Genomic DNA, 126,389 nt, shown 5'->3' on the forward strand with positions numbered 1-126,389 from the left:
CGGGTCCATGTCCTCTACCCCTACCCCTCAGCATGGTGGATCAAGAATCGAGCAGACACTGAGCGGTGTAAAAAGTTTTGTGAATTATTGCCGCGCAGTTGGTTGCTGCCAGCGGTTATACAACGCAAAATAAAGCCAGAGATGAATTATGAGGAAGGATGCAAGCAGGACTAGCTGTGCAATATGCAATTGTGATGCACCTGAAGTCCCACAGGCCACGCAGTAATATGCACTAGGTTACAGGCAGCCGTAAAAAGGATTTCTTTTTTAAAATTTTTTTTTTTTCAATGCAATGCAGGCTATGGAGCCTGTATTGGACTTTCCCTCTATGGGTGTCTGCCACCATACACTGTGCCAGCAGCTGACTGGTAACACAGAGCTGTGAAAAAAATTAGTGCTTTCTTGGCGTGCACTTGGAGGCAGACAGCGCTTACGTTACACTAACTGCACCCAGCAAAAAATGTAACTGAAGGCTGGACGCAGGCCTTGCTGTGCAATGCTGAGGTACTACAACTCCAGCAACCACAGAGTTAAATGCACAGGTAGCCCTAAGAAGGACCGTTGGGATTGTTGTAGACAGGATTCCACACTACCACTGTCCCTGCCTCACCAATACTTCCCCTATACTATGTAGTACAGACTGCAGCCTGAGAACGCTATAGCTGTAATGGGGCTGCACGCCCGATAAACAAACAAAGAAAAAAAGTGCAAAACGGCTCCCAGCAGCCACAACAGTAGTGCACTAGGTGAGCTGTGGCCCTAAGAAGGACCGTTGGGGTTCTTGTAGACGCTAACGCTCTCCCTAAACCAGCAACAGCAGCAGCAGTCTCCCTAATTTCTGCCAGCATGTGTCTGAGGCGAGCCGCGGGTGGGACTGATTTAAATACTCGGGGGTCACTTGATTTCTCCAGCCACTCACTGCTGGGGGGTCGGATAGGGCTGGAATGTCATAAGAGGAAGTTGTAATGCCTTCCCTGCATTTCTATTGACCAGAAAATGGCGCAAATCTTTCAGGGAAGCAAATGGAATTTACTCGAACACCGCGTGGTGCTTGCCTCGAGTAAGGAGCATCTCAAACACCCTAATTCTCGAACGAGCATCAAGCTCGGACGAGTATGCTCGCTCATCTCTAGTTAAAATCCGATTTCTTATTTATTTTGCACCTTTACAGCAATATCAGCTTGCTTCAGCACAGCTTTTAGCAATTAATTCAAATCTCCATTTACTTCAAATTTAAACAATAACAGTCCAACTGTGGTTCTCACCAACTTTCTAGGGCAACTTTACACAGGTTTCCTTAGGAACACTTCGCCCAACTTTCCTGAGGTACATGATAAGTCTTTCAATGTCTTGGTCTCTCCCTGGACTTCTCTATCTGGCTCCCAGCCCAGGTCCCTCTCTCTTGACCACTCTCTCTGGCTCTCAGCCCACTTCTCCTCTAAATGTAGCAGGAATCAACACCTTTATCCTACTTCCTGCCACACCTATGGGTGCTTTGCCCTTTTCAGGCACCAGAATGCTTGTCCACTTTCTAGGGCAGCTTTACACAGCTTTCCTTAGGAACACTTCACCCAACTTTCCTGAGGTACATGATAAGTCTTTCAATGTCTTGGTCTCTCCCTGGACTTCTCTATCTGGCTCCCAGCCCAGGTCCCTCTCTCTTGACCGCTCTCTTTGGTTCTCAGCCCACTTCTCCTCTGAATGTAACAGGAATCGACACCTTTATCCTACTTCCTGCCCCACCTATGGATGCTTTCCCCTTCTCAGGCACCAGAATGCTTGTCTATAGGGGCTATAGGGAGCCTACAGGCCATTCCGTCTATTACATCTCTACAGTACATCTATACATCTATACAGCACAAAGTATTAATAAGTTAAGCCTGCATAAAGGATGTCAATTTCATATGTGTATGAAGTACTTGCATTTTAAGGATTTACATGGTTAAATTCATATATGTATAAAGTATGTGGACCAGTAAAAGCTGGAGTCAGACAGGACGACAACCCTTGACTCAAGGGTTGTCTTGATGATATGCTGTGTTGCATGCTGTGCACACTCGTTTGCTGTGGTCTGGAATAAAACTGGCAGGTGCCAGACTTAAAGGAATACAAGTTTCTGGATTTCTGGAGTGTGTATCTACATGAGGTAGCTGTTCGGGTCTCAGAGGTGGGCGATCCGCAAGCAAGTGAACCCCGCTTGCTATCTATCTATACAGACACATATACATACACAAAGAGTTTTACATACTACATTGAAAAAATATGTATCTGTTTTGCTGTAAAAGCCAATTATGCAAAAATATTATTTTGCCCAAAACATAATCCAACTCCTAATTATTTGTTTTATTCCTTCCAGTTCCCTCTTCTGCATACACTTTCAATTTAGACCCAAGCTAATTGGGTTTTTCATGCAAAATTACCTTGAATTTCTCATTAGTGCTCTATGCCACAGCCAAACCACCTGCATGTACATTTTAACAGAGGGAGTAAAGTAAACAATAATATGTTGGATAGAGAGATGCAAGATGGTGTATGAGTGAGCATTGTGGCTTCTCTCACGGGGGGGGGGGGGGAGTTGAGGAGAAGGAAAACTTTCTCTCCTTTTGTCTGATTTATAAACGGCTATAATGAAACAATACAAGACAACAGTATGTTTAATATTTTATTATTTCATAGTGACAATGCATGACACACCTGAAAATGAAAAGTTTATGGGAATCCTCATTGTGTTATTTTCATTTTATACTGGATTTTCTCTTTTGCATTGTAATCAAAATTTTTCAAAAGTTTGAAATAAAAAGATGTTTGAAAAAAAAACATGTCAGAGCCTACCCGACACCCTCATATCATGAGCATCTATAGGAGCTCTAATTGTATTAAATACCAAGGACCAAAAATCTATTTGTGTTACTGATTAAGGGCTCCCACCCACTGGCAATATTTTCTCCACTGTGATGCGATTCTAAAGTTAAAGTCTTGCATCGCAGTGCGAGAAACAAAATCGGCATCACGCCGACATATCGCCAATCTTTTCAATGGGACCAGCGGCAGCAGCGCTAGCCCCATTGAAAAGAGATGGAGAATGCCGGGGACTTCTGCCACAGCTGTGGTAGAAGTCCTCGGCATTCTATTCTATTGCTTTCAATGGGATTGGCACTGCTGCCGATCCCATTGAAAGCACTGCTTTCTGCCAAGCCCCGCGGAATGATTATTGGGGAAGGGCTTGAAATATAAGCCCTTCCCCAATAATCATCAATAAGTGGTGAAAAAATAAAAAAAAATATTACTCACCTCTCCTGCGCTCAGCCGCGTCCTCCTGCTGGCTCTCCGGCACTGCTATGTAGCTCTTTCAGCAGTCGGGGATTTAAAAATCCCCGCATCCTGAAAGGGCTGTGCAGATTGGCTGAGGGCTCAGCCAATAGCAGCTACTGCTTAGCTATTGGCTGAGCGCTCAGCCAATCACACATAGCCCTTAGCTATTCATTCACGAATAGCTATATCTTAGCTATTGTTCTAGCAACCTTTTTGGTCAATCTGCCTGCTGCAAGAGCCACAGTTCAAGGTAGACTAGCCACCACCATGACACAAGCTGGAGTTCCCACTCGGGCAGCCCCTGCCGACTCCAGGCCTCCACACTGGTACATGGTCCCCATTGGTCTTTTGGGTGCAGGAAGCCAACGATGATGTCACTAACAAAAGGGCGATGTGACTGCAGCAGCTCACTTCAGTCAGTGATTAGCAACAGTGGTCATATGACCTGGTGTTGGGGGGTCATCAGTTTACATCCAGAAGTAAAGACAAATAAGGAGTGGGCACGAGAGTGATGGGGGATTGGACAAGATGAGTTTAGTTTCTTTTAAATTTGTTCTGCATTCTGAGCATGTAATGAAAAATATGAAATTCATGCTGGATTTGCTGGGAATCCACCACAGATGTCTCCAGAAAGTTTTTTTTTCTGTTGCAAGTTAGGTCCTGTGCAAATACCAATGTAAAATTGTAGCAGAAATCTGTGCAATTAAAGGGAACATGTCATGACCTGAGAACCCCATACACTAAGTAATGGGGCTCAAGTCAAGTAGCAAAGAGTCCAGGAAGAGCTGTTTCATACTCACCATGTTTCCAGTTGTAGCACTTGGTGCCCATGATGTAACTCTTTCTGCACGCACATTTGTCATTCATCTCTATGGTTATCTTTGCACCTTTTATAGGCCAGAATTATGGTGGACTACCATTCTAAATTAATCTTCGATGTCTTATAGTAATTAATCAGTTTTCTCCTCAGTTGGGAATGGACTAGAGTTTGGACACAAGGATGTGGCTTAAGACTTCTGGTCTGAAGCAAATGTTTGATGATGACCAAATGTGTTTACCACCCAGTATCTGTTATCTTTCTAGTAGACCAGCATCTCTCATTTAATAATTCAGCATAAAAAATAAATTAGGGACTTGTGAGCTCTTCTAGTTGGCTTGGAGGAAAAAGTGGAGACCTCCTGGATCCTAGAAGGGTTGTGAAATGTCCCAAGCAAAATGTCCTGACAAAAGATGTCCCACAAAACTGTATACAGTTTGCCGGCCTTTACATTGGGTCCCGTTGACAGTGGGATTCATGATCTATATTTGCCTTTTGCTATGTTTTTAGAGTGTGGGAGAAAGCTGGATTACCACTATGTTAGGCATGCGGAGAAGGGGAGTATGTCTTATTTTATGCTATTTCTGCATCCTGAGGATCCAGGGAAAACAGTATATAATGCATGCCGATTTAGCTGAGAATCCACCATAAATTTCATTTTGTTTTCCGCTGCAAGTTATGTCCTGAGCAGATACTAGTGTTAGATTGTAGCAGAAATCTTTGTAATTAAGGTCTCTGGAGAACTAGTTTTGCTTTTTTTTATCTGTGTGTAGTCCACTAAAAACTGTGGACAGCATATTGACCCATGTTATTCTATGGTGTAACACAACAACGTTTTTTCACGCAGACATGGACTGTACAAAAAACTAATTGCATGTACTATTCTGAGACGGTTTACAGAATTCACCTTTTAGATCATTGAGGAGAGTAAAAAATGGAAAGCATGCGGACGCCATCTGTGTTTTCTTTTTTAAAGATATAGGGGGGGGGGGGGGGGAATGAATAGTGCCTGTGTTTTGTTCTTTGTTTTCAGACGTGAAAAACCTGTCAGTTAAACACATCAGGAGCAGAGCTATTATTTCTCATTCACAGGGGCATATGTGTATTTTGGTTTGTGGATGCACAAAATGTCAGTGACTGAAAATCACATGTGTGTATTTTGGTTGCTCTGGTGTTTTTTCCCCCCATCGTAATCATTATCACACTGCTACCGACCACTTGTCTGTTAGTATGTATGTATGTGTGTGCTTCTCATGCTCCGCCCCTGATGACATCATTGCCCCGCCTTCTGGTGATGTCTTTGCAGATCCTACAATGTGTATAAAACACAGAGCCTCAACAACAGAACAACAAAGTTAGAGCTCTTGGAAGGGGAGTACAAAAATAGCACAATGAGAATACAACTAAGCCTTTAACCCCTTAATGACATGGCCTATTTTGGCATTGAGGGCCAAGCGATTTTTGGTATTTTTCCATCTCCATTTTTCAAAAGCCATAACTTTTTTATTTTTCCATCGACGCGGCCGTATAAGGGCTTGTTTTTTGCATGACGAGCTGTAGTTTTTAATCGGTGCCACGTTTGGGTACATAGGCTATATCGTAAAAGTTTTATTATTATTTTTATAATAACAGGGAGAGAAAACACATCAATTCTGCCATAGATTTTTTTTTTACAGCATTAATCATGCAGCATAAATGACACACTAAATTTTTTCTGCGGGTCAGTACGGTTACAACGATACCAAAATTCTTATTTTTTTTAGGTTTTCACACTTTTTTGCAATAAAAACAGTTTATTTTGGAATTTTTTTTTTCTCTATAGCTTCATTCAAAGTCCTGTAACTTTTTTATTTTTTATCTATGGAGCTCTATAAGGGCTTATTTTCTGCGAGACGAGCTGTAGTTTTTGTTGATTTCATTTTGGGGAATGCACGGCTTTTTTGATCACTTTTATTGCATTTTTTGGGAGGCAAAATGCTAAAAATTAGCATTTTGCCTCTGTTTTTTAGCGTTTTTTGTTACGCTTTTTGCCGTACAAAATAAAAAGTGTGTTCAACTTTTTGGACACGTCGTTACGAACGCGTTAATACCTAATATGTGGGGTTTTAATTTTTTTTACCTTTTTTATGCTAATATTAGAAAAAGCATAAAAAAAGGGGTTTTTTTACATTTTTTTAGATTTTTATTTTTTTACATTTTTCTTTTCTTTTTTCTTTTTTTACACTATTTGAGTCCCTCTGAGGGACTTGCAGCACTATGCCTATGATCGCTGTCATAAGGCATGGCAGAGCTACTGCTCTGCCATGCCTTATCGCTTATACAGCGATCATAGGCTTTGGCAATACAGGACGCCAATGACATCACGAGAGCCGGCCGGAGACACAGAGGGAGCGCGCTCTCTCTGTGAACTCTTTCCCTGCCGCGATCTACTTAGATCGCGGCAGGGAAGGGGTTAACAGCGGGGGGCGCATCTCCGATGTCCCCCCCGCTGTTGCAGTGGGGCGCCGGCTGTGACTGACAGCCGGCTCCCGCTGTGGGATAGCGCGGGATCATATGTGATCTCGCGCTATCCCCAGGACGTACCGGTACGTCCTGTTGCGGTAAGTACCAGGCTCCCAGGACGTACCGGTACGTCCTGGGGTGGGAAGGGGTTAATATCTCAGACACAACTCAACGGTCCTGACAGAAGATACTGACCTACCGCCACCACAGAGACTTGGTGGGCTGAATGACCTGTGGTGACATCACTGCTGTGGGAGGAGCCATTCTGCAGTTTTGCAGAAAGTACTGTATACTGGATAAGCCAACAGCAGCCACCAGAAGCTGAGATGACGCCACCATCATGTGATCACGTGTGTGGGTGGAGTCAGGGATCACATGACCAGGGGCTGATTACTGTATTCAGGAGTCTGCTGAGCTGGTGCTATCTGGAAATCAGCATGAATGCACCACAGCTGTGTGTATGATGTCAGTGAACCAGGATGCATGTAGTAGGACTGTGTGTGTATTGTGCTGTGTGTAATGTGCAGGATCAGGATGGATGCAGTAGAGCTGTGTGTGTCATGTGAGGAAATCAGGATGGATGTAGTAAAGCTGTGTGTGTAATGTGTGGGGTCAGGATGGATGTATTAGAGCTGTGCGTGTTATGTGCTGTGTGTAATGTGTGGGGTCAGGATGGATGTAGTAAAGCTGTATGTGTAATGTGCTGTGTGTTTAATGTGTGGGAATCAGGATGGATGTATCAGAGCTGTGTGTGTAATGTGTGGGGATCATAACTGATGTATCATGTAGCACAACTGTGTGGCATATTGCACCACCAGAAACACATGTACTATAATTTCCTAATAATTACCAGTGTATTTCGGGGAGCAAAAGAAACACAGGCCAGGCCTATTGTTTTGATGTGCAAATATGCATAAATACTCACTGCATATGGGTGTAGTCACATTCATTTTTAGGGCCTACTTCTCTGTGTAATATCAAAACAGGACACGCTGCATTTTTTTTAACAGACCCTAAATCATGTGAAACATACTCGGATGTGAAAGAACACAATGAAATCTACATACTCCATAGTATGCAGATAACATAGAGTGTATTTATGCTTGTGTGAATGAACCTTTAGGGCTCATGTCCATGCATGCACGCACCCATGATAAACAGTGAGTGGAGCCAATGAAAGTCAATGGACTTTCATTGTTCCATGCACACTTGTGGGTGGACACTGTGTATTATTATACAAAAGAAATAACTTGCAGCCTGCTCCATTTCTCTGCGTATCATACCCAATACATTGGATATGGACAGTGTTTGTTCTGTTCAGAGTAGGGAATTTAAAAGAAAAAAAAGAAAACTCACACTGCGCAGTCCGTAACATGTACTTCTCCGCTAGGAAAGAAGCATATGTTCTGCAATGTGTAAAACGGTGTGGAAGTCCCGCAGCACTTTACGTGTACAGCCGTGGGCATGAGCCTTACTGCAGTTCTAGACTCCTGGCTGATACATTATGACAAACTGCTGCTGTGTGAGCCAGTCAAGGAGACGATTTCTCAGCCTCTTTCACACTAACGTGTGTGTCTTCATGTTGGCCACACGCAGGTGAAAATCTAATCCCAAAATGAATTTGCTTTTTCTCATCCATCCACACGGGGGTATTGCGTGAAGAATACGCTGCCGTGTGGAGTTCCATCTATCGGCAAAATGGCTTCAACTAGCTGAAATAGCTTAAATAGAGCCAGCTGTCTTCGTTTCCAAGCGGCAGATGCAGGTAAACTCCCTCCCCTCCCTTTTTTTCAGCTCCTATGGAAATATATGGGAGCCTGCAGCGTTTTTTTGTCAAGACCTATCTTTTGATGCTGCAGGAAAAATTGGCGAGTGAAAATGGACGTCGATTTTATTGTGCGATTTTTTTTTAATTTATTTATTTTTTTTTCACGCGCCTGAAAATCACCCATGTGAATGAACGCATTGGAATCCAATGCCTCACACAGTAGCGATTTTCGGCTGACGTTTTATTATGGCTAAATAGTTGCAATAAAATGCTGAATGTGAATTTGAAAGAAGCCTCTGAATGTCAATGTTTTCATTCACTCACAACAAGCAGAGCTCTTAAAAACAGCGAGGAAAGACAAAACATATTAGGAAGTTGTAGAAGCTTTATTTCCATAAGGGTGCATTCAGACGACCATGTATCTGCTGGGTTTTCACTCCGGCCGATATACGGCGTCTCTCTCTGCAGGGGAGGAGGCTGGAAGAGTCGGGAGCAGTGCTCTGAGCTCCCGCCCCCTCTCAACTATTTGCAATGATAGGTGGCAGAATGGGGCGGGGCTAAATTCTGGGAATTAGCTCTGCCCCCGTCCCGCCTCTCCTCATTGAAAATAGTGCAGAGGGGCGGAGAGGGGGCTGGAGCTCAGAGCACTGCTCCCGACTCTTCCAGCCTCCTCCCCCTGCAGAAAGAGACGCTGTATATCGGCCGGGCGTGAATACCTGGCTGATATACGGTTGTCTGAATCCACCCTAAGACTGACAACCTCTTGTAGATCCGTGTAGATACCGCCGGATACTTTCTCATCTTAGATTCAGTTATTTACTGATTGGCTTCCTGCAGATTCTTCTGTTTGGATCATTTATGATTTGGTTGGTCATGTTTCTAGATGTATCCTTTTCACATACAAGTCCACTCTCACACGGGCAGGATTCAGAGAGCCCACTAACAGGCTGAAGAGAGAGAGATGATAGGGTTAATGAAGACACTCATGACTCCTAACCACATGTAAAACCAGCGGTGGGAGATGCAGCACAAGGCTGCGGGGTCTAGTAACCGAGAACGTCATGTATGATGCTACACCCCCCAGCGCTTTACATTAAATTACGGCCCCCTTTCACATGGGCAACAAAGTGGCGCAATTTTCTCGTGCTGCGACAATGCAACAAGTTGTTTATAAGCACCACTGGTCTGGGAATAAATTGCACATGTAAATGAACACATTGGCTGTGAGGGCTCATTCACAAGGTTTTGGTAATGTACTATTATCACTGTGTGTTTGCGCGGGTTCCATACGTTTTTGATGTATGTGCATATTTTTGGCTTCCATACTTACTGCGTTTTTCACGCATGAAAAAATCAAGGAGCAATTGTTTTCCCTTTTTTTTCTCCCACTGTCTCCCATGTGAATATACGTTCCCATTGACTAGAATTGATGATTTTTGTCCATAAATACAACAAAAATAGGACATGCTGCAGAGTTTTTCAAGTGCATGTCTGAATCCACCAATGCAAATCAATGGGATTGTTAGCTGTCCATTGAAAATACACCATAGCCGGCCGCTCACCATCAGAGCCGCAGGCGCCACTTCTCTCACTCTGTCCCTGCTTTGCACCCCGGTCTAATCCAGCTTGGACTGACACCTAAGGCGTTCTGTCTTCCTCTGCTTCTCTGGACGAATCACAAACGGGGCATCCTTCCCCGAAGATAGCTAGGATAATCTTTTCTCCTTTCTGAGCTATCTTGTCCTTTTTTCTGGGACATATACTACTTTTTTCCTTAGCCATCCGTCTCTAAGGGCATTCTCCCTGATACACACAGATTGGACACATACCAACTGTGTTAGAGTGGATGTGCAGGAACTATAGGGGAGTGTTCTGATATAACAAATTTTGACAGATTGTGCTGAACAAACGGGCACTAATCTGTACGGGTCTGAAAAAACTGGAAGACCAAGGTCTCAATACTGACAGACCTAGCAGGGACAACTCAGGGGGTCATTATCTGGCAACACTCTAGTAGCGGGCGACTAAGCCAGATCTGAGGCTGTCATCCGCTGCCTTGAGGTGCCACTTGACACACCTGAAGAGATACTGGTATATATCACTGTATATGCCAGATCTAATTAAAAAGACCATTTAAAACTAAATCCGGCAGCGGCACTAATTTAAGATACCGCGTCGGAATTGGCAAGCAAGAAGTGGTGACCGTAATCTTACGGGAAATATTGAATAAGTGGCACCATCTAAATAGGACCAAACCATCATTAACATCCTGATTTAGAAACAATGTTGCTGCTCTATTGCTCTATGATGACTATTCAGACACATGAATTAATGGGTGATAATCACCCGTGCTCCTGAGGAACTGCCCTTTACCAGGACAGGGAAACGCGTTGAGCCTTCTGAGCCTCTTTTGTTCAGCATCATTGACGTGTAATGAACCCATGTTCCTAGCCATCTTTGTATGTGTTAACAAAGATGTGCTGGAACCGAGTACTCATTGAAAACTACTTTAAGCATTATCAATATGCAAAACAATATCGTGTCCTAAGTGAGCTTTCTGAGCCTCTCTTGTTCAGCATTTCTGACGTACAATGAGCCCATGCCTCTAGCACCTGTATATGTGTCAACAAAAGTGTGCTGGAACCGAGTACTCATTGAAAATTGTTTTAAGCATCATTAATATGCAAAACAATATCGTGTTCTAAGTGGGTATGAATTCGTGTACCGCACTAGTCCTCAAACACCTATCCTCTAGTCTTGGACACAAAAAGGGGGGGGGGGAATCTTTTCCTTTTGTCAACTATTGGACCTTTACCCTGTTGTCATATTCATGAGCGGTACTTACTCCCCCTAGTCTACCTGGGAGACACACTACCCCACACGATCCCTAACTAGGGTTGATCTCTTTCATATGTGTGTTACTTGTTCTCCTGTGTATCGTCTGTAAGTGTTATATGTGAGTGCATGTTTTTAGAATTTATTAATAAAAGTCATTAAATTTTAAATATCTATATCTGTGTAGGGTCTCTGAAAAATTTATATAGATTTCTATACCACTGTGATTCCATTGAAAATACAGCTGCAATACAGATAGAAAACACGCCCGTTTGAATTGTCCTAATAGGTCCAAGTCTTGCCCAAATTCTGTCAGTTTCAGGCCTCTTACACAGGTGTTGATATTTTGAATGGGAGAAAGCCGTGACTAAGTCGTGGCTAAATCTCCCGATTTCTTGCCCATTCATGTTGCTGAGCTGTGGCGTATATTCACCGCATCCTGAAATTCCGTGGGCCGGCGGGTAGGACCTTAGCCCTGCAAAGGTCTCTCCCTCTCCCCTTGCCAGCTGATAGTGACAATAGAAGCTCCCATAGAAGCCTATGGCAGCTGCCTGCAAGGGGAGGAGGAGGACTTTAGCAATGCGAGCCACTGTTAAACACCCTCCTCCATCCCTTTTCTGACGGCTTTCATAGACTTCTATAAGAGTCTATGGGAACAGCCGGTGTTTTTCCACAAAAGGTAAGACAAGGCCTATCTTTTGCGACCATGTGTAAAAGCGGCCGGCCAGAATGCGCACCGTATGCAATATCTTTTCTGGCTGGCTGATTTTACGCACCAGAAAAATCGCCCATCTGAACAAATGCATTGGAATCCAAAGCTTCAGATGGGCGCGATTTCCGGATGGCGTTTTATCGCAGCAAAATAGTCATGATAAAACGCTCGTGTGAATAAAGCCTCAAACTCAGATAGAACTTGAATGCTAAAATTATCCAATCATCCATGTTAATAAGCCCTTATAGCAGTTTTTCAATTCAGTTTTTGGCCATCCAGCTTGTAGAGAGGGAACAGGAGATTTTAGGGTGTATCAAAAAATGTGGTAATTTGCAGTAGAAGCTTCTGTCACCTCACTGCTGCCGGTACAAGTACCTGAGTGTGAAGGTATTCATACACTTCCAGGAGGAATAAAGGAGGAACCGCTGCATGTAGAGTTTAGAGATGAGCGAGCACCAAAATGCTCGGGTGCTCGTTGCTCGAGTCGAACTTTCCGCGATGCTCAAGGGTTCGTTTCAAGTAACGAACCCCATCGAAGTCAATGGGCGACGAGAGCATTTTTGTGACCCATGCTCTGCTAAGGTTTTCATTTGTGAAAATCTGGAAAACCCAAGAAAGTGATGGAAACGACACAGAAACGGATAGGGCAGGCGAGGGGCAACATGCTGGGCTGCATTTCAAGTTCCCAGATCCCAATATTAAGCCACAATAGCGGCAAGAGTGCCCCCCTAACAATTTTTACTTCGGACAAACCCTCATTAGCAAGGCACACCTTAGCTAAGCACCACACTACCTCCAACTAAGCACAAGCACTGCCTGCGGGACACACCGCTGCCTCTTCTCCTGGGTTACATGCTGCCCAACCCCCCCCCCCCCCCGTACGACCCAGTGTCCACAGCGCACACAAAAGTGTCCCTGCGCAGCCTTCAGCTGCCCTCATGCCACACGCTGGCCTCATAGCCACACCACCCTCATGTCTATTTATAAGTGCGTCTGCCATGAGGAGGAACCGCAGGCACACACTGCAGAGGGTTGGCAGGGCCAGGCAGCGATCCTCTTTAAAAGGGGCGGGACGATAGCCCACAATGCTGTACAGAAACAATGAGAGATCCAATCCTGTGCCAACTCCGTCAGGAGCTGCAAATGTGGGCATAGCAATGGGGAATCCATGTGCCACACAGTATTCATTCTGTCAAGGTGTTGCATAGCTCAATCGACACTGCAAGGGGAAAGCCATCTGCGCTCTGCCCACATACACAAGTCAGTCAGTGTCTTTGTGCCAGACAGGTGAAACACCGCGATGGGAACTAAGTTTGCACCAACAGCATAGGTGGGTCCTAGGCAACCCAAGACATGAACAAAAAATTGATCTGAGCGGCCAAACATGGCAGACTTGCACCGCACCCACGACATAGGCCTCGGCCTACAGCTTCAGCAATCGTAGGCAGGAAGCGGACTTTCACTGCACCCAGGACATAGGTCTCTGCACAAACCCTCAGCAATCGTGGGCCTACAGCGGACTCCAATGCTAGCAAAGCTGTGCACGTCTCATTAGCGCTGTATTGCTCCTGTAGTTTGTCCCAATGCAGTGCCCCGGAGAGTAGAGCTAACGTCAGATTAAATACAGGTTGGCTTCGAACCACACTGCATGCCCCAGTCAGACCGAGGTTTTTTGTAAATAGTCACAGGCAGGTACAACTCCGCAATGGGAATTCTGTATGCACCCACAGCATGGGTGGCTCCCTGGAACCCACCAGCGGTACATAAACAAATCCCATTGCAGTGCACAGCACAGCTGAGATAACGTCAGATTAAATGCAGGTGGGCTTCAGCCCACACTGCATACCCCAGTCAGACTGGGGTTCTTTATAAGTAGACACATGCAGTTACAACTCCGTGTGGACCGACAGCATAGGTGGGTCCCAGGAAGCCACCAGCGGTACATAAATAAATCCCATTGCATTGCCAAGCACAGCTGAGGTAACGTCCGATTAAATGCAGGTGGGCTTTGGCCCACACTGCATACCCCAGTCTGACGAAGGTTTTTAATACATACACACTGGCAGGTACAAACCCCTAATGTGAAGTCCCTGTGGACCCACAGCATGGGTGGCTCCCTGAAACCCACCGGCGGTACATAAATGTATCCCATTGCAGTGCCCTGCACAGCAGAGCTAGCAACAGCTACAATACAGGTGGGCTTCGGCCCACACTGCATACCCCAGTCAGACTGGTAATATGTACCTTTACAGTAACCACGTTGGTGGGAAAGTGTTCGCGACTGCGGACCTAGTAGTGCGGTTTTATTTTGTTGGTTTTCGGAATGTGGCCAGGATTAAGTGGGCCGTGGCGGGGGGATGGGGGGGGCTCTCTTATTGTGTCGTTTAAGTGAAATTCTTGGACTACCACCACACCTACCAAAACAAAAGCATTTGCCAAGAATGTTTTCATTGTTGGAGGAGGAGGGGGATGTTTTTGAGGCACTACGTGTCCTCTCCACGTGTCCGTGGTTATATGCACCTTAACAGTAACCGTGTTGGTGGGAAATGGCCTCGCCGCCATCATGTTTTTGGGAAGCCTCCGTTTCCACACCCCTGTAACATAGCATTAGCAGCGGTATAGGCAGAGCCCAGAATTAGTAACATTTCAGCGGTAGCATTAGTACAAGCCCCAGTAACATTTCAGTAGCAACAATATGGTCAGACCCCAGTAACATTTTAGTTCCAGAAGTGCAGACAGACCCCAGTAACATTTCATTGGCAGCAGTGCAGACAGACCCCAGTAACATTTCATTGGCAGCATTGCAGACAGACCCCAGTAACATTTCATTGGCAGCATTGCAGACAGACCCCAGTAACATTTCATTGGCAGCATTGCAGACAGACCCCAGTAACATTTCATTGGCAGCATTGCAGACAGACCCCAGTAACATTTCATTGGCAGCATTGCAGACAGACCCCAGTAACATTTCATTGGCAGCATTGCAGACAGACCCCAGTAACATTTCATTGGCAGCATTAGGACAGACCCCAGTAACATTTCATTGGCAGCATTAGGACAGACCCCAGTAACATTTCATTGGCAGCATTAGGACAGGTCCCAGAAACATTTCAGTAGCAACAGTATAGACAGACCCCTGTAACATTTCAGTTCCAGCAGTGCAGACAGACCCCAGTAACATTTCATTGACAGCAGTGTAGACAGACCCCAGTAACATTTCAGTAGCAACAGTATAGACAGACCAAAGTAAAATTTCATTTCCAGAAGTGCAGACAGACCCCAGTAACATTTCATTGGCAGCAATAGGGACAGGCCCAATTACATTTCATTGGCAGCAGTAGGAACAGGCCCCAGTAACATTATATTGGCAGTAGTAGGGACAGGCCTCAGTAACATTTCAGTAGCAACAGTATAGTCAGACCCCAGTAACATTTGAGTTCCAGAAGTGGACAGACAGACCCCAGTCACATTTCATTGGCAGCATTAGGAACAGGCCCCAGTAAAATTTCAGTAGCAACAGTATAGACAGACCTCTGTAACATTTCAGTTCCAGCAGTGCAGACAGACCCCAGTAACATTTCAGTTCCATCAGTGCAGACAGACCCCAGTAACATTTCAGTTCCATCAGTGCAGACAGACCCCAGTAACATTTCATTGGCAGCAGTGAAGACAGACCCCAGTAACATTTCAGTAGCAACAGTATAGACAGACCCCAGTAAAATTTAAGTTCCAGAAGTGCAGACAGACCCCAGTAACATTTCATTGGCAGCAGTAGGGACAGGCCCCAGTAACATTTCATTGGCAGCAGTAGGGACAGGCCCCAGTAACATTTCATTGACAGCAGTAGGGACAGGCCCCAGTAACATTTCCGTAGCAGCAGTAGGTACAGGCCCCAGTAACATTTCAGTAGCAACAGTATAGTCAGATCCCAGTAACATTTCAGTTCCAGCAGTGCAGACACACCCCAGTAGCATTTCATTGGCAGCAGTAGGGACAGGCCCCAGTAACATTTCCGTAGCAGCAGTATAGGCAGAGGCCAGCATTGGTAACATTACAGTAGTAACAGTATACACAAACCAAGGTAACATTTCAGGAGCAGAAGTATCGGCAGACCGATGTTACATTTCTGTGAAAGAAGTATAGGCAGACCCCTGTAGCATTACTGTGGCAGAAGTATAGGTAGGCAGAACAGAGTTACATTTCTGTAGCAAAAGTGTAGGCCAACCCCAGACACATTGGTGTACCATAAGTGCAGGCGAAACCCATAAAAATTACTTGGATTACATTGTAGGCGAGGGCCCAAAAAACTTGGTGCACCGACAGTACAAAAGTACCCCAGAAAAATTGCCCATGTCCAAACCAGAGGGCAGGTCAAACCCACTAACCGCTTAGCTTACTGTGGCTTAATTTGTAACTAGGCCTGGAGGCAGCACAGCTTAAATAAAAATTGGTTCAGGTCACGTGGAAGTTTCTATGCTTTAATGAGAATTAAAAAGCTAAAATATTGTTTTAAAAAATTATATGAGCCTTTTGGGCCACAGAAAAATTTCCCGTTCGGGGTGATTACGTTAGGTTTCAGGAGGAGGAGCAGGAGGAGGAGGACGAATATCATACACAGATTGACAAAGGTAAAGGTCCCCATTTTTTTAAGGTGATCGAGAACAATGCTTGCATCCGCGGTTGCAGCGAAAATAATCTTTAGGTACTGCTGAGAAGTCTGTGGAAATCCAGGCTTTGTTCATCTTTATGAACGCTTATCCATGATGATTCCCCCAGCCGCACTAAACACCCTCTCTGACAAGACGCTACCCGCAGGACAAGCAAGCACCTCCAGGGCATACAGCGCGAGTTCGTGCCACGTGTCCAGCTTTGGCATCCAGTAGTTGTACGGAGCAGAGGCGTAATGGAGGACAGTGGTCCGATCGGCTACGTACTCCCTCACAATCCTTTTACAGTGCTCCCTTCGACTCAGCCTTGACTGGGGGGTGGTGACATAGTCTTGCTGGGGAGCCATAAAGCTGGCAAAGGCCTTGGAGAGTGTTCCTCTACCTGCGCTGAACATGCTGCCTGATCTTCGCGCGTCTCCTGCTACTTGGCCCTCGGTACTGCGCCTTCTGCCACTAGCGTTGTCGGATGGGAAGTTTAGCATCAGTTTGTCCACCAGGGCCCTGTGGTATTGCATCACTCTTGAACCCCTTTCCTCTTCAGGAATGAGAGTGGAAAGGTTCTCCTTATACCGTGGATCGAGCAGTGTATACAACCAGTAATCCGTAGTGGCCAGAATGCGTCTAACGCGAGGGTCACGAGACAGGCATCCTAACATGAAGTCAGCCATGTGTGCCAAGGTACCTGAACGCAACACATGGCTGTCCTCACTAGGAAGATCACTTTCAGGATCCTCCTCCTCCACAGGCCATATACGCTGAATGGATGAGAGGCAAGCAGCATGGGTACCCTCTGCAGTGGGCCCAGCTGTCTCTTCCCCCTCCTCCTCAGGCTTCCCCCCTCAGCCTCCTCCTCAATGCGCTGAGATATAGACATGAGGGTGCTCTGACTATCCAGCGACATACTGTCTTCCCCCGCCTTCGTTTCCGACCGCAAAGCGTCAGCCTTTATGCTTTGCAGGGAACTTCTCAACAGGCATAGCAGGGGAATGGTGACGCTAATGATTGCAGCATCGCCGCTCACCATCTGGGTAGACTCCTCAAAGTTTCCAAGGACCTGGCAGATATCTGCCATCCAGGCCCACTCCTCAGTAAAGAATTAGGGAGACTGACTCCCACAACGCCGCCCATGCTGCAGTTGGTATTCCACTATTGCTCTACGCTGCTCATACAGACTGGCCAACATGTTCAGCGTAGAGTTCCACCGTTTGGGCACGTCGCACAGCAGTCGGTGCACTGGCAGATTAAACCGATGTTGCAGGGTCCGCAGGGTGGCAGCGTCCGTGTTGGACTTGCAGAAATGTGCGCTGACCAGGCGCACGTTGCCGAGGAGGTTTGACAAGTGTGGGTAGCCTTTCAGAAACCACTGAAGCACCAAATTAAAGACGTGGGCAAGGCATGGCACGTGTGTGAGGCTTCCGAGCTGCAGAGCCGCCACCAGGTTACAGCCGTTGTCACACACGACCATGCCCGGTTGGAGGCTCAGTGGTGAGAGCCAGAGGTCGGTCTGCTCTGTCAGACCATGCAACAGTTCGTGGGCCGTGTGCCTCTTCTCTCCTAAACTGAGTAGTTTCAGCACGGCCTGCTGACGCTTGCCCACCGCTGTGCTGCCGCGCCACACCGACTGCTGGCGACGTGCTGCTGCTGACACATCTGGATTGCGAGGCAGGGGTTGTGTAGGAGGAGGAGGAGGAAGGTTTAGTGGAGGTGGCATACACCGCTGCAGATACCAGCACCGACCTGGGGCCCGCAATTCTGGGGGTGGGTAGGACGTGAGCAGTCCCAGGCTCTGACTCGGTTCCAGCCTCCACTAAATTCACCCAGTGTGCCGTCAGGGAGATATAGTGGCCCTGCCCGCCTTTGCTTGTCCACGTGTCCGTTGTTAAGTGGACCTTGGCAGTAACTGCGTTGGTGAGTGCGTGTACAATGCTGCGTTAGACGTGGTCGTGCAGGGCTGGGACGGCACACCGTGAAAAATAGTGGCGACTGGAGACTGAGTAGCGTGGGGGCGCCGCCCGTATCATGTTTTGGAAAGCCTCAGTTTCCACAAGCCTGTATGGGAGCATTTCCAGGCTGATCAATTTGGCTATGTGGACATTTAAAGCTTGAGCGTGCGGGTGCATGGCGGCGTATTTGCGCTTTTGCTCCAATGATTCTCTTAGCGACAGCTGGACGCTGCGCTGCGAGACATTGTTGGATGGGGCCGAGGACAGCAGAGGTGAGGGTGTGGGTCCAGGCCGGGAGACGCTTGTGCCTGTGTCGTGGGAGGTGGGTTGGATCTCAATGGCAGGTTGGGGCCTAGGGGGAGAGGCAGTAGTGCAAGCCGGAGGCGGTGAACGGCCTTAGTCCCACCTTGTGGGGTGCTTGGCCATCATATGCCTGCGCATGCTGGTGGTGGCTCCCCGGCTGATCTTGGCGCGACAATGGTTGCACACCACTATTCTTCGGTCATCCGCGGTCTCAGTGAAAAACTGCCACACTTTTGAGCACCTTGGCCTCTGCACGGTGGCTTGGCGTGAGGGGGTGCTTTGGGAAACAGCTGGTGGACTATTCGCTCTGGCCCTGCCTCTACCCCTGGCCACCCCACTGCCTCTTCCAACCGGTCCTGCGGCTGCAATTGCCTTCCCCTCTGAAGACCTGTCCTCAGTATGCTTATCACACCAGGTGGGGTCAGTCACTTCATCGTCCAGCAGCTCTTCCTCCGAATCTTCTGTGCGCTCCTTCCTTGGACTTACTGCCCTTACTACTGCCTCACTGATAGACAACTGTGTCTCATCGTCATCCTCCTCCTCACCCACTGAAAGCTCTTGAGACAGTTGCTGGAAGTCCCCAGCCTCATCCCCCAGACTCCGGGAACTTTCCAAAGGTTGGGCATCGGTCACGACAAACTCCTCCGGTGGGAGAGGAACCATTGTTGCCCAACCTGGGCAGGGGCCTGAGAACAGTTCCTGGGAGTCTGCCTGCTCCTCAGAATGTATAATTTTCATGGAGTGAGGAGGCTGGGAGGAAGGAGGAGCAGCAGCCAGAGGATTCAGAGTTGCAGCAGTGGACAGCGTAGAAGACTGGGTGGTTGATAGCTTGCTGGATGCACTTTCTGCCATCCACGACAGGACCTGCTCACACTACTCGGTTTTTAATAAAGGTCTACCACGTGGACCCAAAAATTGTGATATGACGCTGGGGACCCCAGAAACTGTGCTCTCTCCTACTCCCGCAGCAGCCGGCTGCGATTCACCTGGACCAGGAACTCGGCCTATGCCCACACCCTCACGTGCAACTCCGCGTCCTCGACCGCGACCGTGTCCAAGTTCTCTACTCCCACCCCTCAGAATAGTGGATTAAGAATCGAGCTGAGACAGAGCGGTTTTTTAAAATGTTTGTGAATTATTGCCGCACAGTTGGTGGCTGCCAGCGGTAATATAACGCAAAATGAAGCCAGAGATAAATTATAAGGAAGGCTGCACGCAGGCTTTGCTGTGCACTATGCAGTTTGGATGAACGTGAAGTCCCACAGGCCATGCAGGCAAATGCACTGTGTCACCGGTAGCCGTGAAAAGGATTTCTTTTTTAAATTTCCTTTTTTTTCTATGCCATGCAGGCTGAGGCTATGCAGTGTGTATTGCACTTTCAATCTATGGGCGTCTGACACACCGTACACTTGTGAGACAGCTGGTGTATAACACAGAGCGGTGTAAAAAAATTGGGGTTTCTTGGCGTACACTTAGAGGCAGACAGCGCTGACGTAACGCTAAGTGCGGACAGAAAAATATTTAAATGAAGGCTGCACGCAGGCTCTGCTGTGCAATACTGAGGTACTACAACTCCCAGCAACCACGGAGTTAAATGCACATTGTCACAGTTTGCCCTAAGAAGAACCGTTGGGGTTCTTGTAGAAAGGATTCTACATTACTACTGTCCCTGCCTGACCAATACTGCCCCTATACTGAAGTACAGACTACAGCCTGAGAACGCTATAGCCTGCACGCCCGATATACATTAAAAAAAAAGTGCAAAACTGCTCCCAGCACCCACAGCAGTAGTGCACTAGGTGAGCTGTGGCCCTAAGAAGGACCGTTGTGGTACTTGAAGACGCTAACACTATCCCTATAGCAGCAGCAGCAGCACTTTCCCTGATCTCTCTTAGCGTGTGTCTGTGGCTAGCCGCGGGCGGGGCTGATTTAAATACTCGGGGGTCACTTGATCTCGCCAGCCACTCACTGCACGGGGGTGGAATAGGGCTGGAACGTCACAGGAGGAAGTTATAATTCCTTCCCTGTGTTTCTATTGGCAAGAAAAAGGCGCAAATTTCTCAGGGAAGGAAATGAAATGCAGTCTAGTGCCGCATGGTGCTCGTCTCGAGTAACGAGCATCTCAAACACAATAATGCTTGAACAAGTGCGCTCGCTCATCTCTAGTAGAGTTCCAAGATAAGATGCTGCAGGATTTGTATATGGTGGGTAATGCAAGTATTTAGTAAAGCTGACATGTGAGGAGTGGTGACCACTTATGGTAGCATTCGCATATGTATAAGGGTGCTTTCAGACGACCGCGTATCGTCCGGGTATTCACGCCGGTTGATATACGGCGTCTCTCTCTGCAGGTGTGGGGGGGGGGGAGGCTGGAAGAGTCGGGAGGAGTGCTCCGAGCTCCCGCCCCCTCTCTGCCTCCTCATATTCACCGGTAAACAGGCAATAGTCCAGAGTTCCAGAGCACGTAAACTGATGCAGCGCACAGCAGGGCTTCTCCTTGTCCAGCCGGTCACACGGGCTGCCAGGGTCCAGCAGCCATCTTCATAAATAACAGTCTATATAAGCACACCTCTGCTAGGTGTTGAGGTGAGGGGTGTCTCCCTGTCCACCTCTTGCCTATTCAGCCACACAGTCTGGCTAACAGCCCTGCAGCTCCACTGAACTGTCTACCTGGCCCTCAGCCAGACAGTCTCTGTCTTTCCTTGGTAGGAACTGGCTTTTTATCTTGTTCGTGCTCCACCCCTTGGTTAACCCTTGCAATAGAGGTCCTGTCTCTGGCCCTCCTGTGTACTACACTACTACAATATATATATGTGTGTATATTAATATATATATATATATATATATATATATATATATATATATATATATATATATATATATATATAAATAATGTGTGTGTGTGTGTGTGTATATATTAATATATAACACACACATATACATATACACATATACATACTGAGTAGACTTAGCCCTAGATGCTCAAGTCTACTAACAAATACCAAATTTTATTCCATATTCATACTCTACCGCCTGTTGTGGTGAATATGATTGCAAACAATGCACGAATGTGATTTGGATGTGACATGTTGCCCGCGTCATATACGTTTTTACACATGACATGCAATATATTCGCGCTACAAACAAGTCTTTTTTGCACACATATCAGCGCATTTTATTGTACCTTTTACACAGGCAGGGCATGTTCATCTGCACACATCAGACAAACACACCCGGACTTAAATGGCTATTTAGCCTAAGGGCTCATGTCCACGGGGAAAATAAGAATTAAAATCCGCAGCGGATTTTAACTCTTCTCCCGCGCGCGGATCCGCACCCCATAGGGATGCATTGACCACCCGCGGGTAGATAAATACCCGCGGATCGTCAATAAAAGTGATTTTTAAAAAAATGGAGCATGAAAAAATCTGGACCATGCTCCATTTTCATGCGGGTCTCCCGCGGGGACGGCTCCCGCGGGCTTCTATTGAAGCCTATGGAAGCCGTCCGGATCCGCGGGACACAAAAATCATATTTTACTCACCCGCTCCGGTTCTTCTCTTCGGCGCCGCGCCATCTTCTCTCAGTCGCGGCCGGATCATTTTGCTTCCGCCCGGCGCATGCGCGGGGCACGTCACCGACGTCATCATGCACATCCGCCGAGCCAAAGAATGAAGATCCGGCCGCGACGAGAGAAGATGACGCCGCCGCGAAGAGAAGAAACGGAGCGGATGGGAGGTGAGTTTATTCTTATTTATTGTTATTTTCAGCGCTCATGTCCGCGGGGCAGGAGGGACCCGCTGCAGATTCTACATGTAGAATCCGTAGCGGGCCCGATTTTCCCCGTGGACATGAGGCCTAAGGAGTTCCAGTGGTGTTCTTTTTTTTACAGAATTATGCATCCATGTACGCATTGCGTACCTTTAATGGACTTCTATGAGGACCCCTTGTGTATAAATGAGCATGGCCTATATTTTTTGTGTGCACGATAAATGAGTGCGCAAAAAAAAAAAAAAAAAAAGAATTAAAATGAATCCATTTAAGGGTGCATTCAGACGACCGTATATCTGCTGGGTTTTCACGCCCAGCCGATATGCTGTGTCCCTCTCTGCAGGGGGAGGAGGCTGGAAGAGTCGGGAGCAGTGCTTTGAGCTCCCGCCCTCTCTCTGCCTCCTCTCCACCCACCTGCACTATTCTCGGAACTTAGCCCCGCCCCGTCCCGCCTCCTTTCATTGCAAATAGTGAAGAGGGGCGGGGAGGGGGTGGAGAGGAGGCAGCAAGGGGGCGGGAGCTCAGTTCCTGCTCCTGGCTCTTCCACCCCCACCCCCCTGCAGACGAGGACATCATATATCGGCTTGGCGTGAAAACCCAGCCGATATACGGTGGTCTGAATGCACCCTAAATCTGTGAATTCTGTTTTCTGCATAGTGTGCGCATACATACCGTATGCCCGTGTGGGCCACCCTTAGGGAGAAGCCAGTACAGCAGTTGCTTATAGATACTCACAACAAGGTTACATTCCTCATTTTCCGCTACTTTCGGTTTACATATACCACTCTTGTAAACGCGAGGGTTGGAATAGAGTTGGCAACACCCGCTGTTACATTCTGTATTTAGAGCACAGTAATCTCCATTGTTCTAAATGTAAAAGAGAGGAAATAAATATTCAGTGAATTTTAATTCTCTGTATAAGGCCTCCTTCACACCACTGAATACATTTTATCATTCGGCATGAATGCATATTTGACCCGATCTTTATTTGTGTATTCCATTTCATTTACACGGGTGCTGCTGCGTAAATATTAGGGGCAATTCAGATGGTCATATTTCCCCATCTGTACTTCACGGCACTCGGGACACATATTTGCCAATTAAGCTATTCACATGAGCGCTATTTCACATGGACCGAGTCCTGTTCTGGTCCGTGTCATGGGTGAGCAGGATATGTAATGTCCACTACCTGCCACTCACACAGCACATGGACCTGCATCTGTGTGCCATCATCTACGAGATGAGCCCTAGATTTTTACGCATTTGTCTGGACGCAGTCTTAGCCCTCATTCACACAGAATGTTTGTCGGTATTTCAAGTGTTCTTTTGGCCCTTTTTTTATAGCAGTTGTGTTGAAAAACCGTAAGCGGTGAGAGCTTTATGAAAACGCCATCCGGATGTATTTTAATTAGCATTCAAAAATGCTTTAATCCATTAGTGTCCACATACATGCTTTTTCATGAAGGCTACTAGCAGGTCTAAATCTATTATAAGCTCTTTTTTACAGAACTGCATTGAAAGCCTGGCATGAGATAAGCAAGAGCATGTCAGTACCTCTATCTAATTTATGGAAGCTTTGAGGTCTCCTGCCCAAATGGGCCAGTGCAGCGTCCGAGAAGTGGGCCCACAGCTGAGGAGATGGCAGGGAAGATAAGGATTTCTGTCACGGTGGCTCTACCATTTCCTCTCCAGGAGTTAGCTCGGGAACCGTCCAAGTTACAGCTGGGAAGGTCACAGGGAAAGGGTAACTATCTAACAGTTACCTTGAAGTTCGTTGTCACTCCTGATGCCACCGTTCCATCCTCTGCTGTGAATCCTGTAGGTGTAATAAATTGTCCATAAATTGTCCTGATGGATCGGAACCATCAGGGGAGCTGAAAATTCTCACCTGTCTTGTCGGCGGTGTCCCCCAGAGATCTGGTCCTCCCGGACCCACCGGTGGCCTTCTGTGCATGCGCGCCAGACGATTACGTCACGCACATGCGCAGAAGCCCGGGAGCCCCCGGCAAATTCAAAACCTCCTGGCTCCCGGCTCCTGAAGGTAGCCGGGAGCCAGGAGGTGTTACCGGGGTCCGCGATCGCCGCTATGCATCGCGATAGCGGCGATCGCAAAAAAGTTTGAAAAGTAAAAAAAAGTGCTAGTTTCACCTCCCCTCATGGATCGGATCCATGAGGGGAGGTGAAAATACTCACCTAAGTCGTCCCCGATGTCCCGATGTCCCGGGTGCCCGAATCCCCATCTATGCATGTGCGCCCGATGATTGACATCGGCGTGTGCACAGAGGGGCTCGAGCCCCGGGAAATTTAAAATCCCTCTGCTCCTGGCTGCCATGTGTAGCCAGGAGAGCAGAGGGATGTCACTGGAGACATGATCACTGTCATCCAATGGATGACAGTGATCATGTATAGTAAAAAGAAAAGTGTGAAAAAGTAAAAAAAAAAAGTTAAAAAAGTTTGAAAAAGTTTAAAAAGTGTACGTTTCATCTCCCCTCACGGATCATATCCGTGAGGGAGGATCAAAGTACGCACATAAGGCCCCCAGATTTATCCGCGGACCTTACCCCAGCCTCTGCGCACACGCCCGTCGCCAAAATGGCGGACGCATGCTCAAAAGCTGTGGATTGCCAGGATAATTGAAAATCTCCCTGCTCCTGGCTACAAAACTGAGCCAAGAGCCCGGAGATTTCACAGCAGGCCGTGGTGAGCGGTTCCTGATCACGTGTTCGCCGTTATCCAATGGAAAATGGCGATCACATAAAAGTTTTTAAAAAATTTTGAAGTTTCATCTCCCCTCACCGATGCGATCGATGAGAGGAGATGAAACTTTTTACCGGAGGCCTCCGTATTTGAACCCCGGCGCGATCTTCCTCCGTGAACTTACCCGGATTCTGTACATGCGACCGCCGGCAAAACACCGGACACATGCGCAGGAGTCGGGGAGCCCAGGAAACTTAAAATCTCCTTGCTTCCAGCGACCAACGCCGAGAGCCTGGAGCAGTGACCTCGTTAAGCTGTCCCCAGTCACGTGATAAAAAGGTAGCGATCTACCTTAGGCCGGTCTCACATGACCAGATAGGAATTACGGATTCCGCATGCGTCTGATTCACGGTAATACGCAGATCAATCACATTGGATTACCCAATTCCGCTCACATTAGCGGGTCGGAATTGTGTAATCCACTCGCAGAAAAGAGAGCGCAGCAGGTTCTATTTTACCGCGGCTATCCGCAGCATAGAGCCCATTGTGCTCCATGGTCGCGGATATACCCGCTGCCCATACGCAACTACGTTGTATACGGGCTGCGGGTACCCGCGTCATCGCTAAGTGACAGTGCGGGAAATACAAACAAAAAAAAAAGGTACTGCGCATGCCCGCCTGTGTGAGTACACAGTTATGCCCAGTACATTACGCAGCCGTACGCAGGGTCACAGTCGGAATCCGCTGCGGGCCTCCGCAAGCGGATTCCACCCACGGCTGTGTGAGCCCGGCGTTATTCAGACCGCTACCTGTAATACGTAATTTACAAGAAGCCCCGGGAACGCTCGCCTTCCTGCAATTCCAGGAGCAGCTTGTTGAGCATCTTCTGTGTGAGACCGCTGCACCTCATCCAGCTTACGGAGACTCATGGAACGCCACTTTTTACACCCCATACCCACCACTGAGGTCACGAAATACCCCCAAAAAGCATGAGAGGAGGGGCGATACCTGTTTTATTGACCCATAGACCCATTCCAACCAGCCTCCGTAATTACCCCTGTCTTCGGAAATACCACACAGTTCACATTATTACTTTTATTTAAGATTTGCGAACGCCAAAAAGGGCGCGGAGTGTGCTTAGGGGGGGGGGGAATTTTAGGGAGTCAATTTTTATTCCGTTCAAATAAGCAATGGGGCCTGGGATTTATTCAGTTGTGCCCTGAAATCCAACGGGTGTTCCCTCCTTTATAGGCCTTGCCATGGGTCCTGTAAGTAGATTAGGGCCACAATGGGTATGTTTCTGAACACAGGACAAACGGGGGTATCCATTTTGGGGTGAACGTCTTCATTCCTACGTACACTGTACAAAAAAACTGTTTTTAAATTTAAAAAACTGCCAAAAAAATTGAAAATCTTAACTTTTTCCTTCTGCTTTGCTTAGATTCATTGAAATACTGTGGGGTCAAAATACGCAGTACACCGCTAGATGAATTTGTTAAGGGGTCTAGTTTTCAAAATGGGGTCATTTGTGGGGGTTCTTAATCGTTTTGGCCGCTCAATGGCTCTATAAGTGGGCAATGGAGTCTGGAATTTATTCAGTTGTACCCTGAAATCTAACGGGTATTCCTTTCATTGTAGGCCTAGCCATGGGTCCTGTAAGTCTATTAGGGCCACAATGGGTATGTTTCTGAACACGGGACAAACAGGGGTATCCGTTTTGCGGTAAAAGTCGTCATTTATATGTGCGCTGTACAAATAAATCTGTTTTTAAATTGATGCAATAGCCCAAAAAATGAAAATTGTAATTTTTTTCTTACTGCTTTGCTTAGATCTATTCACAAAATGTAGGGTTAAAATATGCAGTACACCTCTAGATAAATTCGTTAAGGGGTCTAGTTTTCAAAATGGGGTCATTTGTGGGGGTTCTCTATGGTTTTGGGCGCTCAAGAACTCTACAAGTGGGCAATGGGGCCTAAAAGGACTTCAAGCAAAATCTATGTTCTGAAAGCCACCGATTACTCCTTTCATTTTGGGCCCCGTTGTGCATGCGACATAAGATTAGGGCCACAATGGGTATATTTCTAAAAACAGCACAAACAGGGGTATCCATTTTGGGGTGCAAGTCTTCCTTCATATGTGTGCTGTACAAAAAAAGCTGTTTTTAAAATGACAGAATTGCCAAAAAAATGAAAATCCTAATTTTTTCCTTTTGCTTTGCTTGAATTTATTCAAAAACTGTGGTGTCAAAATACACAGTACACCCTAGATAAATTCGTTAAGGAGTCTAGTTTTCAAAATGGGGTCATTTGTGGGGGTTCTATATGGTTTTGGGTGCTCAAGAACTCTACATGTGTGCTATGGGGTCTAACAGGACTTCAAGCAAAATCTATGTTCTGAAAGCCACTGATTACTCCTTTCATTTTGGGCCCCGTTGTGCATGCGGACATAAGATTAGGGCCACAATGGGTATATTACTGAAAACAGCACAAACAGGGGTATCCATTTTGTTGTGCAAGTCTTCCTTCATATGTGTGCTGTACAAAAAAAGCTGTTTTTAAAATGACATAATTGCCAAAAAAAAAAATTCTTATTTTTTCCTTTTGCTTGGCTTACATTCATTCAATAACTGTGGGGTCAAAATATGCAGTATTCTCCTAGATAAATTCCTTAAGGGGTCGAGTTTTCAAAATGGGGTCATTTGTGGGGGTTTTCTATGGTTTTGGGCGCTCAAGAACGCTTTATGTGTGCTATGGGGTCTAACAGGACTTCAAGAGGACTGCCATGTCACGTGGTATGACAGAGGGTATAAATAGGAGTTCCATCTTGTCTGTTGAGAGAGCCTAAAGCACAGAGCCACATGGAGGCACCTTCAGCTTCCTTTTGATAAAGATGGAAACAGAGGAGAGATATCCTGTAATGTCTGAATTCTGGATGGGAGTGGAGTGAGCCCCAGTAGTGAGAAAGCAATTGTAAGTAAATACTTCTTTTGACAAGGCCAGTGCAGAGGTACTAATCAAGGCTTTGACTGTCTAATTTTTCCTATGCTGCTGTCCAGAGCCAGGATTATAGCGTAGAGGTACACCCTTTACTGTCACACTCACGTGTCTCGAAGTCGGGCGGTACTGCAAGAAAATAGTCTTTACTACGTTTGATAGTCATTTGTCTGCACTGTAAAATCTCTGATTGAACTGCCTTGTATAATCTGTTCAAGTTTTCAGGTAAAAGTTTATGCCGGGCCCTAACCGTTCCTAGGGACCTGTGGAACTCAAAGACGGTCTCTGTATGTAATTATTCTCTGCCGAAGTTCATTCCGGTGTGTAGGAACGGTGGTGTCACCCGTGACCACTACAACCCCTGTTATCCTGTTAGGGGTGTGCCTGTGGCCTGCTGTGATACTCTGGCCATGGCTGTGTGTGTTTCTCTGGAAAAGGAGTTTGGTAAGTGCAGCCGTGACAAACCATCACTTTACCCTCCCAGCTCCCCACGTATGTCAGGTTTCTGGGGTCTCCCTATGGGACGCTGCACCTGCGGCCTCAGTTGCTATGAATATAGCAGTACTCAGTCTGCCAGTTTGTACCTGCTTGTTAGCCATCTGGACACCTGTGTGGAGATTATAATAAATTACATCTCACAAATGTCCACATACATAGCTGGCAGTGCATATTGTCCAACAACATTGAAGCATCATCCTTCCCCACTACCTTCACATCTCCTGAATGGGATATCATGTTATCTCAAGTGCTAATGCTGCCAACACCAGTCCAAGCTTCATCTAATCATCAACCGTTGTGCAATGTTGAAACAAACCATCGCTGTTGTGCAAACATTCACCACAGAGGGGTCAACACCACCGTGAAGCTAATATAGCTTACATGATACAGCGACAAGCTACAATTTCACCTCAGCCACCTACTGAAGTTCGTAAATCACGTGCAGCAAATATGTGAAAGCAAAGTAACAGAGCTGTGTGGCGCATTGCACCAGCAGAAACACTGGTACTGTATTTTCCTAATAATTACTAGTATAATATCAGTAATCTAAGATGTGATAAGAAAAAAGGTGACAGTAAGACAGGGCCTACACCCTAAAAAAAGCCGTGCATCTTATAATGCGTACAGTTAATTTCTCATACTTATTGAAGCGTTCTGATATAGTATGACAGATGCCAATGAGCACTTACCTGAGAACAAACAGAATTTATAAGAAAGAGAGTTAGTATGAAAATTGCATTTCTGAAGCCCACTAACTTAGGCCTCGTTCACACGAGCATTGTTTTGCAAGCGCGTATGTGCATACAAAACAGCACTGCATGAATGTGAAAATATAGTGTGTAAACGAAGCTGCGTGCCCATTGCTTTCAATGGGGCAACCACTGATGCCGGCGACCCCATTGAAAGCAATGGGATGCCGGCAACCCCTGCAGTGATTTTTGGGGAAGGGCTTTAAGTATTAGCCCTTCCCTGAAAATCATCCCTAGCTTGTGTAAAAAGTTAAAAAAATATATACTCACCTCTCCACCACTGTCGTGGCTCAGGGAGTGTGGCACTTTATTGAAGCTCTTTCAGCGACAGGGATTTAAAATCCCCACCTCCTGAAAGGGCTGTGTCTGATTGGCTGAGGACTCAGCCAGTCACAGGCAGCGCTCAGCCATTCATTGAATTTAATGAATAGCTGAGTGCTGCCTGGGATTGGCTGAGCGCTGTGACCAATCACAGGCAGCTGTTATTCAATGAATGGCTGAGCGCTGCCTGTAATTGGCCGAGCGCTCAGCCAATCAGACACAGCTCTTTCAGGAAGCAGGGATTTGAAATCCCCCCTGCTGAAACAGCTTCAGTACAGTGCCAGCGAGCCAAGCAGCAAGACGCGCCTAGCTCAGACAGTGGCGGAAAGGTGAGTATATATATATATATATATATTTTTTTTTACACAATCTAGGGATGATTTTTTATGAAAGGGCTTATAATTCAAGCCCATCCCAGATAATCACTTCAGGGGGTTGCCTGCATCCTATTGCTTTTAATGTGGCCGCCGACAGCAGCGGCGGCCCCATTGAAAGCAATGGTAGAACATCTCGTTCCTTTGCCACAGCTGTCATAGTTGTGACAGCTGTGGAAGGGGTTTCTTTACTCCCTGTGGGGAGTGCCATTAACACTGAACACTGTGACAGTGCTGTCACAGTGTTCAGTGATGAGGGGTGTCCCCACGGAGAATATTTACGTGCAGCATGGCATGGATGTCCTATCTTTTGCAGGTGTGCGAATTTGCACGCCGTAAAACACGGACATGTGAACACACCATTGGAAAACAATGATTGTAATAGACACGTGGTTTTGTACGCACAAGTACACGCTCGTGTGAACGAGGCCTTAAAGGAATGCCAAAAAGGAAAAACACTTATTGAGGCCCATTTAATTTTAGAAGTTTCAGTCTACATATCCATCTCTTCCTTTAGTAATTTTGCATTTATGTCACTGCCATGTAGACCCAGCCTAATCTGGATAATACTCTAGAACTTCAATACATTCAATCACCCCATGTACAGTATTCACATGCCTCCATAGAGAGGTATTACAAAATCTCCTCCACAATTCTTGTATCATTTTCCCCACATATAACATGGCAGAGTTGCACATTGCCACATAGATAAAGCTTTTATTTCTACAGTTGATATGCTGTCCAGAGGGTTCCTAAAAAGGTGGACTTGGTCATGAACAGACAATAAGAACAGTTACCACAGAGTTAGCTACCAGGGGAGTCCTCTATATTGCTCCCCCTATAAGGCTGGGATGTTCTATTGATGTGCAAAAAATGTCTTCCCTTCACAACATGTGGCTAATAAATGGCTTTAAAATTAGATGCCAAGCCAGAGCATTAGCCACAGTCAGAACATAGGCCAGCAAGCATTCCCTGGGCATTGTTCTGGGGCATAGCGCCACCCTGTGCCTTTCTTTACATACAAAACTTTCAAAAAGAAGCTAGTTGAGGTAAAGTGAATATCTACAAGAGATGCAGAAGAAGCACAAGGGACTCTTTTCCATTAAATGGGTTGTCCCGCAGAAGCAAGTGCAGTTATGCACTTCTGTATGGCCATATTAATGCACTTTGTAATATACATCGTGCATTAAATATTGGCCATACAGAAGTTATACACTTACCCCCTCCTGGTGCTGGCGTCCCCGTCTCCATGGCGACGAGCAAACTGCTTCTCTGGTCGCCGGAACAGTCGCACTTGCGCAGAAAGGAATCCCCTTCTGGAAGGTCCTTGCTCACGAGCTGCGTCCTGGCTCCTCCCCCTTCCGAGCGTCATCACGTAGCTCCACCCCCGTCACATGGTGTCGATCAGCCAATGAGGTGGCTGGAATCTGCAATGGAGCTCAGACAGCAGAAGAACATCCACAGTGCACCATGGGAGAAGACCCGTGGTGCATCGTGGGAGAAGACCAGCAGCAGCCATCTTGGAAAGAAGATTTTTTAAAGTTGCTGAACGGGGATTCAGGTAAGGGAATTATTTTTTTTTAATAACACCTGGCAGCAGTATTCTTTTACAGGTACTGGGGGACTGAGCAAAAAAAAATAAAAATTGTCTTTAGGCGCGGGACAACCCCTTTAAGTCTCTGTTTACATTTTTTTTCTTTGTCATCAGTAGTCCGTTTTTCAAAGGTGGAGCATCATTGTTATTTGCCTCAGTGCATTAAACTACCAAATACATATTGGGGAAAAAATGCGTAATCTGATACTTTTAAGATCGTGTGAAGGAGGCTATAAGCTGTATGTACAGAGGAGAAACCAGTACAACCGCTGGCAGCAGGTACTCACCGCACCGAAACATTTATCACCTTCTGATTTTGTTATACATACAGGAACGTTCCCGATAGTGTTCGCATTGAAGCAACACCTGTTATGGCAGTGGTCACTAGAATAACAGAAATCTCCATCTTTCTAAATGTAAAGGAAAGAAAAGTTTTAACAATTTATTTCTAAGGTTTCACATTTATATTTACATTAAAAAAATATGTTTTCTAAACATTTTTGTGTGATTGTTCTCAGTGAGAGAAACCAAGTAATCTTGTAGATATAATACCTTTTAATGGCTAACAAGAATACATGATGTTACTGCAAGCTTTCGAGGATATCTCGCCCCCTTCGTCAGGCTGATGAATGAAACTAGTTTGGATGGCACATAATTATAACATACAGATGCAGAGGGGAGGGGGGACATACTCCTCTTGATCTAAATAAATGTTTACACACAGAAATTTGAGACTGTTTTGCACACTTGGTATCCTGGTGGCTCCCCAGAGATCAACTACTCCAATACAAGGTGAAAGAAAAAAAATATACGTGTACCTCTAGTAGTGACCTACAATTCACAGCTAGAGGTACTAAGGAAGACTGCAAAGAAACTCCATCATACCCTACATAAGGATGACCGGCTGACAACCATATTTCCGGACCCTCCCCTTCTGTGTTACAGGCAACCTTCTAATTTGAGGAACTTTATAATCAGGAGTGCATTGCCCTCTGACACACAAAAAGGAACTTATCCCTGTAAGGTAAGGAGCTGCAAGACCTGCTCACATATACTGACTGCGAACAGCATACGGATCCCCAACACACAGCAGGACTATAAGATTCCCGGGACATTGATATGTTCCACGTTCAATGTTGTGTACTTGATCATGTGCAGTAAATGTCCTGAGAGCCAGGATGACATCTCATCGCCACTCAAATAAAGAGGGAAAGACTGAACTACCTGTGCAAAACATTTTTGTGGTCAGGGACACAGGATAGAGCAGATGAGAGTTATTATACTGAAGGGCAATTTCAAGTCGAAGCATATAGAAAAATTTGGAAGTACAAATTTAGGGCAATGTTTGATACCCTTAAGAATGGAATAAAGCTCAACCTGGGATTCTTGCATAAATGGAAAATATGAAAGGTCTGAAGGAAGTCAAGAGGGATGTCGTCTTTCTAATCATAATTTTATTTTTATTTTTTTAAACTTCATAGAAATTCAGAACTTGACTTGTAATAATGTTGCCATCCAATAGGTGGTGCTGCATCTCCTTCAGTGTGCAGGTTGAAGGAGAGATAAGACACATCATAAAACTGTCCTGAGCTCAGTGGACTGATTTACGATTTACTTCTCAACTCAGTTTGTCTGTTGTTTTACGTTTTGCGTGCAAAACAGTCTTAAATTTCTGGGTGTGAACATTTTAGACCAAGATGAATGTGTTCTCCGCCCCTCTGCATCTGTATGTTATAATTATGTGCTATCCAAACTAGTTTCACTTATTAGTCTGACGAAGGGTGCAAGATATGTATTTTTGTTAGCCATTAAAAGGCATCATATCTACAAGATTACTTGGTTTCTCTCACTGAGAACAATCACACATAGCTCTACTGGTGACTCCACACTAAACCTTTTTTTCATATAAACATTTTTGACATGTGAAAAGTTTTTATTGCTGGGACTGAAGATGATGAGATCTCTATTGATTGCTATAAATGAAGCAGCTGCAACACTTATTCAAGCACTGTCACTTCTTGTTAGCTGAAGGTGAGCCCATAGTCCTTGTATTGAGCCTATCTTCAGCTAGATAGCAGGGACAGCACTCTGATGAGCCCTTTAGCTGATCTGTTCTAGCAATCAGTGGGAGTCTCAGCAGAGGCATATCTAATGGCTCAGGGTCCTGGGTGCAAAAGTTCAGCTCAAGCCCGTCCCACCTATACCTGTACCCCTACCTAAACCACTCTGCATACAACTGTAAATAAATTTGCATACATAATCTAGCCCCTTGCCATAAACTTTCCAAACATGACTCATTTCCTGGACTGCATGAAAATTTGTTTGTAGCCTCTGAAGCTGTGTTCAAGTTTTTTGTCACATTTTAGAATCACAGTTAAAACAAACTGCATATATATATATATATATATATATATATATATATATATATATATATATATATATATATATATATATATATATATATATATATATATATATATACATACATACAGGAAATATCCAGTATATACCAGCATGGTCCACATCACTATATACAGAAGATGCATCACTTATATCAGCTGTAGATATATAATTATATACTTGATACCCAGGTTACACCAGTATACTCCATATAGGTAGAGGCATAACTTATAAGAGCTGAACATATGTAATTATACTAGCTTTTACCAGTGACTTCATCTGCATGAAATTCATATTACGCTTTCTAGATGGTACAAATCATAACTATCTTCAGAATTATTATGCTGCTAATCCTTTATTAATTAACCCTTTCCAATCCATTTATTTTTTTCTCATCCATTCTCCCCAGCTCCAATTTATTTGGAGCTGGGGAGAATGGATGAGAAATAATAAATTCTCCCTTCACTCTCCGGATCTCTGACAGACATCACCGTCGGGGGAATACGGAAGTAATACTTCCGCATTCTCTCTTCAGCCTCCAGACCTTGGCTGTGAGTGACAGCTGAGGTCAGGTGGCATGTGGCGGTTACATGATCACCAGGCGGAATTAGGAAGTGTTACTTCAGCATTCTCTCTGCATTACATAGCGCTAATTGAGCGCTATATAATGTGTAAAAGAGAAGGCAGAAAGGGTTAAAAACTCTTTCTGCCTTCTCCTCAGGGGTCCTTGATGAGGACCAGTGCAGGAGTGCATCTGCACCTGATGTGTCTGACGTTCGGGCCTGTCCCGAGATCGGAGCTGTGGAGGAAAATGATAACGTTGTTTCATATATCTTTGGTGTTTCTTAATTATATACACCATTTTCATAATATCTTCATTGTGAGAGCTCCTACAGTAATCTTTATTACTGAAGGACCTCTTTGTAAACTACATTCGCAGTATTACCTTCAGGTGCAAGGATCACCTACTGTTAGCTGAACTCATTCTGGAACAGGCTACATAGCACTGACCATGTGAAAGACAGTCCTACCACAAGTCTATTGTGGCTGCCTTCAACAATTCCCCCTGCGATTTACTGATCGTCGCTGCAAAGCAGACCTTGAGGAGGAGCTGCAGTCTTTTGAACTCAAATAGGTACTCAGTGGGTAGTAACGGTATTCCTAGTAAGAATACAGTGTACCCTGTAAACACATTCAGTGATTACTGGGGCCTCGATAACATTTTGGTGGAGAACTTTTATTTGCCGTCTGGTGCCGTTATATAATTTCAGAAGGTTTAGGTTTCTTAGTAATATAACTGGTGCACTAATCTTAAGAAAGACGTTATGTGGGAGGAGAAGGGTTGGGTGATGGGAGTTTAGGAATTCCACGGGATTGTTAACTGCGTCATTAATTTGTAGTAGTGAATCTTTAGATTATATTGCAATTCTTCTCCTTCAAATGAATTAAACAAAAGATCATTACTAGAGATGAGCGAACGTACTCGTCCGAGCTTGATACTCGTTCGAGTATTAGCGTGTTCGAGATGCTCGTTACTAGAGGCGAGCACCAAGCGATGTTCGAGTTACTTTCACTTTCATCTCTGAGACGTTAGCACGCTTTTCTGGCCAATAGAAAGACAGGGAAGGCATTACAACTTCCCCCTGCGACGTTCAAGCCCTATACCACCCCCCTGCAGTGAGTGGCTGGCGAGATCAGGTGTCACCCGAGTATATAAATCGGCCCCTCCCGCGGCTCGCCACAGATGCATTCTGACATAGTTCAGGGAAAGTGCTGTCTTGCTGTAGCTGCTATAGGGAGAGTGTTAGGAGTTATTTTAGTCTTCAAGTACCCCAACGGTCCTTCTTAGGGCCACATCTGACCGTGTGCAGTACTGTTGAGGCTGCTTTTGGCAGTGTTGCACAGTTTTTTGTTTTTTTTTGTTTGTATATCGGCCGTGCAGAGCATTGCGTCCTCAGTCTGCAGTAATTTTACATAGTATAGGGCCAGTAGTGCTGAGGCAGGGACAGTGAAAAAGGTGAAAGACATATACTGTCTATATAGGCAGTGGGCTTTTCCAAAAAAATTTGGGAAAAAACATTCTATTTGGGCTGCCTGTGACCGTCCTCAGTGTACTGCGTCTGTGCTGGGGGTAGTAGTCCTAATTAATACACAGCCAGCTAAGTGTTTACAGCAGGCTTGCGCAAAATTCTTTCCTGGCTCTGCATTGCCCGTTACCTCACCGCTGTCATCCTGTCCAGAGGGAAACAGTCTGCAGTAATTTTACATAGTATAGGGCCAGCAGTGCTGAGGCAGGGACAGTGAAAAAGGTGAAAGACGTATACTGTCTATATAGGCAGTGGGCTTTTCCAAAAAAATTTGGGAAAAAACATTCTATTTGGGCTGCCTGTGACCGTCCTGAGTGTACTGCGTCGCTGCTGGGGATAGTAGTCCTAATTAATACGCAGCCAGCTAAGTGTTACAGCAGGCTTGCGCAAAATTCTTTCCTGACTCTGCGTTGCCCGTTACATCACCGCTATCATCCTGTCCAGAGGGAAACAGTCTGCAGTAATTTTACATAGTATAGGGCCAGTAGTGCTGAGGCAGGGACAGTGAAAAAGGTGAAAGACGTATACTGTCTATATAGGCAGTGGGCTTTTCCAAAAAAATTTGGGAAAAAACTTTCTATTTGGGCTGCCTGTGACCGTCCTCAGTGTACTGCGTCTGTGCTGGGGGTAGTAGTCCTAATTAATACGTAACATTAAGTGTTACAGCAGGCTTGCGCAAAATTCTTTCCTGGTTCTGCTGTGCTAAGCGGCACATTTAATTACAGCGTTCTGTTTCTGCACTACTGGTAATACACCATGCTGAGGGGTAGGGGTAGGCCTAGAGGACGTGGACGTGGACACGGGCGAGGACGCAAGGGCCCAAGTCAGGATGTGGGCACAGGCCGAGCTCCTGATCCAGGTGTATCGCAGCCTACTGCTGCGGGATTAGGAGAGAGGCACGTTTCTGGCGATCCCACATTCATCTCACAATTAATGGGTCCACGCGGTAGACCTTTATTAGAAAATGAGCAGTGTGAGCAGGTCCTGTCGTGGATGGCAGAAAGTGCATCCAGCAATCTATCGACCACCCAGAGTTCTGCGCCGTCCACTGCTGCAACTCTGAATCCTCTGGCTGCTGCTCCTCCTTCCTCCCAGCCTCCTCACTCCATTACAATGACACATTCTGGGGAGCAGGCAGACTCCCAGGAACTGTTCTCGGTGCCCCTGCCCAGAATGGGCAGCAATGGTTCCGAATCCTCTCCCACTGGAGGAGTTTGTCGTGACCAATGCCCAACCTTTGGAAAGTTCCCGGGGTCCGGGGGATGAGGCTGGGGACTTCCGGCAACTGTCTCAAGAGCTTTTAGTGGGTGAGGAGGACGATGACGATGAGACACAGTTGTCTATCACTCAGGTAGTAGTAATTGGAGTAAGTCCGAGGGAGGATCGCACAGATGATTCGGAGGAAGAGCAGCAGGAAGGTAAGGTGACTGACCCCACCTGGTTTGCTATGCCTACTGAGGACAGGTCTTCAGAGGGGGAGGCAAGTGCAGCAGCAGGGCAGGTTGGAAGAGGCAGTGCGGTGGCCAGGGGTAGAGGCAGGGCCAGACCGAATAATCCACCAACTGTTTCCCAAAGCGCCCCCTCGCGCCATGCCACCCTGCAGAGGCCAAGGTGCTCAAAGGTCTGGCAGTTTTTCACTGAGAGTGCAGACGACCGACGAACAGTGGTGTGCAGCCTTTGTCGCGCCAAGATCAGCCGGGGAGCCACCACCACCAGCCTCACCACCACCAGCATGCGCAGACATATGATGGCCAAGCACCCCACAAGGTGGGACGAAGACCGTTCACCGCCTCCGGTTTGCACCGCTGCCTCTCCCCGTGCCACAACCTGCCACTGAGATCCAACCCCTCTCTCAGTACTCAGGCAGTACCGTCTCCTGGCCTGCACCCACACCCTCACCTCCGCTGTCCTCGGCCCCATCCACCAATGTCTCTCAGCGCACCGTCCAGCCGTCGCTAGCGCAAGTGTTGGAGCGCAAGCACGCCGCCACGCACCCGCACGCTCAAGCGTTAAACGTGCACATAGCCAAATTTATCAGCCTGGAGATGCTGCCGTATAGGGTTGTGGAAACGGAGGCTTTCAAAGGTATGATGGTGGGGGCGGCCGCGCTACTCAGTTCCCAGTCGCCACTACTTTTCCCGATGTGCCGTCCCAGCCCTGCACGACCACGTCTCCCGCAACATTGTACGCGCCCTCACCAACGCGGTTACTGCCAAGGTCCATTTAACAACGGACACGTGGACAAGCACAGGCGGGCAGGGCCACCATATCTCCCTGACGGCACATTGGGTGAATTTAGTGGAGGCTGGGACAGAATCAGAGCCTGGGACCGCTCACGTCCTACCCACCCCCAGAATTGCGGGCCCCAGCTCGGTGGCGGGATCCGCGGCGGTGTATGCTTCCTCCACTAAACCACCCTCCTCCTCCTCCTCCTACGCAACCTACGTCGCTAGCAGTCGGTGTCGCGCGGCCCTACAGCAGAGTGGTGGGCAAGCGTCAGCAGGCCGTGCTGAAACTACTCAGCTTAGGAGAGAAGAGGCACACGGCCCACGAACTGCTGCAGGGTCTGACAGAGCAGACCGACCGCTGGCTTGCGCCGCTGAGCCTCCAACCGGGCATGGTCGTGTGTGACAACGTCCGTAACCTGGTGGCGGTTCTGCAGCTCGGCAGCCTCACGCACGTGCCATGCCTGGTCCACGTCTTTAATTTGGTGGTTCTGAAAAGCTACCCATGCTTGTCAGACCTGCTCGGAAAGGTGCGCCGGCTCTGCGCACATTTCCGCGAGTCCCAACCGGACGCTGCCACCCTGCGCACCCTGCAACATCGGTTTAATCTGCCAGTGCACCGACTGCTGTGCGACGTGCCCACACAGTGGAACTCTACGCTCCACATGTTGGCCAGGCTCTATAAGCAGCGTAGAGCTATAGTGGAATACCAACTCCAACATGGGCGGCGCAGTGGGAGTCAGCCTCCTCAATTATTTACAGAAGAGTGGGCCTGGTTGGCAGACATCTGCCATGTCCTTGGAAACTTTGAGGAGTCTACCCAGATGGTGAGCGGTGATGCTGCAATCCTTAGCGTCACCATTCCTCTGCTATGCCTCTTGAGAAGTTCCCTGCAAAGCATAAAGGCAGACGCTTTGCGCTCGGAAACGGAGGCGGGGGAAGACAGTATATCGCTGGATAGTCAGAGCACCCTCCTGTCTATATCTCAGCGCGTTGAGGAGGAGGAGGAGGAGGAGGAGGAGGGGAAAGAGACAGCTTGGCCGACTGCTGAGGGTACCCATGCTGCTTGCCTGTCATCCTTTTAGCGTGTATGGCCTGAGGAGGAGGAGGATCCTGAAAGTGATCTTCCTAGTGAGGACAGCCATGTTTTGCGTACAGGTACCCTGGCACACATGGCTGACATCATGTTAGGATGCCTTTCTCGTGACCCTCGCGTTACACGCATTCTGGCCACTACGGATTACTGGGTGTACACACTGCTCGACCCACGGTATAAGGAGAACCTTTCCACTCTCATACCCGAAGAGGAAAGGGGTTCGAGAGTGATGCTATACCACAGGACCCTGGCGGACAAACTGATGGTAAAATTCCCATCCGACAGCGCTAGTGGCCGAAGGCGCAGTTCCGAGGGCCAGGCAGCATGTACAGCACAGGCAGGGGAACACTCTTTAAGGCCTTTGACAGCTTTCTGGCTCCCCAGCAAGACTGTGTCACCGCTTCCCAGTCAAGGCTGAGTTGGCGGGAGCACTGTAAAAGGATGGTGAGGGAGTACGTAGCCGATTGCACGACCGTCCTCCGTGACGCCTCTGCCCCCTACAACTACTGGGTGTCGAAGCTGGACACGTGTCCTGAACTCGCTCTGTATGCCCTGGAGGTGCTTGCTTGTCCTGCGGCTAGCGTCTTGTCAGAGAGGGTGTTTAGTGCGGCTGGGGGAATCATCACGGATAAGCGTACCTGCCTGTCAACCGACAGTGCCGACAGGCTTACACTCATCAAGATGAACAAAGCCTGGATTTCCCCAGACGTCTCTTCTCCACCAGTGGACAGCAGCGATACCTAAACAATACGTAGGCTGCACCCGCGGATGGAAGCATCGTTCTCTATCACCATCAAAAATGGGGACCTTTTTGCTTCATCAATCTGTGTATTCTATTCATCCTCCTCCTCCTGCTCCTCCTCCTGAAACCTCACGTAATGACGCTGAACGGGCAATTTTTCTTAGGCCCACAAGGCTCAGTCATATAATTTTTGTAAACAATTTTTATACGTTTCAATGCTCATTAAAGCGTTGAAACTTGCACCTGAACCAATTTTTATTTTAACTGGGCTGCCTCCAGGCCTAGTTACAAATTAAGCCACATTAACCAAAGCGATTAATGGGTTTCACCTGCCCTCTTGGTTGGGCATGGGCAATTTTTCTGAGGTACATTAGTACTGTTGGTACATCAATTTTTTGGGGCCCTCACCTACAGTGTAATCCAATTAATTTTTTGCCCACCTGCATTAAAGCTGATGTTACATCAGCTGTGCTGGGCACTGCAATGGGATATATTCATGTACCGCCGGTGGCTTCCTGGGACCCACCCATGCTGTCGGTCCACATGGATTTCCCATTAGGGAGATGTACGTGCCTGTGTATACTTATAAAAAACTCGAGCCTGACTGGGGCATGCAGTTTGGGCTGAAGCCCACTTGTATTTAATCAGACGTTAGCTCTGCTGTCCAGGGCACTGCAATGGGATATATTTTTGTATCGCCAGTGGGTTCCAGGGAGCCACCCATGCTGTCGGTCCACACAGACCTCACATTAGGGAGTTGTACCTGCCTGTGTCTATGTATTAAAAACCCCGGTCTGACTGGGGCATGCAGTGTGGGCCGAAGCCCACCTGTATTTTATCTGACGTTACCTCAGCTGTGCAGGGCAATGTAATGGGATGTATTTATGTGCCGCCGTTGGCTTCCTGACAACCACCCATGCTGTCGGTCCACACGGAGTTGTAACTGCATGTGTCCACTTCTAAAGAACCCCAGTCTGACTGGGGCATGCAGTGTGGGCCGAAGCCCACCTGCATTAAACATGACATTACCTCAGCTGTGCAGGGTAATGCAATGGGATATATTTATGTACCGCCGGTGGGTTCCAGGGAGCCACCCATGCTGTGGGTGCACACGGAATTCCCATTGCGGAGTTGTACCTGCCTGTGACTATTTATAAAAAACCACGGTCTGACTGGGGCATGCAGACACCTTGACAGAATGAATAGTGTGCGGCACATAGGTTCCCCATTGCTATGCCCACGTGTGCAGCTCCAGATGGAGGTGGCACAGGATTGGATTTCTCATTGCTTCTGTACAGCCTTGTGGCCTATCGCCCCGCCCCTTTTAAAGAGGGTCGCTGCCTAGCCGTGCCAACCCTCTGCAGTGTGTGCCTGCGGTTCCTCCTCATGGCAGACGCACTCATAAATAGACATGAGGGTGGTGTGTCATGAGGGCAGCTGAAGGCTGCGCAGGGACACTTTGGTGTGTGCTGTGGACACTGGGTCGTGCGGGGGGGGGGGGGGGGGTTGGGCAGCATGTAACCCAGGAGAAGTGGCAGCGGAGTGTCATGCAGGCAGTGATTGTGCTTTGTTGGAGGTAGTGTGATGCTTAGCTAAGGTATGCATTGCTAATGAGGGCTTTTCAGAAGTAAAAGTTGTTGGGGGGGGGCACTTTTGCCGCTATTGTGGCTTAATAGTGGGACCTGGGAACTTGAGATGCAGCCCAACATGTAGCCCCTCACCTGCCCTATCCGTTGCTGTGTCGTCCCATCACTTTCTTGAATTGCCCAGATTTTCACAAATGGAAACCTTAGCGAGCATCGGCGATATACAAAAATGTTCGGGTCGCCCATTGACTTCAATGGGGTTCGTTATTCGGAACGAACCCTGGAGCATCGCGAAATTTTCGTCCCGAGTAACGAGCACCCGAGCATTTTGGTGCTCGCTCATCTCTAATCAATAATAGCAGCTGCTTAGACATTTTTGGGAGTTACAATCCCACGCTCACATAACCAATTTATGGTCTTCGCTTATGATGTCAGAGATATCAGGGTACACCTTGGCAGTCAATTCTGTAAAAGATGTCACCACTATGGCTAAGCAATGTCGCGCTTGTCCCGGCATCATCATTTTCTTCCACATCTCCGATATTGGGAGAAGCCTGACACTGCAGTGCAAGGGTGCATCTGCACCCGATCGTCAGACACATCAGGTGCAGATACACTCCTGCACTGGTCCTCATCGAGGACCCCCGAGGAGAAGGCAGAAAGGGGTTTTAACCGTTTCTGCCTTCTCCTTTACAGATTACATAGCGCTCAATTAGCGCTATGTAATGCACAGAGATTCCGCCCAGCGATCGTGTGACCGCCGGGTGTCACCTGACCTCAGCTGTCACATGATTGCCGAGCCGGGAGGCTAAGGGAAGAATGCAGGAGTATTACTTCCGCATTCCCCCGATGGTGATGTGACCACCGGCAGCCTCCTGAACTCTGTCAGATCAGGAGGGTGCAGGGAGAATTTATTTTTTCTCATTCATTCTCCCCAGCTCCAAATAAATTGCAGGTTTGTGCGTTGCGTTTTTAACATTAGAAAGTCCCATTGACATTTGTGTTAAAAAAAACACAGCGTTAATGCAGCCTTAAAAAAGCACAATTGTGTGGGAGCTTTTAAGGATCCAAAAAGGCTCTCCTGCAAAAAGAACCCTTTTGAGATCCCTTAACCCACCATCAAGGTTATTTATTATTAATGCGCTAATTCCAGGGGTCTGAGAGGCAGGCGATTGTGCCAGTGTAAACAGCACTTTATTCTGTGTGTGGATGAGAAACCAGGACAAGAGCTGGATGCAGGTACTCACCGGACCAATACATCCCTGAGTTTTGTCATATTTTAGTTCACATACTGCATTGTACATGGAGCCGCTAGGCATGCAACACCCGCTGTTACATTGGTGACTGCGAAAACATGGCTCTCCAGTGTTCTAAAAGTAAAAAAAGACAAAATAGGAGTTAGTGAAGATTATAACATGCTTGTTAACTCTCCCATAATGTCCGTGAGCCTCCCAGACAAAGGGGAGAACTCCCAGATTTATGACAGGGTTGGCAAATCTGCCATATGTCACCAAAGCCTCTTGAAAGGAGCCCAGAGAAATATTGTAAGGCCCTGGTGACTGGAAATACATGGCAGGCAGTCAGGGACATGCAGACTTCCTGCTTATCTCACTTCAGGGTTGCCAACCTGAATTTTATTTATTTTTTCTGAACAAGTTATCTGTAAAAGTCACAGACGGCCAACATATTTTATAGACAAATTGAAAAACCACAAAGAATGATAAAGATTATAAGTCCTACATGTCTGTAGGACAGATACTGATATGGTCTCATTATCAGTATTTACTTTGAGCTATAAAATGATAATTACAGTCTGTAGCACAGCGGGGGTTAAAGAGCCCACCAAACGGTCACTTTTCTTCTTGTTTGGGTTTATTCATATAATCTTTAATAGAAAACATAGACGACTGGGTCTCCAGAGAAATAATAAATGATGGCATCAACAAAGTCTCTTTTCAAGTTTAACCGTCCACAGTCCGTAGGTGAAGCGAGTAAATCCTCAGCTGAGGAGACCATACAAGTCCATAGGTTTGCACAGATCTGTGGATGTCCAGAACGCAGCTGGTCCTTACGCCTTCAGTATCTTCAGACTCTAGTCCAAGGGCAGGCTTACCCCAGGGGTCCTGCGGGAACCACGCAGCGCCTCGTCCACAGCGCCTTTCTGCTCACAAACTAACTCACTGTTTAACTGCAGCCTGAATCTCCCAGGCACACACACCTCTCTCTAACTTCCACCTGTCTCCCTTAATGGCATGCTGGACTGGTTGTAAGATCTGGCCTGGAGTAAAAGAGGACCAAACTACATTACAGAGGCTAATAACCTCTGTGACACATACCTTTCACTCCAGACCACACCTCTCACCCTGTTACAAGTCATAGTAACCTGTCAAAGTATCATCAACCAACTAATGATCACTGACTAGAGATGAGCGAGCACCAAAATGCTTGGGTGCTCGTTGCTCAAGTCGAGCTTTCCGTGATGCTTGAGAGTTCGTTTCGCGTAACGAACCCCATTTAAGTTAATGGGTGACTCGAGTATTTTTGTATATGACCGATGCTCGCTAAGGTTTTCGTTTGTGAAAATCTGCAAAACCTACGAAAGTGATGGAAACGACACAGAAACGGATAGGGCAGGCGAGGGGCAACATGCTGGGCTGCATCTCAGGCTCCCAGGTCTCACTATTAAGCCACAATAGCGGCAAGAGTGGGCCCCCCCCCCTAACAATTTTTACTTCGGACAAACCCACATTAGCAATGCATACCTTAGCTAAGTACCACACTACCGCCAACCAAGCAAAATCACTGCCTGTGGGACACACCGCTGCCTCTTCTCCTGGGTTACATGCTGCCCAACCCCCCGCACGACCCTGTGTCCAATGGGGACTCCATATGTCCACACACTACTCATTCTCTTTGGGTGTTGGATACATCATCGACAACGCAAGGGGTAAACCATCTGCACTCTGCACCCAAGTATGTCAGTGTTTTGGGGACAGACAGGTAAAACACCTCAATGGGAAGTCTGTGTGCACCCACAGCATGGGTGGCCCCCAGGAACTCACAGACGATACAGAAAGAAATCCTATTGCAGTGCCCCAGATAGCTGCGGTTACGTAAGAGGAAATACATGTTGGCTGCGCCACACACGCCATGCTGTAGTTAGTCTGGGTTGTTTTTCGGGCCAGATAGGTAGAATACCATGATGGGAAGACCGCGGGTGCGTGGCGGCGTATTTGCGCTTGCGCTCCAAGGCTTGCGCTAGCGACAGATGAATGCTGCACTGAGAGTCATTGCTGGATGGGGCCGAGAACAGAGGAGGTGAGGGTGTTGGTGCAGGCTGGGAGGCGCTCGTTCCTGTGTCCTGAGAGGGGGGTTGGATCTGAGTGGCAGGTTGGGGCACAGGGGGAGAGGCAGTGGTGTGACCCGGAGGCGGTGAACGGCCTTCGTCCACCTTGTGGGGTGCTTGGCCATCATATGGGGGTGAGGCTGGTACTGGTGGCTCCCCGGCTGATCTTGGCATGCCAATATACGGCGTCTCTCTTTTCAGGAGGAGGAGGCTGGAAGAGCCAGGAGCAGTGCTCTGAGCTCTCGCCCCCTCTGCCTCCTATCCGTCCCTCTGTACTATTTGCAATTGTCAGGACAGTGTCTGGGATATGGGGGTCCCTGAGATATCCCGCAACCCCTGTCCCTGCCTACTTGCCCCCCTGGGATAACCCCCAGGGGCGACAACTGGGCGGCGGTCCCTACCCTCACTAGGGAAGCGGGACACGGGGAGACAAACAGACACTGAAGACAAACAAACGGTAGAATGGTCAGACAATCCGGGTTGGCAACAGGAGGGTACACAGTACAGAGGGGAAGGCAAAAACGTAGTCAAGGTCCAAAAGCAGAGGTCAGGAAAGCCGGGGTCACAATAGGGCAGTCAGAAATAACACGGGTGTAGCTGGAGAACCAAACTAACACTGGCAAGGGCTGGAAGGAAAACACACACTTTTAAATGCTGTCAGAGCTCCCGCCCCAGCAGCTGATTGGGGCGGGGAGCCTGACAGCAGCAGGGCCCATCAAGGAGGTGCTGGGGACACGCCCCCAGCCTTGCAGAACAGACTGTTACCAGGGAAGCCAGCTAGGTAGTCAAGTAACTTAGAGAAGCACCTGCTGCCTCCCTAGCAACCCGGCGGTGACCAGTTTTACAGCGGCCCGGGGAGATTACTAGAACCGGGGCTCCCCTGCGCCGCACTCCTGTAAGCTGGGTGGCATGACTGGTGGTGCGGGCACGGCGGCCGCTAGCATTGCTGGCTCTGACAGTACCCCCCCTTCTACGGGGGGACACCGGACCCCCATGGCCAGGAGCGGGCTTGAGCGGGAAAGCCCTATGGAATGATCAGACTAGGCGTGGCACATGAACATCCCTGGCAGGGACCCACGTCCTATCCTCAGGGCCAAATCCTCTCCAGTGGACCAGGTACTGCAGCACACCTCTAACCCGTCGGGCGTCAACAAGCCTTTCTACTTCATACTCCAGTTCCCCCTGTACCAAAGAAGGAGGGGGCGGGTTCTGGGTGGGTAGAACTGGAGTCACGTACTTTTTAAGCAAGCTTTTATGAAAAACCTTGTGGACCTTCCAAGAGTCAGGAAGTGACAGCTTATATGACACCGGGTTGATAACCTGCGAAACAGTAAATGGGCCAATGAACCGAGGAGCAAGTTTCATGGAGGGAACCTTAAGTCTTAGATTCTTGGATGACAATAAAACTTGCTCCCGACCACAAACGTTGCTGAGATAGTACATCTTTTCTTAGAGTATTTACGCAGTTTCTCTTGGGAACCCTGAAGGTTCTTACGAACCTGGGCCCGAACTGTGCACAGTTCCTCAGAGGATATGTCAGCGGCCGGATTGTTCGAGACAAAAGGAGTAGACAGCGAGAAATGGGGAGGGAACCCATAGTTACAGAAAAATGGTGACAGTAGGGAAGACGAGTTAACATGGTTGTTAATAGCAAATTCGGCGAGAGGTAAGTAGTTGGCCCACTGAAACTGGTTATCAGAGACAAAAAGTCGCAGGTACTGGATAAGTTCTTGATTCATCCGTTCCATTTGTCCGTTACTCTCGGGATGGAAGGCGGAGGAAAAAGACAAATTAACATTTAGATTTTTACAGAAAACTCGCCAGAAGCGAGCGACGAACTGTACCCCTCTATCTGACACAATATCCTCAGGGATCCCATGTAGCCGAACAATCTCCTTTATGAACATTTCAGACAGAAGTTTGGCGTTAGGCAACTTACAAAGCGGAACGAAATGTGACATTTTAGAGAAACGGTCAACTATGACCCAAATGACCGTATTCCCCAGCGAGGATGGCAGATCAGTAATAAAATCCATTGACAAATGGGACCATGGCCTGGACGGAATGGGCAAGGGAAGAAGAGGACCCTCAGGACGTCTCCTGAGATTCTTCCCCCTTGCGCAAACCGGGCACGCGGACACAAATAACCGTACATCCCTGGCCATATGCGGCCACCAATAGAGTCTGGATACTAACTCTAGAGTACCCCTGATACCAGGGTGTCCTGCTAGGACTGAAGCATGTGTCTCCTCTAACACTTTCAGTCTCAGTGACAACGGAACAAAAAGTTTGCCTTCCGGAAGGGCTTCAGGGGCGGATTGTTGAGCGGCGTGTATGAGAAGTGAAAGGTTGGAGGAGACAGCAGCGAGGACCACCCCAGGGGAGAGAATGCTCTCAGGCTCAGACTCGGAAGGTTCCGGAGAACCAAAACTCCTAGACAGGGGGTCAGCCTTGACATTTTTAGAACTGGGTCTATAGGTAACAACAAAAAATTGAACCGAGAGAAAAACAAGGCCCAGCGGGCTTGCCGAGCATTTAACCTTTTAGCAGAATCTAAATAGGTGAGGTTTTTATGGTCTGTGAGTACCGTGATCTGGTGACGAGCTCCTTCCAAAAAATGCCTCCACTCCTCGAAAGCCCACTTAATAGCCAGCAATTCCCGGTTGCCTATATCGTAGTTCCGTTCAGTGGAAGAGAACTTTCTAGAAAAATAGGCACACGGTCTAAGGTTAGTGAGTGTGGAGGGACCTTGGGACAGTACCGCTCCCACACCAAACTCTGAGGCATCTACCTCCACCACAAATGGGCAGGACAGATCCGGTTATACTAGGACGGGCGCTGCAGAGAACGCCGCCTTTAGGTTATCGAAGGCCCCAAGAGCATCAGAAGACCAGGTATTCACATCTGCTCCCTTTCTGGTGAGGTCCATTAGAGGTTTAGCCACCACGGAGAAGTCTTTAATGAACTTGCGATAGTAATTGGCGAAGCCGAGGAAGCGTTGAAGAGCTTTCAAGGTACCTGGCCGGGCCCACTCCGTGATGGCTTTCACCTTCCCAGGATCCATCTGGAAGTCGCATGGCGTGATGATATACCCCAAGAATGATATCTTTTGTACCCCGAAAACACATTTCTCGAGCTTAGCAAATAGCTTGTTACGTCGAGCTAGCACGGTCTGAACATGAATACGGTGACTCGGCAAGTCGGAGGAAAAAATCAGAATGTCGATCAGATATACAACGACAAACACCCCCATGATATCCTGAAACACAGAATTCATGTACCCCTGAAAAATGGCAGGGGCGTTACACAATCCAAAAGGCATTACTAGGTATTCAAAATGACCGAGAGGCGTATTGAAGGCAGTTTTCCACTCATCCCCCTCCCGAATGCGAATGAGGTTGTATGCCCCCCTGAGATCAAGTTTAGAAAACCATTGGGCACCAGCGACCTGGTTGAGGAGGTCAGGAATGAGCGGAAGGGCATACTGATTTCTGACTGTGATCTTATTTAGCTCTCTGTAGTCAATACAGGGCCGGAGACCCCCATCCTTTTTCTCAACAAAGAAAAACCCGGCACCCACCGGGGATTCTGAGGCCCGGATGTGCCCCTTGGCCAAGCTGTCCTGGATATAGTCCCTCATGGATTCTCTCTCTGGAACCGTAACATTATAAATGCGGCCCTTAGGAAGTTTGGCCCCAGGAATCAAATCGATTTTACAGTCCCATTCCCTATGAGGGGGCAGGGCTTTAGATAATTGCTTGGAGAAAACGTCCGAGAACTCGGAAAGGTAATCTGGTAGGGGAATTCCCTCGCAGGTGGAAATCCCCACCTCCACCGGACATAGGTGGTTAGCACAGCGGGGACCCCACTCTACCAGTTCCAACGTGTCCCAATTTACTACCGGATTGTGCTCCCGGAGCCAGGGGAGACCTAGGACGACGTCCACAGACAAATCTCTCATCACCAGAAATGTGCAGGTTTCAACGTGTAGGGCTCCTATAGTAAACCTTACCTCAGGGGTAACCAGATTAACTACCCCTGCTTGCAGTGGAGTGGAGTCCACTCCTGAAACAAAAATCGGAGTCTCTAAACGTAACAAAACCCCGGACAGTTGAACAACGAAATTAAAGTTCACGAAATTAGCAGCAGCCCCAGAATCAACGAAGGCTTGCCCAGTACGGTGGAAAGAATGGAATTCTAGGGTGCAGGGCGATAACATTTTGGACAACACAGGGAGTACCTTGGCTCCTAGACAGTCCTCCCGACAACTGCCTAGGAGCGGGAGTTTTTCTGCCGTGGCTTCTCCCCACAGTAGAAGCAGAGGTTCTTCTTCAGGCGATATTCCCGTCGTTGCTTGGGGTTCATGGCTCCCAGCTCCATGGCCTCGGTGGTGGGAGGTGAAAAAGTTGGGTCAGTAGAAGAAGTGGGCGTGGGGAGTGGAGTGGTCCGAGCGGCATGTCTGGCCCTCAAACGTCGGTTGGCCCGAATAGCCAGCGACATGCTTTGTTCCAGGGTTCTTGGCTCCGGGTGGGCCACGAGTAGGTCCTTAAGACCCTCAGACAGACCACTCAAAAATAGGTCTTTTAGGGCGGCATCATTCCACCCGGATTCCGTACAATATTGGCGGAATTGGGAACAGTAGTCCTCCGCCATCTTGCAACCCTGGCGCGGGGCCAGAAGCTTGGAGACTTCGTAGCCGGCCCGGTCGGGTTCGTCATAAATTTGACCCAAGGCGAAAAAAAGGCGTCAAGGGATAGTCGGGCGGGAGAGCCAGCTGGTAACGAGAAAGCCCAATTTTGGGGCTCTCCCCTCAGGCGGGTAATTACAATTCCCACTTTCTGGTATTCAGTACCAGAGGAGTGGGGGCGGAGATCAAAGTAGAGCTTGCAGCTCTCTCTAAATGCAAAAAACTGACCTCTCTCTCCGGAGAAGCAATCCGGAAGCGTGTCTCGAGGTTCTGACATTGTTCCTGGAGCGGAAGGGGGCTGCATGGGACCTGCAGCCGCCACTTGTTCCTGTAACTGCATGCGGGCGGTCATGTCCTGGACAAAGTTCGTAAGGACCTGGACCTGGTTCGCTAAAGCCGCCACGGCCTCCATCGAGGGGTTCAAAGTTGCCGGGCGGATGCAAGGGTCTGACCTTCGTTCGGCCAGTGTTACTGTCAGGACAGTGTCCGGGATATGGTGGTCCCTGAGATATCCTGCAACCCCTGTCCCTGCCTACTTGCCCCCCTGGGCTAACCCCCAGGGCAACAACTGGGCGGCGGTCCCTACCCTCACTAGAGAAGCGGGACACGGGATGACAAACAGACACTGAAGACAAACAAACGGTAGAATGGTCAGACAATCCGGGTTGGCAACAGGTAGCTGGAGAACCAAACTAACACTGGCAAGGGCTGGAAGGAAAACACACACTTTTAAATGCTGTCGGAGCTCCCGCCCTAGCAGCTGATTGGGGCGGGGAGCCTGACAGCAGCAGGGCCCATCAAGGAGGTGCTGGGGACACGCCCCCAGCCTTGCAGAGCAGACCGTTACCAGGGAAGCCAGCTAGGTAGTCAAGTAACTTAGAGAAGCACCTGCTGCCTCCCTAGCAACCCGGCGGTGACCAGTTTTACAGCGGCCCGGGGAGATTACTAGAACCGGGGCTCCCCTGCACCGCACTCCTGTAACCCGGGTGGCATGACTGGTGGTGCGGGCACGGCGGCCGCTAGCATTGCTGGCTCTGACAGCAATGAGAGGAGGTGGGACAGGGGCGGGGCTAAGTTCCAGGAATTAGCTCCACCCCAATCCTGTCTCCCCTTATTGCAAATAACACAGAGGGGCGGAGAGGGGGCGGGAGCTCAGTGCACTGCTCCTGGCTCTTCCAGCCTCCTCACCCTGCAGATAGGGATGCCGTACATCGGCCGGCGTGAATACGCGGCTGATATACGGTTGTCTGAATAAGCCCTCAAACAGACAGAAGGCCCTCCGGCCGCGTTCACATGGTAAGATATAGTTGCACAATTGGTCACAGATTCCGCACCCAAATCTGCGGCTTAATCAGCATTACTTTGAATTTGTATTGAATGCTCTGCCGATCCGAGCTGCAGGTCATCCAGTGGGAATTCTCACTCATGCAGTTTCACATTTGAAGGATGACACAGATCTGTCAGTTTAAAGCCTGTCTGAACAAGAAATTAGGGCTCATTCACACGACCGTATTTGAATAGCGTATTACGCGGTGCATCGTAGCAATTCAAATACGTTGATTTTCGCATGTCCCACTCACATGGGTGTTATTCATGGTGCATAAAACACATGTAAAAAATATGCAGCATGGTTTATTTTAGAGCGGATTCAGATGATCGTGTTTTTTTCCGCTTTTACTGCCGTGATAATCACAGCCATATAACGGGACAAAACAAAACCACGGATCTCTATGGGATTTCAGTGGTTTCATTTTCATCACCTCTTTTCCCGGCCGTAATTTGTACTTCCGGGAAAAGATAGACCAGCCCTATCTTACCCGCATGTAGTGAATACCATATACACAGCGATACCCCGACTCACACATTTTATGCATACGTCCGTGGAAATGAGCCCTTATACTGAGTGCATGGGAGGGAAACCAGTACAACAGCGGCTTACAGGTACTCACCGGGCCGTAGCATCTCACACCTGACGAGGATTTTCGGACACATTTTCCAGAGCCCCTAGGGGAATCCCTGTGACAACACCGGCTTTTACATTTAGCACTATATATACACGGATCTCCATCATTCTAAATGTAAAACACAGGGAATAAATGTTTAGTGAATTTGTTTATAAAGTTTCATTTATGTCACAGCAAGAAGTAAAGACGATTCATATTGGTCACCCAGAATGTCCTTAAGACTCCCAGAAAAGGGAGCGACCTCCTGGATTCCATGAAGAATCTACTGCATGTCATTAAAGTCTCATTGAAGGGAGCCTTTTATAAAAGATTTCCCTGGATGTATGCAGAACCCTGGACTTACTGCTGATCATGCTGCCACATGCCTGCCCTCCCTAGGAGATCAGCAGTGCCCCTGATTGGGAATATATGCCTGGCATATTTACAGCCATGATTTTACCTATTCAGCGATACCAAAGTGACAAGTTAATTATAACCAGGTACGCAGCTATGCCATTTGGGGTGTTCTGGGCCCTGCACTCCAATGAGTTTTGATGTGTTTTGAGCTGGCCCACCCGATTCTGAAAATCTACTTCATGTTGACTTGGGTCTTCATTAGAGATGAGCGAGCACCAAAATGCTCGGGTGCTCGTTACTCGGGACAAATTTTTCGCGATGCTCGAGGGTTCGTTTCGAGTAACGAACCCCATTGAAGTCAATGGGCGACACGAGCATTTTTGTATATCGCCGATGCTCGCTAAGGTTTTCATTTGTGAAAATCGGGGCAATTCAAGAAAGTGATGGGAATGACACACAAACGGATAGGGCAGGCGAGGGGCTACATGTTTGCTGCATCTCAAGTTCCCAGGTCCCACTATTAAGCCACAATAGCAGCAAGAGTGCCCCCCCCAACAACTTTAACATCTGAAAAGCCCTCATTAGCAATGCATACCTTAGCTAAGCACCACACTACCTCCAACAAAGCACAATCACTGCCTGCATGACACTCCGCTGCCACTTCTCCTGGGTTACATGATGCCAAATCCCCCCCCCCCCACGACCCAGTGTCCACAGCGCACACCAAACTGTCCCTGCCCAGCCTTCAGCTGCCCTCATGCCACGCCACCCTCATGTCTATTTATAAGTGCGTCTGCCACAGGAAAAGCAGGCACACACTGCAGAGGGTTGGCACGGCTAGGCAGCGACCCTCTTTAAAAGGGGCGGGGCGATAGCCCACAATGCTGTACAGAAGCAATGAGAAATCCAATCCTGTGCCACCTCCATCTGGAGCTGCACATGTGGGCATAGCAATGGGGAACCTATGTGCCACACACTATTCATTCTGTCAAGGTGTCTGCATGCCCCAGTCAGACCGCGGTTTTTTATATATATAGTCACAGGCAGGTACAACTCCGCAATGGGAATTCCATGTGCACCCACAGCATGGGTGGCTCCCTGGAACCCACCGGCGGTACATAAAAAATATCCCATTGCATTGCCCATCACAGCTGAGGTAGTAATGTCATGTTTAATGCAGGTGGGCTTCGGCCCACACTGCATGCCCCAGTCAGACTGGGGTTCTTTAGAAGTGGAAACAGATGCATTTACAACTCCCTGTGGACCCACAGCATGGGTGGCTCCCTGGAACCCACCGGCTGTACATAAATATATCCCATTGCATTGCCCAACACAGCTGAGGTAGTAATGTCATGTTTAATGCAGGTGGGCTTCGGCCCACACTGCATGCCCCAGTCAGACTGGGGTTCTTTAAAAGTGGAAACAGATGCATTTACAACTCCTTTTGGACCCACAGCATGGGTGGGTGCCAGGAAGCCACCGGCGGTACATAACAATATCCCATTGCATTGCCCAACACAGCTGAGGTAGTAATGTCATGTTTAATGCAGGTGGGCTTCGGCCCACACTGCATGCCCCAGTCAGACTGGGGTTCTTTAGAAGTGGACACATGCAGTTACAACTCCCTGTGGACCCACAGCATGGGTGGCTCCCTGGAACCCACCGGCGGTACATAAAAATATCCCATTGCATTGCCCAACACAGCGGATGTAACGTCAGCTGTAATGCAGGTGGGCTAAAAATTCATTTGATTACACTGTAGGCGAGGGCCCCCAAAAATTGCTGTATCAACAGTACTAATGTACATCAGAAAAATTGGCTATGGCCAACCAAGAGGGCAGGTGAAACCCATTAATCGCTTTGGTTAATGTGGCTTAATTGGTAACTAGGCCAGGAGGCAGCCCAGTTAAAATAAAAATTGGTGGAGGTGAAAGTTTCAACGCTTTAATGAGCATTGAAACGTATAAAAATTGTTTTGAAAAATTATATGACTGAGCCTTGTGGGCCTAAGAAAAATTGCCCGTTTGGCGTGATTATGTGAGGTTTCAGGAGGAGGAGCAGGAGGAGGAGGAGGAATATTATACACAGATTGATGAAGCGAAAAGGTCCCCGTTTTTGATGGGGATACAGAACGATGCTTCCATCCGCGGGTGCAGCCTACCTATTGCTTAGGTATCGCTGCTGTCCGCTGGTGGAGAAGAGAAGTCTGGGGAAATCCAGGCTTTGTTCATCTTGATGAGTGTTAGCCTGTCGGCACTGTCGGTTGACAGGCGGGTACGCTTATCTGTGATGATTCCCCCAGCCACACTAAACACCCTCTCTGACAATACGCTAGCCGCAGGACAAGCAAGCACCTCCAGGGCATACAGCGCGAGTTCAGGCCACGTGTCCAGCTTCGACACCCAGTAGTTGTAGGGGGCAGAGGTGTCACGGAGGACGGTCGTGCGATCGGCTACGTACTCCCTCACCATCCTTTTACAGTGCTCCCGCCAACTCAGCCGTGACTGGGGAGCGGTGACACAGTCTTGCTGGGGAGCCATAAAGCTGTCAAGGGCCTTAAAGAGTGTTGGCCTGCCTGTGCTGTACATGCTGCCTGATCTCCGCGCCTCCCCTGCTACCTGGCCCTCGGAACTGCGCCTTCGGCCACTAGCGCTGTCGTATGGGAATTTTACCATCAGTTTGTCCGCCAGGGTTCTGTGGTATAGCAACACTCTCGAACCCCTTTCCTCTTCGGGTATGAGAGTGGAAAGGTTCTCCTTATACCGTGGGTCGAGCAGTGTGTACACCCAGTAATCCGTAGTGGCCAGAATGCGTGTAACGCGAGGGTCATGAGAAAGGCATCCTAACATGAAGTCAGCCATGTGTGCCAGGGTACCTGTACGCAACACATGGCTGTCCGCACTAGGAAGATCACTTTCAGGATCCTCCTCCTCCTCAGGCCATACACGCTGAAAGGATGACAGGCCAGCAGCATGTGTACCCTCAGCAGTGGGCCAAGCTGTGTCTTCCCCCTCCTCCTCATCTTCCTCCTCCTTCTCCTCATCGCGCTGAGATATAGACAGGAGGGTGCTCTGACTATCCAGCGACGTACTGTCTTCCCCCGGCTCTGTTTCCGAGCGCAAAGTGTCGGCCTTTATGCTTTGCAGGGAACTTCTCAACAGGCATAGCAGAGGAATGGTGACGCTAATGATTGCAGCATCGCCGCTCACCACCTGGGTAGACTCCTCAAAGTTTCGAAGGACCTGGCAGATGTCTGCCAACCAGGCCCACTCTTCTGAAAATAATTGAGGAGGCTGACTCCCACTGCGCCGCCCATGTTGGAGTTGGTATTCCACTATAGCTCTACGCTGCTCATAGAGCCTGGCCAACATGTGGAGCGTAGCGTTCCACCGTGTGGGCACGTCGCACAGCAGTCGGTGCACTGGCAGATTAAACCGATGTTGCAGGGTGCGCAGGGTGGCAGCGTCCGTGTGGGACTTGCGGAAATGTGCGCAGAGCCGATGCACCTTTCCGAGCAGGTCTGACAAGCGTGAGTAGCTTTTCAGAAAGCATGAACCACCAAATTAAAGACGTGGGCCAGGCATGGCACGTGCGTGAGGCTGCCGAGCTGCAGAGCCGCTACCAGGTTACGGCCATTGTCACACACGACCATGCCCGGTTGGAGGCTCAGCGGCGCAAGCCAGCGGTCGGTCTGCTCTGTCAGACCCTGCAGCAGTTCGTGGGCCGTGTGCCTCCTATCTCCTAAGCTGAGTAGTTTCAGCACGGCCTGCTGACGCTTGCCCACCGCTGTGCTGCCACGACGCGCGACAACGACTGCTGCCGACGTGCTGCTGCTGCTGACACATCTTGATTGCGAGACACAGGTTGCGTTGGAGGAGGAGGAGGAGGAGGGTGGTTATTGGAGGAAGCATACACCGCCGCAGATACCAGCACCGAGCTGTGGCCCGCAATTCTGGGGGTGGGTAGGACGTGAGCGGTCCCAGGCTCTGACTCTGTCCCAGCCTCCACTAAATTCACCCAATGTGCCGTCAGGGAGATACAGTGGCTTTGCCCGCCTGTGCTTGTCCACGTGTCCGTTGTTAAGTGGACCTTGGTAGTAACCGCGTTGGTGAAGGCGCGTACAATGTTGCGGGAGACGTGGTCGTGCAGGGCTGGGACGGCACATCGGGAAAAGTAGTGGCGACTGGGAACTGAGTAGCGCGGGGCCGCCGCCGCCATCATACTTTTGAAGGACTCCGTTTCCACAACCCTATATGGCAGCATCTCCAGGCTGATAAATTTGGCTACGTGCATGTTTAACGCTTGAGCGTGCGGGAGCGTGGCGGCGTACTTGCGCTTGCGCTCAAACACTTGCGCTAGCGACGGCTGGGCGCTGCGCTGACAGACATTGGTGGATGGGGCCGAGGACAGCGGAGGTGAGGGTGTGGGTGCAGGCCAGGAGACGGTAGTGCCTGTGTCCTCAGAGCGGGGTTGGATCTCAGTGGCAGGTTGGGGCACAGGGGGAGAGGCAGCGGTGCAAACCGGAGGCGGTGAACGGCCTTCGTCCCACCTTGTGGGGTGCTTGGCCATCATATGTCTGCGCATGCTGGTGGTGGTGAGGCTGGTGGTGGTGGCTCCCCGGCTGATCTTGGCGCCACAAAGTTTGCTCACCACTGTTCGTCGGTCGTCTGCTCTCTCAGTGAAAAACTGCCAGACCTTTGAGCACCTCGGCCTCTGCAGGGTGGCATGGCGCGAGGGGGCGCTTTGGGAAACAGTTGGTGGATTATTTGGTCTGGCCCTGCCTCTACCCGTGGCCACCGCACTGCCTCTTGCAACCTGCCCTGCTGCTGCCCTTGCCTCCCCCTCTGAAGACCTGTCCTCAGTAGGCGTAGCAAACCAGGTGGGGTCAGTCACCTCATTGTCCTGCTGCTCTTCCTCAGAATACTCGGTGCACTCCTCCCTCGGACTTAATGCCCTTACTACTACCTCACTGATAGACAACTGTGTCTCATCGTCATCGGCCTCCTCACCCACTGAAAGGTCTTGAGACAGTTACCGGAAGTCCCCAGCCTCATCCCCCAGACCCCGGGAACTTTGCAATGGTTGGGCATCAGTCACGATAAACTCCTCTGGTGGGAGAGGAACCACTGCTGCCCAATCTGAGCAGGGGCCCGAGAACAGTTCCTGGGAGTCTGACCGCTCCTTGGAATGTCTCATTTTCATGGAGTGAGGAGGCTGGGAGGAAGGAGGAGCAGCAGCCAGAGGATTCTGAGTTGCAGCAGTGGACGGCGCAGAACTCTGGGTGGACGATAGGTTGCTGGAAGCACTTTCTGCCATCCACGACAGGACCTGCTCACACTGCTCATTTTCTAATAAAGGTCTACCGCGTGGACCCATTAATTGTGCGATGAATGTGGGGACGCCAGAAACGTGCCTCTCTCCTAATCCCGCAGCAGTCGGCTGCGATACACCTGGATCAGGAGCTCGGCCTGTGCCCACACCCGGACTAGGGCCTCCGCGTCCTCAGCCGCGCCCACGTCCTCTAGGCCTACCCCTACCCCTCAGCATGCTGTATTACCTGGAATGCAGAAACACAACACTGTAATTAAATGTGCCGCTTATTGGCCTGTGGTTGGAGGCTGAGTTCGCTTACGGAACGCCAGGAAATAAGTTGGTGCAAGCCTGCTGTAACACTTAGCTGGCTGCGTATTTATTTGGAGAAATACTACCCCCAGCAGACACGGACCCAGAACACTGAGCACAGTGACAGGCAGGCCAAATAGATTTTTTTCAAATATTTTTTTCAAAAGGACCACTGCGTATATTCAATCTATAATATGTCTTCTGGCCCTGCCTACACAATTCTGTCCCTGCAGTGTGTCACGGAACTGCAGGGTTGCACTGTTATTAACTGCAACAGACCGGTGATTTCAGAGCCATGAAATAATTTGGCGCAAGCCTGCTGTAACACTTAGCTGGCTGCGTATTTATTTGGAGAAATACTACCCCCAGCAGACACAGACCCAGAACACTGAGCAGAGTGACAGGCAGGCCAAATAGATTTTTTCCAAATATTTTTTTCAAAAGGACCACTGCGTATATTCAATCTATAATATATGTCTTCTGGCCCTGCCTACACAATTCTATCCCTGGAGTATTACTGCAGGGCGCAATGCTCTGCACGGCCGATATACTAAAAAAAAAATGTGCAACACTGCTAAAAGCAGCCTCCACAGTACTGCACACGGTTGGATGTGGCCCTAAGAAGGACCGTTGGGGTTCTTGAAGCCTACAATAACTCCTAACGCTCTCCCTGCCTAACCACCACTTCTGTCCCTGGACTATTACTGCAGGGCGCAATGCTCTGCACGGCCGATATACCAAAAAAAAAAAAATGTGCAACACTGCTAAAAGCAGCCTCCACCGTACTGCACACGGTTAGATGTGGCCCTAAGAAGGACCGTTGGGGTTCTTGAAGCCTACACTAACTCCTAACACTCTCCCTACAGCAGCTCTAACACGATACCACTGTCCCTCAGCTATCTCACAACGCATCTGAGGCGAGCCGCGGGAGGGGCCGATTTTTATACTCGGGTGACACCTGATCTCGCCAGCCACTCACTGCAGGGGGGTGGTATAGGGCTTGAACGTCACAGGGGGAAGTTGTAATGCCTTCCCTGTCTTTCAATTGGCCAGAAAAGCGCGCTAACGTCTCAGAGAGGAAAGTGAAAGTAACCCGAACATCGCGTGGTGCTCGTTACGAGTAACGAGCATCTCGAACACGCTAATACTCTAATGAGTATCAAGCTCGGACTAGTACGTTCGCTCATCTCTAGTCTTCATACGACTAATAATCCTCATTAAAAAATGTTCCTCTGATTTGAATGTTGGAGCCAGAATATCTGTAAGAACCAATCTCTTAGGTGAATGATTTTCCTTAGACTTTATTAACAAGTAAATGGTCACACAATTTGGTATCCTCCTGCTAATTCTAAACCAAACAGACAGGTGGAGCCAGGAGAACGGAAGGGCTTATTCCCTATTACCTAGGGAAATGTTGGAGAATTGCCTTTCTAAATGTGAATATTCAAAAGGCCACAGGCCCACATGGGATTATAGAGAGCTGAGATAGGTCTAAGGTCTGACACACACAACAATATGGCTGGCAGCCTGCCAGTTTCTATATCACAACCGTCATCTTGTGACAATGGATTGAAGTGTTCAGTGTGCATTTTGTTATATGGGGTGCGTTTATTGTCGCGGTCCAAAAGGTTTCCAGGTGGCCAGTCTGAGCCTTTGCTGGGGACATTTGCTATGAGGGAATTCTTTGAAGTCAGTTTTGCTGGAAGCAACATTGTCATTATATGAGACAGATTTGATCAAAATACGATATAATGTAGATACACTTGATGATTTCTTAAATGCCTAGAGATGTTTATCTGGTTTTTAGACCATCTGTCTATTGGACTGAGATTTGCTACTTAAAAAAACAAAAAAAAAATTCAGAGTCATAAATAGCCAAGCAGCAAGCCACACCCACTCTATAGTCCAGTTTTCAAAATGTTGAAAAAAGGCACAAATGGCTCTTATTTGTGGTTAACAAATGTGCCCCACAGATTATTAGACAATATTTTGGAGTAATATGCCATATACGTAAGGCGCAAATACAGAGAAAAATGTAGCCTCCGTATTTACACACTGTGGGGCAGAACGATTGATGCTGGGACACATTTATTACTGGCCATGCACCAAAATTCTACATGAGTATCACTTTTTGGTGCAACTTATTTTAAACAAATTTACTATTGATTTGTGTTATAAAGAACAGAAGTTACACCTCTCACGCCACTTCTCAAAAATATCTGGAAAAGTAGGCCAGGTTTGAGTGAAATAAAGTTTTTAAACAGATTTAAGAATTGCAATTTTTTTTAAAAAGGTGGAAATTTGGAGCAATCTCACTCCAGTACTTCCTTGTCAGGGGGGCAAAATCTGAGCCTCCGAAGCTTAGCCAATCAGAGCCAGTGCTCAATAAACTAATTACAGCATTGAATGGCTGTGATTGGTTCTTGAATGTCGTGGTTCAGCCAATCAGAGCCACAGCTCAAAGAACCAACCAGAGCTAGCGCTTCCTGGTGGTGGGGATTTTGAACTCCTGACCAGGAAGCGTGGGAGAACACTATAAGCAAGTCAGCTGGATCTTCAGAGGAGAAGAGTGGCAATGCCGGACAGGACAGCGCCTCTTAGGTGATATAGCGTGGGTTTTTTTTACTGCAGCTAGGGCTTATGTTAGAGGACATAGTAGGATTTCCTGCTTTAAAAGTTGCATCGCACTGCATGACGCAACACATGGGAAGGCTCCATAGGGAAACATGGGCTAAAAAACATCGCAAATCACGGCAATATTCAGCAACCCAATTTTTTTTCCCACAATGCAGCAGCCTACAAAATATCGCTATTGTGAAGGATTCCATAGGAAAGCATGGGCTTCACATACATCGCATCGCATACTGTCACATCGTAAGAAAATTGCCCGATTGTGTCGCCCATGTGAAACTGCCCTTATAGCCATTTAATCAATTAATACCAAAAATTTTTGTACACACTTTTCAAAACTATTTTGTGAGGTGTAAAAAGTTTCTAGCTGTCATAATAAATGTGGCGCATGACAGACACATCCATTGGCGGCACTTTGCAATGTGTGCATCTAGTTTTTTTTCCCATAATTGTCCCATTGTCTCCAGTAGTTCCTGACGGACATCTGTCCCTCACCTTCAGGACCGCTGCTGCGCTTACACTCCCCTCATTGTGCCTTTTGCCTCTACAGTAAGGGCTTTTACCCACTAGTGTTTTTTTAACGCTGCAATTTCGCAGCATTTTTTTCAATGGGATTTTCTAATGTTAAAATTGCATCGCACAAAAATCGTGTTGCACAAATTTGTGATTTTTGTGTGATGCGATTTTAACATTAGAAAGTCTCATTGGGGGGAAAAATAAAAATAATTGCTGCGAAATTGCAGCATTAAAAAAATGCTAGTGGGTAAAAGCCCAAAGGCTATATCTACATGGGGTGTATTGGCTGGGGAATATCTGCAGCGGACATTCCACAGCAGAAAATCCATACCAAAAACTGCACCATTAAGAAATTTGATGCAGATTTTAATGCAGATTTTGGTGGAATTCATTATTAGAGGTGGATTCTGCAGCCTATCCAGTGCTTTAATTGTCATTCCGTGGATTTAAATTCTGCACTGCATGGCAATCTCCGCACGGGTTTTGATACCTCCAGCATTATAAGCTACATGGACAAGGAGTCCAAGACATTCTACAAAGATATATAAATGCAATATACTGAGCCTCCAGGATTATTTGCCCTCTGTGCTTCCATCTACTACTTCTCCATCAAAACAAATTCCTAGTGGATTTGTGCATTGCAATCTTGCATAAATATGAAACCCATTCTTTTGAATGTGTTTATTAACGTCTGTAATGTTTACCTGCATTACGGTGCTATGCAGAAAACAAATTGCAGCATTCACTTTCTCTTAGCAATATCGCCCATTGTTTTCAATGGGGCCGGCGGCAGCAGCACCAGCCCCATTGAAATCAATGGGAGAAAATCGCAAAACAGCCATGCATTCCTGCGGGGCTGAATGAATCCTCCATAGAGAGGAGAAGGAGGGGGTGGAGCTACAGGGGATCTCCTAGAGATCTCCTTATATTTGGAGAGATAGGGAGCTGGGCTAGATGGGGTTTTTATAGTGATTCCTCTCTAGTCAAGAGAGGGGCAGGGCCAAAGGGATGTAGCCCTACCCTGCTATCCAGCGAGCCCTCTAGCCCTGCCCCCTATATCTCCAAATATAAGGAGATTTTTAGGAGATCCCCTGTAGCTCCACCTCCTTTTCTCTCCTTGCTATGGGGGATTTCTTCAGGCCCACAGGGATGCAAGGCTGTTTTCATGTGAAAATCCCTTGCATTCAGGAGTTTTGGAAGGTTTGTGAGAGCAATATTGTGCCATGCATTACTCACGCCAGTGTGCAGGAGCCCTTAGAAATGCTTCTCCAGCCTCTGTCAGGGTGTATATATAATATTTTTTCCTCAGCTTTTTGTAATAAATGTTCCCTATTGTTAACACAGAGAGAATCTAAATATAAAAGCCTGAACTATCTATATAACTGCAAATATACAATGTGTAAAATACAAAATCTGATATAAAGAGTTTACTTTACCTTCAATTTAGACTGTGCGACCTCAAAGCAGAGAGATAGGCACACAAACAGCAGGATGGTCATAATCCGATGTTGTGCCATATCTGCAGTGATGAAAGCTATGGACACGACTCAAACGTTTACAGCAAGCCTGCGTGGAGACAGGGAGACTGAAGAATGCTGTGTATATATGGGATGTATATAGTTCCCTAAGTGACACGTCAGAAAGACTTATGATCAGGAAGAATGTAAACCGCCCGGAGCTTACTGTCACACGCTGCATCCAACCTGCTCTTCCAGTTAGTAAAGTTTAAATATTCTTGGCTATCTCTATGATGGGAAAACAAATATTTGATGCTTCATGACCACCTGAACTCATATCACATGTAATGACAGTATACCAGAAATGTATTTCTATTAAAAGTTACGTGCGCAGCTGATTTCAAGTCAAAATCCTCATTGAAGCCGATTTTGACTGTTTTGGATGCAGAAATGCTGCAGAATTTGTTGCCAATATTCAGCAGCATTTTGCGCCCCATGTAAAGACAGACGGGCAAAATGTTGCTTTTGATGCCCATTTCAAGGTAGGTCTGTATATGTGAATGTAGCCTAACAATAGTGTCCCTGGCCTGATCTCCTCTCCAAAAAATAATGCCCCCTGGCTTATTTTTAATGTTTTTTGACAAATACACCAGCGGAGTGGAGGGAAGGGGGGCACGACTGCACTGACAGCACACAATCCCATACTTTAAAATTGTAAATGCAGCTTCGAGGAGCAGGCCATCAGCCTAGGAGACGGCGTGGTAGAGTTTGGGCCTTGTCACGGGGCTCAACTGTCTCCCACCCTGAGGGTAGCAAGGGGACCCGACCAAGGAACCGAGGGCAGGCTATTAAATGGGTGGTACCCCCACTGAGGCTTACCTTAAAGGAGATGTCTCGAGGCAGGAGTGGATTTTTTTTTTTTGCCCAGTCCCCCTTATTAAGCATACATTACTAAGCCCCCCTGTAAATGACTTTTCTAGCTGCTTTGTACTTACCGTTCCAGCGTTTCAGCAACTTATAAAAATTTTCCCAAGATGGCCGCCAGCTCTTTTCCCGTCGCTTGCTGTAGCCCGACGTGCGCGCTCCCGAGACGCTACCACCTGTGTCTCCCTGACAACCAGCCGCCCCGCAGCCGCCGACCGGACCCCTGGAGTGAACACGGCCGACCAGTCACCCACCGCCAGGCAGCAGGTAACCGGCGCAGCCCCCCTCCGCCCCGCACAGCGGCAGCCCCCCCATCACAGCGGCAGCCCCCCCCCCCCGGCGGCAGCCCCCCCGGCCCATCACTTACCAGGACGGCGGGACAGCTGGATGGCGGGACAGCTGGGCGGCTTCTCGGGACAGCTGGGCGGCTTCTCGGGACAGCTGGGCGGCTCTGCACCTTCCTCTAACAGAGGATGGTACAGAATGGCCGCTCCAGCGCGCTCCCAAGCAGTGACAGCTCATCTGCGCATGCGCAGAAGAGCTGTAGCGGGGAGCACACTGAAGCGGCTCGTGCTGAAAGGAGAAGAACGGACTGCGCAAGCGCGTCTAAAAAAGCAAGCTGCCAGCGAATTTAGACGGAACCATGGAGACGAGGACGCTAGCAACTGAGCAGGTAAGTGAATAACTTCTGTATGGCTCATATTTAATGCACGATGTATATTACAAAGTGCATTAATATGGCCATACAGAAGTGTATAACCCCACTTGATTTCGTGAGACAACCCCTTTAAGTCCAATGTCATATGTGATGCCACCGTTCCATCTACTGTGGTGAATCCAGACGATGTTGTAAATAAAACATCTCCACAATGCAGCAGCACAGATTAACACCAAAGATTGGTTTCAAGCTGGAGTTTCGCAAAAGTAGCCACCACAGATATACAGTGACCCTGTGAACGTCTCATTCAATGAGTTACGCTTATTGTGAACGCTCCAATCTAGTATTGTGGATAACTGTGGTAACACGAGAAATAATACATGGCGACCAGCGCTGTTTCCCAGACCCCAAGAAGGAAGAGGAGGTGGCATAATAAGCCCGAGAAACCGTGACCAAAGTAGGACCCGCAATACTCTGTGTGGGAAGCACGTGAGCGGGCCCAGGGTCTGGCTCAGTCCCAGCCTCCACCTTGTGTGACCCAAGGTGCCGTGAGTTACATAGCTATGGGAAACCCATGTGTACCCACACAATTGTGTATGTGTCAGATAGCTGAACATCACAATGGGAAAGCCGTCTGCACCCTACCCAAGTCATTCAGTGTATTTGTGCCAGATACCTGAACACCGTGACGGGAAACCTTTGTGCACCTACAGCATAGACAAGACTATGAAAGCCAAAGACAGTATTACACATGAAGAAATGAGAATGCCCAAACATGGCAGCCTTTCACCTCGCCCAGGACCTCGGCCTCGGCTCATGCTTCTGCCCAAGTCATTCAGTGTACTTGTGACAGACAGCTGAAAACCGCTATAGAAAACCTTTGTGCACCCACAGTATAGGCAAACCCCTGAAACATTTCTGTAGCAAGTGTATAGGCGGACCCCTGAAACATTTCTGTAGCAAGAGTATAGGTGAACCCCTGAATCATTACTATAGCAAGAGTATAGGTGTACCTCTCAAACCTTTCAGTAGCAAGTGTATAGGCAGACCCCTGAAACATTTCTGTAGCAAGAGTATAGGCAGACCCCTGAAACATTTTTGTAGCAAGACTATAGGTGAACCCCTTAAACATTGGTGTACCAAGAGTATAGGCGAACACCTGAAAAAATTTGTTTACCAAGAGTATAGGTGAAGGCAGGAAAATTAGTTTGCTAACAGTATAGGCGAGGGCCTGAAAAATTGGTGTACCCCTGAAAAATTGGTTAACCCTGAGGGCAGGTGAAACCCATAAATATTTTTTTAAAGATACAGCTCGTTATTGCTTAATTTGTAACAGAGCCTGGAGGCAGCCCTGTGAAAAAAATTGGTTTTAACAGAGCCTTTTGGCCCGCAGAAAAATTGGCAGTTCAGCGTAAGGACATGCTGTTTGAGGAGGAGGAGGAGGAGTAATATCCGAGAAAGAAGGATAGACCAAGCTACTTCTCCCCTTTTTTTGGGGTGATAGAGGATGTATTTTTCTCCTGTTGCAGTGAAAAGAATCTTTATGATCCACTGCCTTCTATCGGTGGAGAAGAGAAGTCTGTGAAAATCCAGCATTTGTTCATCCTAATGAGTGTAAGCATGTCGGCGCTGTCAGTTGATGGGCGGGTACGCCTGAAAAGGATTTGAGCAGCATCAAATGGTGTAAAATTTACTGCATCAATTAAGATGCTCCTTTATTGAGCCAACATGGTGGACGAGCCACGTATCGACCCTGTCACAGGGTCTTTATCAAGCTGGTATGCTTGTCCGTGATGATCCTCCCAGCGGCACTAATCACCCTCTCTGACAAGACGCTAGCAGCAGGGCAGGCCTGCACCTCCAGGGCATACAGCGCAGGTTCACACCACATGTCCAGTAGAGATGAGCGAGCTTACTCGTCCGAGCTTGATGCTCGTTCAAGTATTAGGGTACTCGAGATGCTCGTTACTCGTGGCGAACACCACGCGGTGTTCGAGTCAATTCCATTTCCTTTCCTGAAAGATTTGCGCCATTTTCTGGCCAATAGACATGCAGGGAAGGCATTACAACTTCCTCCTGTGACGTTCCAGCCCTATCCCACCCTCCTGCAGTGAGTGGCTGGCGAGATCAAGTGACCGCCGAGTATATAAAGTGGGCCCGCCCGTGGCTTGCCTCAGACACATGCTGGCAGAGATTAGGGAGAGTGCTGCTATAGGGAGAGTGTTAGCATCTACAAGAACCCAAACGGTCCTTCTTAGGGCCACAGCTCATCTAGTGCATTAGTGTTGTGGCTTGTGGGAGCAGTTTTGCACATCTTTTTTTTTGTATATTGGGCATGCAGCCCCATTACAGCTATAGCGTTCTCAGGCTGCAGTCTGTACTACGTACAGAGAGGAAGTATTGGTGAGGCAGGGACAGTGGTAGTGTGGAATCCTGTCTACAACAACCCCAACGGTCCTTCTTAGGGCTACCTGTGACCGTGTGCATTTAACTCCGTGGTTGCTGGGAGTTGTAGTACCTCAGTATTGCACAGCAGGGCCTGCGTGCAGCCTTCAGTTAAATTTTTTTCTGGGTGCAGTTAGCATAACGTAAGCGCTGTCTGCCTCCAAGTGCATGCCAAGAAACCACAAATTTTTTACACCGCTCTGTGTTATCCGTCAGCTGCCTGCACAGTGTATGGTGACAGACACCCATTGAGGGAAAGTCCAATACACGCTGTATAGCCTGCATTGCATTGAAAAAATCAGATATTAAAAAAGAAAGCCTTTTTACGGCTGCCTGTCACCCAGTGCATATTACTGCGTGGCCTGTGGGACTTGAGGTGCATCAAAACTGCATAGTGCACAGCAAGGCCTGCGTGCAGCCTTCCGTTAAATTTTTTTCTGGGTGCAGTTTGCGTAACATAAGCGCTGTCTGCCTCCAAGTGCACGCCAAGAAACCACAAATTTTTTACACCGCTCTGTGTTACCCGTCAGCTGCCTGCACAGTCTATGGTGACAGACACCCATAGAGGGAAAGTCCAATACAAGCTCCATAGCCTACATTGCATTGAAAAAAACATATTTTAAAAAAGAAATCCTTTTTACGGCTACCTGTTACCCAGTGCATTTGACTGCGTGGCCTGTGGGACTTCAGGTGCATCACAATTACATATTGCACAGCTAGTCCTGCTTGCATCCTTCCTTATAATTTATCTCTGGCTTCATTTTGCGTTATATAACCACTGGCAGCAGCCAACTGTGTTGCAATAATTCACAAACATTTTTACACCGCTCAGTGTCTGCTCGATTCTTAATCCACCATGCTGAGGGGTAGGGGTATGGGTAGAGGACGTGGACTCGGTCGAGGACGCAGAGTTCAACGTGAGGGTGTGGGCATAGGCCCAGTTCCTTGTCCAGGTGAATAGCAGCCGGCTGCTGCGGGATTAGGAGAGAGGAAAGTTTCTGGGGTCCACAGCTTCATATCACAATTTTTGGGTCCACGTCATAGAGCTTTATTAAAAAACGAGCAGGTTGAGCAGGTCCTGTCGTGGATGGCAGAAAGTGCATCCAGCAATCTATCGACCACCCAGTCTTCTACGCCGTCCACTACTGCAACTCTGAATCCTCTGGCTGCTGCTCCTCCTTCCTCCCAGCCTCCTCACTCCATGAAAATGACACATTCTGAGGAGCAGGCAGACTTCCAGGAACTGTTCTCGGGCCCCTGCCCAGATTGGCCAACAATGGTTCCTCTCCCACCTGAGGAGTTTGTTGTGACCGATGCCCAACCTGTAACGGCACTCTGCCCCCCCGAGCGCCAGGTGGGGTGCCCTGATCTTCCCGCACCCCACTGTCCCTGCCTACTTGCCTCGGTCCTGGCTAACCCCAGGCGGACAACTGGGCGGCGGTCCCTGCACTGGCTAGGGACCTGGTGACTGACAAGATGTGACTAACTGATGGGGGAAACAGAGTGCCAACAGAGAAGGCAGATAGAAATGACCAACAGAACATACAGAGAAAGCTAAGCTGGAAATGGAAGCTGACAGGCAAACTAGAGGCTGAACTGAGACTTAGCTGCAGACAGGACCGACTAGATGCTAGCAGAACCAATAACTGGCAGTGAGCTCAGGTCACTGCTAGCCTTATAGCTGCAAGCCTCTGTCCAGGGGCAGAGAGTGGGAGAAACTGACTCTCCCACCGCTGCATAAGAAAGGTGGATGAGTGCGGGCGCCACCCTACGGGCGGACACGCCCACGCCGCCGCACACTGGCTGCCCCACTCTGCCGGGAGAGCCCCGACTCCAGAGCTCCAGGACGCCGAAGCCGACACCGGAGCAGCGCGCGCCGACCGCGGGACCCTGCGCCGCCCTGCATGGTAACACAACCTTTGGAAAGTTCCCGGGGTCCGGGTGATGAGGCTGGGCACTTCCGGCAACTGTCTCAAGAGCTTTCAGTGGGTGAGGAGGACGATGACGATGAGACACAGTTGTCTATCAGTGAGGCAGTATTAAGGGCATTAAGTCCGAGGAAGGAGCGCACAGAGGATTCGGAGGAAGAGCCGCTGGACGATGAGGTGACTGACCCCACCTGGTGTGATAAGCCAACTGAGGAACGGTCTTCAGAGGGGGAGGCAATTTCAGCTGCAGGACAGGTTGGAAGAGACAGTGGGGTGGCCAGGGGTAGAGGTAGGGCCAGAGCGAATAATCCACCAGCTGTTTCCCAAAGCACCCCCTTGCGCCAAGCCACCGTGCAGAGGCCAAGGTGCTCAAAGGTGTGGCAGTTTTTCACTGAGACCGCAGACGATCGACGAACAGTGGTGTGCAACCTTTGTCGCGCCAAGATCAGCCGAGGAGCCACCACCACCAGCATGCGCAGGCATATGATGGCCAAGCACCCCACAAGGTGGGACGAAGGCCGTTTACCGCCTCCGGGTTGCACCACTGCCTCTCCCCCTGGGCCCCAACCTGCCACTGAGATCCAACCCACCTCTCACGACACAGGCACGAGCGTCTCCTGACCTGGACCCACACCCTCACCTCCGCTGTCCTCGGCCCCATCCAGCAATGTCTCTCAGCACAGCGTCCAGCTGTCGCTAAGAGAATCGTTGGAGCGAAAGCGCAAATACGCGGCCATGCACCTGCACGCTCAAGCATTAAATGTCCACATAGCCAAATTGATCAGCCTTGAGATGCTCCCGTACAGGCTGGTGGAAACGGAGGGCATCAAAAACATGATGGCGGCAGCCCCACGCTATTCTGTCTCCAGTCTCCACTATCTTTCACGGGGTGCCGTCCCAGCCCTGCACGACCACGTCTCCCGCAACATTGTACGCGCCCTCACCAACGCGGTTACTGGCAAGGTCCACTTAACAACTGACACGTTGACAAGCACAGGCGGGCAGGGCCCATATATCTCCCTGACGGCACATTGGGTGAATTTAGTGGAGGCTGGGACCGAGTCAGAGCCTGGGACCACTCACGTCCTACACAAACCCAGAATTGCGGGCCCCAGATCGGTGCTGGTATCTGCGGCGGTGTATGCCACCTCCACTAAACCTTCCTCCTCGCAATCCAGATGTGTCAGCTGCAGCACGTCGCCAGCAGTCGGTGTCGCGCAGCGTGGCAGCACAGCGGTGGGCAAGCGTCAGCAGGCCGTGCTGAAACTGCTCAGCTTAGGAGAGAAGAGGCACAGGGCCCACGAACTGTTGCATGGTCTGACAGAGCAGACCGACCTCTGGCTTTCGCCGCTGAGCCTCCAATCAGGCATGGTCGTGTGTTACAATGGCCGTAACCTGGTGGCGGCTCTGCAGCTCGGCAGCCTTACGCTCGTGCCATGCCTGGCCCACATCTTTAATTTGGTGGTTCAGCGGTTTCTGAAAGTCTACCCACACTTATCAGACCTCCTCGGCAAGTTCAGGAGCACATTTCCGCAAGTCCAAGACGGACGCTGCCACCCTGAAACATCGGTTTATTCTGCCAGTGCACCGACTGCTTTGCGAAGTGCCCACACGGTGGAACTCTACGCTCCACATGTTGGCCAGGCTGTATGAGCAGCGTAGAGCTATAGTGGAATACCAACTCCAACATGGGTGGTGTAGTGGGAGTCAGCCTCCTCAATTCTTTACAGAGGAGTGGGCCTGGAGGGCAGATATCTGCCAGGTCCTTGGAAACTTTGAGGAGTCTACCCAGATGGTGAGCGGCGATTCTGCAATCATTAGCATCACCATTCCTCTGCTATGCCTGTTGCACACAGACTTACCATCGTGGAGTTCGTCCTATCTGTGACAAATCTTAATTATCCAGACTGACTGGGGCATGCAGTGTTGGCTGAAGCCAACCTGTATTTCATCTCACGCAACCACAGCTATGAGGGGCACTGCAATGGGATTTATTTATGTACCGTCGGTGGCATCCTGGGACCCACCCATGCTGTGGGTGCTCACAGACTTACCATAGGGGAGTTCTACATACCTGTGACTATGAAAATAACCCAGCCTGACTAGGGCTTGCAGTGTGGGCCGCAGCCAACCTGCATTTCTTCTCACGTTACCTCATCTTTACGGAAGGCATTGCAATGGGATATTTTTACGGACCGTCGGTGGCTTCCTGGGACCCACCCCTGCTGTGGGTGAACACAGACTTTCCATAGCGGAGTTGTACCGACCTGTGACAATGTAAATTACCCAGACTGACTGGAGCATGCAGTGTGGGCCAAGCCCACCAGTATTTTATCTGACGTTAGCTCTGCTGTCCGGAGCACTGCAATGGGATTTATTTATGTACCGCCGGTGGGTTCCTGGGACCCACCCATGCTGTGGGTGCACACAGAATTAACATAGGGGAGTTGTACCTGCCTGTGACTATTTATAAAAAAACGCAGTCTGACTAGGACATGCATTGTGGGCCAAAGCCCACCTGTATTTTATCTGACGTTAGCTCTGCTGTCCTGGGCACTGTAATGGGATTTATTTATGTACCGCCGGTGGCTTCCTGGGACCCACCCATGCTGTGGGTCACACGCAATTCACATAGGGGAGTTGTACCTGCCTGTGTCTATTTATAAAAAAAACCCAGTCTGACTAGGGCATGCAGTGTGGGCCGAAGCCCACCTGTATTTTATCTGACGTTAGCTCTGCTGTCCGGGTCACTGCAAAGGGATTTATTTATGTTCCGCCGGTGGCTTCCTGGGACCCACCCATGCTGTGGGTGCACACGGAATTCCCATTGCGGAGTTGTACCTGCCTGTGACTATTTATAAAAAACACCAGTCTGACTGGGGCATGCAGTGTCGGCCAAAGGCCACCTGTATTTAATCTGACGTTAGTTCAGCTGTGCAGGGCACTGCAATAGAATTTATTTATGTACCGCCGGTGGGTTCCAGGGAGCCACCCATGCTGTGGGTGCACACGGAATTCCCATTGCGGACTTGTTCCTGCCTGTGACTATAAAAAAAACAGTCTGACTTGGGCATGCAGTGTGGGCCGAAGCCCACCTGTATTTAGCCTAACGTTAGCTCAGCTGTGCAGGGCACTGCAATGGGATTTATTTATGTACTGCCGGTGGGTTCCAAGGAGCCACCCATGCTGTGGGTGCACACGGAATTCCCATAGGGGAGTTGTACCTGCCTGTGACTATTTATAAAAAAAAAACCAGTCTGAGTGGGACATGCAGTGTGGGCCAAAGCCCACCTGTATTTAATGTGATGTTAGCTCAGCTGTGCAGGGCACTGCAATGGGATTTATTTATGTACCGCCAATGAGTTCCAGGGAGCCACTCATGCTGTGGGTGTACACAGAATTCCCATTGCGGAGTTGTACCTGTCTGTGACAATTTATAAAAAAAACCCAGTCTGACTGGGGCATGCAGTGTGGGCCGAAGACCACCTGTATTTTATCTGACGCTAGCTCTGCTGTCCGGGAGACTGCAAAGGGATTTATTTATGTTCCGCCGGTGGCTTCCTGGGACCCACCCATGCTGGGGGTGCACACGGAATTCCCATTGCGCAGTTGTACCTGCCTGTGACTATAAAAAAACCCAGTCTGACTGGGGCATGCAGTGTGGGCCAAGCCCACCAGTATTTTATCTGACGTTAGCTCTGCTGTCCGGAGCACTGCAATGGGATTTATTTATGTACCGCCGGTGGGTTCCTGGGACCCACCCATGCTGTGGGTGCACACAGAATTAACATAGGGGAGTTGTACCTGCCTGTGACTATTTATAAAAAAACGCAGTCTGACTAGGACATGCATTGTGGGCCAAAGCCCACCTGTATTTTATCTCACGTTAGCTCAGCTATCCGGGGCACTGCAAAGGGATTTCTTAATGTACCGTCGGTGGCATCCTGGGACCCACCCATGCTGTGGGTCCAAACAGACTTCCCAGAGCGGAGTTGTACCTGCCTGTGACTATGAAAAAAGGCCATACTGACTAGGGCATGGAGTGTGGGCTGAAGCCAACCTGTACTTTATCTCACGTTAGCTGAGCTATCCGGGGCACTGCATTGGGACAAACAAGAGGAGCGACACAGCGCTAATGAGACGTTCACAGCTACGCTAGCATTGGAGTCCGCTCCAGGCCCGCAATTGCTGAGGGTTTGTGCAGAGGCCTATATCCTGGGTGCAGTGAAAGTCCGTTCTGCCTACGATTGCTGAAGCTGTGGCCGAGGCCTATGTCGTCGGCGCGGTGCAAGTCTGCCATGTTTGGCCGCTCTGATTTATTTTTTGTTCATATCTTGTTGCCTAGGACTCACCTATGCAGTTGGTGCACACTTAGTTCCCATTGCGGTGTTTGACCTATCTGGCAGAAAGACACTGACTGACTTGGGTAGAGGCCAGAGTGCAGATAGCTTTCCCCTTGCAGTGTCGATTGTGGGCACATGGATTCCCCATTGCTATGCCCATGTTTGCAGCTCCTGAGGGAGGTGGCACAGGATTGGAATGAAGATGGAACGTCAATCTATTAGCAATTCTCAACAGCATTGTGGGCTATGCCCCCCCCCCCTTTCAGAGAGGGTCACTGCCTGGCCCTGCCAACCCTCTGCAGTGTGTGCCTCCGGTTCCTCCTCATGGCAGACGCACTTATAAATAGACATGAGGGTGGTGTGGCTATGCAGCCAGCATGTGGCATGAGGACAGCTGAAGGCTGCGCAGGGACACTTTTGTGTGTGCTGTGGACACAGGGTCATGCGGGGGGGGGGGGGGGTGTTGGGCAGCATGTAACCCAGGAGGAGAGGCAGCGATGTGAACCACAGATAGTGATTGTGCTTGGTTGGAGGTAGTGTGGTGCTTAGCTAAGGTGTGCCTTGCTAATGAGGGTTTCTCAGAAGTAAAAATTGTTAGGGGGGGCTCACTCTTGCCGCTATTGTGGCTTAATAGTTGGACCTGGGAACCTGAAATGCAGCCCTGCATGTTCCCCCTCGCCTGCCCTATCCGTATCTGTGTTGTTTCCATCATTTTCGTTGGTTTTGAAGATTTTCACAAATGAAAACCTTAGCGAGCATCGGCGATGTACAAAATGCTCGAGTCGCCCATTGACTTCAATGGGGTTCGTTACTCGAAACGAACCCTCGAGCATCGCGGGAAGTTCGACTCGAGCAACGAGCACCAGAGCATTTTGGTGCTCACTCATCTCTAGAAGCCATCCTGAGGCCTCATGTCCACAGGGAAAATCAGATCCGCTGCAGATTTGTAACGCGGATTTGGTCCGGCCGCTGCACTGTAATTGTCTTTTATTTTTCATGCGGAAGATCAATTGAGCTATGTGCTCTATGAGCTCCCGCACGCGTGATCCACACTAAAATGGAGGATGTCCATTTTTTTTCATGCTCCAGAAATTTTTTAATTACCATCCGCGGGTATTTATTCACCTGCGGGTGGTCAATGCATTCTTATGGGGCACGGATCCGCGTGCGGGAAAAACGCTGCGGATTTTAATTCTTATTTTCCTCGTGGACATGAGGCCTTAGTTTTCATTCACATGGGCGCATGTGTATTTCAGTTTGTAAGTAGCAGAATGCTCACAGACCAAAAATCATCAATGTTGCGCCTATTTTGGCCATTCTGCTGAGATTTTTTTGCAGATGTAATCATTACTTATTTATGGGAGCAAAGAAATGTGAGTTGGACCAATTGCTTTGATGCGCAAGTATGCAGTGAATACACATTTCATGCATATTCACTGCGTATTTGTTCAGTCACATTCACTTTTAAGGCTTATTTCTGTGAGTAATATGCATCAAAATAAGACGTGCTGCATATTTTTTTTTTACATGACCGTAAATCATGTGAAACATACTCAGATGTGAAAAAAACCTACTAAAATCAATGGGTTATTTCGTATATGTGTGTAATATGGAATATATTTATGCCTGTGTGAATAAGCCCTTACTCCTGTTCTATACTCTTGGCTGCTACATTGTAACAAACTGCTGCTGTGTGAGACAGACAAGGTGACGGCTTCTCAGCCTCTGAATGGCAATGTTTTCAATTACTGACAGCAAGCAGAGATCTTGAAAACAGCGAGGAAAGACAAAACATATTAGGAAGTTGTACAAGCTTTATTTCCATAAGACTGACAACCTCTTGTAGATCCGTGAAGATACTGGCAGATACTTTCTCAGCTCTTAGATTCACTTATTTGCTGTTTGGCTTCTTGCAGACATTTGTTTTTGAGGTCTTGAAGTATTTTTCGATTTTTAGCTTGTAGAATTTTCCAAATAGCCTCTTGAGTTCCGTTGTGACGGTATTATTTGGAGAGCTGTCAATTTCACATATGAGTCCCTCCTGACACGGGCAATAATAGTGTAACCCAGGAGTAGACTGAAAAAGAGATGATAGGGTTAGTAAAGACACTTATGACTTCTATCAGGAAAAGAGAGGGAGAACCCCGAACCATCCAACCTCTGTTACGGATTTGTCACGGATCAACTTCTCCGAGTGCTGTTGCCATTATGACCGCTTGTCATGGCAGAGCCTCAATCGATCACTCTAGCGGGTTTGCAAAAGTAGAGATGAGTGCAGTAGCTGAATATTGTAAAAATATCAAAACTTTATTCCTCCATTGTGCATAAAATAGTGATATTTCGACAAGAACTGGTCTTTATCAAGCTTAAACTGATAAAGACCATCACTAGTCAAAATGCCGCTCTGTTATGATCATTGGAGGAATAAAATTTTGATATTTTTACAATATTCTGCTGCCGCACTCATCTCTACCTTTGACATCCTGCGTTGAGTCTATGGTCCACACCCTTTCTGAAGTGCAAGCATTCTTCGTCTAAAGAAACACCCCTCACCAAGTTTGGTTTTCTACACAATAGTGTTGCTGTCTACCTTTTCTCTACTACTCTAGTAGGGTTGCAAGCGCAGAGTCATTAGAACACAGGTGGATTTGTACCAAGCTTTCCCAGGCTCCTGCATGCAAATCACCCACTGGTCAGTCCATTGTCTCCAGCACTCTACAATATACTACCACTGCCACGACTAGCTTGTATGCAACTGGTGAGCTGGAACCCGAGCTATGAACTATGAACAGGTATTGTTCATTTTAAAATGGACAAGGCTTCACTAATAAATTGCCGGATTCTTCTAAAAAAGACTAGCAGTGCTAAATATCTATATCTTTCCAAAAGGTATACAGAAAAGGATGCTATAATGGAGATAAGGTTTACAGGCATACACAACAGGCAGTAATTTAAAATAAAACAAGGGGGAAATAAAGAGAGGTACCAGATTTTCAGATTTCTGCAGAGTTATTGAAGCAAACGGGAAAACCTTACGCCGTAGCATATCTCCGAAGTCTGACAATAGGGGTTCATCGAGCGCCAAATCATAATAGATTCCCCAGAACATACCTTTTCCCTCCCCCCTCTGAGGCCATTTACAGAAGGGTGGGTAAATGTGGATGACCTCTGAAAAACCACAATTCCCAATTTTGCCCATATTCCTCCAATCGGGAACATATGCCTAGCATATTTCTGGTCATGATGCTACTATTCAGCGACATCAAGCATGACGCGTAAATTATAACCAAATAAGCGGATACGCCATTTGGGGGTCTTCTCGGGCCCCTACTGCAACATGTGTAGATGTAAGCTGTCCCGCACAATTCCAAAAATTTAATTTATATCGGGCTCTGAGCTTCACACGATTAATAAACCTCATTCAGATATTTTCCCTTAAAACAAACATTTTAGAGCTAGGATGTCTCTGAAAACCATCCAATGTGTCACACCTCACCGACATGGGGGTTAATTAACATCCTCTGTCACTGCCTTAACTTTATTGTCATCCAAACATAACACTTTATAAAGCCACATGGTCATCAAAAGCCTGGCAGTTGTGAGGGAGGGGGGAGACCAAGGAGGGTGGGGGATGTTAGTTCAGCTTCACTAGTGTCCTGAAGAGCAGCTGATTGATATTGGATCAATCCTTACACCACAACACCTAAGCACATTGCCATTAGGGACGGCTTCACATGACCATATGCTCAAATACGCTTGCATCAGCACAATGTATTAGCGCATGAACGAGGTTTATTTGCACACGTCTGCACATAGTATTGTACTTTTTGAGTACGCAACGCCAGTTTACAAACGCGTGACACACCCTTTTTGTGGATTCAAGGGTATTTAGCCTAATGAGCTCTAGATGTCTCCTTTTCCCCGTAGAATTGCACACATATAAGTGTATATTTACGTACCTCACATAGACTACTATTGGGTCTATGGAGCACAAATACAAAGGATAATAGCGCAGGTCCTGTTTTGTTTGCGTGTGCATAAAATACGTTCATGAGAACGAACCCATTGAAATGAATGCGTTTTATTCTTTGTGTTTTGTGTATATATTGTGTGCACAAAAACGTGCAAATACAGTCATGTGAAGAAGTCCCAATATGGATAGAAAATACGTCCGTTTGAATGGACCCCATATGGTTGAGGTTTTGGGAGTTTTAATTTCGGGCAGAACTTAAACAATAAAATCATCCGTGTGAATAAACCATTCCAGCAGCTTTTCAATACAGTTTTTGGCTGCACAGCTTGTAGAGATGAACCCAAGGTTTTAGGGTGCATTAAGAAATGTAATTTGCAGAAAAGCTCCTGTTACATCACTGCTGCGCGTACAAGCACCCAATGTGTGTTTATGCATACACTGCCAGGAGGAATAAAGGAGGAACAGCTCCATGTCGAGTTCCAAGATACTCCTGTTTTTAATTCTGTGGGCAATACAAGTATTTAGTAGAGCAGACATGAGAGGAGAGGCGACAGCTCCTTGTAGGATTCACATATGTGCGAGGCCATATTCACACCGCTGATATTACTGTGCAGGTCTCAGATGGACAGAATGTCCATGGAAAATTAGCCCATTTATTTCAATGGGTTCATTCACATGAGGGAATTTTCAATTTGACCAATAGTCCAATTGAAAAATTGCTGCATGTCCTATTAAGGTGTGGATCTCGCACAATAGTGGGACCTATAACTTGTGGTGTCCCCCACAGGACAAGGATGGAGGGTCCATGTGCTGTGCGATGCGTGTTAGTTATCTCGCTTGGACGACGAGGGTATCTAGAATGATCACAACCAAGAGCATCGTTCCATTCGGTTTGATGTCAGAGGAGGTACTGTTGCACCCACGAGTGCCGCGGACGACCAGGGGGCCTCCGCCATTCGGCAGGGGGTCGTCTCTCGATTTTCCCAGCAATTGCTGCTGTTAGAGCACTGTGGGCCAGAACAGCTTCTGACAAGCGTGCAACATAACCAAAAGGTGTGAGACGTCTCCTTGTTATTGTTTTTGTGATTGACTCAAGCCCCGTGCCTGTATCTCGCTGCTTCTGATGAAGTCAAACCAACAGAATCTCAAGCGCAATTCGCTCTTAGCTGTGTGAATACGGCGTTATGGGTAAACCAGTACAGCAGCCACTTACAGATACTCACCGCAAGGTTACAGAAGTCATTTTCTTTTGGTTTTCGCCTACATGTACCTTTATACTTATTTTTTGAACCAGCAAAGGTTCGGCAACATCCGCTGTTACATCCTGTATTTACAGAACATAAATCTCCGATTTTCTAAATGTAAAAGAGAGACATAAATGTGATGTGATTATAATTCTCTTTGTTTGTCTCGTTGTTCTCATTCCTGAGATCGGCCACAATTAGTACTTCACACACAAGTCGGACGGCTGTTTCCCCATCTGCGCTGTCCGTGTATTTCACGGCACACCAACCCATATTTTTCCCAATTAGGCTATTCACATGAGCGCTATTTCACGGGGACCATGTCCGATTCTGGACTGTATCTTGGATGAGTAGGATATGTAATGTCTACTTCCCCACTGCTCAGACAGTACATGGACATCAGAGTCGAGCCCTAGATTCTTATGCACAACTTGCAAATGTCCGTCTGAATGCAGCCATAGGGCTCATTCACATGAGCGTCATTTTGGTTTTCTCTGGGTTCCTCCAGACAAGCGATTTTTTTGACGCACCTTTAAAAAATTGTGCGTCGACAGATACAAATATTGGTATTAAAATAACACACGCCTATTCTATCACATCAAAAGATAGGACATGTCGTTTCTTTTGGCAGACCAATGCAGGAGACTCCATAGACTCCTGTAGGAGTCTATGAGAGCCATACAGCAAAGGGAGGGGGAGGGAGTATAGCAATGACTAGTGCTGCTGAGCAATGACAAATGCCTCTTGTTGAGGCATTTAATTATCATTTAAAGTTGTTCTGCTGGCCAAGGGATTTCGGTGCTACGCATTGGTTCTATAGAGTTTCTATTGGAAAACCATAAGGCCTTGTTCACATGAGCATGTGTTTTGCGCATTCATAATGCATGCTCTTTTTTAAAGGAACCAATGGGTTTCTACAGAGTTCAAATTCTACAGAATTTGAAGTACAAAACAGCACACACCTAAAAAAGGTAGGACATGGTGCAAGCCGTTGGTTCTCATACCGCAGGAGTTTCCATTGACTCTTATGGGAGCAGGAGTTAATGGAAACTTCTGCACTGCCAATAGGGTCACAGCTGCTTACAGCAGGGCATTTAAAAGGTACTTCTTACCAGAAACACCTTTTAAATGTCTTGCTGTTAACTCCTTAGTCACCGTAGGGATGAGGAGACTTCCTGAGGGTTCTGGTAATCTCCGTGGTGAGTCCCCTTATCACTGAACACTGTGACAGCACTGACACAGTGTTCAGTGATGATGAGACTCCCCACAGGGATGAAACCATCTTCTGCCACACATGTTACAGCTGTGGCAGAGACCCGCAATGCTATCCCATTGGTTTCAATGGGGCTGACTCTGCTGCCGCCCAATTGGAAGCGATGGGCTGAAGGCAACCCCTACAGCAATTATATTTTTTGCCACAAAGAGAAGACATTTAGTTCTGCAGTTGATATGCTGCCTGATATTATTTATTTTGCTGTCCAGAGGGTTCCTAAGAAAGGTGGACTTGGTCATGAACAGACAAAAAGAACAGTTAAAAAAAGGTTGGTTGCCAAGGGAGTTTTCCATATTGTTCTCTCTACTAGGCTGGGATGCTATATTAAAGTGGCTGTGGACAAGAATTTCCCTATGCTTCTGGACCCCCCTGTCGGGATCCTCTCTACAGGAACCCCAACGGTCCTTCTTAGGGCTACTCCTCACCGTGTGCAATATAGGTGTGGCTGACTGGGAGCAGTAGTACCCCCTTCTTTTTTTAGCACATCTAGCCCTGTGCAGAGCCTTGCAGTTATACCGTTCTCAGTCTGCAGTGCATGAGACCGAGGTCTCACTGCGAAACACTACTCTAATATTTCCTGGGCCACTGCAAACTATTTCAGTTACATCATTCCAGGTTTGCAGTGCATTAGGCAGAGGTCTCACCGCTGAACAGTATAAGAAACAGCAGAGTGCCTAACGAAGCTGTGGGGGACTGGGAGGCGGGGTTTTAGAATGGAGAGGAAGGAAGCGACCAGGGAGGGGGTTTGGAGTGATAGGAAAGAGAAGGGGAGGAAGAGGAGGAGTCAGTTTGCAGAAGGAGAAGAAGAAGGAAGACGTCTGCAAGCAAGAGGTCTGCAAGCAAGATTGAACATGGAGCAGTTGGTGCAGCAGATTCGAGAAGCGGTGGCCAGCCAGGGTCCCCAGTGGCTCATGAAGATGGCCGAAGAGTTCGGAACGGCGGCGGCGGCGGTACCGGAGGTGAGAGCAGAGGAAGAGCCACCAGCGGAGAGCAGCGGCGCAGAACCACGTGGGAGACCGCACAGAAGAAGACAACCACCAACAAGATTGAGCCCCAGCCCAGCAGCAAAGAAGGGGGGCAGAAGCAGTCCGAGAGCAGCGGGAGCGTGCGGGAGTGGAGCGGCGCGGTCGCAGCGCCCGGCGGACGCAGCCAGGCGGGGGGATCGCAGGAGTGGAGTCGCAATGGGACCGGAGGCCGGAGGTACACTCACCAGGAGCGGAGGAGCGGTGCAGAGGTCGGGTAAGTCCGGCGCGGGCAAGGGGAGGCCCGCGGCTGTGCAGGTGTGCAGGGAGATGGAGACCGGGACACATGTCTCCCTCAACAGGCGGAGGGATCCGCGAGCCGGAAGTAGTCCCGGCAGGAGGCCTGCACTACTGAAAGAGGCCACAGGGGGCTACGGGAGCGAGCCCCTTTTCAGCCCGGATGAAGTTAGTGGTGGTGAGGGAGAGCAAAGTGGAGATAGCGCAGGGGGAAGGGGGGGGGGTCGCACTACAAAGAGAGTCTTTAGGAGTGTAGGGGGAAGGGAGTGTAGGGACAGTGAAGATTGTGTAGACAGCGGAGCATCTGTAAGGAGTGCGCATGGGGCGTTGGCAACAGCCCCTTTGCCCGAGGGTGGGAGGGTGGGGGAGGGGCGAGGGGTTTTTGTACAGCGGCAGGCGCTAGCAGCAGTAAGGACACCCGGAAGAGGGCAGGGCGAGCGGTACGAGCGGCGCACAGGCGGGCGCTCACCGGGCAGCTCGGCAGCAGAGTGAGCAAGTTGGCGCGGTATGGAGGAACATGCAGCAGGGCGAGGTAAGTATTATGAGACGGGGGAGCGAAGGCGCTAAAAGGGGGCGCAGCGGGTTAGGCCAAGTAGGAGAGCGCGTGTAGCTACTAGCTCTTCGGCATCTCCAGAGGATCGTGGTTGGAAAGGAAGGACCCCCGTATTGGACGCGCAGAGAAGGGCAGAAGCGGCGGTTGCATACGATAGGCGCAGTGGCCGCGAGCGGGGCGCTCGGGTTTCACGTGATACTTCATCTCTCTCGCTGGCTTCTTCCACAGATAATAGGTACGCTGCCCGCAACATCAGGCATAATTTGGCATCTTCGGCCGGTAGGGCCTCCAGTGCACAAAGCCAGAGGAGCCGTGGTGTCACCCATGAATTGGGATCGGAACGACACGCAGGCCAGAGGCGGGATCGTACATCAACGCCACCCGGCCCGAGCTTCCTCATGGCGGGACCAGGGAGGAACAAGGCGGGTGAGTCACACTATAAGAATGTCTGGGATGTCTCTTTAACATCAAGTGATAAGAGTAACGAAGAGTTTATGGGTGCGCTTAAAGCGCTGGTACATCGTTTTGATGTGGAAAAAGGTTTGGCTCACGCACCCGAGAGCTCGCAAGGGGCGAGTCGTAGGGGCGAAGAGTCAGGAAGTGATGGTTTGAAGTTCGCAGACACTCTATTCTGCGGGGTAGCCCCTCTGGGGGTGGGTTTGACAGAAGAGTTGACGGAAAAGATTAAGAATGGTTTATATGTTGACATATGGTCACTACTGTCGGTGGAGCATATTGCCGTCGACAAGGAGCGGTTCTCGGAGCGCGGGACCGATAAAAAAGCAAAAGTGGCTAAGACGTTTGGTAATTGGCTACAGGCGTTTTTGATTCTGGCGCACGTAGCGTGTCAAAATAGTCCTCAAAAAGGTCCCGAATTATTGGTGTATATAAACACCATTCACAGTGCATATAAACTACACGGAGGGTCGGCGTGGTGGCGGTACGACGAGGATTTTCGTCGTCGTATTTCAGGTATGAAGAACATAAGCTGGGCCACGAAGGCAACGGATGTATGGATCCAGCTTATTCTATCGCAAAAGCCGGTGAAGCCGTTTTTTCAGGGGACCGCCACAGGGGCCAGTGGACAGCAGGCACCTGTGGCCCCAAAACCCTCCGGGTCGTGTTGGGCCTTTAACGAAGGTCATTGCCGATTCTACGCCTCGTGCAAATTTCGTCACGAGTGCTCAGTATGCGGAGGAGCGCACTCCGCAGTACGATGCTTTAGACGACAGAGAGCAACAGCTACACCAGGGGTGCCCGGCGCAGGAGCGAACCCCGGTGAACGTCAGGTACCTGGAGCAGTGGCTCGTCAGGTACCGCAGGACGCAGGAGTCAAAACTAATTAGAGCAGGTTTTACGGAGGGCTTCCGGATACCGCATAACCCGTCTTGTTCCCTTAGGCTCAGCGGCAATCTAAAATCGGCCCGCGAAAATAAAGAATTAGTGATGGAGAAGTTACTGAAGGAGGTGGAATTGGGTCGGATGGCGGGCCCATTTCGGGAACCCCCATTCGGGAACTTGCGGGTTTCGCCTTTGGGTCTGGTCCCGAAGAAGGAACCAGGCAAGTTCCGGCTTATCCATCATTTATCGTTTCCGGCAGGAGATTCAGTCAACGATGGGATTACGAAAGAGCAAGCGGCAGTGTCGTACGCGTCTTTCGATCGGGCTGTGTATCTAGTTCGACGGGCCGGAGCTGGCGCAATGTTAGCCAAGGCTGACATTGAATCAACGTTCCGTTTGCTGCCGGTACACCCCGATTGTTTCCATCTTTTGGGGTGTAGAATAGAAGGTTACTATTTTGTCGACATGTGTTTACCGATGTGATGCTCGATTTCGTGCTATTATTTTGAGGTTTTCAGCTCGTTCTTAGAGTGGATGCTTAGATTCGAGACGGGCATCCCTTCGGTCTTACATTATCTTGACGATTTTTTATTCGTGGGGCCCCCCGAAGCAGGCGTATGTGGTTTTTTGTTGGCATCTTTTCAGAAGCTGATGAGAAGAGCAGGCGTCCCCCTGTCGGCGGAAAAAACGGTCGGGCCAGTGACATCTTTGGAGTTTTTAGGTATCGAGATCGATACGAGGGAAATGGTTTTTCGTTTACCGGAAGAAAAAATCGCGCGGTTGCGTCAAATGGTGGAGACGGTTAGTACGGCGCGGAAAGTCACACTGCATCAAATGCAGGTGCTTCTGGGTCTGCTAAATTTTGCGTGTCGGGTCATCCCCATGGGTCGCGCGTTTTCAAGGCGATTGTCTTTGGCAACGAAAGGGGCAAGGGAGCCTCATCATTTTGTCAGGGTGACAAAGAAAATGAAGGCGGATCTGCACATTTTGAAGGTTTTCCTCGAAACTTTCAATGGGCAGGTCATTTGCCAACGGGAGGAAGTGGACAACGAAGAGTTAGGGTTAGTATCTGACGCATCCGGAGCCTGCGGTTTTGGTGTGATCTTTGGTAACAGGTGGTGTAACTCTGGGTGGCCGGAGGCCTGGGTTGAAAGAGGATGGACAAGAGATATAGCACTGCTGGAAATTTTTCCCATCATGGTCGCCATTGAACTATGGGGCCCGGTTTTGGCCAACAGAAGTATATGTTTTTGGTCGGATAACCAGACGGTGGTGAGAGCGGTGAATAAACAGTCTTCGGCTTCCAAACTGGTATTGGCGGCGTTACGCCATTTGGTTTTGTGTTGCTTACAGCATAACATAAAGTTCAAAGCGAACCATGTCCCAGGACACTTGAATAACAAAGCTGACGCTCTTTCTCGATTCCAGATGTCGAAATTCAGGGAGCTTCACCCGACGGCGGACGTCGAGGGGGTATGTTGCCCTGCTTTCTTATGGCAAATAATAGAAAGGAGCTCCTGAATCTGGTTCGTAAGTCGGTAACCGAGGCCACTTGGAGACGGTATAACGCAATTTGGAAACAGTGGTTTGAGGTCGCCGGGGAGGTTTTTCCGAACTCTGAACAGGCTAGAGCGGTAACGTTGGATATATTGGCGAACCTGCGTGGGCTTGGAGCGTCGGCGGATGCGGCGAAAAAACACGTATCGGCGATAGCGTTTTTGTTACGCCTACACGGGAGTCGCGACGTGACAAAAGATTTCGTTTTTACACAGATACTGAAAGGATGGAGAAAAGAGAAGTTTTCTCGGGATGGGAGACGCCCGATCACTTTCGAGCTGCTTTGCGTGATGATGAAAACCATGGGGTCAGTATGCGTGAACGTGGAAGAAGCGACGCTTTTTAGAGCGGCTTTTTCCTTGGCCTTTTTTGCGGCTTTACGGCTGGGGGAACTGGTCTCGGCGAGTAGAAATAAGCCGGGAGGTCTTCAATTTTCGGATGTTTTGGTCGGGAGCGACGATGTTAAAATTCGTATAAGAAAATCGAAAACGGACGTGTACGGAGCGGGGGAATGGTTGCGAATAGGAGCGCTGGGGACAGAGTGGTGCCCAGTAAGGTTAGTAAGGGACTTTATGGTACACCACAGCGGGGACGGTCCGCTGTTGGTGCACGCGGCGGGTGCTCCATTAACAAGGTACCAGTTCACGGCGGTAATGAGGTCATGCCTAAAAAGTCTGGGTTTTGTGCCGAACGATTTTGGTTCTCATTCATTTAGAATTGGGGCGGCCACGTCGGCTTTTGTATGCGGTTTACGGAGTGAGGAAGTAAAAAGGGTCGGTAGGTGGAAGTCGGAGGCATACCGGTCCTATGTAAGGCCGGATTTGAGGGTATTGTAAAAAATGGTTATGAGGTTGATGTTGGGGACATTTCTTCCCTGTGTTCTTGATTTATTCTACAGGTTCAAACTGGACAGTGTGGGTATTGGGCCACTCATACATATATTGGGCCGAGAAGAGGGCCAGAGCAAGGCCGATGGGTGCCCATCTGGGACAAATGGACGTATGCGTGCAATGGCACGGCATACGAGGGTTAAAATGGACCGGGCTGCTCCACGAGGTACTGCAAGTCAGCAGGCGGTCTCCGGACAGAGTTGTTTTGGTAATCCACGCGGGTGGAAACGATTTGGGGAAGATGAAAGTGGGAGAATTGTTGACGTTAATGAAAGAAGATTTATGTCGTTTTAAAAATTTTTTTAATAAAGTTATTTTAGTTTGGTCAGATATTGTGGCCAGAAGGTTCTGGAGAGAAGCGCGGGATATGGAAGCGATAGAAAGAGCAAGGAGAAATGTTAATTTTAAAATGTCGAGGTTTGTTCAGTCTATAGGGGGGGTAGCTATTAGACACTGGGAGTTAGAGAAGAGAGAGATAGGTATGTTCAGAGGTGACGGTGTACACCTTAGCGATATTGGCACCGACACATTTCTGTCAGGATTGCAGGACGGGGTAGAGGAGGCGTTGTGGCTGGCATGTGGGGGGCGGAGTGCAGTATAGGGTTATACTGCATCCTTCATGGCGGTAAATTTCTTTCCATGCCAGCAATGGATGGAAGGGCTGTACAGGCCCATTATGGGGCTTTCTTATGCCTGGTTCTTTCGCGTTTAAAGTTAAAAAAGTTACGAAGCAGTTTAAGCGGCATGGAAGAGGGAAAGTTATAAAGTTGTTTGGTTGAAAGAGAAAATCAATAAAGCTGTGGCCTACCCACGTAAAACGCCAGCAAGTTGTTGTGTTGATTTATTTTATAAGATAGTGGGGAGCTAAGGTGGGAAAAGGGGAGTCCTCCCAGTCCTGTAATATTACCGGGGCCACTGCAAAGTATTTCAGCTCTGCCGCTGCGCAGAGCGTCTCACGATACCCTTTCCTTGGTGGGGTTGAGATAGCCGCAGTTACCATCACTATCTACTGGCTTTAGGCCTCATGTCCACGGGGAAAATCAGGCCCGCTACGGATTCTACATGGAGAATCTGCAGCGGGTCCCTCCTGCCCCGCGGACATGAGCGCTGAAAATAGGAATTTAAAAGAATTTACTCATCCGGAGCGGGCGGGGAAAGTCTTCTCTTCCTCACGGCCGGATCTTCTTTTTCGGCCGGCGGATGAACTCGTCACGCCGGCGGCACGTTGCCGGCACGTCGCCGGCGTGACGCGCGCATGCGCCGGGCACATCCGCCGAGCCGAAGCAAGAAAGATCCGGCCGTGAGGAAGAGAAGACCTTCCCCGCCCGCTCCGGATGAGTAAATTCTTTTAAATTCCTATTTTAGGTCTCCTGTGGATCCGGACGGCTTCCATAGGCTTCAATAGAAGCCCGCAGGAGCCGTCCCCGCGGGAGACCCGCACGAAAATGGAGCATGGTCCAGATTTTTTCATGCTCCATTTTTTTAAAAATCACTTTTATTGACCATCCGCGGGTATTTATCTACCCCGCGGGTGGTCAATGCATCCCTATGGGGTGCGGATCCGCGGGCAGGAGAAGAGTTAAAATCTGCTGCGGATTTTAATTCTTCTTTTGCCCGTGGACATGAGCCCTTAGGCCTCATGTCCACGGGGAAAATCAGGCCTGCTCCGGATTCTCCATGGAGAATCTGCAGCGGGTCCCTCCTGCCCCGCGGACATGAGCGCTGAAAATCAGAATAAATGAGAATAAACTCACCTCCCATCCGCTCCGTTTCTTCTCTTCGCGGCGGCGCCATCTTCTCTGCGTCGCGGCCGGATCTTCTTTCTTCGGCTCGGCGGATGCGCATGATGACGTCGGTGACGTGCCCCGAGCATGCGCCGTCTCGAAGAAAAATGATCCGTCCGCGACGGAGAGAAGATGGCGCCGCTGCGAAGAGAAGAAACGGAGCGTGTGAGTAAATTCCTATTTTAGGTCTCCTGTGGATCCGGACGGCTTCCATAGGCTTCAATAGAAGCCCGCGGGAGCCGTCCCCGCGGGAGACCCGCACGAAAATGGAGCATGGTCCAGATTTTTTCATGCTCCATTTTTTTTTAAATCCCTTTTATTGACCATCCGCGGGTATTTATCTACCCCGCGGGTGGTCAATGCATCCCTATGGGGTGCGGATCCGCGGGCAGGAGAAGAGTTAAAATCCGCTGCGGATTTTAATTCTTATTTTGCCCGTGGACATGAGCCCTAAGAGTCTTTTCCCACTCCATACAGACTCTCTTATCTACAAGTCTCTGAGCAGTAAATTACCCCTAGGTATCAGTGCAAGACAGCGGGTTCATTTTTTCAAGTCCCAGCATAGAGCCTCCGCTATCTACAAGTCTCTGTGTGCGGTGAATTAAGCCACAGTTGTCAGCGCTGTAAAGTGGGGTTATTTATTTGCTCGATTCTTAATCCGCCATGATGAGGAGTAGGAGTAAGGGTCGATGACATGGATGCGGGCGTCCAAGTGAGGGTGTGGGCACAGGCCGAGTTCCTGGTCCAGGTGAATCACAGCCGGTTGCTGAGGGATTAGGAGAGAGAAATTTCTGGGCTCCCCAGCTTCATATCACAATTTGCGGGTCCGTGTGGTAGACCTTCATTACAAACAGAGCAGTGCGAGCAGGTCCTGTCGTGGATGGCAGAAAACGCGTCCAGCAATGTATCGACCACCCAGTCTTCTACGCAGTCCACTACTCCCGGCCTAGGGACTGCAACTCTGAATCCTCTGGCTGCTGCTCCTCCTTCCTCCCAGCCTCCTCACTCCATGGAATTACATATTCTGAGCAGGCAGACTCCCAGGAACTGTTCTCGGGTCCCTGCCCCGAGTGGGAAAATACGGTTCCTCTCTCACCTGAGGAGTTTGTCGTGACCGATGCCCAACCTTTTGAAAGTTCCCGGAGTCTGGGTGATGAGGCTGGGGACTTCCGGCAACTGTCTCAAGAGCTTTTTGTGGATGAGGATGATGAGACACAGTTGTCTGTCAGTGAGGTAGTAGTAAGGGCAGTAAGTCTGAGGGAGGAGCGCACAGAGGATTCGGAGGTACAGCTGCTCGACGATGAGGTGACTGACCCCACCTGGTTTGCTAAGTCTACTGAGGACAGGCTTTAGAGGGGGAGGCAAGTGCAGCAGGAAGACAGGTTGGAAGAGTCAGTGGAGTGGCCAGGGGTAGAGGCAGGGCCAGAGCGAAGAATCCCCCAACTCTTTCCCAAAGCACCCCCTCATGGCAAGCCTCCATGCAGAGGCCTAGGTGTTCAAAGGTGTGGATGTTTTTTAGTGAGTGCGCCAATGACCAAAGAACTGTGGTGTGCAACCTGTGTTGCACCAAGATCAGCCAGGGAGCCACCACTACCAGCCTGACCACCACCAGCATGCGCAGGCATATGATGGCCAAGCACCCCACAAGGTGGGACGAAGGACATTCACAGCCTTCGGGTCACACCACTGCCTCTTCCCCTGTGCCACAACCTGGCACACAGATCCAATCCCACCCCCAGGACGCAGGCACGAGCGCCTCCCGGCCTGCACCCACACCCTCACCTCCACCGTCCTCGACCCCATCCAGCAATGTCTCTCAGCGCAGCCTTCAGCTGTCGCTAACACAAGCGTTGGAGCGAAAGCGGAAATATGCTGCCACCCATGCACAAGCTTTAACCCATTTAGGACCAGCCACAGTAAATATACGGCGGCTGATCCTGGGCTTAGTGCACCGCCGATAGTAAAAATATGGCAGTGCTCTAAGTCTCCTGCCTCTGCAATCAGTCAGAGGCAGGAACGGGTCATCAGCTGTTAGTGACAGCTGATAACCCGGAGCAGAAGGCAGGAGGGGTTTTTAACCCTTCCTGCCTTCTGCTTCCCCCAGAGTGGGGAATGAGCACTGTATGGGCAAAGTGAAAGTAAGATGTTCTTTCACTACGGGAGCTTCGGGGGGTCATGTGACCTCCTGGGATTCCCTGCTACTGCCGAGCTGGAGGGTCAGACTTAGGCCCTGGCAGCTCTGCAGGTGACTAATGTCACCTATGGACGCCCTATCTATAGTGGGAAAGTGTCAAATAAAGTTAAAAAAAATAAAGTGAATGTCCCCCAGAGGTCTTATATGACGTCATGGAGGACATAGATAGTAAAAAACGCAATTACATACATAAGTAAAACAAAACAACAGAATAAAACAATACATACAAAAGAAAGAGAATAACACAAAGCAGACGCCAACAAAAACCGTCGCTGTATGCGCCCTGTAAAGCAAAACCATACATACTACATATCAAAACGTCCGAAATAAATAGAGGAACCCATTTCCATACTTTATTTTAGTGTAAATATAAAAATAATTTTTTAAAAAGCTATAAATTCTAAAAAAAAAAAATCATTTTTGTTAGCATTTTACCCCCAATAAAACAAAAAAAACGGAAAAAAAGTCAGTGAAAAAGATATTAAAAAAATAGTCCTATATGTCACGGGAAAAAAATGCAGCAAAAATAATTTTGGTAGCTAAAGGAAAAAAAATGGAGCAGTAAAACCGCCACATGGGTAAAATCCCTAAAAAGTGTACAAAACAACCTGGTCCTTAAGGGGTTAAGCATGCACATTGCCAAATTAATCAGCCTGGAGATGCTGCCATACAGGCTTGTGGAAATGGAGGCTTTCAAAAACATGATGGCGGCGGCGGTCCCGTGCTACTCAGTTCCTAGTTGCCACTATTTTTCCTGGTGTCCTATCCCTGCCCTACACCATCATGTCTCCCGCAACATAAATCGTGCCCTCACCAATACGTTTACTGGGAAGGTCCACTTATCCGCGGATACGTGGACAAGTACTGGTGGGCAGGAACATTATATCTGCCTGACGGCACATTGGGTGAACTTGGTGGAGGCTGGGATCGAGTCAGAGCCTGGGACCGCTCACATCTTACCCACACCCAGAATAGCGGGGCCTACCTCGGTGCTGGTATCTGCAGCATTTTATGCCACTTTCTCCAACCCCACCCCCAATTTTTTCGGACGGCTGCCTCCAGGTTCTGCGGTTGAGCAATTTTTCAGGGGTACACTTGTACTCTTGGTACACCAATTTTTCAGGCCTTTGCCTATACTGTTATCCAACTAATTTTTCCGGCCTTCGCCTACACTCTTGGTAATTTTTTCAGGTGTTCGCTCATATTCTTTGTACACGAATGCTTTAGGGGTTTGCCTACACTCTTGCTACAGAAATTTTACCGGGGTCCATCTATACTCTTGCTACATAAATGTTACCAGGGTTCGCCTACACACTTGCTACAGAAATGTTACTGGGGTCCGCCTATACACTTGCTACAGAAATGTTACTGGGGTCTGCCTATACACTTGCTACAGAAATGTTACTGGGGTCCGCCTCTACACTTGCTACTGAAAAGTTTGAGGGGTTCACCTACACTCTTGCTACAGAAAAGTTTCAGTGGTCCGCCTATACTGTGGGTGCACAAGGGTTTCCCATAGCGGTGTTCAGCTGCCTTACACATACACAGAATGAAGTGTGTTGGGACAAATGGATTTCCCATAGCTATGCAACTCATGGCACCTTGGGTCACACAAGGGAGAGGTTGGGACCCAGGGCCCGCTCATGTGCTTTCCACATAGAGAATTGCGGGTCCTACCTCGGTCATGGTGTTTCGGCCTTATTATGCCACCTCCTCCTGCTTGGGGTCTGGAGATCAGCGCTTGACAACATGTATTTGCTCTCGTGTTACCACAGTTATCTAAGACAGTGGTTTGGGCCAAACAAAAGGAGCGTTACTGCATTAATGAGATGTTCACAGCTGTATTAGCATCTGAGTCTGCTTTATGCCCGCAATTACTGAGGGTGTGAGCTGAGGCCAAGGTCCTTGGCGGGGTAAAACTCTGGCATGTTTGGGCACTCTGATTTCTTTATGTGTAATACCGTCTTTGAGTTTCATGGGCTTGCCTATGCTGTGACTGCACAAAGACTTCTTATTGCGTTGGTTTACCTGTCTGGCTCAAATACACTGACCGACTTGGCTAGGGTGCAGATGGCTTTCCCATTGCAGTGTTTTACCTATCTGGTCCAAATACACTGACTGACTAGGGCAAAAGTGTGGGCCAAGGTGCTGGGCGGGGTGTAACTGCCATGTTTGGGCACTCTCTTTTCTTCATGTTTATTACTGTCTTTGAGTTTCATGGGCTCGCCTATGCTGTAGGTGCACAAAGGCTTCCCCATTGCGTTGTTCAGCTATTGCAGAAATGTGGGCCGAGGCAGAGGCCTTGGCGGAGTAAAACTCTGCCATGTTTGGGCACTCTGATTTCCTCATGTGTAATACTGTCTTTGAGTTTCATAGGCTCGCCTATGCTGTGGGTGCACAAAGATTTCCCATTGCGGTGTTTTAGCTATCTAGCACAAATACACTGACTGACTTTGGTAGGGAGCAGAAGGCTTTCCCATTGTGGTGTTCAGCTATCTGACATATACAGAATGAAGTGTGTGGGGACACATGGATTTCCCATTGCTATGTAACTCGCGGCACCTTGGATCACACAAAGTGGAGGCTGTGACCGAGCCTGACCCTGGGGCCACTTACGTGCTTCACACACAGAGTATTGCGGGTCCTACCTCGGTCATGGTATCTCGGGATTATTATGCCACCTCCTCCTCCTGCTTGGGGTCTGGGGATTAGCGTAACCACAGTTATCCGAGATACTGGATTGGAGCATTCACAAGAAGTGTTAGTGATTTCATGAGACATTCACAGGGTCACTGTATACCTGTGGTGGTTACTTTTGCGACACCTCCTGCTTCAAACCAATCTTTGGTGCTAGTATGTGCTGCTGCATTATGGAGATGTGTAGAAGTGCTGGCACCTGAGTCCCCTTTATGCCCACGTTTGCGGCTCCTGACAATTTTGTAATATATGTATCAGGACAGCGCGCCACGAACAATGGGAAGCAATCTCAATATGAGCAACAAATCACACAAAGTGGGACTCACCCGGTGTATAGTGGAGCCCGGTCCTGAGCCCCACCTACACCTCCAAGTCCTGGTTTGCTTTAATGCATACTGCCGGTCATCTCCCTGTGTGTCCACGGAATCCCGACGGGCTATATCGGGAGAGCTGCCAGGAATCTGTATCACACTCTAGGTGTGATCCACTGAAGCTATATCTAATGAAAAATAAAAAAGTTCCTGCGCTCCTATAGGACCCAATTCCACCAGGGATTGGAATTACCAGTGTATAAGTAAATTAAAAACTTTCTTTATTCCATATCCAAGTGCAACGCGTTTCATCGTATATAGCGACTTTCTCAAGCACAACCATAAAAGCTCAAACACATATAACATGTATATATATACACAATAATCTTATCTGTTTGTATTAATTACCTTAGAGCTCCTCCTTTCCCTCTGCCGGCATGTCTGTTTGCTGTGATGCCAGCGTCCTAATCCGTGCCGCTCACGTGACTAGTCACGTGTGTCGACGTCGCGCGATGACGTCATCACGCTCACGTGGCTCCGTTATCCACGGTGGAACGCATAAAATAGGTGTTATCCCTGCGTTCTTCCTGGCCTGACTCATCAGTAGTGTGTGTAGTGTGATGACGTCATCACGCTCCACCGTACCAGGTTCTAATAGAATGGAACGCTATGTTGGAGCGTATTAACTCCCTCCTTGCCTAGCGCTAACTACATATACCGAAGGGAGGAGCTCAATATTTTAACCCATTGATTTTCTTTATCTGTTTACATGAATATGTAATATAATAGGGATATTACCATATGTATAAATGGATATATATAAAAAAGAGGGGGATATATATAAAAAAGAAGACAGGTGCTATAGCCCTTAGCATCTGTCCATATTGCTCTACCCTAATCTCATTAAGTATTCAGCTCTACTTTTATGTAGTATTATTTAACCTATGGTCTATAACTAGTATTGCACATAAATCTATATATATTTATATTGCATATATATACTATTAAAATATAAATAAAATTAAAATCTAGAGATGAGCGAACACCAAAATGTTCGGGTGTTCGTTATTCGGAACGAACTTCCCGCGATGCTCGAGGGTTCGTTTCGAACAACGAACCCCATTGAAGTCAATGGGCGACCAGAGCATTTTTGTATTTCGCCGATGCTCGCTAAGGTTTTCATGTGTGAAAATCTGGGCAATTCAAGAAAGTGATGGGAATGACACAGAAACGGATAGGGCAGGCGAGGGGCTACATGTTGGGCTGCATCTCAAGTTCACAGGTCCCACTATTAAGCCACAATACCGGCAAGAGTGCCCCCCCCCCCTCCCAACAACTTTTACTTCTGAAAAGCCCTCATTAGCATGGCATACCTTTGCTAAGCACCACACTAGCTACAACAAAGCACAATCACTGCCTGGATGACACTCCGCTGCCACTTCTCCTGGGTTACATGCTGCCCAACCGCCCCCCCTCCCCCCCACAGCGCACACCAAAGTGTCCCTGCGCAGCCTTCAGCTGCCCTCATGCCACGCCACACTCATGTCTATTTAGAAGTGCGTCTGCCATGAGGAGAAACCGCAGGCACACACTGCAGAGGGTTGGCACGGCTAGGCAGCGACCCTCTTTAATAGGGGCGGGGCGATAGCCCACAATGCTGTACAGAAGCAATGAGAAATAGAATCCTGTGCCACCGCCATCAGGAGCTGCACACGTGGGCATAGCAATGGGGAACCTATGTGCCACACACTATTCATTCTGTCAAGGTGTCTGCATGCCCCAGTCAGACTGGTTATATGCACCTTAACAGTAACCGCGTTGGTGGTAATGTGGTAGTGACTGCGGACCTAGTAGCACGGTTGTATTTTGTTGGTTTTCGGAATGTGGCCAGGATTAAGTGGGCCGTGGCGGGGGGATGGTGTGGGGGCTCTCTTGTTGTGTCGGTAAAGGTGAAATTCTTGGACTGCCACCAGACGAACCAATGCAAAGGCATTTGCCAACAATGTTTTCCCTGTTGGAGGGGGATGTTTTTGAGGCACTACGTGTCCTCTCCACGTGTCCGTGGTTATATGCACCTTAACAGTAACCGCGTTGGTGGTAATGTGGTGGTGACTGCGGACCTAGTAGCACGGTTGTATTTTGTTGGTTTTCGGAATGTGGCCAGGATTAAGTGGGCCGTGGCGGGGGGATGGTGTGGGGGCTCTCTTGTTGTGTCGGTAAAGGTGAAATTCTTGGACTGCCACCAGACGAACCAATGCAAAGGCATTTGCCAACAATGTTTTCCCTGTTGGAGGAGGAGGGGGATGTTTTTGAGGCACTACGTGTCCTCTCCACGTGTCCGTTCCATGTCAGCAATAGTAGCACTCAGGACAGGCCCCATTAGCAATTCTGAAGCAGCAGTATAGCGGGAGCGCAGTCTTCGTTCCATGTAAGCAATAGTAGCACTCAGGACAGGCCCCATTAACAATTCTGAAGCAGCAGTATAGCGGGAGCGCAGTCTTCGTTCCATGTAAGCAATAGTAGCACTCAGGACAGGCCCCATTAACAATTCTGAAGCAGCAGTATAGCGGGAGCGCAGTTTTCGTTCCATTTCAGTAGCCTTAGTATAGCCAAGGCACAAGTTACATTTATGTAGCTAAACTGTAGGCGAACCCCACACACCTTTCTGTACCATGAGTGCAGGCGAAGAACATAGAAATTACTATGATTACACTGTAGGTGAGGGCCCCAAAAAATTGGTGTACCAACAGTACTAATGTACCTCAGTAAAAATTGGCCATGCCCAACCAAGATGGCAGGTGAATCGCTTTGGTTAATGTGGCTTAAGTGGTAACTAGGCCTGGAGGCAGCCCAGTGTAACGAAAAATTGGTTCAAGTTAAAGTTCCAACGCTTTTAAGCGCATTGAAACTTATAAAAATTGTTCTGAAAAATTATTTGAGTGAGCCTTGTGGAAGAAAAATTGCCCGTTCAGCGTGATTACGTGAGGTTTCAGGAGGAGGAGCAGGAGGAGGAGGAGGAGGAATATTAGACACAGATTGATGAAACAGAAATGTCCCCGTTTTGGATGGTGAGAGAGAACGTAGCTTCCATCCGCGGGTGCAGCCTACGTATTGCTTACGTATCGCTGCTGTCCGCTGGTGGAGAACAGAAGTCTGGGGAAATCCAGCCTTTGTTCATCTTAATGAGTGTTAGCCTGTCGGCACTGTCGGTTGACAAGCGGCTACGCTTATCTGTGATGATTCCCCCAGCCGCACTAAACACCCTCTCCGACAAGACGCTAGCCGCAGGACAAGCAAGCACCTCCAGGGCATACAGCGCTAGTTCAGGCCACGTGTCCAGCTTCGACACCCAGTAGTTGTAGGGGGCAGAGGCGTCACCAAGGATGGTCGTGCGATCCGCTACGTACTCCCTCACCATCCTTTTACAGTGCTCCCGCCGACTCAGCCGTGACTGGGGAGCGGTGACACAGTCTTGGTGGGGAGCCATAAAGCTGGCCAGGCCCTTAAAGACTGTTGCACTGCCTGGGATGTACATGCTGCTCGATCTACGCACATCCCCTGCTACCTTGCCCTCGGTACTGCGCCTTCTGCCACTAGCGCTGTCGGCTGGGAATTTTACCATCAGCTTATCCGCAAGGGTCCTGTGGTATAGCAACACTCTCGAACCCCTTTCCTCTTCGGGAATCAGAGTGGGCAGGTTCTCCTTATACCGTGGATCGAGCAGTGTGTACACCCAGTAATCCGTCGTGGCCAGAATGCGTGCAACGCGAGGGTCACGAGAAAGGCATCCTAACATGAAGTCAGCCATGTGTGCCAGGGTACCTGTACGCAACACCTGGCTGTCGTCACTAGGAAGATCACTTTCAGGATCCTCCTCCTCCTCCTCCTCCTCCTCAGGCCATACACGCTGAAAGGATGACAGGCAATCAGCCGGTGTACCGTCAGCAGCGGCCCAAGCTGTCTCTTCCCCCTCCTCCTCATCCTCCTCATGCTCCTCCTCCTCCTCCTGTACGCGCTGAGAAATAGACAGGAGGGTGCCCTGACTATCCAGCGGCATACTGTCTTCCCCCGCCCCCGTTTCCGAGCGCAAAGCAGCTGCCTTTATGGTTTGCAGGGAATTTCTCAAGATGCATAGCAGAGGAATGGTGACGCTAATGATTGTAGCATCGCCGCTCACCACCTGGGTAGACTCCTCAAAATTACCAAGGACATGGCAGATGTCTGCCAACCAGGCCCACTCTTCTGAAAGGAATTGAGGAGGCTGACTCCCACTGCGCCGCCCATGTTGGAGTTGGTATTCGACTATAGCTCTACGTTGTTCATAGAGCCTGGCCAACATGTGGAGCGTAGAGTTCCACCGTGTGGGCACGTCGCACAGCAGTCGGTGCACTGGCAGCTTAAAGTGATGTTGCAGGGTGCGCAGGGTGGCAGCGTCCGTGTGGGACTTGCGGAAATGTGCGCAGAGCCGGCGCGCCTTTACGAGCAGGTCTGACAAGCGTGGGTAGCTTTTCAGAAACCTCTGAACCACCAAATTAAAGACGTGGGCCAGGCATGGCACGTGCGTGAGGCTGCCGAGCTGCAGAGCCGCCACCAGGTTACGCCCGTTGTCACACACAACCATGCCCGGTTGGAGGCTCAGCGGCGCAAGCCAGCGGTCGGTCTGCTGTGTCAGACCCTGCAGCAGTTCGTGGGCCGTGTGCCTTTTATCGCCTAAGCTGAGTAGTTTCAGCGCGGCTTGCTGACGCTTGCCCACCGCTGTGCTGCCACACCGCGCGACACCGACTGCTGGCGACATGCTGCTGCTAACACATCTTGATTGCGAGACAGAGGAGGAGGAGGAGGGTGCTTTAGTGGAGGAAGCATACACCTCCGCAGATACCAGCACCGAGCTGGGGCCCGCAATTCTGGGGGTGGGTAGGACGTGAGCGGTCCCAGGCTCTGACTCTGTCCCAGCCTCCACTAAATTCACCCAATGTGCCGTCAGGGAGATGTAGTGGCCCTGCCCGCCTGTGCTTGTCCACGTGTCCGTAGTTAAGTGGACCGTGGCAGTAACCGCGTTGGTGAGGGCGCGCACAATGTTGCGGGAGACGTGGTCGTGCAGGGCTGGGACGGCACATCGGGAAAAGTAGTGGCGACTGGGAACTGACTAGCGCGGGGCCGCCGCCTCCATGATACTTTTGAAGGACTCCGTTTCCACAACCCTATACGGCAGCATCTCAAGGCTGATGAATTTTGCTATGCGGACGGTTAACGTTTGAGCGTGCGGGTGCGTGGCGGCGTACTTGCGCTTGCGATCCAACAGTTGCGCAAGCGACGGCTGGACGGTGCGCTGAACTACACTGCTGGATGGGGCCGAGGACAGCGGAGGTGAGGGTGTGGGTGCAGGCCAGGAGACGGTAGTGCCTGTGTCCTGAGAGGGGGGTTGCATCTCAGTGGCAGGTTGGGGCACAGGGGGAGAGGCAGGGGTGCAAACCGGAGGCGCTGAACGGCCTTCGTCCCACCTTGCGGGGTGCTTGGCCATCATATGTCTGCGCATGGTGGTGGTGGTGAGGCTGTTGGTGTTGGCTCCCCGGCTGAGCTTTGCGCGACAAAGGTTGCACACCACTGTTCGTCGGTCGTCAGGCGTCTCTGTGAAAAACTGCCAGACCTTAGAGCACCTCGGCCTCTGCAGGGTGGCATGGCGCGAGGGGGCGCTTTGGGAAACACTTGGTGGATTATTCGGTCTGGCCCTGCCTCTACCCCTGGCCACCGCACTGCCTCTTGCAACCTGCCCTGCTGATGCCCTTGACTCCCCCTCTGAAGACCTGTCCTCCTGAGTAAGCGTTGCACACCAGGTGGGGTCAGTCACCTCATCGTCCTGCTGCTCTTCCTCCGAATCCTCTGTGCGCTGCTCCCTCGGACTTACTGCCCTTACTACTACCTCACTGCAAGACAACTGTGTCTGATCGTCATCGTCCTCCTCACCCACAGAAAGTTGTTGAGACAGTTGGCGGAAGTCCCCAGCCTCTTCCCCCGGACCCCGGGAACTTTCGAATGGTTGGGCATCAGTGACGATAAACTCCTCTGGTGGGAGAGGAACCGCTGCTGCCCAATCTAAGCAGGGGCCCGAGAACAGTTCCTGGGAGTGTTCCCGCTCCTGAGCAGGTGTTATTGTAGTGGAGTGAGGAGGCTGGGAGGAAGGAGGAGCAGCAGACAGAGGATTCGGATTGGCAGCAGTGGACGGCGCAGAACTGCGGGTAGACGATAGGTTGCTCGAAGCACTTTCTGCCATCCAGGACAGGACCTGCTCACACTGCTCATTTTCTAATAACCGTCTCCCGCGTGGACCCATTAATTGGGCGATGAATGTGGGGACGCCAGAAACGTGCCTCTCTCCTAATCGCGCAGCAGTCGGCTGCGACACACCGGGATCAGGAGCTCGGGCTGTGCCCACACCCTGACTTGGCCCTCCGCGTCCTCGGCCGCGTCCACGTCCTCTAGGCCTACCCCTACCCCTCAGCATGCTGTATTACCAGTGATTTGATTTCACAGGCAGGAAATAAATTGGCGCAAGACTGCAGGCCAAATATAATTTTTGCACTTTTTGGAAAACGAAAGGCCCCACTGCCTCTAGTGAATGAATTATCTAAGTTTAATAACTGTGCTGTGTCCCTGCTAATGTGTCACAGAACGTGAAGGTAGCAGAGTTATTATAAATCTTGGAGAGCAGGTATTTTTTTCCCAATTAAGGAAAGCAAATGGCGAAGCCAGCAGTAAAGCGTAGCTGGGTGCGTCTGATTTAGCAATGTTGTTCACGCAGCTCACACGTCTCCACCGCCCTTAGGACGGACAGAGGCTGGACAAATAGATTTGTTTTCAGTTTTTTTCCACCAAAAGGCAGCACTGCGTATATTCAATGAACATGAGAAGTTTAATAACTGTGCTGTGTCCCTGCTTATGTGTCACAGAACGTGAGGGTAGCAGAGTTATTATAACTCTTGGAGAGCAGGTATTTTTTTCCCAATTAAGGAAAGCAAATGGCGAAGCCAGCAGTAAAGCGTAGCTGGGTGCGTCTGATTTAGCAATGTTGTTCACGCAGCTCACACGTCTCCACCGCCCTTAGGACGGACAGAGGCTGGACAAATAGATTTGTTTTCAGTTTTTTTCCACCAAAAGGCAGCACTGCGTATATTCAATGAACATGAGAAGTTTAATAACTGTGCTGTGTCCCTGCTTATGTGTCACAGAACGTGAGGGTAGCAGAGTTATTATAACTCTTGGAGAGCAGGTATTTTTTTCCCAATTAAGGAAAGCAAATGGCGAAGCCAGCAGTAAAGCGTAGCTGGGTGCGTCTGATTTAGCAATGTTGTTCACGCAGCTCACACGTGTCCACCGCCCTTAGGACGGACAGAGGCTGGACAAATAGATTTGTTTTCAGTTTTTTGGCACCAAAAGGCAGCACTGCGTATATTCAATGAATAACAACTGTGTTGTCGCCCTGCCTATACAATTCTTTCCCTGCAGTATCAATGGAGGGTGCAATGGTCTGCAGAGGCGATTTTGAGAAGCAAAAAAAAATGCAGCACAGCTAACAGCAGCCTGGACAGTACTGCACACGGATAAATATGGCCCTAGAAAGGACCGTTGAGGTTCTTGAAGGCTACACTCACTCCTAACACTCTCCCTGCCTATGCAGCACTTCTGTCCCTAATGCCAGGTGCAACGGTCTGCAGAGGCGATTTTGAGAAAAAAAAAATTTGCCACTGCTAACAGCAGCCAACACACAGCTATCAGTGGCCCTAATAAGGACCTTTGGGGGTCTTGAAGCCTACACTAACTACCAATTCTTTCCCTACAGCAGCTCCGGTACAAACAGCACTGTCCCTCATCTAACTCACACCGCATCTGAGGCGAACCGCGGGAGGGGCCGACTTTTATGTTCGGGTGACACCTGATCTCCCCAGCCACTCACAGCAGGGGGTGGTATAGGGCTTGAACGTCACAGGGGGAAGTTGTAATGCCTTCCCTGTCTTTCAATTGGCCAGAAAAGCGCGCTAACGTCTCAGGGAAGGAAGTGAAAATAGCCAGAACACCGCATGGTGTTCGTTACGAATAACGAACATCCCGAACACCCTAATATTCGCACGAATATCAAGCTCGGAAGAACACGTTCGCTCATCTCTATTAAAATCCTATGTAATATTAATATGTAATTATATCATATGCATATAAAATTTATATTAAAATATCATTTTCATTATAATAAAATATTCATTATATATAAAAAAATATATTCATAATAAACCTATTGTTGACCGGGAATTGAGATATATATATATATATATATATATATATATATATATCTCCTATGTTGCAACCTACATCTCTATTTTGTTTCATGGTTAATTACTGCCATTGATAAATATATTAATAATTAATAACCAATAATTCATGATTCATAAATAAATAATTAATAATTAGAGATGAGCGAACGTACTCGTCCGAGCTTGATATTCGTGCGAATATTAGGGTGTTCGGGATGCTCGTTACTCGTAACGAGTACCACGCGGTGTTCCGGTTACTTTCAGTTTCCTCTCTGAGATGTTAGCTCGCTTTTCTGGCCAATTGAAAGACAGGGAAGGCATTACAACTTCCCCCTGTGACGTTCAAGCCCTATACCACCCACCTGCTGTGAGTGGCTGGGGCGATCAGATGTCACCCGAGTATAAAAGTCGGCCCCTCCCGCGGCTCGCCTCAGATGGCATGTGAGTTAGCTGAGGGAAAGTGCTGTTCTATTGGAGTTGCTGTAGGGAGAGTGTTTGTAGTGAGTGTAGGCTTCAAGAACCCCAATGGTCCTTCTTAGGGCCACATCTACCTGTGTGCAGGCTGCTGTTAGCAGTGGAGAATTTTTTTTTTTTTTCTCAAAATCGGCAGTGCAGAGCATTGCACCCGGTATTAGGGACAGAAGTGGTGCTTAGGCAGGGAGAGTGTTAGGAGTGAGTGTAGGCTTCAAGAACCTCAACGGTCCTTTCTAGGGCCACATTTAACTGTGTGGAGTACTGTGCAGGCTGCTGTTCGCTGTGTTGCTTTTTTTTTTTTTCTCAAAATCGGCGGTGCAGAGCATTGCACCCTGCATTGATACTACAGGCACAGAATTGTGTAGGCAGGGCCACAACACAGTTATTAGTCATTGAATAGACGCAGTGGGCCTTTTCTTTTTTAACAAAAGGGAAAAAAGTATATTTGCCCTGCCTCTGTCAGTCCTAAGGGCTCTGGGTACGTGTGTGCTGCGTGGAGAACGTAAAAAAATCAGACGCAACCAGCTACGGTTGAGTGCAGCCTTGCGCCAATTTCTTTCCTGCCTGGGAAATCAAATCACTGGTAATACAGCATGCTGAGGGGTAGGGGTAGGCCTAGAGGACGTGGACGCGGCCGAGGATGCGGAGGGCCAAGTGAGGGTGTGGGCACAGGCCGAGCCAGTGCGGTGGCCAGGGGTAGAGGCAGGGCCAGACCGAATAATCCACCAACTGTTTCCCAAAGCGCCCCCTCGCGCCATGCCACCCTGCACAGGTCAAGGTGCTCTACGGTGTGGCAGTTTTTCACAGAGACGCCTGACGACCGACGAACAGTGGTGTGCAACCTTTGTCGCGCCAAGATCAGCTGGGGAGGCACCACAAACAGCATGCGCAGGCATATGATGGCCAAGCAACCCACAAGGTGGGACGATGCCCGTTCACCGCCTCCGGTTTGCACCACTGCCTCTCCCCCTGTGCCCCAACCTGCCACTGAGATCCAACCCCCCTCTGAGGACACAGGCACTAACATCTCCTGGCCTGCACCCACACCCTCACCTCCGCTGTCCTCGGCCCCATCCAGCAATGTCTCTCAGCGCAGCGTCCAGACGTCGCTAGTGCCACAGTTTGAGCGCAAGCGCAAGTACGACGCCACGCACCCGCACGCTCAAGCGTTAAACGTGCACATTGCAAAATTGATCAGCCTAGAGATGCTGCCGTATAGGCTTGTGGAAACGGAGGCTTTCAAAAGCATGATGGCAGCGGCTGCCCCGCGCTACTCGGTTCCCAGTCGCCACTACTTTTCCCGATGTGCCGTCCCAGCCCTGCACGACCACGTCTCCCGCAACATTGTACGCGCCCTCACCAACGCGGTTACTGCCAAGGTCCACTTAACAACGGACACGTGGACAAGCACAGGCGGGCAGGGCCACTATATCTCCCTGATGGCACATTGGGTGAATTTAGTGGAGGCTGGGACAGAGTCAGAGCCTGGGACCGCTCACGTCCTACCCACCCCCAGAATTGCGGGCCACAGCTCGGTGGTGGTATCTGCGGCGGTGTATGCTTCCTCCACTAAAGCACCTTCCTCCTCCTCCTCCTCCAACGCAACCTCTGTCTCGCAATCAAGATGTGTCAGCAGCACGTCGCCAGCAGTCGGTGTCACGCGGCGTGGCAGCACAGCGGTGGGCAAGCGTCAGCAGGCCGTGCTGAAACTACTCAGCTTAGGAGAGAAGAGGCACACGGCCCACGAACTGCTGCAGGGTCTGACAGAGCAGACCGACCACTGGCTTGCGCCGCTGAGCCTCCAACCGGGCATGGTCGTGTGTGACAACGGCCGTAACCTGGTGGCGGCTCTGCAGCTCGGCAGCCTCACGCACGTGCCATGCCTGGCCCATGTCTTTAATTTGGTGGTTCAGCGCTTTCTGAAAAGCTACCCCCACTTGTCATACCTGCTCGGAAAGGTGCACCAGCTCTGCGCACATTTCCGCAAATCCCACAAGCACGCTGCCACCCTGCGGACACTGCAACATAGGTTTAATCTGCCAGTGCACCGACTGCTGTGCGACGTGCCCACACAGTGGAACTCTACGCTCCACATGTTGGCCAGACTCTATGAGCAGCGTAGAGCTATAGTGGAATACCAACTCCAACTTGCGCGGCGCAGTGGGAGTCAGCCTCCTCAATTATTTACAGAAGAGTGGCCCTGGTTGGCAGCCATCTGCCAGGTCCTTGGAAAATTTGAGGAGTCTACCCAGGTGGTGAGCGGCGATGCTGCAATCATTAGCGTCACCATTCCTCTGCTATGCATCTTGAGAAGTTCCCTGCAAAGCATAAAGGCAGACGCTTTGCGCTCGGAAACAGAGACGGGGGAAGACAGTATGTCGCTGGATAGTCAGAGCACCCTCCTGTCTATATCTCAGCGCGTTGAGGAGGAGGAGCATGAGGAGGATGAGGAGGAGGGGGAAGAGACAGCTTGGCCCACTGCTGACGGTACCCATGCTGCTTGCCTGTCATCCTTTCAGCGTGTATGGCCTGAGGAGGAGGAAGAGGAGGAAGAGGAGGAGGAGGAGGATCCTGAAAGTGATCTTCCTAGTGAAGACAGCCATGTGTTGCGTACAGGTACCCTGGCACACATGGCTGACTTCATGTTAGGATGCCTTTCTCGTGACCCTCACGTTACACGCATTCTGGCCACTACGGATTACTGGGTGTACACACTGCTCGATCCACGGTATAAGGAGAGCCTTTGCACTCTCATTCCCGAAGAGGAAAGGGGTTCGAGAATGATGCTATACCACAGGGTGCTGGTGGACAAACTGATGGTAAACTTCCCATCCGACAGCGCTAGTGGCAGAAGGCGCAGTTCCGAGGGCCAGGTAGCAGGGGAGGCGCAGAGATCAGGCAGCATGTACAGCGCAGGCAATACAACAGTCTTTAAGGCCCTGGACAGCTTTATGGCTCCCCAGCAAGACTGTGTCACTGCTCCCCAGTCAAGGCTGAGTCGCCGGGAGCACTGTAAAAGGATGGTGAGGGAGTACGTAGCCGATCGCACGACCGTCCTCCGTGACGCCTCTGCCCCCTACAACTACTGGGTGTCGAAGCTGGACACGTGGCCTGAACTAGCGCTGTATGCCCTGGAGGTGCTTGCTTGTCCTGCGGCTAGCGTCTTGTCGGAAAGGGTGTTTAGTGTGGCCGGGGGGAATCATCACAGATAAGCGTACCCGCCTGTCAACCGACAGTGCCCACAGGCTAACACTCATCAAGATGAACAAAGCCTGGATTTCCCCAGACTTCTCTTCTCCACCAGCGGACAGCAGCGATACGTAAGCAATACGTAGGCTGCACCCGCGGATGGAAGCTACGTTCTCTCTCACCATCCAAAACGGGGACATTTCTGCTTCATCAATCTGTGTATAATATTCCTCCTCCTCCTCCTGCTCCTCCTCCTGAAACCTCACGTAATCACGCTGAACGGGCAATTTTTCTTAGGGCCACAAGGCTCACTCATATAATTTTTCTAAACAATTTTTATATGTTTCAATGCTCTTAAAAGCGTTGAAACTTTAACTTGAACCAATTTTTCGTTAAACTGGGCTGCCTCCAGGCCTAGTTACCACTTAAGCCACATTAACCAAAGCGATTAATGGGTTTCACCTGCCCTCTTGGTTGGCCATGGCCAATTTTTTGGATGTACATTAGTTCTGTTGATACAGCAATTTTTGTGGGCCCTCGCCTACAGTGTAATCAAATGAATTTTTAGCCCACCTGCATTACAGCTGACGTTACATCCGCTGTGTTGGACAATGCAATGGGATATTTTTGTGTATCGCCGGTGGGTTCCAGGGAGCCACCCATGCTGTGGGTCCACAGGGAGTTTAACCTACATGTGTCCACTTGTAAAGAACCCCAGTCTGACTGGGGCATGCAGTGTGGGCCGAAGCCCACCTGCATTAAGCACGACATTACTACCTCAGCTGTGTTGGGCAATGCAATGGGATATTTCTATGTACCGCCGGTGGCTTCCTGGCACCCACCCATGCTGTGGGTCCACAGGGAATTATAAATGCGTCTGTTTACACTTGTAAAGAACCCCAGTCTGACTGGGGCATGCAGTGTGGGCCGAAGCCCACCTGCATTAAGCACGACATTACTACCTCAGCTGTGTTGGGCAATGCAATGGGATATTTCTGTGTACCGCCGGTGGCTTCCTGGCACCCAGCCATGCTGTGGGTCCACAGGGAGTTGTTACTACATCTGTCCACTTGTAAAGAACCCCAGTCTGACTGGGGCATGCAGTGTGGGCCGAAGCCCACCTGCATTAAGCACGACATTACTACCTCAGCTGTGTTGGGCAATGCAATGGGATATTTTTATGTACCGCCGGTGGGTTCCAGGGAGCCACCCATGCTGTCGGTCCACAGGGACTTCACAATAGGGAGTTGTACCTGCCTGTGTCTGTGAATTAAAAAGCCCGGTCTGACTGGGGCATGCAGACACCTTGACAGAATGAATAGTGTGTGGCACATAGGTTCCCCATTGCTATGCCCACGTGTACAGCTCCTGATGGCGGTGGCACAGGATTATATTTCTCATTGCTTCTGTACAGCATTGTGGGCTATCGCCCCGCCCCTTTTAAAGAGGGTCGCTGCCTAGCCGTGCCAACCCTCTGCAGTGTGTCCCTGCGGTTCCTCCTCATGACAGACGCACTTATAAATAGACATGAGTGTGGCGTGGCATGAGGGCAGCTGAAGGCTGCGCAGGGACAATTTGGTGTGCGCTGTGGACACTGGGTCGTGCGGGGGGGTTGGGCAGCATGTAACCCAGGAGAAGTGGCAGCGGAGTGTCATGCAGGCAGTGATTGTGCTTTGTTGGAGGTAGTGTGGTGCTTAGCTAAGGTATGCATTGCTAATGAGGGCTTTTCAGAAGTAAAAGTTGTTGGGGGGGGGGGGGGGCACTCTTGCCGGTATTGTGGCTTAATAGTGGGACCTGGGAACTTGAGATGCAGCCCAACATGTAGCCCCTCGCCTGCCCTATCCGTTGCTGTGTCGTTCCCATCACTTTCTTGAATTGCCCAGATTTTCACACATGAAAACCTTAGCGAGCATCGGCGAAATACAAGAATGCTCGGGTTGCCCATTGACTTCAATGGGGTTCGTTACTCGAAACGAACCCTCGAGCATCGCGATAATTTCGTCCCGAGTAACGAGCACCCGAGCATTTTGGTGCTCGCTCATCTCTATTAATAATCAATCATTTATACTCCTTTCATAATCTATACTCATAATTTTTCAAGCACTTCATTCAAGCCATTTGGGGTGAGGGTATTCATTCTGTAAATCCAGTACATCTCTTTTTCTCGTAAACGTTGTACTGAATTTTCATAAATGAATTCCAGGGGTGTGACTCTGAGTCCTTCACTAGTTTTATTATGGTGCGTGGAAAAATGGCGGGATACACTATGTTTGGTGTATCCCTTCTTAATGTTACTTCGATGTTTATTAACCCTTTCCCTCAGAGTATTAATGGTCCTGTCCACGTACCTCATACCACAGTGGCATTCTATCATGTATACCACCAATTTCACACTACAGGTCATATGTTGTCCTATCTTAATCTTTTCCCCATTTGCTAATTCTACCTCCTGTCTATCATTTTCAATATTATGACAACATTTGCACTTTTTCTCGTTACATCTGTGCACACCTCCTTCTCCCATCTTGCTGTTCTGTAGTTTACTTTTCTCTTTTTTCTTGTTACCTTCTCTTCTCGGACACAAAGGGGCCAATACATTTTTTAAGGTTTTATTCTTTTTAAATATACATCGGGGGTTGTCAGATATTATTTGCATTAGAAAAGGATCCTCCTTCAATATGGACCAATTATTCTTGAGGATCTTATTTATTTCTCCATGTTGGGAACTATATTTAGTGATAAACGCTGATTTGAATTCCTGGCTATTGCCTTCTTTATTCCTCATTTCAAAACCTTTTTCTCCATTTTCTTTCCTTCCAGCCTTCTTGTATGCAGTTTCTATTATTTTCTTAGGGTACCCTTTCTGTTGAAATCTCTTTTTTATGACTATAGCCTGTTTTTCAAAGTCCTCATTTTTAGTACAATTCCTTTTCACCCGCTGTAGTTGCCCAAAAGGGATGTTCATTCGCCATTTCTTATGGTGGCAACTATAGTAATCCAAATAGCTATTTGTGTCTACTGGTTTGAAGTGGGTACGTGTTATTATTTTATCTCTATCTGCTTCTAACTCCAAATCCAAGTATACTGCTTTTTAGGATCTATAGTATAAGTGAAATTAAATCCAAATTCATTTTTACCCAGTTCTTGTATAAATGAAATTAAGTCATCTTTCTTGCCATTCCATATTATCAAGAGATCATCAATGTATCTCCTATAAAATATTATTCTTTCATCCTGAAATCTCTCCTTTTCGAAAACCCCCATAACTAGGTTAGCAAACGTAGGGGCACATTTAGTACCCATAGCGGTCCCAGTTACCTGTTTGTAAAATGTATTGTTGTATGCAAATATATTATTTTGTAATATGAAAAGAATACTCCTCACGATAAAGTCTCTTTGGCCAGATGGCATAAGTATATCTTCCTCCAAAATTTGTTCCACTGCTCTGACCCCTATACCATGTCCTATGTTCATGTACAAAGATTCCACGTCAAGCGTGAACCACTGGTAAGATGTTTCCCACTGTATATTTTTAACCATATCTAATAAATGCCCCGAGTCTTTAACATAGGACGGGAGATTTTTAACATACTTTTGGAGTTGTTGATCAGCATACTCCGAAAGTCTATTAGTAATCGCTTCCATGCCCGCTACTATTGGGCGTCCCGGAGGATTCCAGATGTTTTTATGGATCTTTGGCGTATGGTAAAAATAAGGTACTCCAATCGGTGTCTCTTGTATAGATCTATATTCAGTTTTGGATATACAGTTCTGCCTATATGCTTCTTGTAATAAATTATGGAATTCCTTTGTTATGTTTACAGTGGGATCATTTTTCAACAATTTATAATATTTCTCGTCTTTTAGTATTCTTTGTGCCTCTTGATCGTACTGTTCATAATCCATAAGTATGATGCCTCCCCCTTTATTCGCTCCTCTGATCACAATAGACTCATCTTGTATTAGTTCTTTTAGTGTCTCTCTTTGTTTTTTAGTTAGATTATCAATGTATTGGCCAATACATTGAACTTTTTTACCAAAGGGTGATGAAAGACTTTGATAAGATGTGTAACAATAAACAACATAGGAAGAAAGATAATCTAACTAAAAAACAACTTTTCAGGAACTTTTTTATTTTTCATTAGATATACCTGACAATTTTGTGACGGAGGTGGCACGGGATTGGAATGATCATCGTATAATTTATTATCAATTGTAATCAGCATTGTGGGTTATCGCCCATACTTTCAAAGAGGGTCGCTGCCCGGCCCTGCCAACCCTCTGCAGTTTGTGTCTTCGGCTCTTCCTCATCGCAGACTCACTTAGAAATCGACATGGGGGTGGTGTGGCTATGAAGCGAGTGTGTGGCATGAGGCCAGCTGAACACTGCGCAGGGAAAATTTTGGGTGCTCTGTGGATGCAGGGTCGTGCGGGGGGTTGGACAGCAATACCAGCGTGTAACCCAGGAGAAGAGGCAGCGGTGTCACCCGCAGGCGGTGATTGTCCTTGGTTGTAGCTACTGTGGTGGTTAACTAAGATGTGCCAGTGCATGTGCCTTGCTTATGAGGGTCTGTCCCAAGTAAATAGTTAGGGAGGTGACCACCAGGCTCTTGCCCCCATTTTGGCTTAATAGTGGGATCTGGGAGCCTCAAATTCAGCCATGCATGCTGCCCCTGCCCTTCCCTATGTTGTCAGGTGTTTCAAAAATCATCCCCTATGCGGAGCATCGGTCCCACACAAAAATGCTCAAGTCGCCCATGGACTTCTATGGGGTTCGTTACTCGAAACGAGCTCTCGAGCATTACGAAAAGTTCAACTTGAGTACCGAGCACCCGAGCATTTTGGTGCTTGCTCATCTCGACTCATGTGGACAGAAAATAATCAGTAGCCTTCAGGCTCAGATCTTGCCTGTTATTTGAATGCTGTCACTCCACGTCAATGGCTGCAAAATGATGTTTTCTGATATAGATATTTTATGTACTCTGTTATTAGTGTCTTTCATGTTTTGGAGGTAAGAAGGCAGTTTTGTTACAAATGGTCTTAAGAGTGTGTCAATATTAGGTAGTGGCCTTCACTCTGCAATTATTACCTGAAATTATTGAGCAGCCTAAGTGGGCATTGTTTTTTATGCATTTTTGGCAGCGCATACAACGTAGCAGTCAAGGGTGTAGCTAAAGGCTCATGGGCCTGGGTGCAAAAGTTTATCCTGGGGCCCCCCAACTTCTCTTAACTCTATAATGCAGAGGTGTAACTTGAAGCTCCTTGGCCCCAATGCAAAACCTGTAACAGGGCCCCCAACTATAATGCTTTATTCATAGTACTGGGCTCTCTATATGGAGAAGAGAGGCCTCTTGGGCTCCCAAAGGCTCCTGGGCCCGGGTGCAACCGTATCTCCTGCATCCTCTATAGTTACACCAGTGGTAGCAGTAGTAGGATTTTTATTGAAGATAAATTTAAATTCATCTAAAGATAATAAATGTTCCTCTGTAAGGATTGACCTGAAGTTTTTGATGAACTGCCTTGTGGGATTGCCAGACAGGGTTCAATACGGCCGCTTGTCTTTGACAGCTGTTACAATATAATCTAGTTCATAATCACTATAATATCTCCTTTGTCATATATTTTATTTTAGGTCCTCCAGGGCTATCACTTCTTGAGATTTTAAATTGGAATAAATTTTACTTCTATGAGGCTTAAAATTTCAGAATGTCCTTTGTTACCAAACGCATGAATTCATCAAGGCTGTCAAACTGAGCAAAAGTCGGGGGTTTTTTGTCTCGGGGTAAAGCTTGGTAAAGGAGCCCTGCATCTCTACAGCACTCATTTCCTTTTCCCTCGAGGTATGCTGTAGCATCTTCAGAGATTCCAAGTCATTGGGAGATGTAAGAGTAGAATTTAAGAATTTGGATGAATAGCATTTATGAAGGACCAGTTTTCGAGGACAAATATGAACAAAGAAAAAAAAAAGAAGAGAAAAAGTCCTCAGCGCTCAAATAAGGGTACAAAATGATGGGAGATGTAGGGATGGAATAGCAGATAACTTACTTCACGGAGGCGTCTGTGCTCAGGCGCCCCCAATCCCAGCCAGCATGTCAAATTACCGTCGGCAACAGCGGTTAGTTCCACGATTTATTGAATGATAGTAGACGCGTTTCGGCCTTACAATCGTTTGGCCTTCATCAAGTACCTGATGAAGGACTTTTACTCTTCTTTTTTTTTCTTTGTTTATATTTACTCCACCATTTACATGATTGGAGCCTCCTCAAGCTGCTCTACAGTACTACCATTGTCTGTATAAATTTGGGTACATCTTCCTTCTACGTTATCAAGAGGAACATTTACACTGCCTCATCTCTAACCATAAGGATGCCTGTGGACATCTGATCAGTGAGCGCCACCTATCCAATTACAAGGACAAATATGGATATCTTTGAGCAAATCGAAGTGTGAAACTTTTTGTCGTATGTGAAATTAATAAACCTTTTTTCAATACAGAATGTTGGGCAACACCAAGTATGTGAAATTAAAGGTTAATAACCTGCACCTCATCCTGAGAGTCCTCTATGTCTGACTTCATCACTCTTTGTCCCTTTCTTTTTGTGGCATGATAGTTGGGCCAAAAAAAAAAAATCACAACCATCAAGGTAATATTTATAGTATATTGAGGGGTTGGTACTTGCAGGGGAGGTAGTGGTTAAATCCACCACCTGTTGTTACACAAATAAAACTGATGATGATGTAGGGACATCACCAGAAGTCAGCGTCACGTTTCCAAACTCATGGTGCTAAGCATGCAAGCACTGATGTCAAGAGAATGAGCAGTGATACTGAAGCCTCTAATTGGCTGCAATGGTCACCTAACTCCAGGTGATGTCAGCTGTTACAAACACTGGGACCACAGCGGGGCTGCAGTGCTGGATCCTGGTCGCAGCAGAGTGGTAAGTAATGCTCAGTTTATTATATTACTACATGCAGCCCTATTGAAGGCAAGTTGTGTGCAAATTGGAAAACCGCTTTAAATTCTTTGTATGCAAGATAAAACAATAGATGTCAGACCAGATCATCGCTGCCATGAGCCTACAGTTATTGCCAGTATTACATTCTCAGTTCTTATTTTTCAAACAAACATATACGGTAAATAATTGACCATTCATTTATCCATTAGGCCTCAAAAAGAAACACAATGTGACCATATGGACTGCAGCTCGACCTACCACAAAGCAAGTGCTCAGTCTATTACAGTGCACATGGGAATCAGGCAGCAGGTCAAGGTCTGACTCGACTGGCCTTGATTGAGGCCGGGTGGCAGGAGAAGGACCAACCATTTTTCATGGGAGTCACATTACTATGATTTAGTCAGATGCAAAGTAAAAATTTTTGTCAACAGCACACAAATAGATTAACCCAAAAGGGTGAGGCATGCAAATCTTCATATGCCAAACCACCAAGGAATCTGAGCCCCAACTCCAATAAAGACCAAAGAATAATTTAGAAAGATGGCATCATATATGGTGCATATTTAATATTGTTATCTTTATTCATCCATATCCAAAAAATGTGACGTTTTGACTTCTTGAGGTCTTTGTCATGGTCGAAAAGTCACATTTTGGAAGAATAAAGCGTGTGTTTTTTCATTGCCTTAGGCTGGATTCACACAAACGTATATCGTCTCGGTTTTCATGCCGAGCCGATATACAGTGTGCTTGTCTGCAGGGGGAGGAGGATAGAAGAGTCAGGAGCAGGAACTGAGCTCCCGCCCCCTCTCTGCCTCCTCTCCACCCCCTCTCTGCCCCTCTGCACTATTTGCAATTAAAGGAGGCCGGACGGGGCTAAGTTTTGAGAATTAGCCCCTCCCCGTCCCGCCTCTCCCCATTGCAAATAGTGCAGAGGGGCGGAGAGGAGGCAGAGAGGGGGCAGGAGCTCAGTTCCTGCTCCTGGCTCTTCCATCCTCCCCCCCCCTGCAGATGAAGACAACGTATATCGGCTCGGCGTGAACGTGAAAACCGAGCCGATATACGTTTGTGTGAATCCAGCCTTAGGGCTCCCACCCACTAGCGTTTTTTTTCACTGCGAAATTCGCACGTTTTTTTTTTCTACAGGGGGTCTATGGGACTTGTATTGTTAAAATCGCGATCGCGCAAAATCGCGATTTACCGCGAAATCGCGATTTTGCGCAATCGCGGTTTTAGCTTTACAACTCCCATAGCCCAAAGACCCCTGCAGAAAAAAAAAACGCTGCGAATTTCGCAGTAAAAAAACGCTAGTGGGTGGGAGCCCTTAGGACGTAACAGATTTTTCTAGTTTACTGATTGTAGGAACAAGGTGCATCTAGTTTCCCCCTTGGTAGAATTGTTGAGAATGGCATGCGGAAATTCTGCGACAATGTACAGTGTAAGTGAATGGGGCTAATCAAACTCCACTAACTCACAACAGAAGAAATAAGCAGCAGAAAATAGCCAGGCTGCGGATTTTAAAATCGCAGTGTGCTCATGTGGATGTATTCAATACAATAGTGGAATCTGCAGTCAAAATGAGCATTAAAATCTACATGCAAATTGCTGTTCAGAAAATGTCTGCCATGAGTGGCTCTTGATTATTAAGCATTGTATTAGGTCTGAACTGCATTATATTTGTGCTTTATATGACTATGGGTGGCATTGTAGCGCTGCTATTAGTGTACATTGAAAGGTATTGTGTGTTATGTAACAGGTAGAGATGAGCGAACACCAAAATGTTCGGGTGTTCGTTATTCGGAACGAACTTCCCGCGATGCTCGAGGGTTCGTTTCGAGTAACGAACCCCATTGAAGTCAATGGGCGACCAGAACATTTTTGTATTTCGCCGATGCTCGCTAAAGTTTTCATGTGTGAAAATCTGGGCAATTCAAGAAAGTGATGGGAATGACACAGAAACGGATAGGGCAGGCGAGGGGCTACATGTTGGGCTGCATCTCAAGTTCACAGGTCCCACTATTAAGCCACAATACCGGCAAGAGTGCCCCCCCCCCCCTCCCAACAACTTTTACTTCTGAAAAGCCCTCATTAGCATGGCATACCTTTGCTAAGCACCACACTAGCTACAACAAAGCACAATCACTGCCTGGATGACACTCCGCTGCCACTTCTCCTGGGTTACATGCTGACCAACCGCCCCCCTCCCCCCCACAGCGCACACCAAAGTGTCCCTGCGCAGCCTTCAGCTGCCCTCATGCCACGCCACACTCATGTCTATTTAGAAGTGCGTCTGCCATGAGGAGGAACCGCAGGCACACACTGCAGAGGGTTGGCACGGCTAGGCAGCGACCCTCTTTAAAAGGGGCGGGGCGATAGCCCACAATGCTGTACAGAAGCAATGAGAAATAGAATCCTGTGCCACCGCCATCAGGAGCTGCACACGTAGGCATAGCAATGGGGAACCTATGTGCCACACACTATTCATTCTGTCAAGGTGTCTGCATGCCCCAGTTAGACGGGGCTTTTTAATTCATAGACACAGGCAGGTACAACTCCCTATTGTGAAGTCCCTGTGGACTGACAGCATGGGTGGGTGCCAGGAAGCCACCGGCGGTACATAAAAATATCCCATTGCATTGCCCAACACAGCTGAGGTAGTAATGTCGTGCTTAATGCAGGTGGGCTTCGGCCCACACTGCATGCCCCAGTCTGACCGGGGTTCTTTACAAGTGGACACATGTAGGTTACACTCCCTGTGGACCCACTGCCTGGGTGGGTGCCAGAAAGCCACCGGCGGTACATAGAAATATCCCATTGCATTGCCCAACACAGCTGAGGTAGTAATGTCGTGCGTAATGCAGGTGGGCTTCGGCCCACACTGGATGCCCCAGTCAGACTGGGGTTCTTTAGAAGTGTACAGATGTATTAAAAACTCCGTGTGCACCTACAGCATGGGTGGCTCCCTGGAACCCACCGGCGGTACACAAAAATATCCCATTGCATTGCCCAACACAGCTGAGGTAGTAATGTCGTGCGTAATGCAGGTGGGCTTCGGCCCACACTGCATGCCCCAGTCAGACTGGGGTTCTTTAGAAGTGGACACATGTAGGTTAAACTCCCTGTGGACCCACTGCCTGGGTGGGTGCCAGGAAGCCACCGGCGGTACATAGAAATATCCCATTGCATTGCCCAACACAGCTGAGGTAGTAATGTCGTGCGTAATGCAGGTGGGCTTCGGCCCACACTGCATGCCCCAGTCAGACTGGGGTTCTTTAGAAGTGTACAGATGTATTAAAAACTCTGTGTGCACCTACAGCATGGGTGGCTCCCTGGAACCCACCGGCGGTACACAAAAATATCCCATTGCATTGCCCAACACAGCTGAGGTAACGTCAGCTGGAATGCAGGTGGGCTAAAAAATAATTTGATTACACTGTAGGCGAGGGCCCACAAAAATTGCTGTATCAACAGTACTAATGTACATCCCAAAAATTGGCCATGGCCAGCCAAGAGGGCAGGTGAAACCCATTAATCGCTTTGGTTAATGTGGCTTAAGTGGTAACTAGGCCTGGAGGCAGCCCAGTGTAACGAAAAATTGGTTCAAGTTAAAGTTCCAACGCTTTTAAGCGCATTGAAACTTATAAAAATTGTTCAGAAAAATTATTTGAGTGAGCCTTGTGGCCCTAAGAAAAATTGCCCGTTCAGCGTGATTACGTGAGGTTTCAGGAGGAGGAGCAGGAGGAGGAGGAGGAGGAATATTAGACACAGATTGATGAAGCAGAAATGTCCCCGTTTTGGATGGTGAGAGAGAACGTAGCTTCCATCCGCGGGTGCAGCCTACGTATTGCTTACGTATTGCTGCTGTCCGCTGGTGGAGAACAGAAGTCTGGGGAAATCCAGCCTTTGTTCATCTTGATGAGTGTTAGCCTGTCGGCACTGTCGGTTGACAAGCGGCTACGCTTATCTGTGATGATTCCCCCAGCCGCACTAAACACCCTCTCCGACAAGACGCTAGCCGCAGGACAAGCAAGCACCTCCAGGGCATACAGCGCTAGTTCAGGCCACGTGTCCAGCTTCGACACCCAGTAGTTGTAGGGGGCAGAGGCGTCACCAAGGATGGTCGTGCGATCCGCTACGTACTCCCTCACCATCCTTTTACAGTGCTCCCGCCGACTCAGCCGTGACTGGGGAGCGGTGACACAGTCTTGGTGGGGAGCCATAAAGCTGGCCAGGCCCTTAAAGACTGTTGCACTGCCTGGGATGTACATGCTGCTCGATCTACGCACATCCCCTGCTACCTTGCCCTCGGTACTGCGCCTTCTGCCACTAGCGCTGTCGGCTGGGAATTTTACCATCAGCTTGTCCGCAAGGGTCCTGTGGTATAGCAACACTCTCGAACCCCTTTCCTCTTCGGGAATCAGAGTGGGCAGGTTCTCCTTATACCGTGGATCGAGCAGTGTGTACACCCAGTAATCCGTCGTGGCCAGAATGCGTGCAACGCGAGGGTCACGAGAAAGGCATCCTAACATGAAGTCAGCCATGTGTGCCAGGGTACCTGTACGCAACACATGGCTGTCTTCACTAGGAAGATCACTTTCAGGATCCTCCTCCTCCTCCTCCTCCTCCTCCTCAGGCCATACACGCTGAAAGGATGACAGGCAATCAGCCGGTGTACCGTCAGCAGCGGCCCAAGCTGTCTCTTCCCCCTCCTCCTCATCCTCCTCATGCTCCTCCTCCTCCTCCTGTACGCGCTGAGAAATAGACAGGAGGGTGCCCTGACTATCCAGCGGCATACTGTCTTCCCCCGCCCCCGTTTCCGAGCGCAAAGCAGCTGCCTTTATGGTTTGCAGAGGAATGGTGACGCTAATGATTGTAGCATCGCCGCTCACCACCTGGGTAGACTCCTCAAAATTACCAAGGACATGGCAGATGTCTGCCAACCAGGCCCACTCCTCTGAAAGGAATTGAGGAGGCTGACTCCCACTGCGCCGCCCATGTTGGAGTTGGTATTCGACTATAGCTCTACGTTGTTCATAGAGCCTGGCCAACATGTGGAGCGTAGAGTTCCACCGTGTGGGCACGTCGCCCAGCAGTCGGTGCACTGGCAGCTTAAAGTGATGTTGCAGGGTGCGCTGGGTGGCAGCGTCCGTGTGGGACTTGCGAAAATGTGCGCAGAGCCGGCGCGCCTTTACGAGCAGGTCTGACAAGCGTGGGTAGCTTTTCAGAAAGCGCTGAACCACCAAATTAAAGACGTGGGCCAGGCATGGCACGTGCGTGAGGCTGCCGAGCTGCAGAGCCGCCACCAGGTTACGGCCGTTGTCACACACGACCATGCCCGGTTGGAGGCTCAGCGGCGCAAGCCAGCGGTCGGTCTGCTGTGTCAGACCCTGCAGCAGTTCGTGGGCCGTGTGCCTCTTATCGCCTAAGCTGAGTAGTTTCAGCACGGCCTGCTGACGCTTGCCCACCGCTGTGCTGCCACACCGCGCGACACCGACTGCTGGCGACATGCTGCTGCTAACACATCTTGATTGCGAGACAGAGGAGGAGGAGGAGGAGGAGGAGGAGGGTGCTTTAGTGGAGGAAGCATACACCTCCGCAGATACCACCACAGAGCTGGGGCCCGCAATTCTGGGGGTGGGTAGGACGTGAGCGGTCCCGGGCTCTGACTCTGTCCCAGCCTCCACTAAATTCACCCAATGTGCCGTCAGGGAGATGTAGTGGCCCTGCCCGCCTGTGCTTGTCCACGTGTCCGTAGTTAAGTGGACCGTGGCAGTAACCGCGTTGGTGAGGGCGCGTACAATGTTGCGGGAGACGTGGTCGTGCAGGGCTGGGACGGCACATCGGGAAAAGTAGTGGCGACTGGGAACTGAGTAGCGCGGGGCCGCCGCCTCCATGATACTTTTGAAGGACTCCGTTTCCACAACCCTATACGGCAGCATCTCAAGGCTGATGAATTTTGCTATGCGGACGGTTAACGTTTGAGCGTGCGGGTGCGTGGCGGCGTACTTGCGCTTGCGCTCCAACAGTTGCGCAAGCGACGGCTGGACGGTGCGCTGAGCTACACTGCTGGATGGGGCCGAAGATAGCGGAGGTGAGGGTGTGGGTGCAGGCCAGGAGACGGTAGTGCCTGTGTCCTGAGAGGGGGGTTGCATCTCAGTGGCAGGTTGGGGCACAGGGGGAGAGGCAGGGGTGCAAACCGGAGGCGCTGAACGGCCTTCGTCCCACCTTGCGGGGTGCTTGGCCATCATATGTCTGCGCATGGTGGTGGTGGTGAGGCTGTTGGTGTTGGCTCCCCGGCTGAGCTTTGCGCGACAAAGGTTGCACACCACTGTTCGTCGGTCGTCAGGTGTCTCTGTGAAAAACTGCCAGACCTTAGAGCACCTCGGCCTCTGCAGGGTGGCATGGCGCGAGGGGGCCCTTTGGGAAACACTTGGTGGATTATTCGGTCTGGCCCTGCCTCTACCCCTGGCCACCGCACTGCCTCTTGCAACCTGCCCTGCTGATGCCCTTGACTCCCCCTCTGAAGACCTGTCCTCCTGAGTAAGCGTTGCACACCAGGTGGGGTCAGTCACCTCATCGTCCTGCTGCTCTTCCTCCGAATCCTCTGTGCGCTGCTCCCACGGACTTACTGCCCTTAGTACTACCTCACTGCAAGACAACTGTGTCTGATCGTCATCGTCCTCCTCACCCACAGAAAGTTGTTGAGACAGTTGGCGGAAGTCCCCAGCCTCTTCCCCCGGACCCCGGGAACTTTCGAATGGTTGGGCATCAGTGACGATAAACTCCTCTGGTGGGAGAGGAACCGCTGCTGCCCAATCTAAGCAGGGGCCCGAGAACAGTTCCTGGGAGTGTTCCCGCTCCTGAGCAGGTGTTATTGTAGTGGAGTGAGGAGGCTGGGAGGAAGGAGGAGCAGCAGTCAGAGGATTCGGATTGGCAGCAGTGGACGGCGCAGAACTGCGGGTAGACGATAGGTTGCTCGAAGCACTTTCTGCCATCCAGGACAGGACCTGCTCACACTGCTCATTTTCTAATAACCGTCTCCCGCGTGGACCCATTAATTGGGCGATGAATGTGGGGACGCCAGAAACGTGCCTCTCTCCTAATCGCGCAGCAGTCGGCTGCGACACACCTGGATCAGGAGCTTGGCCTGTGCCCACACCCTGACTTGGCCCTCCGCGTCCTCGGCCGCGTCCACGTCCTCTAGGCCTACCCCTACCCCTCAGCATGCTGTATTACCAGTGATTTGATTTCACAGGCAGGAAATAAATTGGCGCAAGACTGCAGGCCAAATATAATTTTTTCCCTTTTTTGAAAATGAAAGGCCCCACTGCCTCTAGTGAATGAATAATCTAAGTTTAATAACTGTGCTGTGTCCCTGCTAATGTGTCACAGAACGTGAGGGTAGCAGAGTTATTAACTGTGGCAGAGCAGGTATTTTTTTTCCCAATTAAGGAAAGCAAATGGCGAAGCCAGGAGTAAAACGTAGCTGGGTGCGTATGATTTTTACAGGTTGCAGACGCAGCCGACACGTGTCCACCGCCCTTAGGACGGACAGAGGCCGGACAAATAGAATTATTTTCCGTTTTTTGGCACCAAAAGGCAGCACTGCGTATATTCTATGAACATGAGAAGTTTAATAACTGTGCTGTGTCCCTGCTAATGTGTCACAGAACGTGAGGGTAGCAGAGTTATTAACTGTGGCAGAGCAGGTATTTTTTTTCCCAATTAAGGAAAGCAAATGGCGAAGCCAGGAGTAAAACGTAGCTGGGTGCGTATGATTTTTACAGGTTGCAGACGCAGCCGACACGTCTCCACCGCCCTTAGGACGGACAGAGGCCGGACAAATAGAATTATTTTCCGTTTTTTGGCACCAAAAGGCAGCACTGCGTATATTCTATGAACATGAGAAGTTTAATAACTGTGCTGTTTTCCTGCTAATGTGTCACAGAACGTGAGGGTAGCAGAGTTATTAACTGTGGCAGAGCAGGTATTTTTTTTCCCAATTAAGGAAAGCAAATGGCGAAGCCAGGAGTAAAACGTAGCTGGGTGCGTATGATTTTTAAAGGTGTCACACGCAGCCGACACGTGTCCACCGCCCTTAGGACGGACAGAGGCCGGACAAATAGATTTGTTTTCAGTTTTTTCCCACCAACAGGCAGCACTGCGTATATTCTATGAATAATAACTGTGTTGTGGCCCTGCCTATACAATTCTTTCCCTGCAGTATCAATGGAGGGTGCAATGCTCTGCAGAGGCGATTTTGAGAAGCCCAAAAAAAATGCAGCACAGCCAACAGCAGCCTGGACAGTACTGCACACGGATAAATATGGCCCTAGAAAGGACCGTTGAGGTTCTTGAAGGCTACACTCACTCCTAACACTCTCCCTGCCTATGCAGCACTTCTGTCCCTAATGCCAGGTGCAACGGTCTGCAGAGGCGATTTTGAGAAAAAAAAAAATCCCACTGCTAACAGCAGCCAACACACAGCTATCAGTGGCCCTAATAAGGACCTTTGGGGGGTCTTGAAGCCTACACTAACTACCAATTCTTTCCCTACAGCAGCTCCGGTATAAACAGCACTGTCCCTCATCTAACTCACACCGCATCTGAGGCGAGCCGCGGGAGGGGCCGACTTTTATATTAGGCGAACACCTGATCTCGCCAGCCACTCACAGCAGGGGGGTGGTATAGGGCTTGAACGTCACAGGGGGAAGTTGTAATGCCTTCCCTGTCTTTCAATTGGCCAGAAAAGCGCGCTAACGTCTCAGGGAAGGAAGTGAAAGTAACCAGAACACCACATGGTGTTCGTCACGAATAACGAACATCCCGAACACCCTAATATTCGCACGAATATCAAGCTCGGAAGAACACGTTCGCTCATCTCTAGTAACAGGTACTCACCTGACCCAAACATTTCTTCGCGTTTTCTGTACACATACCAGAAAACTCAGAGTCTTGAGAAATGTGGCAACACCTGGTATTACACTGGTCACTAGAATAACATGACTCTCCAAAGTTCTAAATGCGAATCAAAGGAAAGAAAAGTTATAGGAATCCATTTATAAGGTCTCACATTTATGTCACATAAAGAAGGGCGTTTTCTAAAAATTACGGACACATCATAGGGACACGCAAAAAGTTTTGATCACTGGGGGTGCAGATGCTGAGACCCCACTGATTGCTAGAATAAAGCAGCTGAAGCACTCATTTAAGCGCTATTACTTCTTGTTAGCTGGAGATGGGTGCAGAGTCTTTATATTGAGCCTGTCTTCAGCTAGATAGCAGGGACAGCACTCTGATGAGCCCGTTAGGGCTTAGTCCCACAGGTGTTTTAACGCGCAAATTTTTGTGCTCAAAACGCATGCATTCAAAAATGTGTGACCAAAGCGGGTGGCAGGCAGAAAAAAATGCATTTGGCCACGCTTTTCCGCATAAAAAGTGCGCTGCCCGCTATCCCCTGGTGCGGCTGTGACACCTACAGCAGGGGGATTCCTTGGATGTGAAACCCATGGATGCTGTCACATCCAGGGGTTTCACCTTTGGTTAATGGGGCCGGCAGCAGTAGCAGCTGTGATGGGTAGGACTCTCAGCACTCAAACCTTAGTGATAAAAGCCATTAAAGAGTCCCCATATAATGTAAAAAGTTTCTAAAAGGTCATTTAGACCCCATTCACACCTGCATTCAGCGCTGTTATAATTCTGTTTCCCTGTTCTGCTTTTAGAACAGAAAAGCTAAATTAACCCATTAAGGACGCAGCTCTTTTTTTTTTTTTTACATTTTCATCTTTTCCTTCCCCTTTTAAATATTTATACCCCTTCTATTTATCCTTGCACTTCGCTGTATGAGGGTTTGTTTTTTGTGGGAGGAGTTTTTTTTTTTTCAGTGGTGCTATTTAATCTACCATATAATGTACTGAAAAACTTTTAATAAATTTTAAGTGCAGTGAAATGGAAAAAATTAAATTCTGTTATCTTTCAGGGCTGCTTCAGACGACCGTATATCGGCCGGGTATTCACTCCAGCTGATATATGGCGTCTCTGTCTGCAGGGGGAGGAAGCTGGAAGAGTCAGGAGCAGTGCTCTTTTTTTAGGCGACATTCCCTCTGTGGGTTAAATAACACATTATTTTGATAGACCAGACTTCTATGGATGCAGCAATACCATATATGCGTTTCTGTTTAGATTTATAAACATGGCAAACGGGGGGTTAAACTTTTATTACCTTTTATTTATTTAATAATTAGTGAAACTTTTTAAAACTTAATTTTACTTTTTTATTAGTCCTCAGAGGAGACAATAAATTGCGATGCTTTGATCGCTCCTGCAGTATGATGTAATGCCACAGCAGAAGGCTCCCGGCTGCCATGATACCCACATGGCAACCCACGATCTCATTGCGGGGCAGCAGTACTGGATACCCGAGCATCGGTCTGGAAATTTAAATGCCAGTAACAGAATTGATGGTGGTATTTAAAGGCTTAACAGCTCCGATGAGCTGTGCAACTTATTGGAGTTGTTGCGGGTGGGTGTCGGCTTTAACAGCTGGCAGCTGCGTTGTATGAAGCAAGATTGCCCCACAATATCCCTTCATACATACCCCGAATGTGCAGAACATAACTGTATGCCCTGCAGCATTAAGGGGTTAAAACGGAAAAAAAACCATTTCCCTTTTTTGCCCCCTTTGATTTCAACGGGTTTTAAAAAAAAAAGAAAGCAAATGGAAAGCTTTCAGTTTTTCTTCCCTTCCATTAGGTTTCCATTTTTTAAAATTAACTCATAGCGATGCAGACTGCACTACTTGTTCCTGTAAAAAAAAAACTCAAGGATTATTGATGTAGAATTTTGCCTCTTACCACAGGCAAAGGTACAGGAGTTGCAGTCGCATCTCTTCCTCTAAACCAGGGGGCCCCAATGGCCCCCCTCACCTCAACAACTGCAGCTGCCTTCACTGAACCCTGTGCAGGACCTACAGTTGCAACTCAGCCTCATACCAATATTTGACCTTACAAAAACCTCTTTAGGGGCATCTGATGTCTGAGCGAACTGACTCCTCCCGAGTCTCCTAGTCTCAGTGCAGGATGAGGCTGTGGAGGCGTCTGCCGCTCAGATGTTGGAAGTAGGTGAAGAAGTTTCTGTGAGTTTACATACTGGCAGGAGACTAAGTTGTGGTGGTCGCAGGGTCTGGCCTGCACTGATAATCTGCCCAGCCCAGCAGATTCCTGGGTGAGTCATGTCACTGCTCCATAGTAAAATGGGCTGATCTCAGCCCCTGTGAATTACATAAATTATATCCCTGACGCTGCTCTGGTGCTGCAGGCATGCATGATCAGATCCTCTTACTGATGCAAGATTCGCATCAGTTTCGCATATTAGTGAAAAAATGTGATGGGTGTAGGCGCAGCTAACCGAAATATAACGTTCCGTACAATACAGGAAGTAAGCATTTCGGGGGAATGCCCCCCCCCCCCCCCCCCCCACAGTTATAGATGGGGATACACTATTACAAATAACAGATTAGAAAAGGCGTGTATATAATAATTATAGTGCATAAAAAGTAAGTAATTGAACAAAGAGAGAAAAAGAAAAAACAGGAAACGCGTGTCAGTCATACAATAAAGCATTATGTATAGAGATGAGCGAACGTACTCGTCCGAGCTTGATACTCGTTCGAGTATTAGCGTGTTCGAGATGCTCGTTACTCGTAACGAGTACCACGCGATGTTCGGGTTACTTTCACTTTCATCTCTGAGACGTTAGCGCGCTTTTCTGGCCAATTGAAAGACAGGGAAGGCATTACAACTTCCCCCTGCGATGTTCAAGCCCTATACCACCCCCCTGCAGTGAGTGGCTGGCGAGATCAGGTGTCACCCGAGTATAAAAATCGGCCCCTCCCGCGGCTCGCCACAGATGCGTTCTGACAGAGATCAGGGACAGTGCTGCTGGTGCCGGAGCTGCTATAGGGAGAGTGTTAGGAGTTATTGTAGGCTTCAAGAACCCCAACGGTCCTTCTTAGGGCCACATCTAACCGTGTGCAGTACTGTGGAGGCTGCTTTTTGCAGTGTTGCACATTTATTTTTTTTTGGTATATCGGCCGTGCAGAGCATTGCGCCCTGCAGTAATACTCCAGGGACAGAAGTGCTTAGGCAGGGAGAGCGTTAGGAGTATTTTAGGCTTCAAGAACCCCAACGGTCCTTCTTAGGGCCACATCTAACCGTGTGCAGTACTGTGGAGGCTGCTTTTTGCAGTGTTGCACATTTTTTTTTTTGGTATATCGGCCGTGCAGAGCATTGCGCCCTGCAGTAATACTCCAGGGACAGAAGTGCGTAGGCAGGGACAGAAGACATATTAATATTATTGATTGAATATAGGCAGTGGGCCTTTGCTAAAAAAATTTGGGCAAAAAATCTATTTGGCCTGCCTGTCACTGTGCTCAGTGTTCTGGGTCTGTCTGTGCTGAGTGTAGTAGTTCTACAAAATCATACGCAGCCAGCTAAGTGTTACAGCAGGCTTGCGCCAAATTATTTCCTGGCGTTCCGTAAGCGAAGTCAGCCTCCAACCACAGGCCAATAAGCGGCACATTTAATTACAGCGTTCTGTTTCTGCACTACTGGTAATACACCATGCTGAGGGGTAGGGGTAGGCCTAGAGGACGTGGACGCGGACGAGGACGCGGAGGCCCAAGTCAGGGTGTGGGCACAGGCCGAGCCAGTGCAGTGGCCAGGGGTAGAGGCAGGGCCAGACCGAATAATCCACCAACTGTTTCCCAAAGCGCCCCCTCGCGCCATGCCACCCTGCAGAGGTCAAGGTGCTCTACGGTGTGGCAGTTTTTCACAGAGACGCCTGACGACCGACGAACAGTGGTGTGCAACCTTTGTCGCGCCAAGATCAGCAGGGGAGGCACCACCACCAGCATGCGCAGGCATATGATGGCCAAGCACCCCACAACTGGGACGATGCCCCTTCACCGCCTCCGGTTTGCACCACTGCCTCTCCCCCTGTGCCCCAACCTGCCACTGAGATCCAACCCCCCTCTCAGGACACAGGCACTACCGTCTCCTGGCCTGCACCCACACCCTCACCTCCGCTGTCCTCGGCCACATCCAGCAATGTCTCTAAGCGCAGCGTCCAGACGTCGCTAGCGCCACAGTTTGAACGCAAGCGCAAGTACGCCACCACGCACCCGCACGCTCAAGCGTTAAACGTGCACATTGCCAAATTGATCAGCCTGTAGATGCTGCCGTATAGGCTCGTGGAAACGGAGGCTTTCAAAAGCATGATGGCGGCGGGGCCCCGCGCTACTCGGTTCCCAGTCGCCACTACTTTTCCCGATGTGCCATCCCAGCCCTGCACGACCACGTCTCCCGCAACATTGTACACGCCCTCACCAACGCGGTTACTGCCAAGGTCCACTTAACAACAGACACGTGGACAAGCACAGGCGGGCAGGACCACTATATCTCCCTGACGGCACATTGGGTGAATTTAGTGGAGGCTGGGACAGAGTCAGAGCCTGGGACCGCTCACGTCCTACCCACCCCCCGAATTGCGTGCCCCAGCTCGGTGGTGGTATCTGCGGCGGTCTATGCTTCCTCCACTAAACCACCCTCATCCTCCTCCTCCTACGCAACCTCTGTCTCGCAATCAAGATGTGTCAGCAGCACGTCGCCAGCAGTCGGTGTCACGCGGCGTGGCAGCACAGCGGTGGGCAAGCGTCAGCAGGCCGTGCTGAAACTACTCAGCTTAGGAGAGAAGAGGCACACGGCCCACAAACTGCTGCAGGGTCTGACAGAGCAGACCGACCGCTGGCTTGCGCTGCTGAGCCTCCAACCGGGCATGGTCGTGTGTGACAACGGCCGTAAGCTGGTGGCGGCTCGGCAGCTCGGCAGCCTTACGCACGTGCCATGCCAGGCCCATGTCTTTAATTTGGTGGTTCAGCGCTTTCTGAAAAGCTACCCACACTTGTCATACCTGCTCGGAAAGGTGCGCCAGCTCTGCGCACATTTCCGCAAGTCCCACACGCACGCTGCCACCCTGCGGACACTGCAACATCGGTTTAATCTGCCAGTGCACCGACTGCTGTGCGACGTGCCCACACAGTGGAACTCTACGCTCCACATGTTGGCCAGGCTCTATGAGCAGCGTAGAGCTATTGCGGAATACCAACTCCAACATGGGCGGCGTAGTGGGAGTCAGCCTCCTCAATTCTTTACAGAAGAGTGGGCCTGGTTGGCAGCCATCTGCCAGGTCCTTGGAAACTTTGAGGAGTCTACCCAGATGCTGAGCGGGGATGCTGCAATCATTAGCGTCACCATTCCTCTGATATGCCTCTTGAGAAGTTCCCTGCAAAGCATAAAGGCAGACGCTTTCGAATCGGAAACGGAGGCGGGGGAAGACAGTATGTCGCTGGATAGTCAGAGCACCCTCATGTCTATATCTCAGCGCGTTGAGGAGGAGGAAGAGGAGGAGGGGGTGGAGCATGAGGAGGAGGGGGAAGAGACAGCTTGGCCCACTGCTGAGGGTATACATGCTGCTTGCCTGTCATCCTTTCAGCGTGTATGGCCAGAAGAGTAGGAGGAGGATCCTGAAAGTGATCTTCCTAGTGAGGACAGCCATGTGTTGCGTACAGGTACCCTGGCACACATGGCTGACTTCATGTTAGGATGTCTTTCTCGTGACCCTCGCGTTACACGCATTCTGGCCACTACGGATTACTGGGTGTACACACTGCTCAACCCATGGTATAAGGAGAACCTTTCCACTCTCATTCCCGAAGAGGAAAGGGGTTCCAGAATGATGCTATACCACAGGGCGCTGGTGGACAAACTGATGGTAAACTTCCCATCCAACAGCGCTAGTGGCCGAAGGCGCAGTTCCGAGGGCCAGGTAGCAGGGGAGGCGCAGAGATCAGGCAGCATGTACAGCGCAGGCAGGGGACCATTATCCAAGGCCTTTGCCAGCTTTCTGGCTCCCCAGCAAGACTGTGTCACCGGTCCCCAGTCAAGGCTGAGTTGGTGGGAGCACTGTAAAAGGATGGTGAGGGAGTACGTAGCCGATCGCACGACCGTCCTCGGTGACGCCTCTGCCCCCTACAACTACTGGGTGTCGAAGCTGGACACGTGGCCTGAACTCATGCTGTATGCCCTGGAGGTGCTTGCTTGTCCTGCGGCTAGCGTCTTGTCAGAGAGGGTGTTTAGTGCGGCTGGGGGAATCACCACAGATAAGCGTACCCGCCTGTCAACCGACAGTGCCGACAGGCTTACACTCATCAAGATGAACAAAGCCTGGATTTCCCCAGACTTCTCTTCTTCACCAGCGGACAGCAGCGATACTTAAGCAATACGTAGGCTGCACCCGCGGATGGAAGCATCGTTCTCTATCACCATCAAAAACGGGGACCTTTTTGCTTCATCAATCTGTGTATAATATTCCTCCTCCTCCTCCTGCTCCTCCTCCTGAAACCTCACGTAATCACGCCAAATGGGCAATTTTTCTTAGGCCCACAAGGCTCAGTCATATAATTTTTGCAAACAATTTTTATACGTTTC

The 126,389-nt window shown here is 48.9% G+C and overlaps 2 protein-coding genes and 1 long non-coding RNA gene across 3 annotated transcripts; 1 reads left to right on the forward strand and 2 right to left on the reverse strand.

Moving 5' to 3' along the window:
• Positions 1-8,764: 8,764 nt before the first annotated feature.
• LOC136588366 (uncharacterized) lies at positions 8,765-62,686 on the reverse strand. Its single transcript, XM_066587522.1, has 6 exons — positions 62,531-62,686; positions 51,975-52,097; positions 43,240-43,362; positions 32,144-32,266; positions 23,366-23,497; positions 8,765-9,346 (listed from the first exon to the last, which is right to left on the reverse strand). The coding sequence occupies exons 1-6, from the start codon at positions 62,609-62,611 to the stop codon at positions 9,212-9,214; spliced, it is 717 nt and encodes a 238-aa protein (XP_066443619.1). The 5' UTR covers positions 62,612-62,686; the 3' UTR covers positions 8,765-9,211.
• An 11,959-nt stretch (positions 62,687-74,645) lies between these two features.
• Positions 74,646-119,810, reverse strand: LOC136588361 (uncharacterized). The gene is made up of 3 exons (XR_010787569.1): positions 119,746-119,810; positions 78,046-78,177; positions 74,646-74,926 (listed from the first exon to the last, which is right to left on the reverse strand). It is a non-coding gene; the product is annotated as an uncharacterized lncRNA (long non-coding RNA).
• LOC136616992 (uncharacterized) lies at positions 80,053-85,704 on the forward strand. Its single transcript, XM_066594225.1, has 5 exons — positions 80,053-80,578; positions 81,380-81,577; positions 83,921-83,965; positions 84,948-85,105; positions 85,654-85,704. Exons 1-5 carry the CDS (start codon positions 80,053-80,055, stop codon positions 85,702-85,704), a joined length of 978 nt encoding a protein of 325 aa, XP_066450322.1.
• Positions 119,811-126,389: the final 6,579 nt, after the last annotated feature.

The sequence above is a fragment of the Eleutherodactylus coqui genome, chromosome 1, assembly GCF_035609145.1.
Source record: "Eleutherodactylus coqui strain aEleCoq1 chromosome 1, aEleCoq1.hap1, whole genome shotgun sequence".
Lineage (NCBI taxonomy): Eukaryota > Metazoa > Chordata > Amphibia > Anura > Eleutherodactylidae > Eleutherodactylus > Eleutherodactylus coqui.

Bases quoted from the DNA above. Each gene is read 5' to 3' on its own strand.
- LOC136588366 (XM_066587522.1), bottom strand. From the start codon at position 62,611: ATGGCACAACATCGGATTATGACCATCCTGCTGTTTGTGTGCCTATCT. The intron at 43,363-51,974 runs GTGAGTACCTGT...TTTTACTTTTAG, and splicing joins GTGTGAGATGCTACGGCCCG to AACACTGGAGAGCCATGTTT. The intron at 32,267-43,239 runs GTGAGTACCTGC...CTTTACATTTAG, and splicing joins CTCAGGGATGTATTGGTCCG to AAAGATGGAGATTTCTGTTA.
- LOC136616992 (XM_066594225.1), top strand. From the start codon at position 80,053: ATGGAGAGGAAGGAAGCGACCAGGGAGGGGGTTTGGAGTGATAGGAAA. The intron at 83,966-84,947 runs GTATGTTGCCCT...TTTATTCTACAG, and splicing joins CGACGGCGGACGTCGAGGGG to GTTCAAACTGGACAGTGTGG. The intron at 85,106-85,653 runs GTACTGCAAGTC...TCGCGTTTAAAG, and splicing joins GGACCGGGCTGCTCCACGAG to TTAAAAAAGTTACGAAGCAG.